General features: G+C 38.6%; 1 protein-coding gene and 1 long non-coding RNA gene across 2 annotated transcripts; one reads left to right on the top strand and one right to left on the bottom strand.

Annotated features, from left to right (window-relative positions):
• Positions 1 to 6,378: 6,378 nt before the first annotated feature.
• On the bottom strand, positions 6,379 to 101,905 carry RLF (RLF zinc finger). Its single transcript, XM_004740683.3, has 8 exons — positions 101,630 to 101,905; positions 69,657 to 69,811; positions 68,504 to 68,585; positions 64,439 to 64,571; positions 50,268 to 50,470; positions 29,514 to 29,650; positions 17,224 to 17,365; positions 6,379 to 11,504 (listed from the first exon to the last, which is right to left on the bottom strand). Exons 1-8 carry the CDS (start codon positions 101,864 to 101,866, stop codon positions 6,861 to 6,863), a joined length of 5,733 nt encoding a protein of 1,910 aa, XP_004740740.1. The 5' UTR covers positions 101,867 to 101,905; the 3' UTR covers positions 6,379 to 6,860.
• A 90-nt stretch (positions 101,906 to 101,995) lies between these two features.
• LOC101674456 lies at positions 101,996 to 120,694 on the top strand. Its single transcript, XR_001182180.2, has 3 exons — positions 101,996 to 102,221; positions 103,355 to 103,464; positions 120,458 to 120,694. It is a non-coding gene; the product is annotated as an uncharacterized LOC101674456 (long non-coding RNA).
• The last annotated feature ends 5,899 nt before the right edge of the window (positions 120,695 to 126,593 follow it).

Below are 126,593 nucleotides of genomic sequence, written 5' to 3'. Positions count from 1 at the left end.
GAATGTAAATAGTGTGGCCGAGGAATTGAATTTTACATTTTATTTAATTTTAATTAAATTTAAGTAGCCAATGTGGCTAGTGGTTACTAGAGAAGGAAAGCAGGCTCCCTGCTGAGCAGAGATCCCGATGTGGGGCTCGATCCCAGGACCCTGAGATGATGACCTGAGCAGAAGGCAGAGGCTCAACCCACTGAGCCACCCAGGTGCCCCTAGTGGTTACCTTCTTGAAGTGGTTACCTTCTTAAGTAGCCAATGTGGCTAGTGGTTACCTTCTTGAAGAACATTTCTGAAGATGCATGGAAGGGACAGCAATTATTTACACATGGCAAATGAGAAAACAGATTGAATGGAGATTTGAGGAAAGAGCTTAAAGAAAGCTTTTCTAAAGAGTTAATAGTTTACTCAGTAAATATGGAGGGAGGTTATTCCTGGATTATTTTGCAGCATTCCCTTTTTTCACATGTCACTATTGCTTAGAAATTGTGATCTTTGGGGAGACTATTTAAATATATTTGAGCCTCATTTTGCTTATCTGTTTACAGATGGGGATTCCACATCCTTTGCAAAACTTATATTAGAAACAGATGGTATAATTTTCTAAACACTTTGTAAACTATAGTGTGCTATACAATAACTTATATGGCATGTTATCAAATCAATTATTTACTGACTAGTACCTATCTACATTCAGCAAGGAGGTATGAAAACATAGTATGTATGGTCCGCACCCAAAACACTTACAAGAAAAGAGCTCATACACATTTATATTCTAAATTGAGATCAATTGTGAAGACAGCAAGAATCCAAATGAGGATTTGCACCAATAGGAGGGGGAGAGGCAAAAAGGAAGAGGAGAAAGGGTCAGTTATGACAATTTTTAGAAAAATACTGTCTGATGCTATTCCAATTTGTTCATTCTGGTTGAAATAACAGTAATGGGGGGCTTGGTTAGGAGGAATAGTTTTTCTGTTCTTGCAGGAAGGGGTGGTATGGCAAGTTGCTTGGGGTGTTAGAGATACATCCAGAAAACAGAGTCTAGTGTGCTGTTGGAAATGTAGTACTTATGACAGCGTGAAATAACGTACTGATTTACAAGTGACTGCTACTGATGTTGAACCCGTAGACTGCTAGTGAATGTCAACAGTCAGAATCCTCTCTAGGAAGGCATAACAATGACTCAGATAAGATTTTGGATTTGGCTATTACAGGTTAAACATAGGTCAGGAACCATTAAAGAATGGTAACCAGAAACTTTGGAGAAAGATAGGGCTGTGACAATTAAAGATTTTATTGTTTTGACAGAGATCACAAGTAGATGGAGAGGCAGAGAGAGAGAGAGAGTGAGAAAAGCAGGCTCCCTGCTGAACAGAGAGCCCCATGCGGGACTCGATCCCAGGACCCTGAGACCATGACCTGAGCTGAAGGCAGCAGCTTAACCCACTGAGCCACCCAGGCGCCCATGTGACAATTAAATCATTACTTGAGACTCTCCATACTAGAGAAGAGCTCCTTATTAAATGGCACCTCGCACTTCACTTTTAAAGCACTTAACACAATTATAGTTATTTGTGCAATTTTTGGCTTCACATCTGTCTTCCCTGACTGTTGTAAACCTAAGGAACACGGGGACCATGTCCCTTTTACTGACTACTGTAACTCTATGGCTTGGCACAGAGCAGACATTAAATATTCGGTGACTATGAAGTCCCTTGGAAGAATTCTAAATATCGTTATGGCCTAATCTGTTCATTCATCAAGTGCCTATTACTGTATTTGTATCCTTGTTCAGATAGAATCTTTATCGAGTAGCTGTTAAGAGGATAGGCCTTTGGGAGTGCAATGGATCTGGGTTAAAATTTTTGGCTCTCCTATTCATTAACCTTGTTACCTTAAGCAAATTATACTTAACCTGAGTCCTAATATCTTCACTTGTGAAATGGTAGTAATTCCTACCTTGTAGGCCTGTAATGAGAATTTGGTAATTTGTATAAAAGAACAAGCTACCAATACAGGTAAGTTGCAACTATTATCTGTAGTGACATCCATGACCAAATACAAGGTATTATAAATCTCAGTAGTGTAAAGTGCCTTAAAAGAAGCTAGTCCGAAAAGCCCATTTATAGTTTGACTGCCTTCTTATATACCTGAAAACCTCCAGTGAAGAATTACCCCTATGCAAGGCATCTCAGCCCACCTTTAGTCAGAGCCACCCATCCATCTATCCAGCCATCCAGCCAGCAGTCACTTACTTCCACCCAACAGTCTTCCACATCAGACTGTCTCAGGACTTGTTGGCATACGTTGCAGCTTAATGACTCATCCAATGCCTACTTTCATACCTTCAGAAGGTTCTTCATTGCCTTTCAAACAGAATTCAAAATGTAGAAGTTGGTTACATGACACTAAACTACCTGGTTGCTGTTGACCTACCCAGACTCCTCTCCTTTCTCTTTCCCATCTTTACTCTCAACACCAGCTATAGCAGACTTTTCAGTGTCATGAAAACACCACAAAGCATTAGCGCACAATAGGATTACCTTGGTGGCTAATTTCTACTGGTTCTTCAGGTTTCAGTGCAAACATAACTTCCTCAAGGAAGTTTTTCCTGGCCTTTTTTGAGGTCCCATCGCAGCCACAGCACTTTTGATTGTCTATCTTCTTTAGATAGAAGACGACTATCTTCTTTAAGAGACTCTAACCTCCACAATGCAGGAAACCTACTGTGTCAAAGTTCAACACCGAGGAGCTAGCAGATGTCACGGGCTTAAGTGAATATTTGGATATATCTTTGCTGCACTTCCATTCTTCTCTATTTTCCAGGCTAAACCTGTCAAATACATGTTGACGGGTTTTTAAATCTCCTATTCTGGTTACCTTTCTCAAAGTGGTTCAGACCTCCAAATGCAGTCTGTCACAGAATCTATTCCTGCAGGTGTAGACGAAGTAAGATTACGATGGGGGCACTCTTTCCAGACTCACCTCTGCCTAACAGAAGGTTTTGCCCCTCAGTCAGCAGGATAAAGCCATGAGGTACCACAGTCTGTTGTAGGGGTGGGAGGTGGGGAGAAGGGACTGAGCAACTTTCCCGACTTTTACAAGTTTCTCTCAGAAATGAAAGTTTTCCTCTTTCCTCAAATGAGGAAATGTCAATAATAGATATGATTGGAACTGGATTTGCATTACCTGGATTTTAATTAGACTTCAAACTTTATCTCCCATTATTCACTTCCATAAATAATATGTTCGGTTTAATTATAGAACTGTGTTTTTTTTGTACTTTAAATGCCACTTGCAACTTTCTAATGTTCTTCCTTCACGTGAAGTTCCCCTGATATCCTTCCAGTTGAAAGAAATTGGGAGACAAATCTCCATCCATACCCAGCTTTTATCAGCTAGACAAAACACTTCACCCTCAAGTTTTTATCTGTCAAATGAGGGTAAAAGTACCAATACAGAAGTTATGAAAATTCAGTAAGAAAATCTATGGCTCAGGGGCACCTCGGTGGGGTCAGTGGGTTAAACCTCTGCCTTCGACTAAGGTCATGATCTCAGGGTCCTGGGATCGAGCCGGGCATCAGGCTCTCTGCTCAGCGGGGAGCCTGCTTCCCCCTCTCTCTGCCTGGCTCTCTGCCTACTTGTGATCTCTCTCTATCTCTGTCAAACAAATATTAAAAAAAGAAAAGAAAATCTATGGCTCAGTTAGTTAGGCATCTGCCTTCAGCTCAGGTCATGATCCTGGGGTCCTGGGACTGAGTCCTACGTCAGGCTCCCTGTTGAGGTGGGCTCTGCTTCTCCCTCTCTCTCTGCCCCTCCCACCCCATTTGTGCTTTCTCTCTTAACAAAAAAAAGTGTAATTATAATTATCCTTATTATCCTGAATTCTCACAGTACTTTCCACTTTGTTCTAGTCATTGCTTCACAAATTTTTCCATGCCTATGAATCATCTATAGAGATTTTACTAAAATCCAGATTTGGGGACAGAAGGTCTGGAGTGGGATCTGGCCTGACAGTCAACATTTCCAAAAGCTCCAACGTGATGCCCATACTGCTGGTCCACTATCACACAACGACTAACAATGTTTAAGCTACCCCAGCCCTCACATGAAAGCTTCACACTGGAAGATGCTTTGACAAATTTACTTTGGTATTTTTATCACCCAAAGCATCTGAAACAGTCTCTAAATATGGGTGCACTTAAGTATTTGGTTAATGACTAATTCCATCCTCCAGTGTTGGCAATGCAGGTCAGAAGTAGGCAACCTGGGACAAAGAAGAGAGGATAGATTTGGGATGGAACCTCTAGAATACTCATCAAAAACTTTCTTCTCCATCATTCCCCACCCTCTTTCACACGTGTTCATGAACAAGGGGAAACACTGAAACAGGGAATTCTGGGTAAAAGGATAGAATAAAAGTTTGGGCACTCCCAACTTATATGGGGCATTCTCGAATTTTTAAAATTCAAGCCTTTTTAAGGCTCTGAGGGGCACTTGGGTGACTCAATTAAGCCTTTAACTCTTGATTTCAGCTCACGTCGTGATCTCAGGATCTCAGCCCCCTGCATGGGCTCTGGGCTCAGTGTGGAGTTTGGTTTTTCTGTCCCCTCTGTTCCTCCCCCATTCTCTAATAAATAAATTAAAATCTTTAAATAAAAAAGGCTTTAAAAACGAAGCCATTGTTTCCAGATTTGTACCAGCATGGGGACAAATCCCAAAGATGCATCAAGTAAAAATGAGTCCTAAAAGCTACAAGAATTAATTTTCTGACCTTCTGTATTATCATAGAACTGCACATGCTACATTTGACATAAAACACTGTTTTTAATAAAAATCAAATAAAGCAAGATGCCCCAGTGGGAACAGAAAGTAATCTTATGATGAACCACTTTGGCTTGCACTTGAAGCAAACTTTCAAGAGTTCTGAAAAATAGGATTTGGTTCCACCACAAACAGACTCACTTGGTCCTTTCAGGGGATAGAAATTAGGGGTAGCTGAGTGGATGTAGTTCAGTCTTAAGCAAATTAGCAACTTCCTCTTGTTCTGGGCTCAAAATCTCTAGTATAAGGAATTTTAAGAATGAAGCTACCAGATGTTTCTCATACTCAGATCACAGAGTGACTTTTTCAAGAGGCTAAACTATTATCTCCTCACAGATGAGTAAACAAGCCAACAGAAATTAGCTAAAGGTCCCAAGGAGTCAGTAGTAGCCTTAGCCTCTAAGATGTTCCATGGCTTCTGCTACTTTTCCTTGCAAAAGATTCTTATTTGAGAGCCCTCTGTTACCTACTGGAATCTGAACCAAGAAACTACAGGGCAGGGTATGCTTTAGACTTAAGAGTAAGAGGTGGCAGAATTAAATTCCTTAAGAGCCAACAAAACAAAAGAACAAGGTTTAAGAGTCAGAGAAAAGATCTTAAAATCCTAACCACGGACATGAAAAGGGATGTTAGGAGTGTCTGAATCACTTCACTGCTAGCTAATGAAAGTGACTGAGAATCTCACAAGAACAGAGAATAAAGCTGCCGTTATTTGTAAGAACACACTGCTTTCTTTGTCAGCAGACATACATGGCTTACAATCCACTGAGGCTCAACACATCCAAAGACCAAGCTCATCTTGGCTTTCCATCCTCTTCCCCAAATTCATTTCCACATTCTGAATTTCCTCCTCAGTTGGATGCCATCACTACCAAATCGTTGTCTTCCTCAAAGTATTTTTTTCACCTACCAAGGCCCAGCAACCCTTTCTTTAAATTTCTGTTTCATCTCCTCTTTTCTTGTTCTGCAGCTGTTAGTATAAAGCCTCATCACATTTGCCTCTCATACTTTAACAGTCTTAGTATCGGTTTCCATTCTCAGCCCCTCAAATCATGCTCGTGATCTACAAATTATTAATTTAACATTATTAAAGTTATATTATGTTATTTTGTTCAAATCCTTCAAAGGCTCTCAGCTGCCTGTGGACTCAGGTCCAAACTCCTTAGCATTCATGGTGGGCTAGCTCTGTAATAATCTCATCACCTCAGCGCTCCCCTTTCACTGAAGCCTATCAAATTCTTTGTAGTTCCCTGGAAACGTGATTGCAACCATCTATGCCCATCATGTTATGCTTTCTATCCAGACAACTTTTCTTCTACCTGAACAACTCCTGGACATCCTCTTTTGGGGGTTACCTTGACTCCCAGAGCTAATTCCTCAATTTCAGTATTTTCTTTGCACAAAAAATTTTAAGGTAATAGTCATTCAGAAAGAAGCTTGATCTAAGTGGTTTGGTTAATAAAAACAAAAAACTAGTGGGGCAAAATACTAGTGCACGTTCCAGAAAATACAAGTGCAGTTTATGTATGGCATGAAAACTCATTATGAGTAAACAAGAAATGGGTGAAAAATTGTAATTTATTGAAACTCAACTCAAAAAATATAAGATGCTGTAGTGTACAATATATTACACAAAGCACCCTCAGGTGCACATTCAAGTCAAGTAAGAACTCCATATCCCTTTCCCTAGCCCTCCCACCCTGGGATCTTAGTATTTGTTCCATATACAATCATGCACACTTAATTTGAAAAAGGAAGCCCCAATATATTTTGATGTATTAATTAGCACCAAACAAGAGTACAGTTCCATTTTTTTAATAAACAAACAAACAACAAAAAAAAAAAAACCCCAATCAATAAACCAACTGGAGAGCTAATGGACTCAGCCAATACTGCTGACATAGATATTATACATTCATGTAAATACACAGCCTATTCTACCCTAAACAACGGTGTGGCTGGTTCTCAGCCTTTGTTCAAGTTGGCAATTGTCCCCATGTTGCAGTGTTGGAGCCAGTCTGTTTCTAAAACAAAATTGCTATTTAGGAACTTCCTACACAAAGCTCATCTGTCTTTTTTGTTGGAAACAAGTCTAAAATTGGTGTGGAAAACTTAGATCTTTCAAGGACAACCACTGGCCGAAGATAATGAAGCTGTTTTAAGGCAAGCTCTCCACAGTCTGTTAATGCTTTGTCCAATACAACCCTCAGGTTTTCCAAGGAAGGAACTGCTGCTGTCTCAGCTACTATCAAAGGTGGGATTGCAGTCAGGTTCTCATGAATTGCAGAGTCATTGGAAGAATGAGGTATGTCAACTTCAGGGTCATTGTCATTCACCATATTATTTGCCATAACACTCCCTGTTAAGTCATTACTGGGTTGTGAAGAATTACTTAATGTTAAGTGCTCCGAAGGCTCCCAATCATCAAAATCATCTTCCTTCTCTTCACTTTCCTGAATAAATTTCAGAAATGAAGATTCAAATCCCATAGGTTTATAAGTCTTCAAATCAAATGACCTGGGCTGTGGATGCTTCCTAAAATTCTCTTTTGGGACATGGGTTGAATTTTTTACAGTGTTTTCTTGCCCTGAACTTTGCTGCCCAGTTTCAGAGTCTTTGATCCTTGGTAAAGGCAGCTGGAAACTTGTGAAGTAAGTCCCACTTTCAGTCCCACTAGGATTAGGTATGGAATTTTCTATTTTACAAGGAGGAGGCTGAACTATATTACATTGTTCCAAAGAAGTGGTTTCTGAACTATGATTACATTTCAAAGTTCCTCTGTAGAGCAGATTATCTGCATCAAACACTGGTTTGCTTTCTGTACATCCTTTCTGACCTCCTTCCCTTTCGCCTGGATGAAGGGAATCCGTGTTCTGCGCAGGCACGCTGTCACCTGGGGAATGGCTGTGCTTTGTGTGCTCTGATTCACAGCTATTTTCTTCTTTCTTTATATAGGGCTCTGCTTCAGAAGGGGGCTCCTCCTTAATTTTGGTACCATACTTAACACAGACAACAAGATTTTCCATCTGTTGCTCTAAATAGGCACTACTCATCTGATGGGTACGTTTATAATGCCTCACTATGCTGCTCTCCAGCTTCACCACAGATAAGCATCCCTGAACCATGCAGGGATACTGTGTATGCTCAGACTGCTCCACACACATATGAAGGGCTTCAGCTCTTGTTTTAAAACTAATTGGTGCCTTCTTTTCTTTGATTAAACTACATTTTTTAGCCTTAGCATTAAACGATCTCCTGGTAGTCTGATGTCCATGCCCTTGAGCGAGCGCCGTCGGACACACCTTTTCACTCCTTAGTAGCCTTTCATTTGCCACTTTCTGGCTTCTAAACAGATCATCATAATAGTCCTTATGTCGGTAATATACGTGTTGAGAATAATTACTGCGATGGGTGAAAATCTGACCACAGCCATTAAGATCACAATGAATTTCATAATCTGAATGTATTTCTCCTTCAATATTATGCTGTTCCATCAAGTGGTGCTTCAACTTGCTGAACGTATAAAAAACAGCAGGGCACTGAGGCTGGTTACAGGAAAACCTTGCTGCAGATTCAGCTTCGGAAAGCACTTTAGGCTCTTCGATATGGTCTAGGTTATGAGAGTCACTACAGTGCTTAGCAAGAGCTTTGGAACATAGGAAGCGTTTGTTACATTCCTTGTATTTGCAAGCAAATATCTTTTTACATTTGACAAGTTCCCTTTTGGTTCTTGCTTTGTCTTTCTCTAAACACAATTGTTCTTTGTTGTACTGATGTACAGTTCTGTAATGACGAATCAAGCCTTTAAGATTGGTGAATGAGGAATTGCAAGTTTTATGGATACAATGGAATGGTTTGTGGTATTTATTCAAAATATAGCAGAGATTTCCTTTAGCAACAGTTCTCCTGCTACCTCGTCCCTCTCGTCCTTCTCGTTCTTCTCTATGGCCACCTATTGGTGATGAAATATCAGAGGTCTTACTTTCTGTTTCTTCACAGGATGACTCCAAATCTGTTTCTGAACTGCATTCATCCTTTTTAGAGTGACAGTGTGGCTTCTCAGAATTACTGCTGGGATCACCGCCAAGTTCTGTGGAGCAATCACTTTTCAATCTATCTACTGAGCATGGGCCTTCATGATCACATTTTTCATTATCTAATAGTTTGTGAGTTACTCTGTCACTGCCAATTTGATGTTTATTTTTATAATGAATCCTAAGGTGTGTTTTTCTTGTAAATGACCTTTGGCAAATATGACACTGGAATGGGGAATACCGATGTTGAAACATGGTTAACTGAAGGACTTTTTCTTTTGAATAATTGTGTTTTTTAAGATAATGCATTAACAAAGCCTCTCTGGTCACAAATTCATATTTGCATCCTTGAAGCTCACAGAAAAAAGGCTTAGCTGCCAACTGTGCAAGGTACTGACTTGGCATATTCTCATCTTGATTCTGGAAGTTAAGGTCTGAGATAGTAGGTGAAACTGATTGAAGAGACTTAGCACCACTGGATGGGTACCCCTGCAATGACCCTGAGAAAGATCCATGTGTTATTGAGTTTTTCAAGCTTAAATGTTTCAAGCGTAACAAGAGTTCCAACATGGTATCCTCCGTACACGGCCTTTTAGAAGCACAAATGGAGGCTTCTGAGGAATAACCTTGATATTCTCGTTTGCATTTAGTATGGATATTATGATCAAGACCTTCATCTGGAGAGTCACTATTTGTATCTGAGCTGGGTTTAGGTTCTGCATCAAACTTTTCAGTTGTTTGATTATGTTCATTACCCAAACAGGGAAAGAGATCTTTTGTCTTTATCTTTTTGGGTTTGAAATGGTATGGATGAACCTTCCGTAGATGCTTCTGCATCCCTCTTGCATTTTTGTATGTGGACCCACAGCCATCAAAACCACAGGTAAACTTAGTCCCATCAAAACAAACTGCCACATTGGAACATTTTTCTTTTAAACTGGAGGGCATGAAAACTTTCTCATGAGATAATAATATATCCTGCATGGTTTCAGAGTGATCCAGTGTATCAATTAACTCTTCATTCATGGAAGCTGAAGAGCTATGACTTAACTGATCACTAGAATTACTGTCACTGTTTTCTTTCAGATTTTCTGTAGTTTCTATTTGAGAACTAGCTGATCCTGCACAGAAAAGATCCTCCGGTAAATGCGATTTATCAGTTTGGTCAAGTATATGGGGCTGATCAATACAATCTTGCTTTTCACTTGGTGCAGCCTCCTCAAGTTTCACCGATTTCTTCACATCTCCATTTGAACTTTCAACATTATGCATTGAGAGGTGATCCTGGTATTCAATTTTGGAATAATAGAACTTTTTACAGCCAACAAAGTTGCATGTGTAAGATGCATCCCGAAAGTGTTGTGCTTCATGGTGGTAAAGCTGTCCCAAGTCACTGAAAACAATATTACAGCCATTTAATTCACATTTATAACGCAGATCATCATGTTTTTGTTTATGGTTAAGTAGTTCATTCACTGATCCAAACCTTGCATAGCAATCTATAGATACACACATATATGGTTGAGGACCACAATGCACTTGTTCATGCTCCCGCAGGTGAAAAGCAGACATGAAATGTCGTCGACAGTAAGTACACTTCTCTCTTCTGTTTTTCATATCCAAGTAGTGCTTGGCATTTTCATCATTATTTTGGTGTTCAGCTTTAAGATGCACACTTAAGTATTTAAATTGCTTAAATACACGGGAACAGTCTGTGCCAGGACATGGGTACAAATCTCTGTCTTGCAGGTGGCAATCTTCTAATTTGCTGAATGTGACATATTCATGAGACTCTCCTTTGGCTTGTTCATCTAACGACTGGTTTTGCTCCAGGGTTGCAGAGGGGCTCTTGGGACAAATTCCTTTTTGAGAGCTTTTTAACAGTAATTTCTTTCTAGAGCGGTCCCTTCTGCTTGGTGGCATTTTAACATGTTCCATCACATGAGGAACAAATATTTCTTTTCTCTTGAATTTTTTAATACAAACTGGACAGGTATAAATTCCATCCTCCATATGCATCTTAGAATGATGAAGAATCCTGGCCTCTATACATTCCCGCTTACATAACAAACAAAAAAATTTATACTGAAGCCACCGCTGGTATCTTTCAGAAGAACCAATGGGTTTTTTATCTCTTTTCTCCTTATGCTGATCTGTCAAATCTCTTCTTCTATACTGTTTGTCTTCTTTACCTTCCTCATAGTCACTGAGAAATGACTCTAAAACATCTGTGTCATTAATTGATATTTCATAGCCACTTAGATCATCATCAGAATCGGAGGCTTCTTGTCCGAGCAGTTGGTGGCAGTGTCGTTTTAAAGTTTTCCAGTCCCAAAATTCAGGATCAAAAGGCCAGTGGGCCTTTAAAGCTAGTAAGAGCTCACATCGGAGAGAATTTGGAACTGGTGCATTTTCTTCATCAAATTTTTGATCTGGCTGCAAATACAGTTCTTCCAACATATTGAATCCATCCAAACTGGGTTCAATTAAGAATTCTGTAAGCTGACAGGCTCGTCTGACTTCTAAATCTTCCGGTAAAAGACAAGCAATTGTTTTACAGACTGATGCCTTCATTTCTTCATCCTCACTTGATCTGAGTTGAAGAGCTCTGACACATAGTAAAATTGACACCCCAAGACCAGCATCTTGTGCCTATAAAGAAAAACGGGAGGAGAGGAGAGGGGAGTTACTATTCTTTTTCATTACGGAAATATTGCGTAACTTTCACTAGTAAGACATATGCATCTCAAAGCTTTTAGAATTCTTAAATTTATCTTTAATCTTTCTTCCTGCAAGTTACATTTAGATCCTTCCTTGTCTCAACATGCAAAGGACTGGATTAAATGTTACAACCATGAACAGTTACAATGTACATTTATAGAATGTCCAACTTTATAAGACACTGCATACCAAAGCAATCTCTAACCCTTAAGGAATATATGTCAAATGTATAAACAATAAAGTACATGAACTCAAAGGAACTCAGGATAAATAAAGTCACTGAAGGATTCAAAAAAGAACTGTCTTAAGCTCGTTAGGAAGAACAGGGCTTAAATGGGTATAAGAGGAAATACCCGTATAAAAGGGAGTTTGGGAATCAATTCGATTGAAGAAACACATGTGTAATGAACAGCTGGGTATTTTCAAAATCTTAAGGCTAAAATAAATGATTCTCCCAATTTCCTCCCCCACCTTTTTTTTTTTTTAAAGAGAGGGGGAAGGGGCACAGCGAGGGAGAGAATCTTAAGCAGGTTCCATGCCCAGCATCCAGCCCAATGTGGGGCTGGGTCTCACAAACCCTGAGATCATGACCTGAGCTAAAATCAAGAGCCCGATGTTTGACTGAGCCACCCAAGGGCACCTCCGCATTTTCTCCTAAAGAAATTAGTACTTTAGTACTAATTAGCTATAGGTGTAATGTATTTCAGCTTCCATGGGGAAAACAACAGAAATTTAAAAATCTGTCTATAGCAACAGGTTCTCAGAACCAATCAAAAATCAGGAAAAAGATCTGGTCATGTGATAAAATGCTAGTGCATACTAACAACTTATGTGAGAGGCTGAAATAGAATGTGGAAATATTATAAACAAAGACAAGTGGAATTATATGGCCGAGTGGCTTAAAATACTTGAGCATAACAAAGTTTTTAAAAAAGTAACCTCAAACAAACAAATAAAAAAGGAATCTCTATGCCCAAAGCGGCGGTCTAATTCACAACCCTGAGATCGAGACTCGCATGCTCTACCAACGGAGCCAGCCAGGTGCCCCAAGAGCACAGAATTTTCAGTCAGACTTTGAAGGCCTTTGAACCCCAGCTTCAATGCAGTGACAAGTTCTTAACTCCCAAGCTGTTGCTGCCTCATCTATAAAATGCTAACAGCAGTGATAATATCAGATTTTCCTCCTAACATTATTCTAAAAATGAAGTAAGATAATATAATTACTACATTGTTAGCACATCTTAAGTATTCATCAGAATACTATGTAAAATGACTGAGGGGACGCCTGGGTGGCTCAGTTGGTTAAGCAGCTGCCTTCAGCTCAGGTCATGATCCCAGCGTCCTGGGATCGAGTCCCACATCGGGCTCCTTGCTCCGCAGGGAGCCTGCTTCTCCCTCTGACTCTGCCTGCCATTCTGTCTGCCTGTGCTCGCTCTCGCTCGCTCTCGCTTGCTCTCTCTCTGACAAATAAATAAATAAAATCCTTAAAAAAAAAAAAATTAAAAAAAAAAATAAAAAAATAAAATGACTGAGGATAAGTTCTACTGTTCAAACTGGTCATCAATTTGTTAAGCAATTATTCTGTGTTGGGCACCATTCCAAATTCTAGGAACACAAAGAAACAACTATCATCAATTTATAGAACCCTTACTACATTCTAGGTACTATTCCAAATACTTTTTTTCATATATTATCCCCATTTTTTATTTTTTTTTTAAGATTTTATTTATTTATTTGACAGGCAGAGATCACAAGTAGGCAGAGAGGCAGGCAGAGAGAGAGAGGAGGAAGCAGGCTCCCCACTGAGCAGAGAGCCCGATGCGGGGCTCGATCCCAGGACCCTGGGATCATGACCTGAGCCGAAGGCAGAGGCTTTAACCCACTGAGCCACCCAGGTGCCCCTATTATCCCCATTTTATAGATGAAGAAACCATGGCTCATCATGTTAATTGCCCAAAATCACCAAGTAGTGAGCAGAGGAAAAAGGATTTAAACTTAAAGCAATCTTTGTGCATGACCTCAGTTCTTAACCACTTTATAGCCAGTAAGAATTCCAAAGGTTACCTAACATGGCTATAATCTATGTTCTCTGTATATAATATGCCACACCACTCTTATTCAGCTACCTGGTTTAAAATCAATTTAGTCATGTCCATCAATGCCTTCAAAATTCAGCTCCATATTCCATATCCTAATTCTAATTTATTCATCACTCTTTTAACAAGTAACTTCTTGTTATAACTATTCAGAACGGATAACAGTGTTTTTAGACTGTTTTTTGAAAAGTGCTTAGCGATTTCATAGATTTTACCATTTCAAACAAATTTGGCTATTTAAGAAAGAATGGGCATTCTTGGGGCACCTGGGTGGCTCAGTGGGTTGGGCCACTGCCTTCAGCTCAGGTCATGATCTCGGGGTCCTGGGATAGAGCCCCACATCGGGCTCTCTGCTCAGCAGGGAGCCTGCTTCCCCCCCCCTCTCTGCCTGCCTCTATGCCTACTTGTGATCTCTCTCTGTCAAATAAATAAATAAAATCTTTAAAAAGAAAGAAAGAAAGAAAGAAAGAATGGGCATTCTTTGCTGTTTATCTTCGTCTTCCAATTTATTAAATAATAACTTGTTGAGAACCTATGAGTTATTTTAAAACTTATCAGACCCTCCAAGTCCCCTGTGCTCTGATTTAGAAGTGATAATCTTCTATCACATTATGCAATTTGTCTAAAGACCTATGGCCAGTCTTCACTATGCTACAAACTAGGTTTATGATCCTTACAAGTCACACACCTCCAATTTTCAACCTCATCATTACTAAAGAGAAGGAATTAAACTAGACAAAGTCTTGTTTTGCAAACAGTAAGCACCGCATGTTCCACCATAAAGGGCCCATATGGCCAAATAAACTGGATTCAAGATGATCCCTCTTCTTGTTACTTTCATTTCAAAATATAACCTCATCTACATCCATTCTGTTATACTATTTTTAAAGTCTAACAATTCCAAGCACCTTTTGGTTTGTTTTTAAAGTAGGCTCCATGCCTAGTGTGGAGCCCAACTTGGGGCCTGAACTCATGACTTTGAGATTAAGACCTAAACTGACCTAAGAGTCAGATGCTTAACCAACTGAGCCACCCAGGTGCCCCAATTCTAAGCACCTTTATGTGATGATCTGGTATAAGCTCTTTATAGAAAATGGAAGCCCAGAAAATAAAGAGGTACTATTATAAAGCCCTCGCCATTATATACTCACAGTTGCCTCCTCCAAGAGGCCTAAACTCCACACAACCTTTTTAGCATCATTAACATATTCCATTCCAAGGGGTATGTCACTGGTTACTAGTTATCTCCCAATATCCTCTCCCCTCTTTTGCTACAAAAACAGAATGCCTGCTTTCTATCTGGTTACAAAATAATCTGAAATAATAAACATTATCTCCTCTCCCTTGCAGATACATATGGCCATGTGTATGTGTATTGGAGGGAGTGAGGAAAAGATGTATCATAGTGTGGTTTGTGTGGTTTACCCCTCTCTCCTCATCCCCTGCCACTGTGCTATCTAGAATGGAGACATGATACCTAGGATTAGAATATATAGGTCTTAGAATGAGATGGAAACTGTGTTGATGGCAGACAGACAAAAAAAACCCTGGCTTTCTGCCATTAAAAGCATCCTTGGCCTGTCTGCCTAGATTATCTACCTATATGAGAGGGGTAGAAACTTCCATCTTCTTTAGACCACTATTATTGTGGGATATCTACCATTCATTACAGAACTAGATCTTAATTGCAATAGGTTAGATCATCTCTACAAACCTAGAGGCAAGTCTCTTAATTTGAAAGTAATTCTACACTTACTCCCCCTTCTACCTACCAGTCCACATCTTTTCTACCATTCAGGCTACTTACCATAATGATTATAGTGGAAAGTACCCTAAGACTAGGATTAAAGAGAAATGGGTTCTGGTTATGCAAGTAGATAGCAAGTTCCTTAGCCTGTGTCAGAAACCCATTTTCCCTAGTCCTCAAGTAGCTTTCCCATTCTCTGTGGTTCCTCATGGCAAGCAGAATTCTAAGATGACCCCAAGTAACCCTCACCTTTGAATGATCTCCTCAAGTTTAAGTGGATCCTGTAAATATGATACCCATTCCTATGATTATGTCATATGGCAAAAAGGACCATGCAGGTGTAATTAAGGTCCCAAGTGAGTTGATCTTTAAAACAGGTGCATTACTTAGGGGGGCCTGACCTAAACATTTAAGGTCTTTAAATCTAGGCCTGGAAGTCAGATTTAGAGAAGGTCAGATTCGAATTAGGAGAATTCCTTGTACCTCTGCTGGCTTAAAATGCAGGGAGGCTTCTAGTAGCTGAAAACAATGTGGCTGACAGGCAGCAAAAAATTAAGGACCTTAGTCCTACAATCGAAAGAAACTGAATTCTGTCAGCAGTAAGAATGAAGTTAGAAGCGGATTTTCTACAAAGCTTCTAGGTAAGAAAACAATCTGGCCAACACCCTGATTTCACCTTTGTGATACTCTGAGCAGCAAACCTTGCCACACCGTGCTACACTGTGTCATACAAAACTGCAGCTAACAATTGTGTGTTGTCTTAAGTACTAAGTTTGTGGTAATTTCTTAAGAAGCAATAAAAAAAACTAATACTTTCCTTAAAGATTACAAAACTTTTAAAATACCAGTTCTAAAACTAATTTTTAAAATATAATTATTTGTACATGTTGTTTCTGTGATAGGAGATACAACTGCATTCACAGTGATTAGAAATAATTGCCACCTAACTTATCTGACCACAAATTTGCTCTTAATGTTTTACCTTTTTCTGTCTTCACCGGAGAAGACCAGAACAACATATTTCAAATAAAGTATAGGATACAGATGTTTACAACATTAAAGGAGGCAGGATGTATCAAAATATAACTGTGCCTTGACTTCAGTATAAATAATCCTTGGATGTTGTCAAAGAAGTAACCCATAAAACATATCCATTAGCCACTACAGATATGGGTATACTGAGAGCTCAGTCATGAGCAGATACTAAAAACAACATAAAAATAGAGCACAGGAGAAGATTCATCCTGAATCTCCAGGCTGGTAGTCTTAATACAATACATATATAGGGCTGACCTCAAAACACAAGGCTTTATATATAGCACTTTATTTCTCTTCAGGAAATAAATATTTGCTTTTGATTTAAACCAAAGTTTATAATTTGTACAAAATTAACTCTGGAACTGTTCTATTATTTTAAAAGTTAGAAAATGTATCACTCCATTCTTAAGGAAAATATTAAAAATCCAATTATATTTTCATTTATGAAAAATTATTTTAATAGGCAAACATGCCTCCATAAAAAACAGAAAATTGTTCTAGTAAAAGTAGATATAGGGTAACTGAGGTGACAGCCCCAAAACATAACCTTCCTTTCCTACAATGGTCACCTCAAATCACTATTTTCCATTAAGAACAGCTGTGAATCCCAGAAGATCAATATGCAGAAATGGGTAGGTATGTCCAATTCCAGATCTTATTAAAGCCCATTATTTCTCATTTTCCCTCATCTAAGAGGAGCTGCCTGAGAAGTTATCTCCCCACTCATTTCTTCATTTCAGGACAATCATAAAAAAGCAAAATTACTCACTTCAGTTTGTATAACTCTAATCAGGCAAAATAAATGCTGCTGTGTTTTAGCTATGACACCAAATTGACGACAGCGCTCCAAAAAAGTGTCTAAAGAAGGGTCAATTCTTCTTTGCAGTTTACTCCAAAAGAGAGTCAATTCCCTATAAAAAGAAAGATTAAGGTAAAACATTTAAAGTAACTGGTATTTGCTGTCCACCTCCCCACCCCATTCTTGTGTTCTGTTTATTTATAAAAATAAGTTAATAGCAATCAAAATCTAAGAGGGGGGAGGAAGCTATTATTATTCCCTATTTGTGTCCTCTCAAACTGGTAAAATTGCTGAGAATCCTCCCTGAAAATTCCACCACTTCTTTCTTCTTTGTGGCGGGGAAAAGTAAAAACAACAAAGACTACTCCCTTTATGTTGACATTTTTTTTTTTTAAGTGGGCTCCACACTAGGCTAGGCGTAGAGCCCAAAAAGGGGCCCAAACTTACAATCCTGAGGTCAAGACCTGAGCTGAGACCAAGAGTCAGATACTCAACCGACTGAGCCACCCAAGCGCCCCTTTATGTTGACATTTTAAAACACTTAGATCCCACTGTGTTCCAAAAGATTTTACCCCTTACACTGGTAATTATATTGACTGAATTAAACCTTATCCTAATGGGCAGGGATCATCAGATATCCCTACAGTGCTAAGAAAATATACACAACTAATAAATATCCTAACAGTACACTTCTCCACACTGATCTCCTGCTCCTTTCCAGCTCTAAAATGTTATGATGCTACTTAGGCATGTACTTGGGGATGTTTAAATATTACTAATACAGTTAGTAAAACTGCATTCTTGGAAATGGCTAAAATACAAGAATCCTACAAATATTCATTAATGGAAACAAAAGGTTGGAAAGATTAAATTAATTAAAAGCACTGAATGGGTTAAGAGAATACTCTTAAGGAAAAGCACCAGAAACTCAAAAATGCCTGTGATAAAAATGCTAATATGAATGTGAAATATGAATGCAAGGTAAGTTACTTAGTAAAACCAAAGAAAGAATGTTATCACTTAAAAAAAAAGGGACTTTTTTTGTGTGCTCTAATATCTACTGGGTAATATTTGTTAAATAATTTTCATTAAAAAAGTATTATTTTCACAAGCCAGTTTTAGAACACTAATATCTTACTGCTGTTAAAACACTATTCTAGGAAGCTGGGCACAAATACAATGCTTAACAAATGAATATATATCTTTTTATAACAGAAAATAAACATATTTAACAGAACTTATAAAGAGGTAACCTGGATTTTCATATGATGAAATGCTTTTTTTTTTTTTTAAGATTTTATTTATTTATTTGACAGAGATCACAAGTAGGCAGAGAGGCAGGCAGAGAGAGGAGGAAGCAGGCTCCCCGCTGAGCAGAGAGCCCGATGCGGGGCTTGATCCCAGGACCCTGGGATCATGACCTGAACAGAAGGCAGAGGCTTTAACCCACTGAGCCACCCAGGTGCCCCTCATATAATGAAATTCTTACAAACATATAAAACTTGTCTCAAAGACTGAAATGGATATACACCTTAAAAGATGCACGATGAAAGCTTATAATATTTCATAGTGACAAATTTGAGTTGAAATAAATAAAATTAACTTGAAATGCCTTTAAATATTTGTCGTTGGTGACTACTGTTGCTTTCCTAACCAGGAAACTAAAAAGTGAGACAGGTCTCCTTTGAAAATAGCTACTGGCCAGGCAAGTAATTGGGATGGGCCAGGCAAAGTAATTCACTTTTAAACTCACAAGATTGCTTCTTTTAGATATTAAGTGCCTGAGTAATAAAAAGTTTTGAGAAGAGTGCAAAATTCAGAGTAACAAAGGAAACAGAATTATACATGCTCAGGGATAAATAGGAGTTCAATCAAAATATATGTATAAAATAAATCCTATCTGAGAAGAACAAAATTACCAAAACCAGTAAAAATCTGATTATGAAGAGAAAAAAATAAGGAATACCTAGGATCTAAAATTCATCAACCAGCTAGAGGTTTAAAGTTAGGCAAATCTGATAAACTGTTAAGTAAAGCTGAGAATTAAAGTCTCTCAAATACTTTTTCTTTTCTTTTCTTTTTTTTTTTTAAAAGATTCTATTTATTTATTTAACAGAGATCACAAGCAGGCAGAGAGACAAGCAGAGAGAGAAAGGAGGAAGCAGGCCCGATGCGGGGCTCAATCCCAGGATTCTGGGATCATGACCTGAGCCAAAGGCAGAGGCTTTAACCCACTGAGCGACCCAGGCGCCCCTCAAATAATTTTTCTTAAGATTTTTTGATTTTAGGGAGGAGAAGCAGAGGAAGAGAGAGAGAGACTCTCAAGTAGACTCCCTGCTGAGCAAAGAGCCCACCATGGGGCTTGATCCCATGACCAAAAATGACTTGTGAGCCAAAATCAAAAGTTGGATGCTTAAACAACTGAGCCACTCAAGTGTCTGCCTTCAGCTCAGGTCACGATCTCAAGGTCCTGGGACTGAACCCAGCACCAGGCTCCCTGCTCAGCAGGGGGTCTTCTTCTCTCTCTGCACCCCACCCCATCCCCACTTGTGTGTGCTCTTTCTCCAACTCCAATAAATACATTTTTAATAAAATAAATCAGTATGTCTAGGGCTTGATTTATTCCAAATTAAATATTTTTTAAAATTATTTTTATTAACATATAATGTATTATTTGCCCCAGGGATACAGGTCTGTGAATTATCAGGCTTAAACATTTCACAGCACTCGCAATAGGACAACCCTCCCCAATGTTCATAACCCAACCACCCTCCTCCTACCCTTCCACCCCCCAGCAACCCTCAGTTTGTTTTGTGAGATTAAGAGTTTCCTATGGTTTGTCTCCCTCCCGATCCCATCTTGTTTCATTTTTTCCTTCCCTACCCCCACAAACCCCTGCCCTGCCTCTCAAATTCTTATCAGAGAGATTATATGGTAATTGTCTTTCTCTGACTGACTTATTTCGCTTAGCATAATAACCTCTAGTTCCATCCACATTGTTGCAAATGGCAAGATTTCAGGGTTTTTTTGATGGCTGCATAGTCTTCCATCGTATGTATATACAACCACTTCTTTATCCATTCTTCTGCTGATGGACATCTAGGCTCTTTCCATAGTTTGGCTATTGTGGACGTTGCTGCTCTAAACATTTGGGTGCATGTGCCCTTTCAGATCACTTCAATTGTAACCTCGTGATAAATACAGAGTAGTGCAATTGCTAGGTCGTAAAGTAGCTCTATTTTCAACTTTTTGAGGAAACTCTATACTGTTTTCCAGAGCGGCTGCACCAGCTTGCATTCCTGCCAACTTTGTAGGAGAGTTCCCCTTTCTCTGCATCCTCGTCAACATCTGTCATTTTGTCCTGACTTGTTAATTTTAGCCATTCTGACTGGCATGAGGTGATATCTCATTGTGGTTTTGATTAAATATTTCAAGCTATAGTTATCTTAAATCCAAATAACCATGACCAAAAAAGGTCATCTTTATCATGTATTTTGTTTTTATACATTATTTACACAATTACAATTCAATAATTTAGAACTGCTATTACCCACCCAAACATATAAACTTGCCTGAATGAAACCAAAACAAACAGTGTATTATTCCTAAAAATGCTACGATGCCATCCATTCAAATCTGCACACTAGAAGACTGAAACCACCAATAAACAGTAACTCAGCCTGCTGGATCGTATATGCAGCACTAGGAAGGACAAACACTTCTTCAATTACCACACTCACATGATTTTAAAAAATGAATAGTTGTTAAGTAATACACTGAAAATGATTCCACTATATGGATGCTTCTAGTGTTCAGATAATTTATTAACCCAATGCCTCAGATTAGCCCCTTGCCTACCATAAGTCAATAAATTATATAAAAATTCATAAAAACTGGAAAGGAAATTAGTTCTATTAATAGTGGGAAACATATTTTGGCAGAGATCTAGCTACCCAGCAAGAGCTTTAAGCTACACTGTGTTATGGCACAACAGGAAGCCCGTGGAGTCCAGCTAGTATGTCACATACCCAGAATTTAGGCATTTGGGGAATAAGGCAAAGAAAACTTTGGAATTAAGGAGTAACCATCCCTAAAGGCGGCTCTTGCAAAAACAGTAGCTGATTCTCATGACCACTTTTTTTTACTCTTTATTTCCAACAAAATTGGGTTAAATGAAACATATATGGACATCTGGTCTTTGACAGGCACTGAGGGCAACATATATGTCGACCCTGGTACATCATAGTGTAAGCTGGGAGAGAACAGGTATGAAATTACATCTGAAAAACACAAATGTACAAAATACAAGATTTAAACTCAGTTCTAAGAAAGCAAAGGTCATGGGCACCTGGGTGGCTCAGTCAGTTAAGAGTCTGCCTTCAGCTAGGGCCATGATCCCAGGGTTCTGGGATCAAGCCCTGCATCACTGGGCTCTCTGCTCAGCGGGGAGCCCGCTCCTCCCACTCCCTCTCCCTCTGTCTCTGCCACTCTGCCTACTTGTGTCCCTCTCTCTTTCTCCCTCTGTGTCAAATGAATTAAAAAAAAAAAAAAAAAGAGGCAAGCAAGCAAAGGTCAACCTATCAAACACTTGCTGCAAGCTTTGTGTGGAGGTTTAAGGTTCATCTGTATGAACTTTATTTTAAAAGCAGCAGTAGTAAAAATAAAGTAAGATTAAAAAAAAAAAAAAGAGAGGGAGGCAAACCACAAGAGACTCCTAACTACAAGGAACAAACTGAGGGTTGCTGGGGGTGGGTGTGGGTAATGATGGGCTTATTAAGGAAGGCACCTGATATATAAACAAGCACTGGGTGTTATAGGCAACTAATGAATCACTAACTTCCAACCCTGAAACTAATAATATACTATATGTTAACTAACTTGAATTTAAATAAAATAAAAAAGTAGCAATAGTAATTACACATCTTTATGCATACTGTCCCATTCAAAAATGGTTATCTTCATTATTTTAGTGGCTGCTCTAACACTACCACTGTAAACAGCTATAAGAAACTCATTCCTCCAACACATCTTTGATTTTTGCAGAGAGCCAAAACTCATTTGGGCCAGGGTTAATGAATAAGCTAAGCAATATACCTTTTGAAATCAATAATGTGGTGACTGCTATAAAGTAATATATTTTATTGTGGTTTATAAATACCTCTGAACGAAATTTCTCTTTTAAAATATTCTATTCATTTACCTGAGACAGAGAGTGCACGCCAGCACAAGCAGAGGGGAGGGGCAGAAGGAGAGGGAGAAGCAGACTTACCATTGAGCAGGGAGACCAAAATGGGATTCTGGGATCATGACCTGAGCCGAAAGCAGCCAGGCAGGCAGACAAATATACATACATACAATTATTTATTTACAGATTTTACTTATTTGAGAGTGAGAAAGAGAGCACAAGTGAGGGAAGGGGCAGAGGGAGAGGAAGAAGCAGTCTTCCCACTGAGCAAGGAGCCCAATGTGGGGCTCGATCCCAGGATCCCTGAGATCAAGACCCAAGATGAAGGGAGATGCTTAACTGACTGAGCCACCCAGGCACCCCAGTGCATGTTTTTAAAAATAAGTTGACTGTTCAGAAAGGCTAAAATTAACAAGTCAGGAAATGACTTGCTGGCGAGGATGCAGAGAAAGGGGAACCCTCCTACACTGTTGGTGGGAAAGCAAGCTGGTGCAACCACTCTGGAAAACAGCATGGAGGTTCTTCAAAAAGTTGAAAATAGAGTTACCCTATGACCCAGCAACTGCACTACTGGGTATTTACCCTAAAGATACAAACGTAGTGATCTGAAGGGGCATGGGCACCCAAATGTTTATAGCAGCAATGTCCACAACAGCCAAACTATGGAAAGAACCTAGATGTCCATCAACAGATGAATGGATAAAGAAAATATGGCATATATATACAACAGAATACTATGCAGCCATCAAAAGAAATGAAATTTTGCCATTTGCGACAATGTGGGTGGAACTAGAGGGTATTATGCTTAGCGAAGTAAGTCAATCGGAGAAAGACAACTATCATATGATCTCCCTGATATGAGGAAGTGGAGACGCAACATGGGGAGTTGTGGGGGTAGGGAAAGAAAAAATGAAACAAGATGGGATCGGGAGGGAGACAAACCATAAGAAACCCTTAATCTCACAAAACAAACTGAGGGTTGCTGGGGGGAGAGGGGTCAGGAGAGGGTGGTAGGGTTATAGACAATGGGGAGGGTATGTGCTATGGTGAGTGCTGTGACGTGTGTAAACCTGGCGATTCACAGACCTGTACCCCTGGGGCTAAAAATAAATTATATGTTTATAAAAAAATTAAAAAATTAATAAAAAATACAAATAAGTGACTTTTTTGGTCAGATTCCAGTTTTGTCACATTTTTACAAATACCGACTATAAAAAATACCATTTAATTTAAAGAAATTTTCTTTTCTAGACAAATAGTCCTAGTCCATATACCCACTATCTTCAATACAGGAAATTTCTAGCACAACAAAAGAATCTATCCTATCTAAACAGAATTCCTGAGTTTCATTTTCTTTAGTAAAATTCACCATTTTATGTTATAGCTATTCTAATTCCAATGTCCCAAGAACAAAACAAGCACCTATGAAAACAACAAAAGGGTTAAAAAAAAATGCTGCCAAATCTGAAAATTTTAGATCCTATTTTCCTTTGAATTGCTTGGAATAAGCTTACTTTTAACAAAGTGTGAAGTGACTTATATTTTCTTTCCTCTACTCATTACAGCTCCTCAGGAGGCCAATAAAAGGGAAATCCCTGTTAATCCCTTCCTGCTGCAGCAGAGCAGCATTAATCCTAGAGCCACTAACATCCTTGGAAGGGCTAATGTGGCTGAGTGAAGAAAGAAAGAAAAAAAAAGTTATGGGTCACTCTAAAGGGGAAACTCTATCAGGAATATTAAAAGAACTGTGTAACTACAGTTTTAAAATTACTTTGTAATCATGAAAAATCTCAAAGAACCTAAGCTTACACCTAAAGGAGCTATAAAAAGAAGAGAGATCAAAGCCAGTAGACAGAAGGAAATAAAAAAAGATTATAGAAGAAATAAATGAAACAGAAACTAAAGAAAATAAAACAGATCAATGAAACCAGGAGCCAGTTCTTTAAAAAAAAAAAAAATCAACGAAATTGGCACACCTTTAGCTAGACTCATTTAAAAAAGAAAAGGGGGGGGTACAAATAAATCAGAAATGAAAGAAATAACTGACACCACAGAAATACAAAGGATTACAAAAGAATATTATGAAAAACTACCTGCCAATAAATTTGATAACCTAGAAGAAATGGATAAATTCCTAGAAACATATAATCTTCTAAACCCAAATCAGGAAGAAATAGAGAATGTGAATGTCAACAAATAGCAGTGAAACTGAATCAGTAATCAAAAAACTCCTAACAAATGAAAGTCCAAGACCAGATGGCTTCATAGGTGAAATGCCAAACATCTAAAGAACAGTTAGTACCTATTCTTCTTAAACTGTTCCAAAAAACAGAAGAGGATGGAAAGATTACAAATCCATTCTATAAGGCAGGCCAGTGCTACCCCAATACCAACACCAGGCAAAGACACTACACAAAAAGAAAAATACAGGATGGTATCTCTAATGAATAAGGATGCAAGTATCTTCACCAAAATATCAGCAACCAAATTTAACAATACATAAAAAAAAACTACTCACCATGATCAGGTGGTATTTATTCCAGGGATGCAAGGTGATTCGATATTCACAAATCAATCAACAAGATATGTCACATTAATAAGAGGAAGGATAAAAACCATATAATCATCTCAACAGAGGCAGAAAAAGCATGTGACAAAGCAAAATGTCCATTCATGATAAACACTCTGAATGAAGTGGGTTTATTTAGCCAAGAACATACTTCAACATAAAAAATACTATATATGAAAAACCCACAGCAAACATCATACTCAATGGTGAAAAATAGGTACTAACTGTTCTTTAGATGTTTGGCATTTCACCTTAGAGGTTTTCCTCTAAGATCAGGAACATGACAAAGATTCACTACCACCATTTTTATTCAATACAGTACTGAGAGTTCCAGCCACAGCAATTAGACAACAAAAGGAAAAAAAAAGGTATCCAAATCATTACAAATGACATGATACTATATACAGAAAACCCTAAAGACTCCCCTAAAAAACTATCAGAACTGATAAATGAATTCAGTAAAGTCACAGGATATAAAATTAATATATAAAAAATCTGTTGCATTTCTATACATTAATAAAATAGTGGAAAGAAAAACTAAGAAAACAATCCCAATTAACAGTTACACCAAAAAGAACAAAATACATAGGAAAAAACTTAATCAAGGAAGTAAGAGACCTGTACTCTAAAAATTATAGAACAGTAATCAAAGAAATTGAAGACGAAATAAACAAATGGAAAGATCCCATGGTTATGAGTTGGGAAAACCAATTATTATTAAAATGTCCACACTACCTGGGGCACCTTGGTGGCTCAGTTAGTTAAGCATGACTCTTATTTTGGCTCCAGTCACGATCTCAGGGTTCTGAGATTGAGCCCTGTGTCAGGCTCTATGCTGGGTGTGCAACCTGCTTGGGAATTCTCTCTCCCTCTCACTCTGCCCTTCCTCAACCCCTCCCACTCTCTTAAAAAAAAAAAAAGAGTCCATAGTACCCAAAGCAATTTACACATTCAGCGTAATCCCTATTAAAAAACTGATAGCATTTCTCACAGAACTAGAACAAATAATCCTAAAATTTGCATGGAACCACAAAAGAAGGCAAACAGTTAAAGAAGTCTTGAAAAAGAGGAGCAGAGCTAGAGGTATCACAATCCCAGATTTCAAGATCATATTACAAAGCCATAGGAATCAAAACTGTATGATATTGGCACAAAAATCAACACATTATTCAATGGAACAAAATAAAGAACCCAGAAATAAACCTACACTTTCATGGTCAATTAATCTATAACAAAGGAGGCAAGAATATATACACTATGAAAAAAACAATCTCTTCAACAAATGATGTTGGGAAAACCAACAGTTACATGCAAAGAATGAAACTGCACCACTGTCTTAGACCGTATACAAAAATAAACTCAAAATGGATTAAAGACCTAAATGTGAGACTTGAAACCATATAATTCCTAGAAGGAAACATAGACAGTAATCAATCTCTTTGATATCAGCCAGAGAAACATTTTTCTAGATAAATCTCCTTTGGCCAGGGAAACAAAAATAAAATTAAACTACTGAGACTATACCAAAATAAAAAGCTTTTGCACAGTAAAGGAAACCATCAACAAAGTAAAAAGACAAGCTACTGAATGGGAGAAGATATTTAAAGAAATTACACAATGGAACACATACAAAAATAACCCAATTCAAAAATGGGCAGAGGGGATGCCTGGGTGGCTCAGTCAGTTAGGTGTCTGCCTTTGCTCAGTTCATGATCCCAGAGTCCTGGGAATGAGTCCCCATCAGAATCCTTGCTCAGTGGGGAGCCTGCTTCTCCCTTTGCCTGCTGCTCCCCCTGCTTGTGTTCTCTTGCTCTAGCTCTCTCTTTCTTTCTCTGTATCTCTGACACATGAAAAAAAATGGGCAGAGAATACAAAAAGACATTTTTCTAAAGACACACAGATGACCAACAGACACTGAAAAGATGTTCAACATCACTAATCATCAGGGAAAATCAAAACCACAAATGAGGGACGCCTGGGTAGCTCAGTCAAGCTGAGTGTCTGACTCTCAATTTCGGCTCAGGTCATGATATTGGGGTCATGAGGGGGAGCCCAGCACTGGCACCACTCTGGGCATGGAGTCTGCTTAAGATTCCCTCTCTCTCTTCTTCTGCCCCTCCCTTCTGCTTGAGTATTCGCTTAAAATTTTTTAAAAAATAAAATAATAACAAACCCACAATGAGGTACCACCTCACACCTGCCAGAATGGCTAAAATAAAAAACACAAGAAATAACAAGTATTGGCCAGGATGTGGAGAACAAGGAAACTTCAAGCATTGTTGGTAGGAATGTAGGCTGGTGCAACCACTCTGGAAAACAGTTTGGAGGTTCCTCAAAAAATTAAAAATAGAATTACCATATGATCCAGCAGTTCTACTACTATTTACTCAAAAGACACAAAAACACTAATTCAGAAAGATATGTGCACCCCTATGTTCATTACAGCATTATATACCATAGCCAAGATAAGGAGGCAGCCCAATGTCTATCAACAGACAAATGTGTAAGATGTGAGATATATGTAAATATATGATATATATTTTATATAATATACATTTTTTGTAGTATCTATCTATATATAACTTATCCATAAAAAAGAATGAGATTTTGCCATTTGCAACAGTATGGATGGATCTAGAGGGTACAATACAAATCAGGCAGAGAATGACAAATACCATATGACTTAACTCATATGTGGAATTTAAGAAACAAAACAAATGAACAAAGAAAAAAAAGTGGCACATGAAAAAACACTCTTAAATACAGATGATAAACTGGTAGTTACCAGAGGGAAAGTCAAGAGTGGTGATAGGTGAAACAGATGAAGGGGATTAAGACTACACTTATTGTGATGAGCACTGAGTACTGTATAGGAATGTTGAATCATTATACTGTACATCTGAAACTTAAAAAAAAAACACAAAAACCTCTGTAACTTATAACACATCCCATATGTGATTTAATACATTTCTTTGCCCTGAAAACCTAGGTATCATTAGCAGATACTTTTTCATTACAGGCAAAGAAATTAACTGTAACAAGAAAAAAATTGGCTGTTTGTTCTTTAAGAAATACATCTGTTTTAACTGAGGCTAAAATCTCTAATCTATAACGTATGAAAAATAAAACAAAACAAAACTCCTCTACTTAAATTAATAAACAAAACCCTCACTGCTACCTTAATTGTTTTTATTTGTATCACCTCTTTTTTAGTTTCTTAACAAAATGCCCATAATGATTATTAAAAAATATATTTAACTCCCTATTCCACTATCTCCTTTCTCACAGGAGATACAACTCTGGCGTAGTGGACTCAGTGGCAGAAGATTACAGTCTGAATTCTTGCCCTGTACCAAGAAAACAACCAAAGAAGAAAAGCACTGAATTAGCAGTCAAAAATCCTGGATGTGAATTTTAGCTCTGTCACTTTTGCCTTAAGACCCTGGGCAATCACAAGACTTCGGATTCCTCTGTCCTCCATTGCCTCATCTGCACAATGATAATTATGAGGATTGGGTAAGATAATTTATAGTATATAAATAATATTTCTATACAAAATAGTAAATAAAAAGAAATAATGCTAATAATAGTAAAATTGTATAAATACACACAGAAGCTCCAAAAGGAGATCAATGAAGGCTAAAGTACATGAAGGGCTTTACTGAGTTTTTCTATAATCAAAATGCTCATCTTCAACCTCAAGCCATCCTTAGGTTCTAAAATGCTCAAGGTTCATCCCATCATGATCATGCAAATCCAATCCACTCTTTGAATTAAAGCTGATAATACCTCCTCCTTGACACCCTTCTTAAACATACTATGAGAGTAACTTTCTCTAGTATCCTATAGCATTATCCATACTACTGATATGGTACTTATTCACAGTCTTACATTCTAGAGGTTTCCTGTGTACCAGGTCCGTCCTTTTGGTCTAAATAGATTCTATACAGCTAGAATAAAAGAACTGTGGGTTACACTTACTGTTTCTTTCTTACCAACTATTTTGTAGGCAAACACATATAAACTAAATTAAAACTAAAAATTTAAGTGTGGTTCTGCTATTTAGTACCAAAGTTGCAAGATTACTATTCAAATGGATATCCTTCTCTACTGCCAGGTTGACCTAGAAACCTACATAATTAGTGGGTTTCCAAATATGAGGTGGAAAAATGACTATCAGAAAGTATAGTAAGTGTTAAGGAAAATGACCTAATACCAATTCGTTTCATGTTGCCTAACTTTATTTTCAAAGACAACATATCTTAACAGACAACCCTCTATAAGATGATCAAGAGGAGCTCAAATTTTTCACTTTCTCTTTACTTCTGGATTCTTCTGGAAAAGATTAAACTAGTAACATTTTTTAATTAAATGGTTTAGCTTCTAAGCAAGATTTAATTCACATGTTATCAGCTAGGCATTAGATTTGAAACAAGCCTAAGTTTTACATCAACTCTAAATGCCATACTCTGTGCTAAACAAACAATAAAAAGTAAGTATACTTACCAAGAACAGTATACACTTGCAGTTTGAAGCTGCTGGGTAAGGTACGTCGTACAAAGAACAAATGCTGTGTTATCCTGACCCTCAGATTCCAGATTACATATGATGTCTAGTATCTCCTTGCAGTCGACCTTTGCAATCTATCAAAAATGAGAAGATGCAAGTAGAAAAGAAAATGGTGACTTTCCTGTAAATTCTGTTATGCAATATGAAGCTTCTTTTAATGTTTTCTATCTTTGATAATTGATGAGGCAATTAGAAGGATATAATTTTCTTCTATTAACTCATGGCTGAGTCTTCTAGAATATTTCAAATTAGAAAATACTAAAGAGGGCGCCTGGGTGGCTCAGTGGTTTAAGCCTCTGCCTTCAGCTCTGGTCGTGATCTCAGGGTTCTGCATCGGGCTCTCTGCTCAGCAGGGAACCTGCTTCCCTTCCTCTCTCTCTGCCTGCCTCTCTGTCTACTTGTGATCTCTGTCTGTCAAATAAATAATAAAATCTTAAAAAAACAAAAGAAAATATTATAGAGAAAAGAGCAGACTGCAGATAAAAACATTCTTGTACAGTTAAAAAAAAAATTATTCATGGGGTGCCTGACTGGCTCTGTGGTCTCTGGTCTGTGAGTTCAAGCCCCACAATGGGTGTAGGGCTTACTTTAAAAAAAAAAAAGTTATTCCTGGGTGGCTCAGCGGTTAAAGCCTCTGGCTTCAGCTCAGGTCATGATCTCAGGGTCCTGGGATCGAGCACTGGGCTCCCTGCTTGGCAAGGATCCCGCTTCCGCTGCCCGCCCCCGTCTGCCTTTCTACCTGTGATCTTTGTCTGCCAAATAAATAAATAAAAATCTTTAAAAAAAATTATTCATGAACACTGCTACCATATAAATAAGTCAAATTAAACATAGTAACTTCAGATTATTTTCACCTGAAGTACCATTGTTATATATATATATATATATATATATATATATATATTTTATGTTATATATATAACATGTTGTATGTGTTATATATATATAACATGTTATATATATATAATATATATTTTTTTAAGATTTTACTCATCTATTTGACAGAGATACACAGCAAGAGAGAGAACACAAGCGGGGGAGTGGGAGAGGGAGAAGCAGGCTCCCTGCTGAGCAGGGAGCCCAACACGGGGTTCGGTCACCTGAGTCAAAGGCAGATGCTCAATGACTCAGCTACACAAGACCCCTAAAAATAAAATCTTTTGGGTGCCTGGGTGGCTCAGTGGGTTAAACTTCTGCCTTCAGCTTAGGTCATGGTCTCGGGGTCCTGGGATTGAGTCCCACATCGGGTTCTCTGCTCGGCAGGGAGCCTGCTTTCTCCTCTCTCTCTGCCTACTTGTGATCTCTCTCTGTCAAATAAATAAATCTTTTAAAAAAGTAAATAAATGAAATAAAATAAAATCCCCCCCACCCCCACCAAAAGAGGAGTGCCTGGGTGGCTCATTCGTTGAGTGTCTGCCTTCGACTCAGGTCATGATCCCAGGGTCCTAGGATTGAGCCCCGCATCACTGGGCTCCCTGCTCAGCAGGGAGTCTGCTTCTCCCTCTCCCATCCCCCTGCTTGTGTTCCCTCTCCCTTGCTCTCTCTGTCAAATGAATAAAATCTTTAAAAATATTTTTTTATTTTAAAATAATCTCCACACCTAATGCGCAGCTCAAACTCACGATCCCAAGATGAAGAGTCACATACTCCTACAACTAAGCCAGCCAGGTGCCTCTATTTCTGTTTCAATATAATTCAAGTCACTCTAGTTACAGACAAAAAAATACAAGGCTTATCCTTACTGCCAGTAAGGCTAAAGGAGGCTGGTTGAGAAACTGTTTTAAATTCAAATGCTGGTAACATATCACTTTCTCATGGAGTTAAGAAAAAAAATTTTTTTTTTTGTTGTGAATTTTCAAACAACTGAAACACTTAGAAATCTATCTTTTTCATCTATGGTATTTATAGAAATCTTAAAACTACCTCTGGGCAAATCAGAATTTTCTGGGGCTCTTTTTATATACTAATGAAACAGGAGAATAAGGCTTTTAAAGACCCTTTCTCAACTCTATTTTATCATTTCCCTATCTTAATAAAGAAGATGAAGGATAATTTGTCATTTGTCTATGTGTCAGTATTATAAAATGTTAATTATACCAGACACCAAATGTACAAAACAATGTTAAATTTCAGGATAAATAAAGCATTATCAGAGCAAATGAGGTATTTAAGAGTTAGCTCATATCTTCCAAGTGCTATGCAGTTCCAATAGGTGGTTTTAAGTCTGTAATTTTAGTCAGACCCTCAGGTAGACACAGAAAGGCTTCTTTCAAAGTTTAGCTCAAATGTCATTTTCTCATAGAATCATCTCACTTCTAAGACCATGGTAGAATCCCCACCAAAATCTCTATTCTTATCAATTAAAAAAACAAAAAAACAATTCCTCCAAAAGTCAACTACACTTTAATTAAAAAAAGGACAAAACCACATACAAAAACTCTACTCTTAATTCTTACTTTGTAATATTTATCACAACTGCAACTCAATCATTAGATGAAGAACTTATTAGCATTTGTCTTCTCTGCTAATACGTAAAGTTAATGAGATCAGGGGCTATGTATAGCTTGCTCAAAACTCAGCACCTAATACTGTCTGAAACACGTAAAAGAGTAAGTAGATGCTGATGAATGGAGTAGAGGAGTAAAATGTTCATGTTTACAAAGTGAACCTCAAACAATTCTGTGTGTTTCTAATGTTTTCAAAGATAATGCAATGATACAATAAGCAGTATAGTATAGTGCCTAAAAGCAATTATTCTAAAACTAGATGGTGTATATTCTCTTCTCAGATCTATAGCTGCTGGCTGTGTGACCCTGGGTAAGTCAAAACTTCTCAGTAACTCTATGTATCAGTTTCCTCGTCTGCAAAATGGAAATAATAGGACTTGCCTCATGGAGTTATAAGAATTTAATATGTTTTAGTAAAGCATGGTGACTATAGCTAATATAGTATTGCATATCTGAAAGCTGTTAGGAGAACAGACTGTAAAAGTTCTTACCACAAGAAAAAAAATTGTGAACATCAACTAGAGTTAGTTTTGTTACCAATTCACAACGAACACACATATCGAATATTATATTGTACACCTGAAATAATACAATGTTAATATATCAATTATACTTCAATAAAAATGTGGTATCTGTGCCTACTAAAAGTTACAGCTAAGTCTTAAAAAATATGTCCTAGGGGTGCCTGGGTGGCTCAGTGGGTTAAAGCCTCTGCCTTCAGCTCAGGTCATGATCCCAGGGTCCTGGGATAGAGCCCCGCATCGGGCTCTCTGCTTGGCGGGGAGCCTGCTTCCTCCAATCTCTCTCTCTGCCTACTTGTGATTTCTGTCTGTCAAATAAATAATTAAAAATCTTAAAAAAAATATATGTTCTAAAAGGAATTGGCTAATAGGGAGCATGTTAAAGAGCTGTTAAAAACTTTTTCATGAAACATGTAAGAAAAAGAAAAAAAGAGGGCGCCTGGGTGGCTCAGTGGGTTAAGCCGCTGCCTTTGGCTCAGGTCATGATCTCAGGACCCTGGGATCGAGCCGCACATCGGGCTCTCTGCTCAGCGGGGAGCCTGCTTCCTCCTCTCTCTCTCTCTCTGCCTGCCTCTCTGCCTACTTGTGATGTCTCTCTGTCAAATAAATAAATAAATAAATAATCTTAAAAAAGAAAAAAAGAAAGTCAACCTTAAGAATACTAGAAAGCATTTCATGAGTGAAGTAAGTCAAGCAGAGAGAGTCAATTATATGGTTTCACTTATTTGTGGCGCATAAGAAATAACACGGAGGACATGGGGAGATGGAGAGGAGAAGGGATTTGAGGGAAATTAGAAGGGGAGATGAACCATGAGAGACTATGGACTCTCAAAAACAATCTGAGAGTTTTTGTTTTTGTTTTTTTTCCTAAAGAAAGGCAGAGAGAGAGAGAGAGAGGAGGAAGCAGGCTCCCCGCTGAGCAGAGAGCCTGATGTGTGGCTCGATCCCAGGGTCCTGGGATCATGACCTGAGCCGAAGGCAGAGGCTTTAACCCACTGAGCCACCCAGGCGCCCCCAATCTGAGGATTTTGAAGGGGCGGCGGGGGATGGGTGGGTGGGTGGTGGGAGGTTGGGAGAGCCTGGTGGTGGGTATTATGCAGGGTATGTATTGCATGGAGCACTGGGTGTGGTGCATAAACAATGAATTTTGTTACACTGAAAAGAAAATTAAAAAAAAAAGAATACTAGAAATCATTTCAAAAGATCACTCTCAGATGCAAGATCACACCTGATGCAAATTTATATCTAAGGGGTACTGGGAGGTAAAGTTAAGTTGCTAAAGCCTAAAACACAAAGTTAAAATTCAGCTTTCAGGTAAGGAAAAGAGAAAAAAAAAACCTCATCATACTTAGTGAAGATGGAATTCCACTGATGCCCTCCCTAAACAACCATAACCTCATTCACAGCTAAATATATCAGAAGGGTCATCTAGAGACAAAGGTCCACCACAGGGCGGTTTTAAAACTAAAGTGACTGAGGGACCAAAATGAGAATTCTACAGCAAATAAAAACAGCTATTCCAGAGCAACCATCTACTGTCTAGGCCGTGTTCAAGCTCCTGTCCAAAACCAAGAATTCTAAATTTGATTTTGCAATGTAACAGCAACATCTCTACACTGAGAAACAGCATGAAAATCTCTCTAAGTCAGACATATAAATTAGAATGGAATGAACATACAACTTGCCATTCTAGAACATTTTTCATCCATTTCAAGTAACTTGAATGAGATAATTTTATTATCTCATTTTATTAGCATGATAAATACATAAAATTGGCAAGGCAGGCAATATTATTTCTACTTCACAAATAAAAGATGAGCCTAAAGAACTGTGGCTAACAATCAGAAGAATAAACAAAATGAAAAATGAATCTCATGTCATTTTATTCCTACAGGGAAGCTCTTAAATTTTAAAAGAGTACAATTCAGAAATAGAATTTTCACCTTGGAACCAAAGTGTTAAGAAAATGGGGACAAAAGTGAAGTAAGCTAGAAATACAGGTATCAAGTCAAAATTCACTAACCTTAAATGATGGGGGAGGAGGAAATAATATGAAAAATCCAGATTAGTTTATTTTTTTAAAAAGTTTTTATTATTTATTTATTTGACAGACAGAGATCACAAGCAGGCAGAGAGAGAGGAAGGGAAGCAGGCTTCCTGCCTAGCAGAGAGCCCGATGTGGGGCTCAATTCCAGGACCCTGGGATCATGACCCGAGCCCGAGGGCAGAGGCTTTAACCCACTGAGCCACCCAGATGCCCCCAGATTAGTAGGTTAGAAGGCATAGATAGTTCTATTATTTCCATTTATTACAAATACTCTACAGATAAACACTACCTGATAGGGTATAATAAGCCTAAACAAAGAGCTCTCCTCCTCTGGCATGACAAGCTGATCCTCCCCAACTTTCAACACTCAGTGAAAACTTTTTTATCACGAAGTTTTCCTTACAGATTACTCTAGTGTCCAAGATCTCTTGCCCTGCTGTGAATTCACAGCATCTTATCAACATTTTTAATTGGGCTATTTTTTATTCCACTTTGGGCCAGCTTTTGAACTAGTGACTCATACTGGCCTTTTTATTTTCCTGTTTTGAGCTATGAATTCCTTGAAGACAAGAGCACAGTCTTATAAATGATACCCCAAATCCTCTGCACAAAATCCACAGGAAAAAAACAGCCATGTTAAAATTAAAATGTACACATCTTTCAAAGCAGTGTTATTTACAAAGTAGTGGGGATACAAGTCAGCTTGATTTTTACCTTCATGGAACTCACATTTGAGTCACAGATAATAAATGACTAAACAGGCAATTGCTGAAATTACAATGTATATTAACTGCCACAATGGGAAAGTACAGTATTTTAAAACTACCTTTGGGGTGGCTGGGTGGCTTAGTTGGTTAAATGTCTGCCTTCGGCTCAGGTCATGATCAAACCCCATGTGGGGCTCCTTGCTCAGCTGGGAGCCTGCTTCTCCCTTTCCTTCTGCCCCTCCCCCTGCTCATGTGGGTGTGCCAACTCTCTCTCTCTCAATAAATAAAATCTTTAAAAAAGAAAATAGAACTAGTTTATAGTAGGGTTTTTATACAACCTTATAATTCAAGAACTCATTTGAATATTTATCGATGCTACATATTTATTTATCGATGCTACCAACACAAAGCCAATCCTTCTAGACTTTTTCACTTTCATTTAAGTAATGAGAAAAATCTGATCATTCTTACAAATGAAGAAACTGAATCCTTCAATCTGTTACCTACTCTCCCTGATTCTAACTCCTTTGAAAGCTGGTACCATTTCTTATCTCATGCTTTTATCCCACTTAGTGTCTGCTTTAGAATCTTTATGTGACAAGCAGGCATTCAGTTAACACTTTCAGTTAAAAAGAGTATCAGTGTTTTGCTTCCAAAACCTGTATTTTCTTGAATATAGAGGAAAAGAGTTAAAGAAGAAAAAGTAAATAAACAGGAAAATAAAAAATAGAAAACCCCAGTAAATTAAAATGACATACTTTTAACACTTTACTAATAAGTATGGTTATAATACTGGTCCCCAACCTTTTCTAATAAATACCTTATAACCACACACTGAAAACCAAAATGTATGCCATAAAATACTTTTCAGCTACTGTAAATTAAAATAAGGTCACTGGGACACCTGGATGGCTCAGTGTGTTAAGCCTCTGCCTTCGGCTCAGGTCATGATCTCAGGGTCCTGGGATGGAGCCACATCAGGCTCTCTGCTCAGCAAGGAGCCTGCTTCCTCCTCTCTCTGCCTGTCTCTCTGCCTACTTGTGATCTATCAAATTAATAAATAAAATCTTTAAAATAAAATAAAATAAAATAAGGTCACTGACAAGCTTCTGAGAATTTTAGTAAGTATCTAGGAAATACTGCAAAGGTACTGAAAGAATTTTTTTGTTCTTAAATATTATTCATATCCCTGTGGTTTACATTCTATAGTTATTAAGACGAGTATGACACACGCATCAAATAATGAAGTCTTTGTATACTGTCCATCTTGCCTAGTAGAATATATGTTCTGTCAGGGCAAACATCTGTTTTTATTCACCACTGTATCTTCAGTGCCTATAATGGTACTAGGCACCTGGGGAACATCAACTAATATTTGTAGGAATAAAAGATAACCACGAGATAAATAACATAATGGCCACAGGATAAATAAGTGGGACAGAATGAAGACAAAATTAATGTGAACTAGAGTAAACAAAGAAGGGTTTGAGGAAAATAGCTCTTGGGGGAATATGAGGGTCTAGATGCATGTGGGCGGGGATGGCCTTAATAAACAAAAAAAGATGCCAGAAATGCAAATTGATAAATGTGAGAGTAATCATGGCATAGGAGGAGGGGAAAGGTTATGTGACATAATAATTGTAAAGAATTATATTTACCACTAAAGCTATTCAGTGAATAAAAGGTTGGATTAAGTAAGGTTAGAGCCTTTGGATTTAAATAAGATCATGCCCTAGAGTTCTGTAGTTTCATCCTACACAAAGATAACCAGCTAAGGAGGTTAATGGAGGCTGAAATTCAGTCAGCTTGCCAAGCCCTAAGTTTTGGCATGAGGCTCTTCCTCACAGAAGGGAGACCTCTGGAAGGCAACCATGTGAAAGCAGAGGTACTTTCTGCCAATTTCCATAAAGGTCCCATATAGACTAACAATAATGGGACACTGGAGGACAAGTGACTGTTTTGTTTCTAAGGGTAGTCAATAAACATTTACTGAACTGAAATGGAAGGACAGTGAACAGAACCAGCCAAGAGCTTAAAAGCACCTAAAAGACTAGTCAGGGACATTCACTCCATACCTTAAGCCTTCTCAAAATTCTAACTAGTTCCCTCAGATTTTTCCTTACCAAAATCTACTTCATAATAAAGTCTGATAAACTTAATGATACAAAAATATAAATCATGCATAAGCACTATCAATGGCATTTGTATTTAGAAGAATCAAAACTTTCAGCATAAGGAATAAAGTGCTGTCTCTGACTCAGGGATGCCTGGGTAGCTCAGTTGGTTAAGCATCTGCCTTTGGTTCAGGTCATGATCCCAAGTCCTGGGATCAAGCCCTGCATTGGGCTTCTTGCTCAGCGGGGGCCTGCTTCTCCCTCTCCCTCTTCACTCTCTCTCAAGTAAATAAATAAAATCTTTAAAGAAAAAAAAAAGGAATAAAGTGGCAAATTCTGGAAACTCTGGTAGCAAAGATGAAAATGTACCACCTTACGCTATGAATTATATATATATGAAAACCATATACATCTGTGTGTGTGTATAACAATATATATGTGTGTATATGTAAATATATATATAGAGAGAGACAGAGAGAGAGTTATATACAGTCCTGCCAACCCTGGCACTAAATAAGGAATAGAGTTGGACCTGACAAGAGTAAGCCTGTAAGTTCTCCTGTGGCAAAGCACTTAGAAATCCTGGGCAAAGATGCCTTTATGCCAGAAATGCCTTTTACAGAACACACAGCCAAACACTGAAAAAATAAAATCAGGATGCCTGGGTGGCTGAGTCAGTTATGCACCTGCCTTCAGTTCAGGTCATGATCCCAGAGTCCTGGGATCAAGCCCCACATCAGGCTCCTTGCTCATCGGGGAGTCTCCTTCTCCTTCTGCTTGCCCCTCCCCTCTGCCTGTGCTGTCTTTTACTCTCTGACAAATAAATAAATAAAATCTTAAGAAAATAAATCACGGGGCGGGGGGGGGGATGTTTAAGTGTGAATGGACAACTGCTCTAACTTGCTAGATCATTGTTAATTTTACTAAGAGGCTTGTGTGTTACAAGTCCTGGTTGGGAGCTGATAAAGCTTGGACTGAGGGACAGGAAGTTGACAGGCAGTGAGACCTTCTGCATAAAATTAGAACTCCTAAAGAGCTAAAAACTTGGAGGAGTGATGGCAATCTCATCCTGGGTTCTGCTGGGATAAAATAGTATTTGAGAATTTATAACCTGTCTTTCAAACTTGGAATTTGCCATTAACACTATTACGCTATTGTCTAAAAACTGCAAAATGAGGAAAAAAGAAATTAAAAAGAAGGTTCTGACTGGTAACATCTCTGAATCACCTGGGAGAAGCTAAGATAAAACTGATTTATAGAGACATATGCTAAGGCCTATTAGAATTCTCAGAAATAAAGCACTCCTTATTCCCACCCACCCCACCAAAACTGACTTAAAAATCCCAAAGTATAAAAAGCACAAATACACCAGTCATTCCAGAAAATGCAGCATACACAATAAGCAGCAGAATGAGACTGCCAAGAACATCAGATAACAGAATGTACAACACAAAGACTGAACGCTAACCACGGACTTTGGTTTGTTAAAAGAAAAGAAAGAAAAGGGAAAAAAAGCAGAGAGATCAGGTGCCTCTGTTAGTTAACTGTCCAACTCTTGATTTCAGCTCAGATCATGATCTCAGAGTCATGGGATCAAGCACCACTTCAGGCTCTGCACTGGGCATGGAGCCTGCTTGGAATTCTCTCTCCCTCTGCCCCATCTCCCAGCTTACAGACTCCTGCTCACTATCTCCCTCTCCAAAAAAAAAAAAAAAAAAAAAAAGGCAGAGAGCAATAGGAGTGATGAAGAGAGGTAGGGAAGTATAAAGTCACAAAGTGGTATGAAGGAACCTTAAATGCATATTGCTAAGTTAAACCAATATGAAAAAATTTACATACTACATAAGTCCTAGTATATGACATCCTGGAAAAGGCAAAACTGTGGAGGCAGTGAAAAGATCAGTGGAGGATGCCTGGGCGGCTCAGTTGGATAAGTGACTGCCTTCACCTCAAGTCATGATCCTGGAGTCCCAGGATCAAGCCTGCATCAGGCTCCCTGCTCAGCAGGGAGTCTGCTTCTTCCTCTGATCCTCCCCCTTCTCATGCTCTCTTTCTCTCAAATAAATAAATAATCTTAGTTTAAAAAAAAAAAATCAGTGGATGCCAGGAGCTTGGAGGGAGAGGGGAAATGATGAATTAAGTTGAGAACAGGACATTTTTAGTACAGTAAAACTATTCTCTATGGTACTGTGATGGTAGTCATATGTTTGTCAAAAACCACAGAAGGTATAATACTGAGACTGAACTTTAAAACTATGATTTTAGTTAATAATAATTAAGTAGAATAATAATAATTATAATAAGTAATAATAATAACAAGTATTAGTTCATTAATTACAACAAAAACAGACTAATGGGGCGCCTGGGTGGCTCAGTGGGTTAAGCCGCTGCCTTCGGCTCAGGTCATGATCTCAGGGTCCTGGGATCGAGGCCCGCATCGGGCTCTCTGCTCAGCAGGGAGCCTGCTTCCTCGTCTCTCTCTCCGCCTGCCTCTCTGCCTACTTGTAATCTCTGTCTGTCAAATAAAAATAAAAAAAAAACAAAAAAAAACAAAAAAAACAGACTAATGGCAAGATGTTAACAGGTAAAACTGGGGATTTGGGAGATATACCTGCGAGCTCTGTACTGTCTAATTATTCTTAAACCATTTCTGCTTTTAAAAAAAAGTCTATTAATTTTAACAAAAAGGCCTTTACCATTTTTAAAACTGGATTGTCTATCGTTGACTTGTAGGAGTTTTTCATATTGCCTAGATTCAAGTCCTTTATGAGATTTTTGGTTTGCAAATATTCTCTCCCACTCTTTAAGTTGTTCTTTGGATGGAGTTGGATGAAATCTTATTTTTCTTTTGTCACTTGTATTTTTGATGTCAAATTTAAGAAAAAATGGCCTAATCCAAGGCCTAATATATTTATTCCTGTATTTTCTTCTAAGATGTTATATTTTTAGCTATTATATTTAAGTTTATGATGTATTTAGAGTTAATTTTTATATGTGGTGTTAATGGTCAAACTTTGTCTTCTGCAAGTGGATATCCAGTTGTCAAAGACTCATTCACTGAAAATATTCTTTCCCTCACTGAACTGTCTTGGTATTCATATAAATAATCATTTGTCTGTAAATGTGAAGGCTAATTCCTAGATTCTAGTCCACTGATCTATTTTTTGCCAGTACCACACTGACTTTATTACTATAACTTTTTAGTGAAGTGTGAGTCCTCCAACTTTGTTTGTTTTGTTTTTTTAAAGACAGAGAAGGCACACGAGTGGGGGTGGCTGGCAGATGTAGAGGGAGAGAGAGAATCTTAAACAGTTTCTAGCATGGAGCCCAATGCCAGGCTTGATCTCATGACCCTGAGATTATGACCTAAGCTAAAAATCAAGAGTCAGAAGCTCAACTGACTGAGCCATCCAGGTGCCCCTCTAACTTGTTCTTTTACAAGACTGTTTTGGTTATCTTGGGTCCCTCGAATTTCCACGTGAATTTCAAGATCAGCCTCTTAGTTTCTGCAAAAGAGGAAGGCGTAATTTTGACAAAGATAGCACTAAATCTGTTGATCAATTTGGAGACCACCTTCATCTTAACAATAGCTTTGATATGCCTCAGGGAGAAAATGCATGTGTTAGATAAGCTTCCCTCAGGCTTGTGCTACCAAGCTGCTGGCTATGAGTTCAATGTTAACGAATCAACAATATATATTAAATAAGGTGTCTTTAACAGAAGCACACATAGAACAAAATTATGTATTGATCAGCTGACAAAAATGTCATGACCAGAGTCTTGCAGGAACCTAACCACATATTTCCCCTAGGAGCAATGGTTTCAGTATTTGATTTGATTTAATTCAGTGTTTGCAGTTTGCAGTTACCATATAGACCATAACTACCACAAATGACTAGAACTGCCTATATTTGTAGTAGCTGAGTTATAATTCTCTGTCTAGAAAGTCTAAATATCTCGGTGTTCTTAGGAAAAGCTTCTACTAGCTGCTGTTTTCACTGTGTATAGACTATCATGTTTCTTTACATGGTAAGTGGTATTTTAAGTAACATACTGTGGCAACTGTGGAAATCAGATTCCCCATATCTTTAGGGTTTGCTACTGTTACTATTTGTTTGTTTAGTGACTTCCCTATTATAATTCTGTAAAGTCTGTATTCTTTGTCATACATATGGCCACTAGAGTCTCCACCTGGTTAGCTTAATGGTCAGCTGTATGTTCAATATATTCAAGAGATTTACTTAAATGCATGAATGAGTTCCTGCTTTTGCCAAGCAGCTCTGTCTGCTGAGGCATACTTTCAATATTTCAGTAGGCAGTTTAAAATTTTGCCTTTTCATTCCCTATCTGTGCAGAGAGTCTCGAGGTATATAAGAGATGAGGGATTAGGGCCATACTGGGCCATTCCTCACCAGACACATAGCTCTTTACATACATGCTACCTTATAGAATTCTAGGAATATATGAGAGGTTTTCAAGATCCCCTATGGACATCCCATATCCCAGCTTTTCTTTTCCATCTTTTGGCCAGTCTCATTAGCCTGTCTGGTAATGACTCCTCAGACAACTGTCTAAGGAAAACTATCATGTTAAACAATTACCACTGTTTCTGACAAATATATTCAGGACAGAGCTTTTGGCATGGTGAGCTGTCAGTCAAATAAAGACAACTCTGGAGAATGGAGTTTTTCAGAAAGATGCCAGAAAGATCAAATATTGGTAATTCTCTGGGGACAGGCTTTTGGAGAGTTCCAAAATCCATTCTGCTTCCTCGGTTGGCTGCTGGGCTGCTGGTTTTCAAAACTACCGTAGTTTCGAAGGTGCTTGTTTTCAAGGTTACTGTGAAGCTGGGGAGGACATGAGAAACAGGGCAAGTTAAAATGCCACCAATTTCACTGTTCTCATTGAGATTCCTCTCTTTTCCTTGAATAAAAACATCCTTGTGGTGAAGCTTTAGCTAATTTCTGGGGTTCTGAAAAAGTTAATCTTATTCGCTTTCTGGTTTCAAATGCTGATGACTTGGATCTTTTAATTTCCAACTCAGACCTCTCCCTCTTAGTCTCACAGTACATGAATACTGTCTCCTTTCTTCTCCCTTTCGTCTTGTTCATTGTTATACCCCTAGTGTCTAACAGAGTACTCCAATGAATATATGTTAAGTGACTGGAAAGCAGATCTATACTATTTCTTACAATAATATGTAAACGTAAAATGATCTCAAAACAAAGTGTCTTTTATTTTTTAAAAATTTATTTATTTAAGAAAGCGAGCATGCAAGGCCATGGGGCGGGGGTGCCACAGGGACAGAAAATCTTAAGCAGACTCTGTGCTGAGGGCATAGCTCATCATGACCCTGAGACTACAACCTGAGCCCAAACCAAGAGCTGGATGCTTAATCAACTGTGCCACCCAGGTGTCCCAATGCCTACTTTCATTTTAAGAATAAAGAAAAAAGATAACCTTGGATATTGTAGAGAATGAACCTTGGGGACAAGAACAGATGCAACTGGAAGACTTTCATAATAATCAGCCAACTGAACACCAATGGTACAATAGGCAGTCAAGTGGGATGCATAAGAGAAGGTGAGCACAGGCAGTATTATCTGCCTTCTTGTTTTCATGATTAGGCTACCAAGGTAAACTAGTATTCTGGCCAGTGCCATTACTGAAATATTTTATCATTTATCTTTCTCTAGATTAGCGGTTTTCAATTTAGTATTTTTCTGATCAGTTCTGAGGCATAATGCAAAGAATTTGTTATTCCTAAAAGACTTTTAGAACTGGGGCACCTGGGAAGGTATCTCTTCAGACCTATTTTTTTTTTTTTTAAAGATTTTATTTATTTGACAGAGAGAGAGAGATCACAAATAGGCAGAGAGACAGACAGAGAGAGAGATGAGGAAAAGCAGGCTCCCTGCTGAGCAGAGAGCCCCATGCGGGACTCGATCCCAGGCCCCTGGGACCATGACCTGAGCCGAAGGCAGAGGCTTAACCCACTGAGCCACCCAGGTGCCCCTCTTCAGACCTATTTAAAAGAACTCTGCCTTAGGAGAAAAAAATATTTAAATAGGCAAATCCTCAATTTCTTCATATAGCCTTTTGACCTTTAATGTATTTTTTGAGTGTACCATTCATTTCCGATATAATAAAATTAAATTATATAGATTTTAATTTTAATTATATACTGTTATTATTCCTTATTTAGGATCCATCTTAATCTTCTTATTTAAGCTACACCTGAAATTTCTATGCTCCTGTTTACTTTTTCTTCTACTCCCAAACTGAATTCTCAATGGGTCCTGTTTATATGTATTTGCTCTGTTTATCATCTATACCTAGTGATTGTGTCAATTCCCAATAGTGTTAGACTAGTGAGTAAATTAAGTCCTGTTTGTCTTTTCATTTCCCCATCACCAGAAGAAACAAACCTCTCCTGCTATGTCTATTAACATCAGACACTGAAGATACAGTTCGTTCAGGGATTAAAACTGAAATGGACTCCTACTTTAACTATGCCAAGAGTTTTACTGACAGATTCCTTGGCTTTTCATAAATAAAAGAAATGTGCCATGTTTAAAACATCATTATCCTTATATTATATGTGGAAAACTTGATCTCTGAAAAAATTTCCTCTTTTAGTAATGAAAAAAACATAGGAAACATTCACATGGGACACTAGGCCACAGCCAAGTCTGTAACTTTAATTAAAAACCTTTCATCTGTAAAATTAATAGCAATATCATCTCATTCAACTCTAAATGAAACTAGAATTTGAGGATTCCATTGAGTTCTGAATTTGGGGTTCTGAATTCTGGCTTTCAAGCTGATCCCCTCAATTAATCTTAATTGTATGTGCCTGGCTAAATCTTCCCCAGCAGAGGTTTCCTATTACACACACCCATTACAGTGATACCCACAGGAGCCAACACACAAGTACTTTTATTCCCAGCTGTTGCTGAAGTTAATTTGACTCTTCTCCTGAACTCAGTTGAAGTAGATGGCAAATGTGTATAGAACTCCATTACCTTAGAACATACGCTGATTTTAAACTCCAATTAATGAACATCTAGTGATTCAACAGTACTTACTTTTCCAAAGCAAATTTTTAAAATTCTCTTTAATTCTGTGTCAGAATTGCAAAAGAAAACATCACTGGAGAAGAGACTAATTATGATGGTAGCACTGAAATAATTTTAAGATGTGTGTTAAATGTGTTTACATTGATATATTTAACTAATTAATCCCAAACATTATAAAACTTTTAAATTGCACCTATACATAAATATATAAATACAAACAGAATGATATACCACTAAGATGTTTCCTATTTTAACATGGCTCACCATGTTTACCAACTGGAAATAAGCTGTACTGTACAGCCAGGAAGCAAGGAGATTTATGTTATAACCTGAGTTTGAACTCTCTAATTAGTTTAATGCAGGTAGGGCCTTGGAAACATCATCTTGGCCTCAGTTTCACCAGTAAAACACGAAGGGTTACACTAAATGATATTTAATGTCTGCTATACACTGGAAAATCTGCTTCTTGTAGACTAGAGGCCAGCCAACATTTTTTATAAAGTAGATATAAAATATTTACAGCTTTGTGGGCCTGGTCGTTTCTCTTACAGCTACTCAACTCTGCCACTGTAGAGTAAAAACAGCCACAAATGATAAACAAATAGGCATGACTGTGTTCCAGCAAAACTTTATTTACAAAAGCATGCAGCTGGGGTGGATCTGGCCCACAGGCCATAGTTTTCCAATCTTTGTTGTGGAAAATCAAATCACATTTCCTCTAACCCTGTTTCCTACAAACTCAACAAATTTGCTGAAAGGAATTAATTATGCTACTTCAGGGGGAAAATCCTGTTTTGTTGTCTTCTTATCAATAAACGGGGACAGGTCATGAATAAAACAAAGCCAATTACTCTCCTAAGTCCTCCCTGTTGTCCATACCTCTGCCACTCTAGTCAGTTAGCAGAACACTGCCATTCTTCCGGTCTCCCAGACCCTATGAGCCTCTTGACAGCGTCTCTGCACATTATCCTCTTAATTCGGTCCTGTCAGCAAGTCCTGTTCTTTCTCCTCTTGCTAAATGCAACCTCTTCTAAACCTAATATACCCTTTCTAAGCTTCCTAAAAAACACAGTTTGAGTCATTTTTACTTCCCACCTTCAAAACCTTCCTACTTTCTACAGCAAAAAATCTTTCTTTAAAGAAAAAATTATTTATTATTATTATTTTTTAAGGACTTTATTTGAGTGAGAGTGAGTGTGCACACTCACGGTGGGGAGGAGCAGAGGAAGAGGAAGCAGCGGACTACCCACTGAGCAGGGAGCCCGATGCAGGGCTCGATCCCAGGACCCCAGGATCACGACCTGAGTGGAAAGCAGATACTTAACTGAAAGCCACCCAAGCAACCCAATGTGTATTTATTTAAGAGAGAGAGAGTACATGTAAGCAGAGGAAAGGACTGAAGGGAGGGAGAGAGAATCTCAAGCAGACTCCATGCTGAGTACAGGGCTTGATGTGGGGCTTGATCCCATGACCCTGAGAGCATGACCTGAGCTGAAACCAAGAGCTGGATGCTCAACTGACTGAGCCACGAAATGACCCTCAAATCTAAGTTCTAATGCACTAGAGTCCAAAAGGACTTCCCTTCTCCCCACCCAAAAGGTCTTATTTTTCATAAGACCTCAACACGTATACTCTGCCATGGCAAGGTATGCTCTACTGGGCCCCTATAATGTACACATTCATTTCTCCACATTTACTATCACAGGCAGTTATCCCAAAACCATTCTTTCTACTTATCCAAACCCTATCATCATTTCAAGGTCCAACTAAAGGATTGATTTTTATAAAGGTTATATGCCAGTCTACAAAGATTCTACACTTCTCCTGAATTTAGGGGCAGTAGCATACAGCTTAGTATTTATTTCTAGAATTGTTTCTGGCATCCAAACTAGGTAATACATATTCTTCTGTTTTTGCCAATGTCTCATACAATGCTACAAACAAAGTAAGTTTTAAATAAACAAAGGCTGAGACATTAAAGGAAAAGCTGTACAGAATGAAGAGGATTCAATTCATGTCTAGTATTTTCACTTCTTCTGAATTCTTCTGGCATATATGAAGCGCTGGATATAACCATTACTGTAATTTAACCTGATTAAGTTTCCCAAACACAAAATATTGCAGCTGTTATTAGAGGTAAGCAGTCTCTTATCTCCTTACCCTTCCCAACAATGCAAATAAATAAATTAGCATACAGGTTGATAGATAGTCCCTCATGAATGCCTATTATGCTAAGTATTCTTCTCAAATGTAGAGATACAGCAGTGAACCAACCTATGTCCCCATCCTTACAGTTTTCAATCTAGTGGGAGGAAAGAGAAAAGTAGCAAATATGAAGTCTAGTGGAAGCAGTAATACAAACGCAAAGAAGAAACAGGCAGGTAAGAGAACAGAGAATGAAAGGGACCATTTTAGATGTATCGGTATTTATTTCTAGTAAGGACAACAGGTATTACTTGAAAAACAGTGCAGTGTAGGGGACAGCACACTATTTTAGATGGAACGGTGAGGATGGTCTCCCTGGTACGGCAACATTGCGGAGGAATGTGAATGATGTTAAAGGAACAAGCCATCCAAATGATCTTACAGAAGGGCATTCCAGGCAGAAGAAATGGCAATTATAAAGCTCCAAGGCAGGAATATGCTTGGTTTGTTTAAACAACAGCAAAGACAGGATGGCTAGAGAGCAGGGAGAATTAAGTTGTACAAGATACTGTCAGAGATATTTATAGGAGATATTTATAGAAGTAGCCAGAGGCCATCACACACTGAATAAAGGCTTCTGGATTTATTCTGAAGAAGATGGAAAGCTGCTATGTGGTTCTGATCAAGGGAATGACATGGCCCCACTTAAATTTTAAAGAGATTATTCTAGTTACTTTTGGGAAGATAAAATGTAGAGGGCAAGAGTGAAAACAAGAAGGCCAGTTCAGAGACTTGTGGATTCATCTTTGTATGCCTAAGATACCATTTGGCATATAAACCCTTAGGTATTTATCACCTAGGGTAATATTTATTCTGTATCTGTTATATAATATTAGTAATCATATACCAAACTCAGGTTTGAATCTCAGCTTACACTTTCATGTAAGCACAAACTTATTACTTGATCTGAGCCTCACTTTCCTCACTAATAGAGTTGTGAGAACTGAATGTGACAATCTAAAGCATTTAGCATAGTGCTTAACATACAGTAAGGACTCAAAAAAATGAAAGCCGGTTATTCACTCCCTGCCTACCTCCATTTCTTAACAGAGACTAGACAGCTACAGACTTCATTCAGAAGAAAGCTCATTAAAACAAAGCCCTAATATCAGGAAAATCAGGAGCTTAATTATGGACATGTGAAGTCTGATATGCTATTAGCCATGCCAGTAGAGACAGTGATTAGGCAGCTGGGTATGAGTCTGAATTCAGAGCAGAGGGCTAGGCTGGTGATTTCAGATTCTGACCATAGTTGGTCTTTAAATCCATGAGTCTAAAAGAGATCAGGGAGTATGTACGGAGTGATATGCACGGATATGCATGGAGATAACGGAGTATGTATAGGTAAAAACAGAGGACACACAAGGAGAGTATTAGAGTACTGCAACATTTACTCATCAGAAAGATAAGGAGGAAGAGCGAGGTAGAACTGAGAAAGACTAACCTATCAAGTGCATAGAAAACCACGAGAATGTGATATTCTAGAATCTACGTGAGAATACTGTTAAAAGTTTAAAAGACAAGTCCGACTAGGTAAGATGAATACTGAGAAATCATCATGAATACATGAAAAATCACCACCACTGCGATGTGGTGGACTGGCAGGGGTGAATGCTGTATTACAATGTGTTCAAGGAGAGGGGCACCTGGGTGGCTCAGCACAGAGTCTGCTTGAGATTGTCTCTCTCCCTCTGCTTCTCCCTATCTTGAGCTCTAAATAAAGAAAACCTTATAAAACAAATAATGTGTTCAAAGAGAAAAATGTTAGAACAGTAAACTCGGGGCACCTGGGTGGCTCAGTGGTTAAGCCTCTGCCTTCGGCTCAGGTCATGGTCTCAGGGTCCTGGGATCGAGCCCCACATCAGGCTCTCTGCTCAGCGGGGAGCCTGCCTCTCTGCCTACTTGTGATCTCTGTCTGTCAAATAAATAAATAAAATCTTTAAAAAAACCAAACAAACAGTAAACTCACACAATTTGTTCAAGAAATTATGCTGAAAGGCCAGGAGAAAAATCGAGTGGTCTCTGGAAGGGGAAGTGGAATCTTTTTAAAGATGAAAGAAAGAACAGCATAAATTCTGACAGGATGGTTTCAGCAATGGGGTATAATTGATGATGCAGTAGAGAAAAGAAGTACTGTAGCATTATTCTTGCGGAGGTGAGAGCAGATGGGATGTGATACTGAGGTCAAGGGGAGTGCCTTGTGTAGAAGAACAGATAGTTATCATTGGTAATGAAAGCAAAGGTGTGCATGCATAGATACAGGTACCGGAACGGAACAGATGTCATGGAAGCAGCTTATGGAAATTCTCTTTGAACTGCCTCAATTTCCTCAGAGAAATAGGGAGAAAGTTCATCAATGGAAAGTGCAATGGGGCAGAAAGCATTCCAGTATTGGTTTGAAGAAAAATGACAAAGTATGAAATAGTAATCTATGAAGTGGAAAGAGAACGGGCTTTAAAAAATTTAATGTGACTGACTGGTACAGCAAAGACATAGAGGCAGTAAAGATTTAGGGATAATCAGGATGCTGGTTAGTCAAATTAAGTACAATTAAGGGAGAAACCAGTAGAGAAAGTGAGGGACTGGTAATTTTGACTGACTATGGAAAAGCAGAGTAAGGAGGGAAGTGAGTACATGAGAAGGATGAGGGAGAGTGACACAGGTGAAGGATCAACAGATTTTTGGTCCTGGGGAAGGAGGGAGGTAGAAAGAGAGTTGCATTTGGAGTAGGAAATTATATATAAAACTGTAAGCTGAAATTGTCATTAAAGTTTAAGAATTACTATGTCATAAAGCCAGACCCTTGGGATTCTTACCTTTAATAAGAAAAGTTCAGTGTACAGGTAAAATGAGAATCCATGTATCAGATCTAAGAGAATTATAGGTAGATGATGGAACATAGCTAGGAATTCCTCATCTTTCTCCATATAATTTATCAAAAACTATTAGAGAAAGCAAATTCCAACTTTTTAAAAGACAATGATTCAGGTTAAAAAAATGCAATCTGACTGATAAAATAGGTTTTTAAAAAGACTCAACTGTTCTTATTTTCCATGGTAACCAGCTTATCCACTTAGTAATAGCTCAAAATGTATTCATGGGTTCTAAAGTCCTACACTTCTCTGCTTACACTTACATGTATGAAGTAACTTAAACTACAGCTAAGCGCCATTCTGTTTAGTTTATCTTTTGATGTAATAATTTCTACATTCCCCAAACACAGAGAAATCAATTTAAAAAAATAACTTTACATTTAAAGATTTCAAAGCAAATCACTGCCCAAACACATAAATACCCATCTGCATATTCTCTACTTTTCGAATCCACCTACAAAACAAACTTTATATTCCAACCGCTGAACAGTTATATGCAATTAAAAATGGCACTTTTCAGTAGTCAGAAAAGTGGTTTTCTGGTTTTCATCCTGCCCTTAGTAACTATGAACGACAAGAATTTGTCAAAATCTACTTAGTAACTGTGAACGACAAGAGTGCTTATTTGCTTTACTCACCTCCTTGATGGCATCTTCATTAGGGAGAATGGAACATAAGCATGTGATATAGGCTTGCTGAAAAGATGACACATTTGAAATTTCTTTAGATTCTGCACACAGTTTTGATAAAGCAGTGGCCTGAGGGATGCAGTTAGATTTCAACAAGTGTTTTATTCGCATCTGCAGAAAGGAAGGTCCTTCTTGTGCAATCAATTTATTGACTAGAAAAAAGGAAAAATAAAAATTTGGTAACATTACCTCATAACACATCAAGGTTAAGTTCAAAGTGATCAAAGTTTGACACCTTCTGTTGCTGGTTAGTTATATCAGCTGAGTAAAAGTTCAGCTGATATAACTTGGGAAATTTATTCTGATCTCAATACTCATCTAATAGAGCATAGAGCAAAATAAATTAAATTTGCTAATGATTCCCACCTTACTGAGTAGTTTTATTCTGAACACCAAAATTCTTAATAAAATTACTAACATTTTATCAAAATTAATTATTTGACTTTCTCCTCCCTCTCTTCTGATTAGGATATTAAGGAATACGGAAAGGATCTGTAAGCACAAGTGCAAGAAAAAGAAGTAACCCATGGAACATTAACAACTACCATGTGAACACTTTTATGAGGTACCAAGCTTTAGGCTGAATGTTTCTATGTACCTTTCATTTATTCTTCACACCACCACCAAGGCAAGTATTATTATCCCCACTTTAAGGTTAGGAAAATTAATATTCAGAGAAATGAGGTAACTTGCCAAGGATTCCAAAGCCAGTGGTGTTCTTTCCTCTAAACCAGGAATTTCTCAAAGTGTGTTCCACCGACCAAAAGACCTGAGAGATAGTCCTAGAAAAAAAAAGGATTCCTTGGTCAAATCTCTGAACAGTCCTGCAATAAAGAAAACTGTTCACTTTTATTTAACCCAATGTCTCCCAAACTGATTTGACCAGAGAACCCTTTTACACATATTATTAGTACAATGTAAAATATATGTTCCTGGTTCAGTACACACTTTGAAAAACGCTGCTCTGAGCGGTACTAAGAATTAGGCATCTGAGCACTGACTTTTACCGTGTTCAGACAATCCCTCAATTTATGAAAAGCAGATACTCAACAAGCATATGACATCATTACACACCATTATTTAAAGAATAGAGGTGAGAATATTATATGTCAAAGGCAAGTCAGGAACAAATTGATTTAGGTGTTTCATCTAAAATAGTGCTTCTCAAACTTGAAAGTGCCGTCTGAATAACCAGGGGTTATCTTGTTAAAATGCAGATTCCAATTCAGTAGGTCTGGAATGGGACCGGAGATTTTGCTTTTCTAACAAGCCTCTCAGATGATAACCATGCTGCCTTGCCCACAGGCCATATATGGAGTAGAAATCATTAATATTAATGATAAGCCACTGCAGGGAGAGCCACTGGCCCAGTCTTAGCTACATCAAAACTAACTGCACAGTTTTTTTTTTCAAAGTTTTATTTAAATTCTAACTAGTTGATCTTCGTCTCTTGAGCGTTGGCCCCCTTGCCTTCTTCTCTTTCACAGTTAAGTGTGGAATAATCGTTTATCTCTAGGTATAGGGACTGCTGACCATTCCCAGCATGTGGTGACCCCAACATGACCATCATGCAATGGACACCGTACGGACCCCACCCCCGGCCCCGAAAATGAAAAGTCTGTGCACAATAAGTTGGCATCGGGTTATGGCCGACTATGGGGAAATTTTAGGCTTAGGTATTTTTACAGAATTAAAAGTTCTCTAAGAACTCATGATACGGGGCAAAGCCTCTCTCGGACAGCAACAATACATGTTTTAAAGCAACTTTGAAAGGTTAACGGGGCTACTATAAATAAGAACAGCTCCTTAAGCTGAGCACGACCTCTGTAATGGAGGACCAACTCTGAGGTTTGTCAGGGGTTGTTACTAAACTGAAACCAAGGTTCCCTGACTGAGGAACGTTAGATTTAGAAGTATGGAAGAGAACTGGAAAGAATGTGAAACACTGCCATAAACAAGGTAAAAAGGTATACCTTGCTTCTCTTACTATCTGAGGTCTAGTCAGGTCCGCTCTGGTCCCTTTACATACTGAGGACAATTCAAACGTCTTTAAAGAAAAAGAAGGGGAACTACAACTCCTCCGGCTCCCCAAATTTGCCCTTTAACTTCTCAAGTTGGACACAACAAAGAGGAAGGACTCCCTCTTACCCCTGACTAGGAAATTCCACCACCTTGCCCCCTTTGCCCTCCACTTAGTCGATTCTTACTGGGGGCTCTATCTAGCAAGCAATACTTCATGGGACCATTTCCTAGGCTAGAAGTTGGCTGTAAAGATTACATGTGTTGCAATGTTACTTAGACCATAATGGACTATCTTTACTGTCCATCAATGTCCTCTACTAACTACTTAACCTATAAAATTGGACGATTTCCCCTTTGTAAAACTTCTAGTGTTTTCCATGGGTTAAAAACAGCAGGTTCTTCAAGGCAAGGTAAAATAAGGCATGACCTTCATGGCACAGTCTTTAGGTCCATACACCGGTACCCACGGTAGTCTAGCAGGGAGGAGGGCAGGCCTCCCTCTTATAGGGACCTGTATCAGTGGCAGTGGTCACAGGGATTTTGTTCTGGGGACACCTCGGGTTGGTCTGACACCAGGACCTCTGACATCCTGTGTGGGATGCTACCTGGGAGTCAGGTAGATTTTCTAGGTCATGAACCTTCTGTTCCTAAAGACTATCCTTTGGGGTGCCTTTTAACCCACTGGAAATGATTTGGATTGCCAAATTTAGGTAAGGACTGATCTGGGATCTATCAGTTAGATCTCTTCTAGGGCAAAGAGACCTAGGTTACCTAGGGTATTTTCATTGCTCTATACCAGCACTGTAACAGCCTCTTGCAGAACGTGTTTGCCTAGTAAACTCCCTCCTGACATACTGCATGATAATTACCTAAATCGGCCTCCTCTGAGTAAACCCACGTTACTGGAGGAAAACACAGGCTATCCCAGACAAAGGGGACTCCTGACTCCTCTCTGTTTTTAACAGATGTAGGTGCTTCTCCCTCACTTATTTCCCAAGTTAATGGCTATAACTGGAGCCAACTGTGGTTAGTCTACCTGAGGATGAGGACTCTAAGGCATATTCCCAAATAGCTGCTGAAACTCCCTTTCTTTTGGGGGAAATTCTCTGTCTTCTGTAGCCTGACATAGACCGTATATTCCCCCTTCTTGGCAGGAAAACATGGCACTTGTGCCTCTGTTGGAGCTGATGAGCTCTAGAACCAGGAATCCTTTCTTCTCTGCCTTCTGGCAGCGCTTTGCCTCTTTTGTTTCCCCCTCCCTTTTCTCTTTCTGCACCACCTTGGATGCAGCCTGTATAACTGGCTTCCAGACCATCCTTGGTGCCTCAAGCACCATGGCTCCAAGATTCTCCGTTCACTATCAAGGAGCAAGAAGAGCGCCCCCTGGACCTAACACCACTTACTCTAGAATTTACCGTGTCTCAGGTAAAAACTGACAATAGGGAATATCCAGATGGAACATAATTCAGTATTTAAAGTTAAGTTAAAATAGTTAAGTTAAAGTTGTCAGTTTAATTAAGATAGACACGTATTTAAAGTTACCAGCGCTGAATATGAAACATCTATTCCACCAAAATCTACTGAAGGCCAAATAAGTTTGTTTTCTCCGCTGCAATTTTTAACAAAAACGTAACTTAAAATGATGGTTAATTGCCTGTCCCAAAGTTTTCATGGATAATTGTTAAAATAGCTTTCAAAGTCTTTAGTAACCTGAAATTTTAAAGTTTTGCTAGGATGGCAAATGGGATTAAATTCACTGGACATCTAGGTTTTGTCCAAATAGGATAAGGTCCTAAATCATTGATTACTGGACATAGGTTTCTGCTTTTCACTACTTACTAAGAAGATAACTTTGTCCTAGGTAAGATTGGTTGTTTGGAAAGAGATGGTTTGGGACAAAATGTGAATGCAAAAGGAAGTTGTAGAAAGTCTGTGAAGGAAAAATTTTTGGAAAGGAATTTTAGGTGTGGTCAGGACAGACTAAGATTAAAATAAAGGGATTTTGTGATTAGATTGGTATAAGACTGAAAATCTGCTATCTCCATAAAAATACAGTTTCTATGTTTTGCCTTTATTAAGTCTTTGACGATCTGTAATCCCATTTAGGCATGCCCTTTAAAACTTACCAAGTTTTTAACAAACTTCCCCAAGATTTAAATCATGAACAAAGTCTTCTTGACTGATTAGGCTTGTTTGGTATGTTACCTTCTGGTATGAGGTCATCAACACTCAATATTCTGGCTACTGAATTGTTTCATGTGTTACAGAAATAAACTGAGTTTCCTTGTCAACAGCATCATAAAGAATTCTCATATCAGATCATTAACAATGTCCGTTTCTGGGTTTTCACCATTTATAATTGTTCTTATTCTCTTACAAAATGAGCTTCGTCTTTAAGGAAATTCATATAAAGGACTTAGGACAAATACAGGTATTTGATATCTTTAAAACGTAAAAACTGAAATGGGTAAAAACTTCCAGAACTAACCGAAGATGCATTCAAATTAAGCAAGAATTAGTAACATGGGACTAAATGAACTGAGAGATTATTACAGTTTTGTGACTCTTATTTAAATCATTGCTGACTCTCCTAATGTTTACTCTTCTAGGATTAAAGAAACTTTCTCTTAAGATATCAATGATTTGGGGTGCCTGAGTGGCTCAGTCATTAAGGTCCTGGGATCCAGGCCTGCATCGGGCTCCCTGATCAGCAGAAAGCCTGCTTCTCTCTCTCCCACTCCCCCGTGCTTGTGTTTCCTCTCTCACTGTGTTTCTCTCTCCATCAAATAAATAAAATCTTAAAAAAAACAAAAAGTCATCAATGATTTACAGAAATGTGATAAAATATTCATTTGTAAACAAAAGCATTTATGTAAAGCAGTATTTGGGGACCCTCAGTATTCCATCTGACATACTGAGTATGATGATTATGTGAACAACAAGCTGCTCCATCAGTTAGCAGGAGTTCTTAGAGTTGACAATATGCCTAAGGGGAGAAGTCCATTCATAGAGAGAGGACAATTTCTTTTTTTTTTTTTTTTTAAGATTTTATTTATTTGACAGAGAGAGCTCACAAGTAGACGGAGAGGCAGGCAGAGAGAGAGAGAGAAGAGAGAGGGAAGCAGGCCCCCTGCTGAGCAGAGAGCCCAATGCAGGACTCGATCCCAGGACCCTGAGATCATGACCTAAGCTGAAGGCAGCGGCTTAACCCACTGAGCCACCCAGGCGCCCCCACAGATAGAGGACAATTTCTTATGGACCCTCTAGTACAATGCTCTTTGTGCATACTGAGCTTGGGAATGAATCCCTGATCAGGGCAATCATCAAGGCTCTTTCGCCTCTATTAAGCAGGGCCTCCCAGAATCCTTTATTGAATTCACCAATAAATTACAGCAAATTATTGGGAGACAAATCAGTCATAATCAGGCTATTATTCAGAGGCACATTCTACCCTTAAGTGCACGATACAAAACACAAAGGGAGAGATATGGATCCTAAAGCACAATTACAGAAAGCACTGCTTATTCTAGATCTTTTTAATTTAAATTCTAATTTTGAAACTCCAGCTAAAGAAAAACATTTTAAACCTTACTCCCCACCAAAAATGCCAGCCCAAGTACTCTGGAAGGACCCAAACATGGGCATTTGGCAGGGACCAGTAGAACTCATAACCATAAGCCTCATATGTGGGCAAGGTTATCCATGCTAGAAATGTTTAGCATTTCTAGCCTGGCACAGCCAGAATCCAGGCCCTCAAAAGAGTCACCTGAATCTAGAAGCAAAACAGCTGGCTATCAGGTGCCTCCCCTGTACCCACAAGGCCAAATTCATGACCTGGGGAGACCTTAAGATAATGACCCAGAAAGCTGAGGAGATTCTACAACAGACTAGTAAACCCTCTATTCCTGAAGACATATTCTTGGCTATGGTATCTGTACTTAACACCAGTTCTACCATGGTATGTATTCTTGTCTTTCTGCTGCCATCTAGGTGCTCCATGTCCTTTTATGGACCTGCAAATCTCCCTCTGGAAACCTGTTACTTGGGCAGATACCCCTTTTCCTATTTTTTTTAAAAAAGATTTTATTTATTTATTTGACAGAAAGAGATCACAAGTAGGCAGAGGGCTAGGCAGAAAGAGAGGAAGAGAAGCAGGCTCCCTGCTGAGCGGCGAGCCTGATGTGAGGCTTGATCCCAGGACCCTGGGATCATGACCTGAGCAGAAGGCAGAGGCTTTAACCCACTGAGCCATCCAGGCACTCCCCCCTCACCCCCGCCTTTCCTATTTTCAACCATGCCACTATCCCTGTTAATCTTACCGAGAGGTTGGGAAGAATCCAAATCCATTAGCTTTCTGAATGAGGCATTATCTGACATCAGCAGACCCAAGTGCTTCTTAGGTCTACTCATTGCGGCTTTATCGTAGCTAACTCAATTATTACTCCCACTAGCCTGTAAGTTGCCTTTCTTCCTCACTCGGTTCAGACTGATGCCTTTGTGGATCAGCTGGCTATTAATACTACAAGAGAATTTCAACTCAACAAACTATCGATCAAAAATATTAGGACATCTTCAACCAATGGGAGCTGCTATTGATTATCAATAATAATAATAATAATTATCAAACAAGAAGTCTTAGCCTATTGGCAAGGCCTCTTATGTGACTCAGCTCAAAAATCCATCTGTGTTATCCCCATGTCCCAGAACCAGACCATACATGATTGGGAACAGATAAAGAAGCAAATGCATGGATTAACTTCTGACGTTCAGTAGCTAAAGGATCAAATCCTCACCACATTGATGGTGGTAGGAAATCGTAAGCTTCATAGAGAAGCTCAGTGATCTAACAATCCGGAGTGGCTTAACCTACCCACATGTTTCTCATGGGGATTCTTTGCTATTGTAATAATAATTACTATTTTTCTTCTCATCATAGTCTGCAAAACTAGAATAAATGCCCTATCCACCATCAGAGATGTGAAGCATATGTACACAGAGCAATGTCTCAAGAACTACTTGCTGCCACTTTAAAGAAACAAAAAGGGGGAGATGTGGGGATTAATGTAGAACATGAAATCAGCCATTAACACCTGGCTTGCTAAAACACAGAGCCCCTGAGGGTAGAGAAGGTTTTGGAAAAGGGTTTAGGCCTTTGGAATGCCAAGAGTACTACCTGTCCCCCGCCCCACCCCCAAGCTTTCTTAGCCCAGAACAGCCACTCTGTGACCTAAGAAGAGATGTATACATTGTCCCTTAGGCTATGTTTAGCAGAACTCAAAGAACACAAAGATTAGCATTTCATATCTTTCCCATAAAGGGATCTTCTTAATTCCTATAAGACCCCTTGCCACACATCATGTGCTTGAGAAACAGTGATAAGGATTTGTGATTTTGTGTGCCTAGAGGCTCAGTTATTAGGCAGCTGCCTTCAGCTCCGTGGTGGTTCCAGGGTCCTTGGATCAAGCCCCCCACCAGGCTCCTTGCTCAGCAGGAAGCCTGCTTCTTCTTCTACCTCTCCCCTGTCAAATGAATAAACAAAATCTTAAAAAAGAAAAAAAAAAAAAAAAAAAGGATTTGGGACTATCCTGAAGGACCAACCAATAAAAGCAGGAGTAAAGAAGCGCAAAGGGTCTTCATCTCTGAGCGTTGACCCCTTGCCTATCCTCTTTCACAGCAATAAACAAAAATTCTAGTTAGTTTATATACAATGCAATTATTGGTTTCAAGAGAATTCAGTGGTTCATCAATTACATGCAACACCCAGTGTTCATCACAATGCCCTCCTTAAAACCCATCACCTATCTAGCCCACCCCTGACCCACATCCCTCCATCAACCCTCATTTTGTTCTCCACTGCTAAGTCTCATGGTTTGTTTCCCTCCTCCCTGCCCCAGATTTGTATATTTTATTTCTTTCTTAATTCCACATATGAATGAAATCATATTGTATGTCTCTGACTTATTTTGTTTAGCATAATACACTCTAGCTCTATCCAAGTTGTTGCAAATGGCAAGATGTCAATCTTTTCGACGGCTGAGTAACATTCTATTGTGTATATACATACACACCACATCTTCTTTATCCATTCATCAGTCAGTGGATAACCACTGTCTTTCCATAGTTTGGCTATTGTTTATAGTATTAAACATTCTTTCCAGAAACAGGTAATACCATATATGCACATGACACAAAATTCAAAAGGCACAAAAAAGGTGTACAATAAAAGTTGTCTCCTTTCTGTCCTAACTCCAGTACTCTAGTCTCCCTCCCCAATTTCTTGTGTATCATTCCAGAAATAGAATTCTGAGTACAGAGGACCTATTTCTTTTCCCACTAAAATATATCACATAGTTCCTTCTATATAGATAGGTGGAAGGCTCCCACTTCCTGTGGTACTTCAAAAAGGTCTAGATTCTAGAGCTCCAACTCTGCAGATTTTGATTTAGCAGGTGAAGCCTAGACCTGGGGTGGCAGGAGGGGGAGAGGGAGGAAAAAAAGGAGAGAGAGGGAGAGTAGGGGAGGGACAGAGAGAGAGAGGGAGACTGTATGTGTTGGTTTTAAATTCCATAGATGCTCTAATATGTAGTCAAGGTCAAAAAGTAATGGAAAACAGATCACTTCCACTTGGATTTTTCCATTTTAGTCCCACAGGCACTAAATTGAACTCAAAATCCTATCTCCCACTCAAACGGCTCCTCATTCCTCACTTCTATTTTCAGTAATGGTATTCTCTCAACCATACAGAAATGAAATTTTGGCATGATCCTTCCTTACCAACTCTGTCCCTCAATTATTATTACATTCTCATTGTATCCTAGCAATTCTTTTTTAAAGTCTCCAATCTATTTCTCCCATATATTGCCTGCCACATCTGCCAACCCAATATCCTGTTCTGCTTACTGCTGTTAATCTGTCCTACTAATATACTATTCTGCCTAACTTCAGATTCTGCTGTTTATCTGCTGTTTATATGTTGTACGCATATTTACAAATCCTACCATGAATACAGGCATGTTATCTATACAAGCTACCCTCGTCTATAAATCTTCACAGCATTTTACTTCTTTCACCATACTTACTCTTCTCTTTAAGTACAGGAAGAAAGGATTATAGTGTAAAGAAGTTAGTATTTCAGGTTCTGGAATCATCAATGTGAAGCTGAATCATGACTCTGGCACATACAAAGTGGTGAGACCCTTGGACAAATTAACTGACCTCTCTGAGCCTCAAGAGGAACAAATCATAAATGAAATACCAGTAATGCAGATAAGATACTTAGCACCGGGCCAGCAAAGGGTAAACGCGCGACACCAGCTGCTATTATGTTTCCGTCATCTCCCTTCTTATACCATGAGCAATTTGTAAACAAATACCGTGTCTCGTTAACTTTTGTATTCCCCATCACACTAAGCATGATTACATTTTTAGAGGAGTTTAATAAAACCATGTATTTAGCAACTGAGTGGTTATCAGTCTTCAGTCATAAACTTTTAATATCTCCTCACCTGGGTTCAAATTCTGCCCTCCAATTTTAACTACGTGGTCTTGGGCATGTGTAATCCCTTACCTGGTTTATGGACTAAAGAGATATGGAAAGCATTAACATGGTGCTTACCACATAACACTCTAAACTGTGGCTATTATTTCTATGAAACAAAACTACTTTACTTAATATACTACAACCAATTACACCACTGTAACAACTTTTAACACAAAAACCAATCTTACATTTTAATTATTTTTTTTTAAGATTTTATTCATTTATTTGACAGAGACAGAGATCACAAGTAGGCAGAGAGGCAGGCAGAGAGGCAGGCAGAGAGAGAGGGGGAAGCAGGCTCCCCGGTGAACAGAGAGCCCAATGCAGGGCTCGATCCCAGGATCCTGAGATCAAGACCCAAGCTGAAGGCAGAGGTTTTAACCCACTGAGCCACCCAGGTGCACCTTACGCTATATTTTTTTAAGACTTATTTATTTATTTATTTATTTGAGACTACACATGGGGGGAAGGGCAGAGGAAGAGAGAGTCTCAAGCAGACTCCACACCGAGCATAAAGCCCAGCACTGGGCTTGAGCTCATGACCCTGAGATCACAATCTGAGCTGAAGCCAAGAGTCAGTTGCTTAACCAGCTATGCCACCAGGCTCCCCTAATCTTGCGTTTTAAAATTCAAATTATACATCTTAACTTTGTTTTTCATTTATTTTTTTGAAAGGTTTTATTTTAGAGAGAGAGAAAGAAACAGCACAAGCGGAAGCAGCAGAAAATGAGGGAGAGAAAATCTCATACTCCCCACTGAGCAGGAAGCCTGATAACCCTGGGATCACAATCCGAGCAAAAACCAAGAGTAAGACACTTACCTGACTATGTTACCCAGGCGTCCATTAACTTTGTTTTTATTTTTATTTTTTTAAGATTTTATATATTTATTTGACAGAGAGAGATCACAAGTAGGCAGAGAGGGAGACAGAGAGAGAAAGGAGGAAGCAGGCATCCTGCAGAGCAGAGAGCCCGATGCGGGGCTTGATCCCAGGACCCTGAGATCATGACCTGAGCCAAAAGCAGAGGCTTAACCCACTGAGCCACCCAGGCAGCCCTTAACTTTGTTTTTAAAAAGGAAATTCAACTATACATTTCTATATTTAAAATGAAAATAAAGTATACACCAACAAGTATCCTTTCTGTATTTTTGTCATTTTAGTACAAAATAAATTTTTAGAATTTTCATTTATTTATTTGAGAGAGAGAGTACAAGCAGGAGGGAGAGAGAAAAGCCCAAGCAGACTCCCCGCTGAGTACAGAACCCTATGTGGGGCTCAACCCAACCCCAAGATCACATTCTAAGCCAAAATCAACAGTCGGATACTCAACCAACTGTGCCACCCAGACACGGCTAGTACAAAATAATTTTTTTTTTTTTAAAGATTTTATTTATTTATCAGAGAGAGACGGGGGAGAGAGCGAGCACAGGCAGACAGAATGGCAGGCAGAGGCAGAGGGAGAAGCAGGCTCCCTGCCGAGCACGGAGCCCGATGTGGGACTTGATCCCAGGACGCTGGGATCATGACCTGAGCCGAAGGCAGCTGCTTAACCAACTGAGCCACCCAGGCGTCCCACAAAATAATTTTTAATCATATATCCCTTCTTCCATCTAGATTCAACAATTGAACTGTTTTGCAATCTTTCCTTGGTTTTTCTTTTCCTGAGCCATTTAAAAATAAATTGTAAACATCGTGACAGTTTACCTTGTATATACTTCAACACGTAAAAAATGGTTAACATTTAAGGTCATTAAAAACAGCCTTTTTCTTTTTTTTCTTTTAAGATTTTATTTATTTGAGAGGGAGAGAGAGAGAGAGAATGAAAGGAGAGAGGTCAGCGGGAGAAGAAGACTCCCTGCTAAGCAGGGAGCCCGATGTGGCACTCCATCTCGGGACTCCAGGATCATGACCTGAGCCGAAGGCAGTCTTCTTTTTTAACAGGAAAGCCCATTTTTGTTTTTACTGGAGGCTCAAGCGGCACATGACAATTCATAAAATGGCTTCAGAGGTCAGGGGTAGAGGGGGTCACAAAAAATAAACTAGGGTGGGGAAGAAAGGAAATGGTGTAGGAGCTGGTTCCTTGTCAGCTTGATTTAGGGAAAGGAATCTGAGCAAGGATGAAACCCTTCCTTTAACTCTTAGTAGGGGAGAGAGAGAGAAAAAAATAAAGACTGTAGCTCTGGCTCTGAGCCTCAAGGAAAAAGGGGAAAAGCCATTGTTTTGATGTCATAAGATATGGGAAAGTAGGGGAAGGAGGGTGCCAGGTAGGGTAGAAGTCAACTGGAAATACTAGCAGATACCAGATGGTAGCTCTGGGTGTCCTTTGAGTTGGGAGTTGGAATCACTCCATTATGGTGGTGGGGGTCCCCACTGTTCACAGTGGGCTGAGGTCTCCTGGTCAGTGGGCCGCCTGGATCTAGGAAGCTGTTGCCATCACTGCTGCGAGGAGGGACAGTTCCGTGAGCTGACGCTCAGAATGGGAACCATCAGTGTAGCCTTAGGTGGGCTTGGTCTCACCATCCCACCTTCTGTGGGAGGCCACTGGGGATGGAAAGATCTTTAGTACTTGGGCTAAAATCTAGGTGGGAGAACCCATTATTTCTCTGCTGACTGTTCCAGGTAGAAGAACCAACAACTGGTATTTATTACATTCTTTCAGTAATATGCTGTTTTTTTAGGGGATGGGGAGGACACAAAATTCAAGAATTCAAAGCAAGATAAATAAAAATATTTTATTTGTTTATTTCAGAGAGGGAGGCGGGGAGTGAGAGAGGGAGAGAGAGAATGCGGGGGGGGGGGGAGGGGAGGAGAGAGAATCTCAAGCAGACTCCACTCTGAGCATGGAGCCCAATGCAGGGCTCGATCCCACCACTGTAAGATCACAATCTGAGCCAAAACCAAGAGCTGGACCCTTAACCTGCTGCGCCACCCAGGCACCACAGGGAAAAAAAATTTTTTTTTTTAATCCAAAATAAATAAATAAATAAACAAAATAAGCAAAAGCATTTATTGAGTTCCTTGGAGGCTAAAAAATGTGTACTTTTATTGAACAGAGGACAATTAATGAGATGACGGTTACTGCTTTCTAGTTTGAAATGAATGTTAATACCTGGGCTACAAGAGCAATGAAGCCATAAAAGAATCTTCCTCATCTCCTGACCTAAAATTAGGGTAAGAGCCAAATGAGAAAGCAGGAAGACTATATAGGTTGCCCACCACTTATATGCTGTTCACAGAATAATTGCTTAGATATGCAGGTGTTCTGTACCCATTCAGAGTCTTAAGATAGTGGGTACTTAATCTTTATTGAATAGAGAGGAGACAAGACGTTAGGAGAGCAGTGCTTCTCCCTATTTTCTTGATTTTTTTCTGTATGAAAAGAAATTAAGTACTGTTAATTTTTGAGACAGGGTGATCTATTTGATTAGCACATCAAGAGAATATTTAATAAAGTGGGGACATTTAATAACCACTCCACCCTTCTTCCTCTTGGGCTTAGGCCTGACTATACCTTGAGTAAGCGTTCTTCTAGGCCTTAGTCAAGCCTCATCTGGACTGGGATCTTCCTAATTCTGGGATTATTCTGAAACTACTTGGTTCTGTCCTCTAAGCAACTTTTATTAATTAGAAAAGTGGTATTTTAGCCTCCATCTGCCTGTATCTACAAAGGGATGAGATTTATGGGGAAACCTCAACAGAAAACAGTAAAACCAACCTTTTTCTACTTAACAGCTTTCTCTTATTCTTTTTTCCCCTAATGAGCGGCAGAATTAGCAGAGAAAAAGAACCAAGAGAAAACTCTGAGAACTCCCATCGCCAATCTTCTCACTAAAATAGCATGTGTATAGTAGGTTGTCAAACTTGATAAATGAGTAAGTTAACTGGGATATTCAAATGGTCTGTTTAAGACCTAAATTAAAGACATACCAGAAGTATAAAAACTCTTCTGAACTTCATTTTTGTTACAGAAACATACTTAACAAAATGTGATCCTTTTAATTTTCTACTAACTTAAAGCAAATGAAATCACAATTGGTGGTATCAAATGAGGTAATTTTTTGTGCTTAACATGCAAATACCAATTCAAATCCACAAATCATCTGTTCTTAAACTAATGATTCTGCAAATAAAAATTTTCATTCTTTGCATTTCTCTACAAAATGCTAAATTCCAATATTTCATAGGTTTAAAATAAAAAAGCAATTTTTCTTCATGGTTCTTAGCTATAGTAACCAGTGAAGAACATATGAGCAAAGCTCTACCATATACCAAAGACTAGAAACAGATTATTCATTTGTATCTCAGAAAATTTATATGAACACTGTTACTCAATGAAACATTTTAAAGTAAGTACAAGGAATATTTAAAACACTACCTAAAACAAGAATATTTAAGCAAAACATTAAATGCTAACGGTTAGTTTTTACTACTCAAAGGAGAACAGACTGGATATAGACACATAGGTGATAAGTCACAAAATTCTAACCCATTAATGAATTATAATACTCTTAGATCTATATCTTCTTTCAATATAGTCAGTAAAGTTTTAAGGCTTACCTTCTTCTGTTTCTACTGGCTGCTGAGACAGAATTTTAAGAAGAACTGGGTTTTTCCACACCCCTTCCTTGGTAACATGAACCAGTATTTGTAGGTTATTATTCCCAAATTCCAATAATGCATCATGTGACTCCTAAAACAAAAACAGCATATCCAGAAAATAGGCTAATAAGCAATGTGAAAAACAGTTTTGCCTTTTCAATGTATCTGAACATCTACAAAAGGAACTACTATCTTGCATTTCCTAAAAAGAAATAAGCAGGAAAAAAAACTCCTCAAAGCTTTGTGAATTCTATTACTATTTTCTTTAAAAAAAAAAAAAGAAAGAAAGAAAGAAACTAGAATGTATTCACTAAATTAAAGGGCACCTTTAAAATGTTTTCCTAAATTCTCCTTAGGTAAAATTATGACAATTGAATTTACAACCTCACATTACTAAATTATTTTAAGGCCACTGTACAGCTTTCTTTTAAAGGATTCTACAGTACTCACAAAGGCAATTCCTTCTAATAGAAGTATTACTTAATGAGGCCAAGTGATGTATTTTTTCAATGTTTAAATTCTTCTATCAAATGACATTTTAAATGAAAAGTGGCTCTATCTAAAGTCATGGAAAGCCTAGGTTATTAGCTCATTCAATCTCCTCAGAAAACAAATATAATTACCAATAGTTTGTTCTTCAAAATATTTATGTACACAAAGTGTCAAGAGAAAGGGATCAGAAATTTAACTTGACATAAATTATTAAGTTTATGTCTCCACTGTCCTCTATTACTAGTGAGGATTGCTGATTGTTCCCATATTCTAAAATTTTAATTTTTTTTTCTCATTTTAGAATGCTGAAATTCTCATGAAACATTAAGCTTCCATTTATAGCAATATTCTTTGGAAAATATAAGTTAATGATGTTCACAGACCAAAGAATATAATCTTATATTCACTTAAGTGAAATATAAAAAAATAAAATTCATTTTTTCCCATAATTTTAGTGTCAAAATTGTAGGTTTTTAACACATGCACTCCCAATATGCTGTTACCTTCTCAAGAGAAAGGTTTTAAAATTTAGAACTGACACAGAAAGTGTTATTTCCAATTAACAGTTTACTAAAAGCAGTATTCAACCAATGTTGCAATTTTTCCTTTAAGGGCTTGAACTCTCTTCAGGCTTCTTTCTCCTTAACTTAAGATAACAAGCATTTATTCTACAATGAAAATGAGGATTCTATGTAAAAATTTCAGAATTTGCAGTGTCTGATTACCTTATATGTAAATTATATGTAATATTTAATAGACCCATATCATCACACTTTGGCAGGAAATAATACCATCCACAATGATACACAGAAACTAAAATGAAAGACCAGAGTCTGGGTTAAAAATAAAAACAGCTTTCTGTTTTTCATCTGTTCAAAATACAGTGTATTCTGCATAAGAATGATGTGTATAATTCTTTGTTACCAACAAGTATATATTACAGCAAAGTTACTTTTTAAAAATTTTTTATTTTTATTTTTTTTAAAGATTTTATTTATTTATTTGACAGAGAGAGATTACAAGTAGGCAGAGAGGCAGGCAGAGAGAGAGAGAGGAGGAAGCAGACTCCCCACCGAGCAGAGAGCCCGATGCAGGACTCGATCCCAGGACCCTGAGATCATGACCTGAGCCGAAGGCAGCGGCTTAACCCACTGAGCCACCCAGGCGCCCCAGCAAAGTTACTTTTAAAGGGTAATATTAAAATCTTTTAAAACTATGGTAGAATTTTAAGAATCATTTTAAAACTTAAATTTGTTTCTTTTTTTTTTTTTTTAAGATTTTATTTATTTATTTGACAGAGATCACAAGTAGGCAGAGAGGCAGGCAGAGAGAGGGAGGGGGGAAGCAGGCTCCCCACTGAGCAGAGAGCCCGATGCGGGGCTCGATCCCAGGACCCCGAGATCATGACCTGAGCCGAAGGCAGAGGCTTTAACCCACTGAGCCACCCAGGCGCCCCAAATTTGTTTCTTTTTTAAGGTAAAAAATATACAAGTCCACATCCTGAAATCTGTAATAAAGAAATACTAGCTCAAGAAGTTTAACTTAGTACTATTTACAATAAATTACAGAGATCTGGCCAAATAACTTATGGTGCAACCACGTAACAGAAGTGCAGGCAATCATCAAATAAGGGAGAACTACAGATACAAACTTAGACATACATCCATGATAAAATTAGGTTTAAAAAAGTTGCAAAAAATAGGACCTCGTTTTTGTTTATTAGAAAATCCATATCCATAGGCAAAAGATCTGGAGGGTTACATAAACTGAACATAGTGAATGAGAGTGTTCTGTCTGCAGCCTGCTCTGATAAAACTATTCTCTTACCAAAACTTTCCTCAAAACTATCTGCTGCCTTGTTCATTTATCACTAAAATAAGAAAACTGCAGGGCTTTTACCTTTTAGATTTCAACAGGGACCATGTCTTAGATTTATCTGTACCTCTACTGAAATTCATTTTATTCAACACATATTCAAAAATACATCCTATCTGATAAACAGTGGAAAAAGTTACACAGGTAGAGAGAAAAGGCAAGTATTTTATGTAGGCATATGATCTAAGAAAGTAATAAAGAAATAAGACAGTATTCTCTCTGCAAAGAATACTATTATAAGTAAACAGTAACAACCCAAACAAGAATAGTAAGATTTGCCCTTCTAGACCTTTGTATGCCAGGACAAAACTACTAGCAGGCCTCAAAACACAGTGTGACAAGGTGATTTTACCAGCTGTATGAGTATGTGAGGAATTAGGATCACATTATAGGGATTAAAATAGGCCAAGGACAGGACCAAAAAAAAAAATCCTCTTTTCCCCAAAACAAAAAGATTAACATTATTATCATTTCATTTTGGGTTATATATCCCAAAGGAAAGAAATGTCCAGATAATGAAGTATGTATGTTAATATACAAATCTTTACTTGTGCCTATATCAAACAGGTACAGACTACTAGAGTTTGTGTCCCAAGAAGTAGCTGGCAAAAAGCAAGCTCTGGGTATAAATCCTTTGGGCAAGCTAATTAATATTCTCTATGCCTGTCTCCCTGTTTGTAAATGGAGATTCAAATGATCCCTACATTATAAGGTTTGTAATTTGATTACAAGACACAAAACACATAAAAGAAAGCAGTGTTTAGGGGCGCCTGGGTGGCTCAGTGGGTTAAGCCGCTGCCTTCGGCTCAGGTCATGATCTCAGGGTCCTGGGATCGAGTCCCACATCGGGCTCTCTGCTCGGCAGGGAGCCTGCTTCCTTCTCTCTCTCTCTGCCTGCCTCTCAGTGTACTTGTAATTTCTCTCTGTCAAATAAATAAATAAAATCTTTAAAAAAAAAAAAAAAAAAAAAAAAAGAAAGCAGTGTTTAGTATACAGTGATAACGAATGACAGCTATTACTATTGTGTGTATTTTTTAGAACAGTTTTTCTGTCTCTATCAATGACATGCAAATTTGCCTCCTGTAGTATTTTCCTCCTATCCAATTCTACCCTCCATAACTTGCTGCTTTCTGATGTACTTACCTATTAAGGAAGCTGATAATCAAGCCAATATGAGAGCCAATGTAGCTCTTCTGTAAGTAAAATGCATGAATAGAATCTATGATGACTATTTTGGTTGTCTGAGGGACTCATTATGCTAGACACAATCTCTGAAGTGTTAGGGGAAAATTACTAGATAAGTGTATTCAGAATGATCCAAATACTGTTACCTTATAACTACATACAATTTTATATTTATAATAGCTTTATTCTGTCTAAAAACTTTGCTTTTGTTTTCAAACTTTGTTTCTGAGTAATGAAAACTTGTGTTCATTCCTAAGCTATACAAAGGCTAACAAAACCAAATGAAAGACAAAAACAATTTTTAACACATCCCTTCATTTGGAAGACCTCTTTCTCAAAATTTCATGAACTGAATACCAATATACAATGTACTTGTTTTTCTTCAAAATTTTCCATTTGAGTTTGCTGGGAGAAATTAAGTAGGTGTCTTGGATATCTTAACAAAGACTTTTTCAGCCCAAATCAACTCACCTGTAGAGACTGAAGGAAGAGTACCCAGACTTCACATGGCAGTTCACTTTCAGACACTGAAAGCAGTAATTCAAAACAACTCCTATAATGTAAAATAATGAAGTCAGTATATAAATGTGGCTATACACATGTCAAATACAGTATGATAATGATATTGTATATGTTTCACATTTTTTTGAAATATGCTTCTTACTCTTTAAAATTTTCTTCAACGTAGTTATATTGGCTTTTCAACTTTAAAAAAGAGAAAAGAAGAAAAGCCAGGAGGCATTATAAGGACACTGTGGCTTTAAAACATTTGGAAAATAATATATTCCCTCTAGAAATCATATTCCAAGCAGTTTTATTTAGTTTATTAGGATGTAAGAGGGTACTCAAATAGGAACCATTCTGATTCCAGAAGACAAAAACAGGAGCTCATGCTACTGTCAATTCAGCTGATAAGGAGATAAATATATGTAACTATCATGTGTGTAGGCTCTTGTCACTTGCAAAGGAACAGAAAGATTGGCAAGATCATTTCTCTACTTATAACATATCAAGACCACCCAGACTAGAAGTTATCCTCCCAAACCATCTGTAAGCTAAACAAATCTAAAAATTGAATAGCTGTTATACCTCTTCAATTTGCAGATGAAAATTATGTGAAAGGTATAATTTTATTTGCTAATAGGCAGCCAAATATTAAAACAGCAGCTAAATTATTATTGACTCAGGCTGGTAATCTTATATATATCCTAATATTTTCTGCTAGTAAAATTTTCTTAGTTCCAATAATCTAACTGAACTGCAGAATTTCATAGTATTTCCCCTCAAGGTGATCCTCAAAGACCACTACAGTTTCCAGATACTCTTGTTAGTTATACTGATCTATACCTAAATAAAGAAACTGTATCATTCTTGGATGCTAAACCTGAGTGAGAAGAGACTCTGGAGGCAATTAAAGATTATGTTGATTATGCTGTCTGGCTAGAGCTTCACTTGTACTTAATCTCCTAGGAACCAGAGTATGAAGACTCAGAGCAAAGGAAATTTCATTCGAAGGTATGACTTCTGGTGCTCTGAATAATGGGATTTCATAGTAAAGAGAAGTCAGACAAACATTACAACCTAAGTACTCAATTTTAACAGTGACTTAAGTACTTCAACTTACAGTACTAATCTGCCAAGCACTAAGAGGACATCTTCACATTCAGTAGTTAAATATGGGCGTGCACTGGCAAAGCTTTGGATGGCAAGTCGATATACCTCCAGAAGATACACCATATGTTCCGAGGCATTCTTGTTGCTTGCATATTGCAATAAGGTCTAAAAAATAAAATTAAAGTATTAATTAAACAATAAAAACAATGAAACAGACAGTCTTTGTTCTCAAATACGTGGTTGCTCCCCTTTTTTCCTAATAAATGCATACAATTTTTTAGTCTCTGATTTGTTTAGAGGATTCTATTTTCCATCACTTCATTAACTGATTCTACTGAGTTAAAGAAAAATCAGAACTGCTATTCTGACACGAGAATAAATCTAAGAGTAAAGCCATAAAATATCTAAGGCTGTTCTCACTAGAGGTCTGGGAGTTTCGATCTCTGAAATTCAATAATGAGTTTCACTAATACATTAAATTGAGCCCCAACCATGTGCCAAGGACTGGGTATCCGAGAATAAAACAATGATCCCTGCCTTCTTCAAAAAGACACTTATTCCTAAGTATGACCTCAGCTGTGTAACTCCACAAAATCCATTTTTTTCCTACATAAAGAGAATTGATTTGGCTTAATTTACACTAACCAATTTATGAAAGAATGATATTATACTTGTATTTTTAACTACTTTTATTTTTAAAAATTAATTTGTAAAAATTTTAAAAAATTTAGAAACACATTCTGACTGGGCTAATCCTAACTCTTTGACTGGGGCTACTTCTATAGGAAAGTCTTATTTACAGAGGCAGCTTTATCTTGAGTGAATTACATGTGATTTGAATTCATTACCACTACCACACACACACCCCCCACCACGGAACAATTTCTTCAAAAAATTCTAACTTCTTGTCTTTAATTTTTTTGCCCAAAGAACTACAAATAGCTGTGGTAGCATTGCAGGATTCCACTGGATTCTCTGCAATTTTAGTTTCCAAAGTAACAGTCCCTATCTCAGTTCCAATAATTAAGAATAGCCTTGATTACTTTTTTTTAAAAAAAAAAAAAGAAAAAAAAAGAACCTTAAAGGAAATACATGATAAACAATTATACCATAGACAATAAAAACACTTAGCTGGATTATCTGATTATAAAACTAGATCACCTGGTCTTTGCATACCTGAATGATCAAGCCATTTATTTTAGGATAGCAATTCAATTAATTATCTTGCTACCCTACCACATTTTAGAGATGTGAGCTCCTTCCATATTTTCAGAAGAGCATTATGTCCTCATCTGATCAAATCCCAAATTTTAATTAAAAAAAAAAACCCTTAATAACAGAGGATCATAAAATTCACCCCATAACAATCCTTTTTGCAGGTAAATGAGTACAGAGAAGGAACAATAAGCATAAGAATATGTGCTTATCTGTTATATAAATAAGAGTTTATATAATCTCTGTTAAGAAATTTATTAAAATCTTTGTTAGAAACAAAGCTTGTTTCAAGTCACCAAATTACTTATTGTCTGTACTGGTTAATCTAAAACCAAAGAACTTGACAAATTTATATGCAATATCAGATTTTATGGTCCCTGAGGTCAGATATTATGTGTTATCAATCTTCACAAGTCTAACAATTCTCTACCCACTTCTACCACCACAGAACATTCTCAAGTCTCACTAAATGTTTGCTGATCCATCCACCATTTTATTCACTGGACAAATATTTATGGAGAGCCTACTCTAATCCTACACTGCTAAGTGCTAGGGAAAAAGACATGGGGGGGGCCTATCCTCATGGAGCTTTCAGAATGAGTCAACACAGACTGACAGTTGAAACCACACATGCAAATTAACCAGCTGGTGCCTGAAGTATACAAAGAGAAAGGTACAGTGCATACAGATGAGGTGGGTCTTTCCAGTCCACCTTCCCACTCAGAATTTTCCTGACACCATTCTAGTATCTTCTGACCCAATCGTTCCATTAAGACTTCTTCTACAAGTTACACAATTTCAAAGATCCAATACCCCATGGGTATTTATGTTTATAGCTTGCCCTATATTGACTTATACATTCTTAAGTTCCTGAATCTTTTCACCCTCATGTATTAATCCAATTAATATATTCATTATGACATATTGTGAGCATTTAAAGAATTACTAGAACAATTTTCTTCACTATAACCTTTTTTTAAAAATTCAGGATTAAGTTAAATGACTTATAGCCATCCATGACATTCCATCAGAAGCAGTAGAGAAAAAGGGAGGTCTTATTTCTTCTTACAATTTAAATTTTAGACACCAACAAAACTGAAAGAGAAAGGGAAGGTAAATAATAAATTCCACTCTGGGGCGCCTGGGTGGCTCACTCCAGTGCCCCTCCCCTCATCTGAATTCTATCTATATTCCTCACTACATGGTTTCAAAGAGATTGGCAGCATCCTTAACTATTTTCTAAAAATATCAAAGATGGAGCATTTCTTTCTTAAGTTTATTTATTTATTTAAAGTAACCTCTACACCGAGCATGCTCAAACTCACGACCCCAAGATCAAGAGTCGCATGCTCTTCCACCTGAGCCAGCCAGGAGCCCCATAAGAGGGAGCATTTTACAGAATGGTCAAATTTGTATCGCAATTTAAAACTCAAATGGTGCAGCACCTTGGTGGCTCATTCAGTTAAGTGACGCATCCAACTCTTGATTTCAGTTCAGGATGTTGATCTCAGGGTCTTGGGACTGAGCCCCAGGTAGGCCTCCACACTCAGCAGGGAATCTGTTTGAGATTCTCTCCCTCTCCATGCTCTACTGCATGTGTGTGCATGTTCTCTTTCAAAATCAATCAATCCTTTTCAAAAATGTCATTAAAAATAATAAAATAATAAATAAAACTGAAATGGTTCAAGATGAATATTCCCAATGGAATACTCCTAGTATTTTTGAACACATAGTATAAGCTAGGCATTCTCCTAGGAGCTTTACATGCTACTAACACAATTTACAACAACCCTGTGAACTAGTTGATTTATCACCAGCCCATTTTAAAAATGAGGAAACAGAGGCACCTGGATGGCTCAGTTGTTAGAACATGCAAGTCTTGATCTCGGGGTTTTAAGTTCAATCCCCACACTGGGTGCAGACATTACTTTAAAAAAAAATTTTTTTTTTAAATGAAAAAACAAAAACACAGACAGATTATTTGTCCAAAGTCAACCAGTAATTAACTGCTGGATTCAGGATTTAAATTTGAATTCAGGGTCATCTGGCTCCAGAGCCCACACTTTAGGCTTTGCTTTAGGTCTTCTCAGAAAGAGAAGACTATTTTAAGTGTACTTTTAAATTCTGCTTTCTTCCCCCTACACACTATCTTTAATATTTTGCAGCAAGCAGTATCATGGAAGTGACTGCTTCTGGTAAGGTTTTGCAGCAATGGAGCTGACTGACATACTGGTGGTTCACAAAAAAATGAAAAGAGGTATCTGGTATTTATCATTAAAGCTACATGTCCTGTGGCAAAAGGAAATCATCACTTTTTTTTTTAAGATTTTAATTACTTATTTGACAGAGAAAGACACAGAGAGAGGGGAATACAAGCAGGGGAGTGAGAGGGAGAAGCAGACTCCCCACTGAGCAGGGAGCCAGACATGGGGCTCAATCCCAGGACCCTGGGACCATTACCTTAGCCGAATGCAGACGCTTAATGACTGAGCCACCCAGGTGACCCAGAAATCGTCACTTTTAATAATAGAAGAGGATTTGCATTATTTCAAATTTTGCACATGAAGTGAGAAACCTTACAGATTTTAATTTTCAACATAGCAGAATTTCCACAATTAAATAAATTTGAGTAAAATGTGACTGCACCATGACAAACAGGCTTCCAGCAAGACAAAGTTTGGCTTCTGCAGTATGGGTCAAGTTTGAAAAAGCAAAAGTAAGAGGAACAGGAGGACTCCAAAGAGACAGCAACATTGAACAAAGTCAGAAATGACTAAAACAAATGGGGTCAAATGGTAACAAGACTTAATAACACCCGGTGAGGAAACAATGGAGGCTTCCCATGAAAAGACTAAGCTGGGTGTGAGATGAAATAGAAGGGGAGGAAAATGGTTGGCTGCTCACACACAGAAGGTGGCTAAGTCAACTAAAACCTTTAAGTCTTTCACATATGTTGCTACTGAGCCCCACCTCATACTTTCCATACTGGTTATAGTTGGTTTTTTAAGTCCAGAAAAGTATGACTTATTACTCTATCATATCTACCTAACTCAACCATCCTGATTAAACTTCACTGGATTCAATCCATCATCCCAGCCTACCAAGGTTATTTTTAGATAATGATTCTGCCATAAGATTTAACTACTCTTCTTGAATCTTTCCATTTTGAATTCTAATACCTTTTATTGTTTTGTCATAAAACTAGTATAATTTACTGTTTAAAAAATAGAGAGATGGAGGGGCACCTGGGTGGCACAGTGGGTTAAGCCTCTGACTTCCGCTCAGGTCATGATCTCAGGATCCTGGGATCGAGCTCTGCGTTGGGCTCTCTGCTCAGTGGGGAGCCTGTTTCCCCCTCTCCCTCTGCCTGCCCCTCTGCCTGCTTGTGATTTCTCTCTGTCAAATAAGTAAATAAAATCTTTTTAAAAAGAGAGAGATGGAGAAGTAGAAATAAAAATATCAAGAATCCTTACTCTCATTCGGGTAATAGACCACTGTTAAGAAGTAATACTAAGTTTGAAAGGGTTTTTGTTTTTAATAATGCCTCAATAGAACCATTTTAGTGGCATTATACTACACATTGTTTTATAAAATTTTCTCCAACATCAGTATGTTATTGCTGCACGGCCTGTGTTGTGTACCACAATTTATTATCGAATTCTCTGCTTCTGGACATCATGGTTTTAATTTTGCATTATTATAATGTTGAAAGCACTGTTCCAACTTCTTCCATGTATCCATGACAATTTTCTCAAGATAATATCCTATAAATGGAATTCCTGGGTCAAAGGATGCATTATTTTTTAAGGCTTCACATAATGTCAAATTGTGCTCCAGAAAATTTGTTCCAATTTACATTCCTATTATTAGTGTTAAGACAGTGACAAATTGAAAGCTGTCAAAATTATTGTATATTATAATCTAAATATAATTTTTTGAGTATCAACTGGATAGGAGAAATACAATTATTTTGTTTATTCAATTTACAACCATTTCAATACTGGTGAGGTTGTATAAAATTTTCATATATTTCTTTTATGAAATCATTTTTAAAAATTACCATAGCAGAGTGCCTGGGTGGCTCAGTAGGTTAAGTGGCTGCCTTCGCCTCGGTCATGATCCTGGGGTCCTGGGATCGAGCCCCACAACGGGCTCCCTGCTCAGCAGAGAGCCTGCTTCTCCCTCACTCTCTGCCTGCTGCTCTGCCTATCTCTCTATGCTCCTGTGCTCTCTCTCTCTCACCAAATAATAAATAAAATCTTTAAAAAAAAAAACCACCATAACATCTATACAGTGTCTTCATCTGAGTTATTAATAACAGTAAGGAAGAAAGCTTGGATGAGGACAGTTCCAATAGTTAATCTTCCAAAGAGGAAGAAACGTTCTCTAATTCATTCTATGAGGCCAGCATTATTCTGATACCAAAACCAGACAAAGACTAAAGAAAACTACACATCAATATCCCTTAAAAGCACTGATTTAAAAAAAAAAAAAAACCAACAAAATACTAGTAAACTAAAATCAAGGATATTTTAAAATGCATTAGATACCATGACCAAGTGGGATTTATTCCTGGAATGCAAGGATGGTTCAGTGTATGAAAATCAATGTAATAATGATTAACAGAATAAAGAGGTAAACCCTCAAGATCACTTCAACTAGTGCAGAAAGAACATCTGAAAAATTCAACAACTTTTCAAGATAAAAAACAAACAAGGAACAGATGGAAACTATCTCAACATAAAATATAATCATAAATGAAAAACCCACAGCTAACATTAAACTCAATAGTGAGACTGAAAGCTTTTCCTTTAAGACTGAGAAAAAAAGGGATGCCTGGGTGGCTCAGTGAGTTAAGCATCTGCCTCCTGCTCAAGTCATGATCTCAGGGTCCTGGGATGGAGTCCGGTATTGGTCTCCTTGCTCAGTTGGGGGTCTGCTTCTGTCTGCCACTCCCCCTACTTGTGCTCACTCTCTCTGAAAAATAAATAAATAAAATCTTTTTTCAAAATGCCCACTTCCGGGGCACCTGGGTGGTTCAGTGGATTAAGCCGCTGCCTTCAGCACAGGTCATAATCTCAGGTTCTGAGATTCAGCCCTGCATTGGGCTCTCTGCTCAGTGGAGAGCCTGCTTCTCCTCTCCCCTCTACCCCCGCCTGACTCTCCGCCTACTTGTGATCTCTCTCTCTGTCAAATAAATAAAACCTTAAAAAATTTTTTTTTCAGCCTTTAAAACTAAATTAATTAATTAAAAAATTAAAAAACTCCCACTTTCACCAATTCTATTTAAGACAGTACTGAAGCCTAGTGAGAGCAATTCCGCAAGAAAAATAAAAGGCACCCAAATCTGAGAGAAAGTAGAAGCACCACTGTCTGCAAACTACATGACTACATATGTAGAAAATGATAAAGATTCCACATTAAAAATCAACAGTGAGAATAAACAAATTCAGAAAACTTGCAGGATACAAAATTAACACACAAAAATCAGCTGATTTTTATACAATAACAATGAATAATCCGAAAAGTTAACTATTTCATTTATAGTAATATCAAAAATATAGTTAGGAATAAATTTAACCGAAGAGACTTGCACACCGAAAACTACGAAACTTTGCTGAAAGAAATCAAAGACACAAATAATGGAAAGACATGACATGGAAATGTTAACAGACTAGGAAACTTAATAATGTTAAGATGCCAATACTACCCAAAGCAATCTACAGATTCAATGCAATCCCTATCAAAATCTCAATTACTTTTTTTTTTTTTGCAGAAACAGAAAAATCTGTCCTAAAATTGTTATGGAATCCCAAGGGACCCTGAATTGCCAAAACAATCTTGAAAAGAAGAACAAAGTTATAGATCTCACGTTCCCTGATTTCAAAATCTACTACAAAGCCAGAGTAATCAAAGCACTGTATACTGGCAAGAAGACAGACATAGAGACCAATGGAACAGAGAGCCCAGAAACAAACCCTTACATGTATGGTCAATGAGTTTCCCCAAGGGTGCCAAAACCATTCAATGAGAGAAAGGGCAGTCTTCTCAACAAACAGTGTTGAGAAAACTAGGTATCCATACACAAAAGAATTAATTAGACTCTTACCCTATACCATCTATAAAAATTAATACAGATCAAAGAGCTAAATATCTTAGAGGGGCACCTGGGTGGCTCGGTGGGTTAAACCTCTGCCTTCGGCTCAGGTCATGATCCCGGGGTCCTGGGATGGAGCCCCGCATCGGGCTCTCTGCTCAGCAGGGAACCTGCTTCCCTTCCTCTCTCTCTGCCTGCCTGCCTCTCTGCCTACTTGTGATCTCTCTCTGTTGGATAGATAAATGAATAAAAATCTTAAAAAAAAAATTCTTGGAAGAAAACAAAGGGGGAAAAGCTTCATGACATTGGATTTTAAAATGATTTCTTAAGTAAGACACTAAAAGCATGGGTGACAAAAGTAAAAACAAACAAATTGGATTATATCAAAACTTAAAACTTGTATACCCCCAAGGGGCACTATCAACATGGTAAAAAGGCAACACAAAGAACAGGAGAAAATATTTGTACATTATGTATCTGCTAAGTGATATATATATAGCAGTCTTGGGGCACCTGGGTGGCTCAGTCATTAAGCATCTGCCTTCGGCTCAGGTCATGATCCCAGGGTCCCTGGATCAAGCCCTGAATCGGGCTCCCTGCTCAGTGGGAAGCCTGCTTCTCCCTCCCACTCCCCCTCTTGTTGTGCCTCTCCCTCTGTGTCAAATAAATAAATAAATAAATAAAATTTAAAAAAACCCTTAAAATTCAACAAAAAAACAAACAACCCAACTAAAAATAAGCAAAGGATTCGAACAGGCACTTCTTTAAAGAAGATACACAAATGGCCAAAAAGCACATAAAAACATGCTTAACATTACCTATTAAGTAATGCAAATCAGGGAGTGGCATGCCTGGATGGCTCAGTTAGTTGAGTGCCGTGCCTGACTCATGATTTCATCTCAGTCATGATCTCACAGGTCATGAGATCCAGTCCTGCATTGGGCTTCATACTCAGTGAGGCAGTCTGCTTGAGATTCTCTTTCCCCCTCCCCCAGCTCATGCATATGTATGCTCTCTCAAATAAATAAATAAATAGATAGATAGATAAATAAATAAATCTTTTAAAAAAGAAGAAGAGGAGGAGGAAGAAGAAGAAATGAAAATCAGGGACACCTGGGCAGCTCAGTTGGTTTGGTTTTGGCTCAGGTCATGATCTTAGGGTTGTGAGATCGAGCCCTCCATTGGGCTCCACACTCAGTGCTAGTCTCCTTGAGATGCTCTTTCACCCTCTCCTTCTGCCCCTCTCCCACACCCGTGCTTTCTCTTTGAATAAATTAAATCTTTTAAAAATGCAAATCAAAATCACACTGAGATAACCACTTTATACATTAGGATGGCTATTACCAAACAACACAAATCAAAAACAGAAAATAGTAAGTACTGGCAAGGAAATGGAGAATGTGGAACCCCTGTGTTGTCAGTAGGAATGCAAAATGGTGTAGCCATTGCAAAAAATGTCATGGTAGTTCCCCCCAAAATTAAACAATTATCATATGATCCAGTATCCACTTCTGGATATACACCCAAAACAATCAAAAGCAAGGACTTGATGAGGTACTTGTACCCATGTTCACAGTAGCACTATTTATAATAGCCAAAAGGTGGAGCAACCCAAGAATCCATCAATGTATGAATGAATAAATAAACTGTAGTATGAACACACTATGGACTCTTTTTTTAAAAAAGATTTTTATTTATTTGACAGAGATCACAAGTAGGCAAGAAGCAGGCAGAGAGAGAGGAAGGGAAGCAGGCTCCCCGCTGAGCGGAAAGCCCAACACAGGGCTTGATCCCAGTACCCTGAAACCATGACCCGAGCGGAAGGCAGAGGCTTTAACCCACTGAGCCACCCAGGCGCCCCACACAATGGACTATTATTCAGCCTTAAAAATTAAAGGAAACTTGGGGCACCTGGGCGGCTCTCTCAAATAAGTGTCTGACTTTTGGTTTTGGCTCAGGTTATGATCTCAGGGTTGTGAGACTGAACCGCGTGTCCAGCTCTGCAGAATCTTGAGTGTCTCTCTCCCTCTGCTTCTGCCCCCACCCCCACTCACTCTCTCTCTAAAACAAACAAAAAAATAAATCTTTTTTAAAAAAGGAAATGTGAAGGACACCTGTGGGCGACTCAGTTGCTTAAGCATTTGCCTTCAGCTCAGGTCACAATCCCAGGGTCCTGTGGCTGAGTCTCATGCTGCGCTCCTTACTAGCGGGGAGCCTGCTTCTCCCTCTGCCTGCTCTACCTGCCGCTTACCTTGTTGGTACACTCTCTCCCTCTCTAACAAATAAATAAAATCTTAAAAAAAAAAAAAAAAAGAAAAGGAAATTTGACAATGCTACAACATGGATGAATCCTAAGACATTATGCTAAGTAAAATTAGCAAATCACAAAGAGACAAATAATGGTTTCCACTCCTATGTTGTACCATAGTCAAATTCTTAGAGACAGAAAGAAGTATGGTTGTCAGAGGCTGGAGAGAGGGAGGAATGGGGAATGAGTATCTAATAGGTACAGAGTTTTGGTATGGGAAGATGAAAATATTCGGGATATAAATGGTGGTGATGGTTTCCTATCAATGCAATATATTTAACACCAATGAATATACACTTAAAAATGCTTAAAATGGTAAATTTTATATTATGCACAATTTTATATTTACTACGATTTTAAAAACACCCCAAAAGGGGTGCCTGGGTGGCTCAGTTGGTTAAGTGTCTGCCTTCAGCTCAGGTTATGATCCCGGAGTCCTGGAATTGAGCCCCACATCAGACTCCGTGCTGATCAGGGAGCCTGCTTCTCCCTCTCCCTCTACTACTCCCCCTGCTTGTGGTCTCTCTCTCTCTGTCATAAATAATAAAATCTTTAAAACAAAAACAAAAAAGAGTCAACTCCATGTCATTTTCAATTGGCAACTTTCAAGAAACATGAGTGAGCGAGCATACAACAGGAAGATGGGGAGGAGAAAAGGATAAATTCAAATACCCTCCATTTCTGCTTTAGTGAGTCATTATTACTAAAAGGACTGATCTAGAATACTTTTTAAGTTTGGAGATTTTAAAATCCAAGCCTTATCACACTGGGGAAAAGTATTACAATTTGGACCTAGCCACGTAATACAGTGAAATGCTACGTCCTGTGGTTGTGTTCTTATTGTTGAGGTTTGAGAGGGATGTGTTGTGGGAGTCTGTTTCTGGACATAAACAGAGGTTCATTCAAACCTCTTACCCTCATCATTTGCCAGCTGACCTCTTTGGGTCTTGATTACTTTAAAATCTGTCACCTGAAACTGAGTATCATTTTCCCCCAGACATTATATAACTTTTAATAATTAAGAGTTTAGTAAAAATGAAAAAAAAAAACATTTTTCAAAGTACAGTTCTATGGCATTAAGTATATTTATATTGTTGTGCTACCACTATGAACATCTATCCATAGAATTTTCATCTAAACAGTAACTCCCTATTACTCCCTCCCTTCAGCCCTCTGGCAACCACCATTCTACTTTCTGAGTCTACTTTCTATGTGCAATACAGTTTTCATACTATATTTTCTGTTTGAAGAAGCAGTACAAGAACATGATAAATGGCATCAGGGTAGACAAATAGATCAGTGAAAAGAATAGAGTCCAGCCTACATATATATGGCTAAATGATTTTTTAAAAGGTGCAAAGGCAATTTCTTAATTCAATGAGAAAGCAATCTTTTCAACAAAGGAATGCAATATTTAGATTTATTTTAAAAACATAAAAAACTTCCAACACCCCCCATACAATATACAAAAATTAACTTCAAGTGGATCATAGTTCTAAATGTAAAAGCTCGAACAAATTTCTGGGAGAAAACAGAAGAAAATCTTTATGGTCTTGAGACCGACAGATTTCTTACATATATAACATGAAAAACATAATTCATAAAAGAGAGCTGACAGACTGAACTTTATCATAATCGAGCACTTGTGTTCTTCAAGATATACTTTTTTTTTTAAAGATTTTATTTATTTATTTGACAGAAATCACAAGAAGGCAGAGAAACAGACAGAGAGAAGGGAAAGCAGGCCCCCTGCTGAGCAGAAGCCCAATGCAGGCATGATCCCAGAACCCTGAGATCATGACCTGAGCCAAAGGCAGAGGCTTAACCCAATGAGCCACCCAGGCATCCCTCAAGATACACTGTTAAGAGAACAACAACAACAACAACAACAAAAGCCACAGCCCAGGAGAATATTTTTGCAAAGAATATACTCAATTCCATTTTCCCCCTGACCCCATCAACTCTATGGTTATAGAAGGGATCAATTTAATAGAAATTAACCATGGCTTGGCTGCTTGTGTGCCCACCTAGTTACGCAGGACTTTTCCCTCCTGTCTTACCCAGTATTTCCTAGTAGTTCTTCACGGTATCTCACATGAGTTCACCAACAGTTCAGTCCAGAATGTGTGACATCCACCTCAACTCATCCTTGTGATTTGCTCCCTACAAGCAGGTAGACAGCACCTCAGGCTTTCCCCATTGGCCACATCACCACAATGCAATCTGTGTCAAGTCCAAGGGTATTCCCTCCAGAGTCCCAAGTGAACCACAGACAGAATGTGTATAACTTAGAAGTGATACAAATCACCATCCCCATTCTGCCCACTCTTTGCCATCTAAGCCTCAACATGAAAAAATATATATATTTTGTGTGTATATACACACACACACACACACACACATAGATATCTGATGGTTTGTGTCCAGAAACAGACTCCCACAACACATCCCTCTCAAACCTCAACAATAAGAACACAACCCAATTTTTAAATGGCCAAAAGATCTGAAAGGTACTTCACCAATAAAGATATAAGGATGGCAAATAAGCACATAAAAAAATATTCAATATAGTAACTCATTAGTGGGGTACCTGGGTGGCTAAGCCAGTTAAGCACCCAACTCTTGACTTCTGCTCAGGTCTTGCTCTCATCAGGTGAGAGATCAAGCTGTGTCAGGCTCCACACTCCGTGGGGCATCTGCTTAAGATTCTCTCTCTTCCTTTGCCCCTCTCCCCATTCACACAAGCACGTATGGATAGCTTCCTCTCTCTGTCTCTTTCTCAAAAATAAATAAATCTTAAAAAAAAAAAAATTAGGAGCGCCTAGGTGGTTAAGCATCTCCCTCTCCCTCTGCCTCACCTGTCCCCTGCATGCTCTCTCTCTCTCAAAAGAATAAATCAGTCATTAAATAAAATAAAAATAAGTCATTAGGGAAATGTAAATTAGAACCACAAAGAGCTACCAATAATTTCAGAATGGCTAAAGCAAAGACTGGCCACACCAAGTGTTGATCAGAAGGTGGAAAATTAGAACTCTCATACATTGTTGGTAGGCATGTTAAATGATACAACTACTCTGAAAAGACCTGTCATGTGATCCAGCCATTCAACCTAGGTATTTATCCAAGAGAAAGCATCTGTCCACACAAAGACTTATACTAATGTTCACAACAACTTTATCTGTAATAGCCAAAAACTAGAAATAAGCCAAATGTCTATCAATAATAGATGAATGAGCAAATCATGACAGAACCATAAAATAAAATGTATTAACAACTTGAGTGAATTTCAAAATAATTATACTAAGTGAAAGAAGTCAAAGACATTATAGAGTTTTATTTATATGAAATTCTGAAAAATGCAATCTAATCTATAAAGACAGAAAGCAGCTCAATAGTTGAGTGACGGTGGAAAGATGGCAAGGAAAGAAAGAGGAAACACAATGGAGTGAGAAAGAACTTCTAGGGGTAATGGGTATATTTATTATCTTGATTATTTCATGGGTGTTTGGATATGCCAAAGCTTATCAAATTGCACATTTTAACTAGGAGCAGTTTACTGTCTGTCAATTATACTTCAACAAAGCTGTTTTTAAAGACATACAGGCTATAGGGTGCCTGGCTGGCTCACAGTGGAATGTGTGACTCTTGATCTCCAAGTTTTAAGTTCGAGCCCCATGTTGGGCATACAGATTACTTAAAAATAAAATCTTTTTTTTTTTTTTTTAAGTAGGCGCCACACCCAACATGGGTCTTGAACTCATGACCCTGAGATCAAGACCTAAGCTGAAATCAAGAGCGGGACACTTAATTGACTAAGCCAACCAGGTGCACCAAAAATAAAATTAAAAAAAAAAAAGACATGGGCCAAAAGTACACAAAAATCATAAAAGGAATTTAAATAAATTTTGTTTCAATTTTCAGATCTATCAGACTTGTAATTTTTACTGTAAAAAATATAAAACTCCTGTGCATATATATAATGTAACAAATGAAAAGATAAACTGAAGATAATTCTAAGGTATATGACTAGTAAAAGATTCATGTTTAACATACATAATTTCATAAAAACTGTAAAGAAAAAGTTGGGGAGCCTGGGTGACTCAGTTGGTTAAGTGGCCAACTCCTGATTTCGGCTCAGGTCATGATCTCAGAGTTGGGAGACTGAGCCCCACAGCAGGCTCCCCACTTAGTGCGGAGCTTATCCCTCTCCCTCCCTGCACTTTTCTGCATGCTTGCTCTCTCTCACTTGTTCTCAAATAAATAAATAAAATCTTAAAAAAAAAGAAAAAGTAAAGAAAAAGACAAATAAGGGATGCCTGGTTGGCTCTTGTCAGTAGAGCAAGCAAATCTTGATCTTTGGTTCTTAGTTCAAGCCCCACGCTGGGTGTGGAAACTACTTAAAAATAAATTCTAAGATAAAATAAAATGGCAAATAACTCAACTAAAAAATAAGAAAAAGAAATTCACAGAAGAGAAAATATGAATAGCAATAAATATAACTAAACCTGTAACCCCTTACAAGTAAGCAGGAAAAAAAATTAAAACCACAATGAGATATCACAGTCCACCCATGCAAATGACTAAAATTTAGCTACACCAAGTACTGGAAAGAACGTGGGGCAATGTTCAGTTTCATATACTGATAAGTGGCACAACTTGGCAGTATTTATTATAGCTGAAGGCTATATGAACCCAGCAACCCCACTTTAAGCATATACTCTAAAGAAATTCTTGTACCCATGCATCTCAAGATATACTGGAAAGATGTCCACTTCAACAGTTAATGTAAATAAATGCCTCTAAATCCATTAATAAAAGAATGGACAAATGAATTATAATATACTTACATAATAAGACACTACATGCCACTGAACAATGAATGTGCCAAAGCTATAAAACAAATACAGATAAATCTTAGATACATTATGTTGAATTTATTTTATTTTTCCATATGCTGAATTAAAAAGCTGCTGAAGAATACATATAGTACAGCATTTAAGTAAAGCTGAAAAACACATAGAATACTACTACAGACTGTATTAAAATGCACAAATATTAAGTAAAGAGATGCAGCAAAATAATTAAATACCAAAATCAGGATGGTGGTGGAAGATAAAAGAACCTGTGAAAGGGTATATAGGTAGCTTCAATCATTCCATTTCTTAGGTCAGGCTCATTTTATACTCTCTTTACTGTTTTCTATGTTGGAGATATTTGACATTTAACATATGCTTCAAAGTTCTGAGCAAAACTGATTTTCAACCTAGATTCTTTCCCCCAGTCTAACACAAACAAGAGATAGGAAGAGATCTCAGAAAGCTACTAGAGAGTATTCCTTCACACCCAAAGTAAGAGAGTAAAAGGAGAAAAGGACACAGGGGGAAGGAAACAGAGAAGAGGGAGAAAAGAAAAGATGTTCTAAAACAACAGTTGATAAAATAAAAATGTATTTAAAAGGGTAACAGGTGGGGCACCTGGCTGGCTCAGTCAGTGGCTCTGATCAAGAATACAACTCTTGGGGGCACCTGGGTGGCTCGGTGGGTTAAAGCCTCTGCCTTCACCTCAGGTCATGACCCCAGGATCCTGGGATCGAGCCCCGCGTCGGGCTTTCTGCTCAGTAGGGAGCCTGCTTCCTCCTCTCTCTCTGCCTGTTTCTCTGCCTACTTGTGATCTCCATCTGTCAAATAAATAAATTAATTAATTTTAAAAAAAAGAATACAACTCTTGTATTCTCTTGATCTTGGGGTTTGAAGTTTGAGCCCCACACTGGGTATAGAGAATACTTAAAAATAAAATATTTTTATGGGACGCCTGGGTGGCTCAGTTGGTTAAGCAGCTGCCTTCGGCTCAGGTCATGATCCCAGGGTCCTGGGATCGAGTCCCGTATCGGGCTCCTTGCTCAGCAGAGAGCCTGCTTCTCCCTCTGCCTCTGCCTGTCATTCTGTCTGCCTATGCTCGCTCTCTCTCTCTCTCTGATAAATAAATAAAATCTTTAAAAAAAAAAAAATTTTTAGAATGAATGGGTCAACCAGGAAATTAAAGAAGAATTTAAAAAATTCATGGAAACAAATGATAATGAAAAATATTTTTTAAAATAAAAATAAAAAGGCAAAAGGTTAAGTACAAACCATATAAAAACCCAAGAAACAAAATGAATGCCCCACTAACTCATGCAACACATAATACTTTAGTAATTCATTCAAAACTTTTTCTATACATCACTGCTTTTTATCTTGGATATCCTTTCATACTAATACCTATAGCACTATCTTATCTGTTTAAATTTTACTTTAAAAAAATACTGAAATACAACAAAAATGTAAAATTCACCTACAACCCAACCACTTTAAAATTTTGTATGCAAGAAAGAAGTGAAAAATCACACTTGTATTCCATCTGATTCCACTCCCAATTTCCAACTTCCAAATAAACCCTAAAAATATTTTGGTACAAATGCCTTAGGTACATAAACAAAAGCTTTCCAAGCTCTTTGTAATAATCTCCTGGGCTCAAATGTCTTACTGGTTTTGTGGTGTTCAAAGGGTACTTAATTTTTTGGCATTTCCAAGCCTAAAGTAAAAATATTTCTGCATTCCTACTCTCCCTGAAATTAGTAAGGTCTTCCCTTCTTAACCATATACTTGCTTCAATTTTTTAGCTTGGAACCAAGGCCAACAAAGCGGACTACAGAAAAGTGGCAAGGAAAATTATTTATTTATAATCTATACAAACTGGAAAAGAACAATGTTGTTTATTCAAACCCACTTATATTAGACCTCAAAATTATTAAGCAATAATTAAACATGGAATTGTTTCACTTATATTCCTCTTACCTAAGGGCAAAAACTAATTGGAAGATGAATAAATACATATGATCATCAAACACTGACTACAGCTCTACTGTAGCAATAAGCAAACGTAACATAAAAATTGTTTAATGTTTATCTTCTCCACTACACCATAAACAAGGAGGGCAAGAACCATAACTGGTTTCTCATCACTGTAGACCAGAACCCAGCATATTGAGTAGTATATAGCAGGTATTCTATAATGACTTGCTTCTGATGCTTGGTACTATTTTTAAAGGATTTGCTAACTTATTTTTGAAGTTTGATTAAAACAGTTTTTGAGGGGCGCCTGGGTGGCTCAGTAGGTTAAGCATCAGCCTTCGGCTCAGGCCATGATTCCAGGGTGCTGGTATTGAGCCCTCCGATGGCTCCCTGCTCATTGGAGAGCCTGCTTCTCCCACTCCCTCTGCCTCTTGCTCTGTCCCCCTCTCTCTCTGTCAAATAAATATATGAAATCTTTAAAAAAAAAAAAAGTTTCTCAGATACACATCTTTGATGAGAGTAAAATATGACTGTATACTAAAACAAATTCAGGGGTGCCTGGGTGGCTCAGCGTAGGTGAAGCAACTGCCTTTAGCTCAGGTCATGATCCTGGGGATCCTGGGATTTAGCCCTGTGTCAGGTTCCCCATTCAGCAGGGAGTCCACTTCTTTCCTTCTCCCTCTGCCCCTGCCCCCATTTGTTCATTCTCTCTAATAAAATCTTTTTAAAAAATTCTAAATAAATATGTAAATAAATAAAACAAATTCAACTAAGTAGATTTGGTTCCAAATTCTCACTGCTTCATTCAAATCCTACAAAGGAGAGCAGCATAATATTGAACAAACTGCACTAATGAGAATTTTTACAAGGAAATGGTTAGATCCTATTTTTTAGATGGCTGTTCACAGATTAATGATATGCTAGCCATGAATTTTGTTTGGTGGTAAATAAATATGTCAATGTTCAGAATTTTTTTATACTATCACCTATTTGAATCCTCACCCCACATCTTACAGTGAGGAGTTTCCCCCTTAAAAGTTTTAAGCTGGAAAGGGAGTGAACTAGGTAACTTCTAAAGTTCTTCCCTCAAACATATGATTATGAAAACATGGCCACCTTTTACCTAGGAACTCAAATTCAATGTGTTACAAATTCAAATCACTTTTGGTATGTATGGATTTCAATAAAATGAGATACATAATTTAAATGCCAAACAATAAACCAGGTTAAAACCAATAATCAAGGGAATATTATTATGCAGAATGATCTATTAAACAGGTCAAACTCATTATTTCCACTAGATATGGATCCCAAAGGGCATCCATATTGTTTCAACATAAAAAAATATTACTGTAAATTGCACTTCCAGTCTGCAAAGCTCATCACTGGCTCTCTGAATCTAAAACCACATTGCAAATGCTCTATAAACATCTAGGAAACTTTTTTCTTTTAATGAGCTGTATATCAACAGGAAAATGGTGGAAAGCTGCCCTACAGGAAATACTTTAAAACATCATTCAGGATGGAAATGAAATAAAGAAGTTGACACACTGGGTACCTATCTGCTACCAAAAGTTATGCTAATGGCAATGCTATACTGTCCCACTTAATATTCACAATCACCTATCAGGGAGCTTTCTCTTACCTCCAAGTAAGAAGATGATCTTCAAGAAGAAGATCCAAGGCAAGGTTTAAGGTCACAAGAATGTTAGATAGCGTATTTAGAGTGAAATCTCCTAACTTCTATTGGATATGCTATCCATTTCATAAGACAATAAAACATAAGAGAGACCAAAGTTCACGTATGCACACTTACTGATAGAACTTTGTGGGATAATTTCTTCTGTATTTAACATATTCATTTATCAAGTCCCTTACACACTGAAATAAAATTTCACTCTGAAGGAAAAAGCCAAATAAGGACAATGAACATAACTAATGTAAACAAATTACTTCAGTTCAAATTAGTACAGTGGTTTCCACTGGGGTGGGCATTTATATTACTATTGCTTACCAGCAATAACCTACTAAGGGCAGAAATGAGTATTAACATGTTAAAATGATTTTCAAATATTTCTTTTTTTTTTTTTTTAAGATTTTATTAGAGCTCGCACACACGCACAAGAGGGGTGAGGGGCAGAGGAAGAAGCAATCTCCCGCTGAGCAGGAAGCCTGATGTGGGGCTCAATCCCAGGACCATGAGATCATGACCTGAGCCAAAGGCCAATGCTTAACCACTTAACCCCCCAAATTTCATCACATTAATATTTTTCTGTGATTGCTTATAATATAGGCACTGCATTAATAAAAGATTTATTATTCATTTATTTCAATAAGGATAACAAATGCTTGGAGTTAGAAAATAATCTTTGGCAAATGTTTTTCAACAGAAAAATTATGTAATTTTGAAGGAGAATCAAACCTTAAAAATTATCTCATTTAAGCAGCAATCTGAAACCCCCAAAATGAACTGATTTAGCCCAATTCATACATCCATTCAGTGGCACCTTACTTAATTAAAACACATAAAAATAACAATATAAGAACAAGTTAGCTAATGGAAAGCACTAGGGTCTTTCCAGTTACTCAGCAATGACTTAAGTCTTTCTAGACACTAGTAGCACTGGTATATAACATCAATAAACATTTGCTGGAAAATGACTACATGGGCATTTCTCACAGCAACAAGCAATCACTAATTTGTATCATATATTCCAACAGCTTCAGGTTAGGCTGCAACTAACTATGCTTCTTTAGAACCTTTTCAAAGCAGCATGGACTCTGAAGATTACATCATCACTCTCTAAGACTAGACAATCAAAAATTTTTTTAATGTCTTTGGCCCATTTTTATTTATTTTTAAAGATTGTATTTATTTGTCAGAGAGAGACAGAGAACACAAGCAAAGGAGCAGCAGAGTAGGCAAAGGGAGAAGCAGGTTCCCCGCCGAGCAAGGAGCCCCATGTGGGACTTGATCCCAGAACTGCGGGATCATGACCTGAGCCAAAGGCAGCGGCTTAACTGACTGAGCCACCCAGGCATCTCTAGACAAGCAGATTTTAGTGACTTTCACCTAGTAACATTTTATTTTTTTTAACTAATAACATTTTAGGGGCGCCTGGGTGGCTCAGTGGGTTAAGCCGCTGCCTTCGGCTCAGGTCATGATCTCAGGGTCCTGGGATCGAGTCCCGCATCGGGCTCTCTGCTCAGCAGGGAGCCTGCTTCCTGCTCTCTCTCTCTCTGCCTGCCTCTCTGCCTACTTGTGATCTCTCTCTGTCAAATAAATAAATAAAATCTTTAAAAAAAAAACTAATAACATTTTATTAAAAAGGTCAATAACACCAGTGTTAGCAAGGATATAGTCAAACAGGGACTCCCAAACACTACTGACAGAAGTACATATTCTGCTTTTTGTAGGCCAGTATTCAACAAAATTTAAAATAAACATTCTCTTTAATACAGTAATTTCAATTCCAAGAATTTATGCTATAGGGGGGCATCTGGGTGGCTCAATGGGTTAAAGCCTCTGCCTTCGGCTCAGGTCATGATCTCCGGGTTCTGGGATCAAGCCCCGCATCAAGCTCTTTGCTTCTCCCCTCTCTCTCTGCCTGCCTCTCTGCCTACTTTTTATCTCTGACAAATAAACAAATAAAATCTTAAAAAAAAAAAAGAGTTTATACTATAGGTATTAATAACCACTGCTTAATGTTTAAGGATGTTCACTGCAACCTTATTTATGATAATAAAGAAGAACAATGATTTAATTATGGTACATGCTCAATGTGTGTTGATATAGAGAATTGTTTTCAATATACTAAATTAAAATCTGAATTGCAGATTTGAGTTTTTAAGAATACACAAGAGATTTAACTCTTCTGGGAGTGACTAGAGGGACTGAAGGCAGAAGAGGGCTTTTACTTTTTCCTTAAGCCTTCCTGTAACACTACAGATTTTCTATATAAAATCACTGCTTTTATAGTTAATTTTTTTTTTTTTTAAGTTAAAAGAGTATTGAGGGGTACCTGGGTGGCTCAGTCAGTTCTGCAGCTGCCTTCCATCAGGTCCTGATCCCAGGGTCTGGGACAGAGCCCTGAAACAGGCGCCCTGCTTAGCAGGGCGCCTGCTTCTCCCTCTCCCCCTCCCTCCACTCATGTTCTCTCTCTCTCTCTCTCAATCTCTCTAAAATAAAAATACTTAATTAGGGGCACCTGGGTGGCTCAGTTGGTTAAGCCTCTGCCTTCAGCTCGGGTCATGATTACAGGGTCTTGGGATCGAGCCCCACATCAGGCTCTCTGCTCCACGGGGAGCCTGCTTCCTCTTCTCTCTCTCTGCCTGCCTCTCTGCCTACTGTGATCTCTGTCTGTCAAATAAATAAATAAATAAATTTTTGAAAAATATATTTAATTAATTAATTTTAAAAAGAGTGCAGAAGGCTTTGCTACCTGCAGAATTTAAAATCAAGGGTGTTTTTCAATGGAATACTATGATTTCTTTTTTTAAATAGTAAATGTGTAAAATGTGTATATTCCATGAGAAAGATGTCTGTATTACGTTTTTTTTTTAAATTAAAGATTTTATTTATTTATTTGACAGAGAGAAATCACAAGTAGATGGAGAGGAGAGTCAGGCAGAGAGAGAGAGAGAGGGAAGCAGGCTCCCTGCCGAGCAGAGAGCCCGATGCGGGACTCTATCCCAGGACCCTGAGATCATGACCTGAGCCGAAAGCAGCGGCTTAACCCACTGAGCCACCCAGGCGCCCCTGTATTACGTTTTAATATATAACCTCAACACTATTTTTCTAAAAATGTGTGTGTGTATACACACACAAAAATTTCATAAGTATACATTCCCAAACTGTTCACAAAAAAATTCTGTAAGTATACATTCCCAATCTGTTAACCAAAGAAAACTATTAATCTAGAAAAACACAGTACTGAAGTATAAGGCTATGTGACAACTGTCATCCTTTACTGGCTCTTCTTTTACACTGTTCTGGTTTTTTACAATTAGATTCTATTCATGAATTCCTTGGACAATTAAAAATTCCAATCTTTAAGCAATCTTGAGAAAGAAAAACAAAGCTGCAGATATCATAATTCCAGATTTCAAGATCTACTACAAAGCTGTAGTGATTAAAAAGTACGATACTGGCGCAAATACAGACATACAGATCAACGGAACAGAAAAAAGAGCCCAGAAATAAAGTCACGCTTATGTGGTCAATTAATATATGATGAAGGGAGCAAGAATATACAATAGGGAAAAGACAGTCTCTTCAATAAATGGTGCTAGGAAAACTGGACAGGTAGATGTAAAAGAATGAAAATGGACCACTTTCTAACACCATATACTAAAATAAACTCAAAATGGATTAAGGACCTAAATGTGTGGCCTGAAACCATAAAAACCCAGAAAAGAATATAGGTATCAATTTCCCTAACACCAGCCCTACCAACATTTTTCTGATATATATCCCAAGGCAAGGGAAACAAAGCAAAAATCAACTCCTGGGAATATATCCTTTTGCACCACAAAGAAAACAATCAACAAAAAAAAAGAAAATCTACTGAATGGGAGGAGATACTTGCAAATGATGTATCTGCTAAGGGATTAATATACCAAATATATAAAGAACTTAAAACAACCGAACACCAAAAAAAACAAACAATCCTATGAAAAAATGGGTAGAGAACCTCAACCAAATTTCTCCCCAAAAAACCATATAGATATCTAGTCAACAGACACATGAAAAATTGCTCAAGAGCTCTAATTATCATGGAAATGTAAATCAAAGCCACAAGGAGATATCACCTTACATCTATCAGAATGGCTAGAATCAAAAAGACAAGAAATGACAAGTGTTGGTGAGGATGTGGAAAACAGTATGGAAGCTCCTCAAAAAGTAAAAATGGGGGGGGGCACTAAAAATAGAAGTACCAAAAAAAAAAAACAAAAAAAACCCAACCAACCCCAGAAGTACATTATAACCCAACAATTCCACTTCTGGGAATTTACCCAAGGAGAACAAAAACACTAACTCAAAAAGATAAATACATCCCTGTGCTTACATAGCATTATTTACAATAACCAAGATATGGAAGCAATGTTAAGTGCCCATCAACAGACAAATGCATATACATACATATAATAGACTATTACACAGCCATAAAAAAGGGGTAAGATCTTGCTATCTGCAACAACATGGTTGGACCTAGAGGGTACTGTGCTAAGTGAAGCAGGGCAGACTGAGAAAGACAAATAACAAAGGATTTCATTCTCATGTGGATTCTAAAAAAACAAAATAAATGAATAAACAAATTAATAAAAGGAGAATCAAACCTATAAATAGAGAGAACAGAAGGCTGCCAGGGGAAGGGGGGTAGGACAATGGAAAAAAAAAGGTGGGGGGAGTGGGAGATACAGACTTTTGGCTATAGAATGGGTAAGTCATGGGAATAAAAGGTACAGCATAGGGAACATACTGACACTGTAAAAACGTTGTATGGCTGACGGGTGGTAGCTATACTTTTGAGCATAGCATAACATATAGAGAAGCTGAATCACTACATTGTACACCTGAAACTAATGTAACACTGTGTGTCAAGTATACTCAAAATTTCTTCTTTAATACTTACATATACACACATACTGTATACATATTTTTCCAAAAATCAGACTAATAGACCAAGCTATTAATAATGAGATTACATGGTGGTTTCACTTTCTGCATTTATACATCTTGTCTTAAGCTTTTAGAATGAGCATGTATGAGAGTCACAAAAATTTTAAAATGTAGATATTTCTTTTTTTTTTAAAGATTTTAGAATGTATTTATTTGAGAGAGGATGAGAGAGAATGTGTGCACGTCCAAGTGGGGCGGGGTAGTGGGGAGCAGAGGAAGAGGAGGAAGGAGACTCCAGGCTGAGCAGGGAGCCTGATATGGGGCTCAATCCCAGGACCCCGAGATCATGACCTGAGCCAAACAGAGACACTTAACCAACTGAGCCACCTAGTGTCCCCCATATTTAATTTTATTACTTTAAGATATATCTTGTGCATTTTAAGCATACATATTTAAAAAGCAAATTTAAGAAAATGAAAGCACAATTAAAAATATGCCTATTTTATACAACCATATATCGTAAAAATGCAATTTCCAAACTAGGTCATTCACTCTATCATATCTGGTAATAATTCCTACATATGTCCACTTTAATAAAGCATTACTGTAGTGGCTAATGTGACACATTCAGGCTATTTTCTTAGGAGTAAAAATACTATGTAACCAAGTGTCAGCACAAAAACCTAATAGATCACCCCAAAAAGGACAAGCAAGGCATTAAAAAAACATATTAAAGAATTCAGACACAGCACAAAAACGAGAAGAAAGAGACAAATACATTCATAGTTCCCCAGCTAGCTATACTGAAGAAATTCAGGTAAAACTAAATGAATAACCCTGAACTCAAGATATGTCTGAAATAGAATTCAATCTCAATTTCAAAAAAAATTACAATACATTGAAATATTTTTCATATGGGACAGTATGTATAATTCAAAATTTGCAAAAACTTTAAAGGGAAACTTTTTTCATAAAAAATATCATTATCATGTTTTAAGCTCAAACTGGGGAATCAAAATTCAGTGGTATGTATACATGCAGCAATCCACTCTTCCCCAGTGATTTACTTTGCTATAATGAAAGAAAAACATGGAATTTGGGGTTGATATCAGGTTTAGAACATGGCAAAATGTTAAATGTTCTGGACCTGCTAAGTTTGGCAAATGCTGCACACTTAATGCTCTCTGGGAGCATTAAATTAATGTGTAAGACACATTAAAAAATATGTATCCCAACTTATATGAACACAGAATCCTTAGTTCAAGAAGTACTTACTAATACATAAAACTCATGGAACAAAACAGTTTAGGAAATGCTGATATAGGAAAGAGAGCATGGTCTTAGGAGTCTGAAGACTCTGCCACAGCTTACTAACTGTGTGACCCTGGGAAAGTTACTTAACCTCCCTGTGCCTCAGTTTTCTATCTGCAAAATGAAAATACCACCATCTACCTGAGTGCTTTGGCACAAAAAAGAGGATTGACTGATAAGTAAATAAATAGTCCCTCTAATTTTTCATGTAATGGTTAATATGTTGGCTTTAGTGAGCAATCCAAGTTTGAGGAATCTATTTTTTTATACCATCTTGCTCAATCCCATATCTATGTTCAAGTTTTCCAGTTTGATGTCAATCATATCCAAAATAAATGTTTCAATCTGGCTAAGCAAATCCTGTTTCAAAAAAGTCTTTAAATATTTGTAGAATATAGACAACCATGGGAAATTTTTTTTTAAAGATCTTATTTATTTATTTGACAGAGAGAGAAATCGTAAGTAGGCAGAAAGGCAGGTAGAGGGAGAGGGGGAAACAGGTTCCCTGCTGAGCAGAGAGCCCCATGCTGGATCCCAGGACCCTGAGACCATGACCCAAGCCAAAGGCAGACGCTTAACCTACTGAGCCACCCAAGGCAGACGCTTAACCTACTGAGCCACCCAGGCGCCCCAACCATGGGAAATTCTTAAGAAGCATAAATAAAATTAATTTCTACTCTTCAGTAATCAAGATACAAAGAATAAGAATGGATCTCTGCTGGGAAGCAACATAAACTGGTTAACCAAAAATGTCCCTATTTCTTAATAAAGACAGGTGCAAGACTTGTTATTCTCAAGAAGTCTAGTCAGGGATTTAAGGAAGGAAGGAGATAAAAGATTAACAAATCCTGACTGAATACCCATTAAGTGCCAGGGACAATTCTAGGCACTGGGTAAACAGTCAACACCTTCATGATGCTTACATTCGAAATGCAAGAACAGACAAATAGACACATTTGTCATAAGATATCAGATAGTAGTTGGTAATTTAAAGAAATAGAAAGCAGTGTTAAGGAGCTGGAAGAAGATGCAAAAGCTTTGTTTTAGATAAGATAGTCAAGAAAGGCCTCTGGGAGACGTGACAGTGTCTAGAACTAAGTGAAAACAAAGCACACTTTAGTTTACCGATGCCTTCACAGGCTTGAAGTAAGTGGTGCTTTCTACTAGACTTTTTATTAACATTGTTCAGAAGAGCATGATCCACAGGGAGATACAGAAATCACTACTATAAAAGAGACTGGGTGGTACCAAGTAACTGATAGCATCAAAGTTCCCACTGCTTCACAAGTCCCATTTATAATTACATTTTGGTCATATGTAGTACAATGTTAGCTTCTGCCATTATAACTACCTGTCATCCAGTCTCTATTTAGACATCTCCCAAGAGAAGGCAGCACAAAAAGAAAAGATAAAATATTAAAAATCTTTTAAAATAAAGAGTTCAAGAGCTTTAAAGTTTTCATGGCCACCAATCTCAAGGAGTTAGGAAGACTGATCCCCATCTCAACATCTTCGAACTGTTGCCTTATTCAGCTGCTAACTCTTCCTCAATACTATAATGCCTCCAATTTTCTCCCTCCAACAACACTATTCCTCATTCCGGACACGTAAATGTGTACATTATTATATGAATGGAGGCTAAGTTGACAAGGTATGTTTCCAAGAAACATGCAAAGTTTCCTCTCCCGTTCCTTTACAGTAATTTCTTATGATAAAGTTGCTTTTTAACATATCAGATTTTACATCAAGTGTTCCTTTTGAAGTAGTCACCTCTTGAGTATATCATTAAGTTCTACAATGGAATTCATTCAACAAATTAGTTTTCTGTGCCAGGCACTGTATTAATTGCTAGGTACCAAGTATACAAAAAAGACTAAAAAAAATCCCTACTCAGGTTGGTTTACTAGTCAACAAGAGACAAAGAAAGAAACAACTATTCAGGTACCACACTTACATAAAAGATGCTACTGGAGTATATTAAGTGAAAGAATCACCTCATTCTGTCTGCTGAAATCAGGAAACACTTCTGAAAGACGTAACATCTAAACCTGGTCTTAAAGGATAAATAGGCAGATGGGGAAGGAAGGACCTTAAGGTTAATGAGGCCAACTGAGAGAGATACTGTAGTGAAGGTAGACTCCCTCCCACCCACCCAAAAGGAAGCTGGAAAGGTTGGAGATGGGAGCTGGGAAAGGGGGAGGCAGTGGCCAGATTCTAAAAGGCTTTGTCTGCCAGGCTAGGCTATTAAGTCAGACTTTTATCTTGTCTTTGGTGTAAGAAACCATTTAAGAATTTTAGGGAATAAAGTGCCTAATGAGATTATATTTACAATTTAGAAAGAACACCAAAATGGACTGTAGATGAAGCCAGTCAGAAAGCAAGAGAGATTAATGAACAGACTGCTCCAATAGGACATCATGAAGCCTGAACTAAGACAGTGACAGAATGAAAAGCAAGAGTTAAAAGCAAAGGTATGTACAAAGTGTCAAAAAACACAAACATCTAAGAGGAAAACTATCCAGTGAAATCAAAGAAAGCTTCACAGGAGGTGGTATGTGCCACGGGCCCTAAACAAGGAAAATTTGCTATACAGAAAATGAGAGTAAAGGACAGAGGACAGAGAACAGCACAGTGGGAGGGGAAGACAGAATGCTTAATGACCTGAGATCTTGTAAAAGTAGTAATTCTATCCTTTTGGAGATCAAGCAGTTGGTAAATATTTACTGAAAGCCTAAGAGGGATCTTGAAGAATCAGATGAAAATTAAGATCACCCTTCCCAAAATAATGCACTTGGAAATTTACAGGCAAAATTTTAGTAACAGGAGTAATTGAGATGGCATTTTGGTCCAAGAATTCCAAGTTCAGTACCGCTAAATAAGAATAGGATTATGGGGGCACCTGGGTGGCTCAGTGGGTTAAAGCCTCTGCCTTCAGCTCAGGTCATGATCCCAGGGTCCTGGGATCGAGCCCCGCATCGGGCTCTCTGCTCAGCGGGGAGCCTGCTTGGGCTCTCTGCTCAGCGGGGAGCCTGCTTCCTCCTCTCTCTCTGCCTGCCTCTCTGCCTGCTTGTGATCTCTGTCTATCAAATAAATAAATAAAATCTTAAAAAAAAAAAAAGAATAGGATTATGATGATGGGATTGGCTAGGCTAAAAGCTGATAAGTAAACTGGGAGTAAGGATGAAGGCTTTTTATTCTAAGGCTAAGAAATCTGGAAAACTCAGACAATTTCAGGAACACTGAGTTTACAGATTATCTTATTTAGTCCATACAACAATACATTTAATTGGATAAGAGTAAGTACTATTATTATTCTATCTGTCAATGACAAAACTAAGGGTTAAAGAAAATAACATACCAAGGTACCTCTCTAGTTTAAGTGGTGAAGCCTGTAGGCCTATCTGCTTTAGACCCTTTGAACTCAATTACTAACCTAGGAGAAACTTAAATATATGCCTTACTTATTTTAACACTTAAAAATCTACAGGGCGGGGACACCTGGGTGGCTCAGTTGGTTAAGCAGCTGCCTTTAGCTCAGGTCATGATCCCAGCATCCTGGGATCGAGTCCCACATCGGGCTCCTTGCTCCGCAGGGAGCCTGCTTCTCCCTCTGACTCTGCCTGCCACTCTGTCTGCCTGTGCTCTCTCTCGCTCGCTTTCTCTCTGACAAATAAATAAATAAAATCTTTAAAAAAAAAAAAAAATCTACAGGGCGCCTGGGTGGCTCAGTGGGTTAAGCCGCTGCCTTCGGCTCGGGTCATGATCTCAGGGTCCTGGGATCGAGTCCCACATCGGGCTCTCTGCTCGGCGGGGAGCCTGCTTCCTCCTCTCTCTCTCTGCCTACTTGTGATCTCTCTCTGTCAAATAAATAAATAAAATCTTTAAAAAAAAAAAAAATCTACAAAGTCGGGGCGCCTGGTTGGCTCAGTGGGTTGAGGCCTCTGCCTTCAGCTCAGATCATGATCCCAGGGTCCTGGGATCAAGCCCCGCATCAGGCCCTCTGCTCAGTGGGGAGCCTGCAACCCCCTCTTGCTGCCTGCCTCTATGCCTACTTGTGATCTCTCTCTCTGTCAAATGAATGGATAAAATCTTTAAAATAATAATAATAAAAATTTAAAAAAATAAAAATCTATAAAGTCACTATTAGCCTACCACCCAAAAGTTTTTCATATAAACAAGGTTTACTCATAAAACTACTTTGGTATTCTCATAGTATAATCATTCACTCAATAATTTCAAGTTTGTTCAGGTTACTTAAAAAGCCTTCAAAATACGTATTACAAAGAAAACTACCAGCTGTATAACTTTAGGAATCATGCTGCCCCCCCCCGCCGCCCAAAAAAGCAAAAACTTGAGAGGATATTATCAATTTTTCAACAAACCAGAGAAAGGCTTTTTTCTGGAGTTAATCTTATCCACACCGCTTGGAAGACAATGTTTTCAGAAAAGGAATTAAGGGAAAGGAGGGAAAAGCCACATCCCATAGTCACTGAATACAAATATTCCCTGAATACAAGTTCATCTAAGTATCATTTTCTTAGTAACTATTACTTCTGAAGTTTCATTTTTTATCATCTTCACAAACTTCTGAAAATTGAAAACATGCCCAGAATGAGACAAGCTCTCTATCCTTTCATATGTTGGTTTATTTCTTGATTTGGTGCAATTCCAAAGATAGAGCCATACTGCAAGAGCTGGAGAGAATATGGTCCCAGCCTGTTGCAGGAGGAATCTACTTGGTACAACCTAAGTCTCTGGAACACTTCTAAACTAAATACCTGATGGGGCACCTGGTTGGCTCAGTTGGTTAAGCATCTGCCTTTGGCTCAGGTCATGATCCTGGGGTTCTGGGATCAAGCCCCAAGTTTGGCTCCCTGATCAGAGAGGAGTATGTTTCTCCCTCTGCCCTTCCACCTACCTGTGCTCTCTCTCTCTCTTTCTCAAATAAATAAATAAAATCTTTAAAAAGAAAAAAAAAAAAAACCTGAACACCTGATGAAAATATTTTGTGGCAGGTAAGTATCCAAGAGAACACAAGTCAGGTTACTTATCTTTACATATTAAGTGCTTCTAGAGGGCATGGTCCTGTCGCCAGCACATAGTGCAATGTCAGGCACACCACAATGAAGGGATGAATAATCTTATTCTGCCTTTCAAATGTGAAACCAGGAGCTATTCAACCAAATTTGAATGGTGACATTGTTCCTCCATCATAAAATTATGAACAAGGACACCCTGAATTGATTTTATCTTGGCTATTGAAAAAAAAAAAGTGACAAAAATATTGTGGCAAATATTGTGAAGAGCTGTCTATAAACTTTCTAGTCTATTGTTTGTATAAAGCATTACAAGGTGATAAAGACCAGAAAACAAAATAAATTCCATAGGCACAGTTTGCCCAACGTTATTAGCTAATAAGTGGAAAAGTCACAATTAGGACACAACTAGCTCTCAATCCAATGTGCTTCCTATTATATCAGTCATCACAGAAACATTTCTCATTTATTAGTCCAAAAAAAATATTTTGGGAAAAATTTTAGGCAAAAGGAAAACTCGTAGAAAAGACAGATTGCAAAAGTACTTTCCTTCTGAAATTCTTCTGTGCCCTGACATTTCTAGGTGTCACCAAGACTCAAGACATTTAAACATTCAGTTAAAATGAGATAGATGAGAGCCGCAAGTACTATGCATGAAGAAAAAAAGAAAGAAATTTTATGTGTGTGTGTGTATATGTGTATATATATATATATAGTATCCTCTGACAGACTTCAATTTGACTAGTTACATCCATTCTTGTTATCCTTCTATGATGACAACACAAACTTAGAAGGCTTCCCCCAAACCTACATCTTCTCATCATCCTCACTCTTCCTCCTTGTCCAATTAGGTCCCCATTCTCCCAAAACTTCGGTTTTCCTTCACATCTCTACCTTTTGGCACCGAAATGCTCCACTCCCCTCCCTTCCCTCAACATTGCCATGATGCACTTTTATCCTTTCAGCCATAGGGGCTTCCTGGACCACCCTATCTAAAGCGGCCTCTCCCAGTTACTTCTAAGTTCATGACTACAAATCACAGTTAAACTTTTAATTGATTTTTACTAGTTAACTGTTGTTCCCATTAGGATGTCCCATGATGGCTTTCCCCTCTACATTGTCTCTACAACACCTCCTTTTCCACCATTACCAAAACTGATTTTGGAAATAGTTATTTCTACCACCTCCTCCCAACTGTAAGCTCATCAAGGTTGTAAAGTGCCGCCTTACTCATTTGCTCAGCACCTAGTGAAGTGCCTGACACCATCCAATGCATTCAGTAAAAGTTTGTTAAAATAAATGTGTGTAATAAGTGGGAATATTCATTAATAGAGAAAAAGCAAAGAACAATTACACCTCAACACTTCCTAGTGCAGGGAAATGCTGTAGGGTGTAGACATAAAAACTGTAATGATACACTGTATTAGCAAGGACAAAATTCCATTTGAAGAGATGAGGTGTCTCTGGCTCGGCAGAGAGGAGGTAGAAAAGCAATCAAGCAAGTCTACTTTTTATTTTCCACTGGACCACCAGAGCAAATTGTCCCCTAAAACTACAACTTTGGAACACTGCAATTTATTCAGCAAACTCAACTACTCATCAAGTGTCCAAGCACCGACATACTACTATTATTTTGCATTCTCTAAGATACACCAGGTGAGGAGCAGAGGGTTGGCCCTGAAACATGGTAGAACAAACAGCAGAAGTAATAACGGCAGATCTTTATAGAGAAAAATCTCGAAATGGCCATGCAGACCAATCTAAACATACCAATAAATATGTAACCACAGGTTAGGACCCATTATAGCACAAAAATGGTCATACCACTACCAAAAGAGACCACACTCCCTCCACCTTACTCAATCCTCTTCTACTCAAAGATCGTAATAGCCACTACAAAGCTCAATAGCCTCATTCCTGGTAGCACAAGCCTCAAAGGAATACAGGAGATGCGAAAAGAACCGCTTCACAGTCTCCCCACTCCCCGCCTCAAAAAAATAAAAGAAAATAAGAAAAAATAAAAAACCAAACAACCAATGGGCTCCACAATCCCTAATGAGAAAGCCCCAGACGCCTTTCAAAGCCAACTGTCAGACCTTTTAGGGGCCCAAATGACGTTGACTCCAAAGATAAGTCTCTGGCCACAAAATATATCTCCGGATTACTCAGGAAAACCCAGGTTTTCCAGTTTGGAGATATGCACTCAAAAAAGGATCTCCCAGCAGAACGAGCAATCAATCTCTCAGGAGGCAATGGCGCTCCAACCACCCGGCAGGGGGACAGGCAACGGCGACAAGGCACGGCCCTTCCAGGGAGCCGCCGGCGCCCTCCGGGCTCTCAGTCTGGCCCAGCACAACCCGCCCTGGCGGTGGCCAAAGTCGGGCAGTGGTGAAGGGGGGCCAGCGGTCGAGCTTCCCGAGCTGGGCCTTCCCGGCCCGGGGGCGCGGCAAGACGGGAAGGTGGCGCCTTTCAGTCCGGCCCCAGCTGCGGCAACGGATCGGGGGCCTCTTCCCCTGGCCTCCCCACCCCGCCACCCTCACCCAGCCAGTCAGCAAGCCCCTCACCTGGCAGAAGCTCCGGCAGTAGTTCAAAGATGAGACCTCCGACACCTCCTGCTCCCTCAGCTCTGTCTCCAGCTGCCACAGGCACGGTCGCAGTCCCGGGGCTCCAGGCGCCGGAGATGCAGGGCGATGACCCCGAGCCATGGACTCAGTCTCGGTTCCGTCTCCGGCTCCCGTTCCCGCCGGAGCCTCAGCCCCGGCCCCGGCGGCGACGGCGGCGTCTCCCTTTCCGTCCGCCATCTTCCCACGGCCCAGCAGCGCGTAGGCAACCAAGCCACGTGATTCAGCCCCGGCCCCGCCCCCGGCCGACCGCACGTGGTGACGCACTCCTTGGCGACGCGGGCGCGGGACGGATTCCGTCACTGGGTCTCAGGGTACTCCCTCTCGGCGGCCTTCCCAACAGCCGCCCTGGCAACCGCCAGGAGGCTACTGGCCTCAGTCCTACCTGCCTCAGCCTTTCTAGACTCATAAGAGTCACGAAATCACCGAGCCTGACATACATGTAGACGTAACCCAGATATGAGAGGAATGACACTGGAGCTGCGAGCTCGAGAACGAGAGAAAAGCATCACCAGTAGAAGGAACATAAGCAAAGGTTGTGAAGCTGAAATGAAGACTAGCTCCGTGGGAAGGTGGTTTTTAACAGTGGGCATTACAAGTCAGTAGGGAAAGGATAACTCTTCAAGAAATGGTGCCGAGAAAATTTTTCCAAAAGTAAAGAAAAATAAATGTTTCATACCATATCCAAAAATAAATCCCAGAAGGATTAAAGGCCTCGAAATATTTTTCAGGAAATATATCTGTATGATATTAGAATAAGGAAGAATTTCTTAAATAAGATCCAAAAGGTACAAACCATGTGGGAAAATATTGTTAGAGTTGACTGCATTAAAATTTGTTAATTCTATAACAACATAAGTTTAAAAAGATGCAACACAAAGACAAGCCAAAAACTAGAAGGTATTCAAATAGATAAAACCATCGAAAGATTAATATCCAAAAAAAAGTTCTCAAAATCAAAAGGAAAAAAGCATACAATCCAGTAGAAAAGTAAATAAAGAGAATACAGAGCTAGTTCACCAAAAAAGAAATATGAATGGCCAATAAACCCATGAAAAGATGTTTAACTTCACTGTAACTGTCAAAAGTACAAATTCAAACAACATATGGGGCACCTGGCTGGCTCAGTCAGAACAGTATGTGATACTTGATCATACTGTGATGCTGGTCGTGAGTTCCAGCCCTATGTTGGGTGTAGATATTAGATAAGTAAATTTTATGTAGATATAATTTCATACCATTAGATTGGCAGAAAATTTAAATTAGTACCATGTTTTAGGATTTAGGATTATTGAATTTATATATTGCTAGTGGAGACATTTTTTGGTACATCACTTAGAAGAATGTATAATATTTAATGAAATTGAAGATACACATGTCCTGTCACTCAGCAATTCCTAACATTAGTAAGAGTTGATAACTCATTGAGATTTATTATGTGTCAGGCAGTTTTTAAGGTTCCTTACATATTTCAAATCATTTCATCCTACTAACAATACCATGAAAAGTTATTATTATTGCTTTCATTTTATAATTCAGGAAACAGACACAGAGATTTTAAGTGACATGATTAAAGTGACAGAACTAGCAAATTATGGTACCTGGACTTCAATCCTAAGTAGTCTGCTCCAAAATCTGACCTCTTTTTCCTTTTTTTTTTTTTTTTAGGTGGGGCAGGAGAAAGAGGCACAGAGCCCGATGAGCTTGATCTCATGACCATGAGATGATGACCTAAGCCAAAATCAAGACTCCATCGCTTAACCGACTGAGCTACCCAGGTGCCCCGAGAATCTGACCTTTTAAACACTATGTTGCTGGTGTTCATTGTAACACTATTATAATGATAAAATATAGGAAATAGCCTAAATGTTCAACAAAAGAGAAATGGACGAACAAATTATGGTATATTCACACATGGAAATATATAGCCAGTAAATGAATGAATGAAAACATCATATATTAGCATAGTAAACTGCATACCTCAACATTGATTAATTAGCACCTATTGCACTGAATAGATTCAGTAATATTATTATTAATATTATTATTATTCAGTAACATATTCTAATGGACAAATGTGACTAAATATTAATGTGTTAAGTCTAGGTAGTGGAACATAGTTTTCTATAATTTTCTCTGTTATTTTTTGGTATCTTTAGAATATAAATAATTAGGGTTTAAAAAGGCAAGATTGGGTGGAATGGAGAGAAAGTCAGTGTATCTGTAGTGTGATTCCAGATAGGAAAGGTGGTGGAGATGAGGTTGAAGGAGGAAAGTGCCAGATAATACAGGATTTTATAGCTCAAGGCAAGCAGTGGGGATTTAAAAGTGTGACGGGTAGGGGCGCCTGGGTGGATCAGTTGCTTAAGCATCTGATTCTTGATTTTGGTTCTGATAATGATCCCAGGGTTGTGAGATCTACCCCCACATCGCTGTCTGCTCCACACTCCCTGCTGATCTTCTCTCTCCCTCTGTCCCCCTTCCTACTGTGCTCTCTCTTGCTCTCTTTCTCATTTTCTCTCAAATAGATAAATAAATCTTATCAAATGTGACATGTAACCACTGGAAAGTGTTAAGTGGTTGTGTGATATCATCTGATTTACACCCTTGCTGCCACCATATGCAGAATAGGTGGTGGGAGGCAAGAATGAAGCTATTGTAGCAGTCCCAAGAGTGAAGGTAAACAGATTATGGAAACATTTTGGAAGCAGAACTAACGGAAAATGCATGGGTTATGAGGAGTGAGGGAAAGAGAAGAATCTGAAATGGCCACATGGCTTTTGGGTTGAGTGGTTGGCAATGACGCATATCGAGAAAAATGAAGAATTAGAAAAGAACAGATTGGGGGAAAAGGGAGAGAGAGCCAAAAGTCCTGCTTGGGACAGGTACAGGTTAATTTTAATTTTCCTATGAGATATCCAAATGAATGCACTTGGATATATGTCTTTGGAACTTCAGGTAGAGCAGGACTGGAGACCCAGAGCCATCAGTTATGTTCCTGCTGTAAGATAACAACAGAGAAAAACCACAAACCTTCTTTGACTCCACCACATCCTCCTCTAAGTTTCCATCCCATTTTCTACTTTCTTTTCTAGAAAAACTCCTATAAAGAACTGGCCAAGCCCTCTGTTTATACTTTCTTCTCATTCTCTCTTGAACACTTTTCAGCCAGGCTTTCATCCCCACTCCTAACTGAAACTGCTTTTTAAATTTTTATTTCATTTTTAAAAGATTTTATTTATTTTTTCAGAAAGATAGAGCATAAGCAGAGGGAGCAGCAGGCAGAGAGAGAAGCAGGCTTCCCACTGACCAAGGAGCCTGAGGTAGTACTCAATCCCAAGATCCTGGGATCATGACCTGAGCCAAAGGCAGACACTAAACTGACTGAGCCACCAAGGCATCCCTGAAACTACCCTTTTTAATGTCACCAGTAATTTCCACTTGTGCTGAATCAAATGGCAAAGTATCAGTCCTTTATCTACTCTCTCGGCAGTGTTCTGGCTTGTTGATCATTCCCCAGTATTGGATTTCACCTGGCTTCCAAGCCTCCATGGTCTCCTGGCATTTCTTCTTGGTTTCTTTTCTTGCTCTCCCTTCTCTTTCTGATTTCTATATGTTCCAAGCACAGCCCTCAAAATCTTTTTTAAAGATTTTTATTTATTAATTTGAGAGAGAGATTGCAACCAGGGTGAGGGGCTGAAGGACAAGGACAAGTAGACTCCATGCTGAGCGCAGAGCCCAACATGGGGCTTAATCCCATGACCATGAGATCATGACCTGAGTGGAAATCAAGAGTTGGATGCTTAACTGACTCACCCAGGCTCCCCAACCTCTTGTCTATCTATACTCACTGCTATATTCACCCAGTTCTAAAACCACTTATATACTTACACCCATTAATACCATCCAAAGGCACTCTGACCTGGCAAAAATCTCTCTCTCTGTACACATACACACACATACACACACACATACACTTTATAATTATATTAAAGAATACAAGCTTCTCTATCTTTCAAGATCCAGCACTCACCAAAAAGTAGAACTCTAAATATTTGCTTTAATAACTACCACTATTCAAGCTCAGGAACATTTCCCCATTTCTTTTGCTCTATGTCCTCAACTGAAAGGCACCAAAAGAATTGAAAGCAAAGACTTGAGCAGATATTTGTATGCGTATGTTCACAACAATATTATTCGTAATCACCAAAATGTGGAAACAACCCAAGCATTCATTGAGAGATGAATGGATAAACAAAATGTGGCATATATATACAAATATACACAATGGAATATTACTCAAACTTGAAAAGGAAGGAAATTTGGACATATGCTACACAATCAATGAAACTCGAAGATGTTTTACAAAGTAAAATATGTAAATCCCAGAGACAAATATTACATGATACTAACTGTGTGAGGTACCCTAAGAATTTAAAATCAGAGACAAAAAACAACAGTGATTTCAAGGGGCTGGGGAAAGGGAGAATAGGGAGTTAGTATTTAATAGGTTCTGAGTATTAATTTTTTTGACAATTTTATTTATTTGTTTGTTTGTTTGAGAGAGGGAGAGACAGAGATAGTGAGAGAGAGCACAAGCAGGGAGGAGAGGGAGCAGCAGGTTCCCCACTGAGCAGTGAGGCCAATGTGGGGCTCCATCCCAGGACCATGACCTGAGCTGAAGGCAGAGGCTTAACGGTACTGAACCCAGGAGTCTCATACTGATTATCAATTTAGGAAGATAAAGAAGTTCTGGAGATGAATGGTGGTATGGTGGCAAAACAATGCGAATATACTTAATGCCATGGAACTATATACTTAAAAATACTTAAAAATGGTTAAATGGTGAGTGCCTAGGCAGTGCAGTCGATTAAGTGTCTGACTCTTGGTTTCCACCTAGGTCCTAATCCCAGGGTAGTGAGATCAAGCCCTATGTCTGGCTCAGGGCTCAGCACGGAGTCTGCTTGGGTTTGTCTCTCCCTTTGCCCCTCCTCCTCTCAAATACATAAATAAATCTTTAAAAAAATGGTTATTTGGTAAATTTTACATTATACATATTTTATCACAATATTAAAAAAAAAAACTGAGAGGTACCTGGGTGGCTCATTCAGTTAAACCTTTGCCTTCAGTTCAGGTCATGATCCCAGGGTCCTGGGGTTGGGCTCCCTGCTCAGCAAGAAGCGTACATCATCTCCCTCTCCCTCTGGCCCACCAACATGCTCTCTCCCCTCTCTCTCAAATAAATAAAGACAATCTTAAAAAAAAAAACAAAAACTGAAAGGCAACTGCCTCCTAATGCCTCGATTTTGGGTGGAACCACTTAAGAGAAACAAGCATCGCTTTGCAGTGCCAAGAGACTTTGAACAGCAGAAGTACTTAGGTAAGAGAAAACACAAATTAACTTGTCATACTCTTCCTCTTAGATAGCACAAATGCAGCATATTCTTGCATAACCGAGTATTATTTTCCAGTAGTAGTGAATGTTCCTTTTTAAAAATTGCCTCTTTTCATGTTCAAATTCATGGTTTGGAAACAATTGATGAATTAGCACAATCTCCACAGTGGCTGAAGAAAATTTTGCAATCCTAAACAATTCTTTTGACCCTTAAATGTTATATTCATATGTATATTTGTCTGCTTGTAACATATTGGAGAGACTGATTCTTTCCATAGTCAATAGATAACAATGAATTGGGAATGTATCCACAATAACTTTATTTGTATAAAAATATTTAATAAGGCAATAACTTAACAAATAAAGTTAACTTAATAAAGTTAACTTTCTATTTCCAGCATTGCTTGTATAATTTTGATTTAAAATTCTGATTATTTTGGGGGTGACTGTCTGGGTCAGGTAGAGCCATGCAACTCTTGATCTCAGGGTGTGAGTTCAAGCCCCACATTTGGCGTAGAGATGACACATAAACAAATCTTTAAAAGTCTGATATTTTTGTATTTTATTTTGTATATTAGTAGATAATTTGAATGTTTTAAGACAAAAAACAATTTTGGCAATTTATATTTTATATATTACTTTATTTTTAAAAGATTATTTATTTAACAGGGAAAGAGAGAGAGAGAGCACGAGCAGAGAGAGCAACAGGCAGAGGGAAAGGCAGAAGCAGGTTCTCTGTTGGACAGAGAGTCCACGCAGGGCTCAATCCCAGAACCCTGGGATCATGACCTGAGCCAAAGGCAGACGCTTAACCCATTGAGCCACCCAGGAACCTTTAGTCACAACTTCTAAATAGCTAGACATATGGTAGGTGGATCACCATCTGTGCTCTTGTTCCTGACCTTACAAATAGTAAGAGTGAACCTGCTAACTATCACTACTGGCCTCATAACCAGACTCAGCCTCCTGTGCCCTCTACATATGTAGCAAGCATCTCACGCAAAAAGTGCCACAAACTTTTCCTTTTCCAACAAATGACTGTGTACTCATTCAGCTGCTTAAGCCAAAGACTATGGAGTCATGCTCATCTCCATTCTTTCTCACACACTCCATATCGAATCCAATCTACGTTGAAAATATATTCTCAAATCAAATCCTCCTCAGCTTTACCCACAGACCTCTTTACTAATGCCCCTCCGCTCCCCACCCCCATCTAAACATGCATGATAATCCTTTTGGTAGACTAGCTATTTCTATATTTCTATTCTTGTCCTTCTGCACTCAATTCTCCAGACAACAGCCACATTAATATTTTTAATACATAATACAGATTGCATTCTCTGTTCAAAATATTCCAATGGCTTTCCGTCATCCAGAGTCCACAAAGTCCTGCCTTAATGGCCCCTGCTATCTCACCAAATTCACATCCCCACCACTTCTTACTCACTCCATTGTGGCTCCAGGCACACTGGCCTTAGCGTGATTGAACAAGACAAATCAGGCCCATGACTTTCATACCTACTGTTTGCTTTCTCTGGTGTACTTTTCCTTTTCTCACTTTATTCAAGTTCAACTCTCACCTCAGAGAGGAATTTCTTCATGAACCTATCTGAAATAGCTTTCTCTATCCCCTTGCTCTTCTTTAAATTTTTCATATTAATTGGCTTCATATTGTCATTATTTTGTGTGTCTCCACTTGCCAGAGGCAAGTCCCCCCCCCCAGCTATAATTGACATACAATAGAAGAAAAGGTCTTTGAAAGTAGGGTGACTTGCTTTATCAGTACTGTAACCCTAGGGTCTATGGTACAATAGGTCCTGTCATATTGTGGGCAACTCTTTGTTAAAGAAGAAATTTAAAAGCTTGTAGTGTTAAATGGGATTGGAGGAGCTATCTTAGGGAAAGCATGAATCAAGGGTCACAAACTCATATTCCTTTTTTAAGATTTTTTTTTATTTGTCAGAGAGAGAGATAGAGAGAGAGAGAGAGAGAACACAAGCAGAGGAAGCAGGAGGCAGAGGGAGAAGCAATCTCCCCACTGAGCAAAGAACCTGATGTGGGGACTCCATCCCAGGACCCTGGGATTATGACCTGAAGTGAAGGCAGACGCTTAATCGACTAAGCCACTCAGGCACCCCCAATAAGCTCATGTTCTTGTACGCCTTTGGCAAATAGCCTAAATGAATGAAGCACGCTGGATATCAGATGTTTGAAGTAGTAAAACTGATTAAGAAATGACCCAGGCAGCAGGTACTCCAGCAAATTACTGCTGTGGGGAAATGTAGATCCCATTTTGTTAGATCTTCAAATTCTCCCAGAGAAATTGGTAATCCGGGTTTTTAAACACAATTTCTCATTTTTAAAGCTACAGGCCATTTAGGGGCACCTGGGTGGCTCAGTGGGTTAAGCCTCTATCTTCGGCTTAGGTCATGATCCCAGGGTCCTGGGATTGAGCCCCACATTGGGTTCTCTGCTGAGCAAGGAGCCTGCTTCCCCTGCTCTCTCTGCCTGCCTCTCTGCCTACTTGTGATCTCTCTCTCTCTCTCTGTGTCAAATAAATAAAAATAAAATCTTTTTTTTAAAAAAAAAAAGCTACAGGCCATATAATGTCCACCTATGCGTTCAGATTGGATGATGAACCAATAATTTGTGACCTTAAACATAAAAAAGGAGGAGGATCCAGGATCACCCCACAAGATACAAAACACACAAGGATAGGCTCTAGCTTGCAAAAATGTTGAGAAGGAGCTACTGAAGAGGCAGGGGGCAAACCAAAAGGGCAGAATACTCCTGAAGACAAAAGAAGAAAGTGGCAGGAAGAGACTAGTCAGGTGTGTAGACTGCTAACAAGAGTTTGGGTAAGATGAGGACAGAAAAGCAACCACTTGAAATGACATCATAGGCAATGTTAATAGCCTTGACTAGAGAAGTTTCTGTGCATCTCTGGTACAGAAGCCTGATTGGAGAGGGTTGAAGAAAAACATAGGATGGGGAGGGGAGGAGGTTTAAACTTTTGAGAAGTTTTTTTCTGTGAAAAAAGAACATAAAAATGGGGATGTGAGTTTTGGAAGGAATTCTTAAAGATAAGGAAACTCTTACCTTACTTCAAAACAGTATGGTTGGGGGCGCCTGGGTGGCTCAGTGGTTTGGGCCTCTGCCTTCGGCTTGGGTCATGGTCTCAGGGTCCTGGGATCGAGCCCCACGTCGGGCTCTCTGCTCAGCAGGGATCCTGCTTCTCCCCCTCTCTCTCTGCCTGCCTCTCTGTCTATTTGTGATCTCTCTCTGTCTATCAAATAAATAAATAAAAATCTTAAAAACAAACAAACAAACAAAAACCCAGTATGGTTGTATACATATGGAAATGATACAAGAAAACAGGAAAAACTGTGATGTTGAAAAGAGGACAGGGGCACCTGGGTGTCTCAGTCCGTTAAGCATCTGCCCTCAGCTCGGGTCATGATCCCAGGGTCCTGAGATGGAGCCCCATATGGGGCTCCATGCTCAACAGGGAGTCTACCTCTTTCTTACCCTCTATCCCTCCCCCTACTCATGTGCTCTCTTTCTCTCTTTCCTTCTCTCTCTTTTAAATAGACTAATAAAATACTAAAAAAAAAAAAAAAAAAAAAAAAAAAGAGGACAAACTATAAGAGAAAAGTCCTTGAGAAGGCGAGAGGAGATGATTTCCAGAATATAAGAAAAGGTTTGGTCTAGGGTAGAAATGAGAGACACGTTTTTATTTTAACTGGAGGGACGCTAGCAAATATGGATATGGGTGGGAGGCGGTGTGTGTCCATGTGGCAGTGGGCGACTCTGGAGTCGCTGCCTGAGTGCTTCTTCCTCCAGGAAGTACGAGATAAAGTGCTGAGCTGAAAGTAAGGAGGTGGGGAGAAGCAATGTTGAACATTGGAGGAGAGAAGGACCTTTAGAGTTAGAGCTGTTTCAGAGCGAGATAGGAAAGAATACTTACTAAATGTGTGCATGAAGACTGAAGGGCCACCGTGTTGGGTGGCATTCTTCATTTGTTTAACAAATACTCATGGCCAGTCTGCTATGTTTCGGGTACTGTCCTCAAGTCAGAAACAGGTCATTGAACAGAGGCACCTGGCTGGCTCAGCCAGTAAAGCATGTGACTCCTGATCTAAGGGTCATGAGTTCAAGCCCCACATGGGTTGTGGAACATACTTTAGAAAAAAAAAAGAGTCATGAATAAAGGATGTCCCTGGGTTTTGCATTTTTTCCCCCCAGAATCTACAATACAGTTAACTTCTTTGTCTTGAGTTGTATTCTAGTTCTACAGAGACTCCCAGTTCTTGATGAAGCTGGATATTTCCCAATACGCCATCAGTAATACATTTACAAATGAGGATTTAGGGTAGTTTCATTTTGCAGATCTTTTTTTCCAGATTCAAAACCCCTTATGGATATCTACCACGGTTGTGGTAACTTCTTTTCAAAATATGTGAAAAGCAGAGGATTCTAGAGTCAAGTTTGGTGGGTCTGAATCCCAGCTCCACTACATGATTAGTTCTGTGCCTTTAGATCATTTAATTTCTTTGATCTCACATTCTTCATCTTAGGATGGACATAATACTAGCATGTATCTAAAGAACTATTGTTAGGGATGCCTGGATGGCTCAGTCAGTCAAGCATCTGACTCTTGCTTTTGGCTCAGGTCATGATCTCAGTGTTGTGAGATTGAACCCTGTGTTGAGCTCCGCACTGTGTGGAGCCTTCTGAAGAGTCTCCCTCACCCTCTGCCCCTCTCGACCTCTTCAACAATAATAATAAAATAAAATAAGAGAGAGATTGTTCAAGTGACCAAAGAGGGCTGGACACATAGTAAGTGTTCAATAAATAGGATTACTATTGTTTCTATGAAGTTGAGTCTCAGAGAATAACTTTAGCTTCCCTTATGGTAGACTCCCACACATAGTGCCTATGGAAACAGTCTATTTTCATGACTGTTGTGTGAGACATAAAATGTCAGAGGACAGACCTATATTGTGGATCATTAAAGCTGCTGATTAGGCTAAAATTTCCGATTTGCAAGTTCAAGAACTTGACTCTATCATTTCACCTAGGTGGTGATTAAGTCACAAGAGCCCAATTTACTAATTCACCCTAAGAAATATAATGGCGTCCCTATAGAAAAGTCCACTTGGGAAACAAAATTAGCATCAGAAGTTTGCTTAGGGAAAGTAGGATGGGTGTAAAGGGAGGGACAAGATCTTAAATCACCCCATTCCATACCCAGGCTTCTTCACAATTATTTTCCTTTATTTTTAAATTTTTATATATTTTTTAAATTTACTTTTTAAAGATTTTATTTATTTCAGAGAGAGGGAAGAGAGAGAGAGAGAGAGAGAAAGAGAGGAGGAGAGCACTCAAGCTTGAGCAGGGGGAGGGACAGAGGGAGAAACAGAACCCGCCCCCCAGCAGGGAGCTCAATGCAGGCAGACGCTTAACCAACTGAGCCACCCGGGCACCCCCAAAATTATTTTCTATTTTCTCTTTCTCCTTTTCTCAAGATCTAATCGGATTAGACTCTAAATCCTATCCATTTGTCCTCAGGAAACTTTCTTCTATCCATCTTTTCTCTGACCCATTCCCACTTATCCATGCCCTGCGAATGGGAACATATACAGAACACAGCATAACGTCCTCTAAAGGTCTGAGAAGAGCAAGGAGGAGGAGAGTGGCTGCAAGGTGAGGGAGCAGTGTCTATAGGATCCTGGGATCCCGGGAGTGTCTATACTCCAGAACCACTTTTGAGTGCTTATCCCCCATGACTGTCACCACACGTTCCCTGTCTCTCTCCTTTGGACTCACCACCTCCCCGGGATCCCAGGAGCCTAGTGTTCCATTCTGGGAGGCTTTGTTGTTGTGTTTTGACGAAGGGCTGGGGGTCCCAAAGGCAGAGAACCCTCAGAGGAGATGCAAACTCAAAAACCTCACAGATGCTGTTTCAGTCTTCCTTCCTGCCAGAGAGTGTCCCCCAGAAAACGATTCTTTGCTCTTTCTTTTGGGGGATTTTACATTTGTTGGATTTATTGAAGGACCGAGTCCTTCCCTGTCACGGCATCATTAGACAAGTCCTACTTTTCTCTTGCTTGAGCTATTGTAAGGATGTCCCAACAGTTATCCCTGCTTCTAGGTCACTCCACTTATTCCCTGAAATTCATCTTCCTAAATTCACCTCCATGGCTTAAAAATGTTAAGCCCCTTCTTGTTTCAAATTGAATAAAAATCTTCAGCTTGGGTTTTAAATCCAACCACTCACCATTTGCTATTCCTAAGAGCACAGAGTTCTTTGCTAGCTGCAAGTCCCCATCCCCCCGTATACAGTTTTCCTACCTTTGTGTCTTTGCTCAATTTGTTACCTCTTCATGGAACTCCCTGCCACTTAGACTAAATGATATTAAGAGATAGTATTATTCAGTCATAGTGGACTGGCCCTTCCTTCAGCCCCCCAAAATCCTCACCTTTTTCTTACCTCAAGGGCTTTGTATATACTGTTCTGTCTTTCTAGAACATTCTTTACCTATCCAGCTCCTTCTCTATCTTCAGGGTTCTTCTCTTAAAGTTAAGTCCTTCACTTGTCTCTCTTCTAGCAGCCTGTTCTTTTTTTCTTCCTACTGCTTAACCAAATCTGTAATTATGCATGTATTGGTTTATTTGTTTAAGACCCCCTACCACCTCCGCACTAGATCACAAATGTGCCAGCCTATGTGCTCCCAGCTCTATTTCAGTGCGTAACACAGACGCCATGGCAAGCATGAACATTGGCTGGATGCCTGAGTGACTGATGGGTTATAATGCTTGGAACTCACAGTCCATGATCAGCAAAACCACCTGCATTCTCAGTCTCTTGTCTGCGTTAACTTACACCCCTCCTCTCAAGTGCTGCGGTTCCTCTTCTGTTTCCTTCATGGATTGGGGAGTGGCACACAATGGTTGCTCCATATATAATCACTTCATTGCTTTCTGCTCTGTCCCTTTCCCTTCAGTCTAATGAATGGTCAGGCAAGATAGCCCAACAGAATGAAAATCCATTACTGTTTTGCATTCAGACAGACTGAGATCGACTGCCAGTTTTGCTACTGACTCTCGGGCCATCTTGACCACGTTATTGAACTTCTCTGAGCTTCCGACCTTCATTTCTAAGAGAATTTTAACGTGGGCACAGGTACTTTGTTAGATTGGGCCATGGTGTTAAGCTACACTGCCCCCTAGAGGGCTTTTGTTTCTGGAGTAGTGGACTCAGAATCCCAGAATGTTTGAAGGTCTTTGCCGGCTATACTGACCCCCTGCACAGAAGGGGGGCGCCCACATAGACTGTGGGCCACAGATGAAGAGTTCAGCGGCCTGGAAGAGGGCAGCAATCCTTGAGCAGCAGGGTGACAGTGGTAGTTCTAGTTGTTTTTGAGAATTGGGGAGGGGACCCGGTTGAAAGTCCAGATTTATTGCCACTTAAGCATTTGGTGGGTTGCTTAGAGTTTAGAAATTTGGGTTATTGCTATATGTGTGGTACATTTGTGCCAGTCATGATTAGATAAGGTTATGGGTATTTCTGAGCCACACATTAAATGAAGGTAATAAGAAATCACCTCTCAGTGTTGTTGTGAGGATCAAATGAGAAGATGGATTTATGTAAAGTGTAAATATGGTGCCTGATGCATAATAGATCCTCAATAATTGCCAACTGGTACCATTGTTCTTGAAAATTAGGTAGCTTTTCCACTTTTCTTTCTTTTGCCAAATGGCAAATTTATTCTCTAAAAATAGCGAATCTGAAAAAAAAATGGATTAAAACAAGAATACAATCAAAGTATTTTTTTCTTAAGGCAGTCCTTTGTAGGTAATAGCCTATTTTTGTAGGCAGTCCTTTGCTCTTTGGGTTAATAAAAGAATACACAGAGGTGCCTGGGTGTGGCTCAGTCATTAAGTGTCTGCCTTCAGCTCAGGTCATGATCCTAGGTTCCTGGGATCAAGTCCTGCATTCGGCTTCCTGGTCAGCATGAAGCCTGATTCTCCCTCTCCCACTCCCCCTGCTTGTGTTCCCTCTCTCACTGTCAAATAAATAAATAAAATCATTTTTAAAAAAGATAATACAGACCTTCTGTTAAGTGTGTGAAGTTAAATATATTTAAAAATCCATTAATAAATATAATATAATTATTAAGTATTGCCAGTGGCCAAGGTTAGGAATAGAAAATGACCGAGAAGGGGCAAACAGAACCTTCTGGGTTGGCAAAAATGTTCTATACCTTGATTGTGGTCATTGTTACATGTGTATATACATTTGTCAAAGTTCACTGAGCTATACATTTATGCAGGTATTTTACTGTATATTAGTTATACCTCAATAGAACTGATTGTTTTTTTAAAAATCCAATCTTTTCATAGTCTTTATTATTTTATTTTTTTAATGATTCTATTTATTTGTCAGAGAGAGCACAAGCAGAGGGAACCGCAGGCAGAGGGAGAGGCAGCCTCCCGCCAAGCAAGGAACCCAATGTGGGACTCAATCCCAGGACGCTAGGATCATGACCTGTGCCAAAGGCAGACACCCAACTGACTAAGCCACCCGGGCATCCCAGTTTTTATTATTTTCATACTTTTTTTATTTAAATTAATTCAAGTAGTAATTAAACTTGAAATTATATTTCTTATTCATTAACTTATGCTTGAACTAAATAATTTAATAAATATTAATTTACCTTAAAATATCACGATAATATCATACTATCAGTAATGGAAATGAATCAGTGGAAATAAAAATGCTGTTTTTATTATATATCCAAACAGCCCAGATGATGACTTGGACCGGACTACAGTGCTGGGCTTTCGGCATACAAATTGAAATAGACATGGCCCCTCACCTCAAGTAGCAGCTTACTGTGCAATGAGGGACCCACACATAAATAGATCATTTCTTTTTTAAATAATTACATATTTTAAAATAATTGATTAAAATATGCCCTTGATTTTTAAAAATCTGCACAGAAAAAAGATAGTGAAAATAAAAAATAAGTCTCCCTGTGATCCCTGCCTTGGTCCCCCAGTTTCAATATGGTGTATGTATATGGTAACTTTGTATATAGTAGCTTTGCTCTCTCTTTATTTTGGTTCTTCTTCTTGCCTATTTTTTTTTTTAACTTAACACCTCTACTCTGGAGATAATCCCATAACAAAATATATCAAACAGATAGTTTTCTTTCTTTCTTCTTCTTTTTTTTTTGGACCCACCCACCCACTCCAAACAGAGAGTTTTCAATAAAGGAGGTAAAAATCATAGTAGAGGGATGAAAAGAATGCAGTGGGTCTTCGGAATACTACTGACTACTAGCTAACTTAGGTAAAGCTTCCTGGAGGATTAATGGGGCAGCCTCATCTCATATGCATTCCAAGATAAAAACACACAAACTCATTAATAAACCAAACCCTCTAGTTGTCTACTAAACTGTGTGCTCCTGTCTATAACTCTGGTAGTTGTTTGATGGGGAGCCAAAGCAGTACATACCGAGCAAGGATGGAGAAAGGATGCTGTACAGGAAATGAGACTGGGGTTGGGGGTGGGGACTTACGTGCGCCTTTCAAGCAGAGGTAGGAGTTGGATGGGACTTGGTCCAGGAAGAGCTAGAAGGCCAGTGTGTACAGGAAAGTCTGGAGTTACAGATCATGTTTCAGATCGCAGTTCTCCGACTATGATTGCCAGATTCAGCAAATTAAAATGCAGCAAATCTAGTTAGATTTCCAATTGAGATAAACAACAAACACTTTTTTAGTACAAGTATGTCCCAGATTCAAAAACAGCTGGGCTTCCTGTTTTTTTAAATATATATATTTTTAAGATTTTATTTATTTATTTGACAGAAAGACAGCGAGAGAGAGGTAATACAAGCAGGGGAAGTAGGAGAGGGAGAAGCAGGCCTTCTGCTGAGCAGGGAGCCTTATGCATGGCTCGAACCCAGGACCTTGGGATCAGGGCCTGAGCCACACAGGCGCTTCCTGTATTTTATCTGGCAGCCCATATGAATGAATTAAATTAACTACTCAACACCACAAGCTCAAAAACAATAGGAAAACAGGCATGTTGAATGGGAAGAGAGACAAGAAAGAAAATGTGAGGAATTAAAGTCAAGACTTAGCTAATGAGGGGCACCTGGGTGGCTCAGTGGGTTAAAGCCTCTGCCTTAGGCTCAGGTCATGATCTCAGGGTCCTGGGATCGAGCCCTGCATCGGGCTCTCTGCTCAGTGGGCAGTGGGGAGCTTGCAACACCCTCTTGCTTCCTCCTTTCTCTCTCTGTCTTCCTCTCTGCCTACTTGTGATCTCGGACCTGTACACACTGGCCTTCTTAAAAATCTTAAAAAAAAAAAAAAAAAAAGACTTACCTGATGAGTTTAGGGCTGATGGGGCCCAAGCTAAGAAGGCAACTCTGGTAGATTGACCTGGGCTGACAGGGTCAGGTCTGATGTGGCTTGAAAGGTCAGGACGGGTAGGCCCTCAGGGCAAAGGAGGCATCTCTCTCAGTCAGAATCAGTGGGGATGGGGCCAAGCAGATGGCTCTTGTGGTCAGGAGATAGAGTAAAAAGTGAATATACCAAGAATAATGGAACCAAAATTCTCACTGTTGGAGAAGACAGTTACAAATATGGAAATGATAAAGACTAGGGGCGCCTGAGTGGCTCAGTGGTTTAAGCCGCTGCCTTCGGTTCGGGTCATGATCTCAGGGTCCTGGGATCGAGTCCCACATCAGGCTCTCTGCTCTGCGGGGAACCTGCTTCCCTCTCACTCTCTCTGCCTGCCTCTCTGCCTACCTGTGATCTCTGTCAAATAAATAAATAAAATCTTAAAAAAAAAAAAAAAAGACTAGAACAAACTCCGATGTTGAAATAGAACTAAAGGTAGAATGGGGCCCCTGGGTGGCTCAGTCAGTTTTAAGCATCTGCTGTAGGACAGGACCTGGGGTAGAGCCCTGCACCAGGCTCCCTGCTCAGTGGGGAGTCTGCTTCTCTCCCTCTGCTCCACCCCACTGCTCATTCTCTCTCTCCCCCTCTCAAATAAATAAATAAAATCTTAAAAAAAAATTAAAGGTAGAAGTGTGAGCCTATGGTGTTTGTGTATGTGTACATGTGGGTGCATGTTTGTATGTAGACAGAGACAGAGTTAAAAAAACTATCATTTATGAAGAGAGAGAGAGAGAGAAGTGCAGATACATGAACATGATACACATTAGTGGTTTGCTGGTAAAGTGGCTTTCTGATTAGAAAAAACACACACCGATAGGCAGCATTTACTGATTTCCGCGGTATAAATACTCCTACTACAGCCGATTTCAAACCACCATCACTTTAACAGCTGCTTGCAGAATTCAACCATATTCAACATGGTGCTTTTGCAAGCCCCGATGAGCTGACTTCAGCCCAACACTTTAGAAGGCACGTGATATCTATGTTTGCATGGATGTGTGTCCATGAGTCTATTTCCTAGCCAATGTCCTTTTTTCTAGTACTAATAAAAAGACCTGCAAGAATATGTGGCGTCTAAAAAACAAAACAAATGAACAAACAAACAGAAACAGACTCGTAAGTACAGGGAAAAAAAACTGGAGGTTGTCAAAGGGGAGAGGATTGGGGGAATGGGCAAAATAAGTAAGGGGTTTAAGAAGTACATGCTTCCAGTTATAAAATAAATTAGTCGGGGCACCTGGGTGGCTCAGTCGGTTAAGCATCTGCCTTTGGCTCAGGTCATGATCTCAGGGTCTTGGGATAAAGCCCTGCATCAGGCTTCCTGCTCAGGCCGGAATCTGCTTCTCTCTTTCCCTCTTCCCTCGCTCACTCTCTTTCTCTCTCTCGAATAAATAAAATCTTTTAAAAGTAATAAAATAAATAAGTCGGGGGGATGAAAGTACAGCACCGGGACTATAGTCAATGACATTGTAGCAACTTTGTATTGGCGACAGATGGTAACTACACTTACTATCGGTAATGTGTATAAATGGTATTGTACACCTGAAACTAATATAAAATTTGTGTCCATTATACTTCAGTTAAAACAAAGACGAAAAAAATAATTTGATTGTATGTGTGAGGGTTCCCCCCCCAGGCCCTCTATTCTGTTCCTTTGGTTTTATGCCTGTGTTTATGTCAGTACCAAACTGTTTTGACTCCTGAAGTTTTGGATTAAGTTTTGAAATTAGGAACTGTGAGACACACAATATTGTTCTTTTAAAGATTGTTTTGACTATTTGGGGTCCCTTGTGATTCGATATAATTTGAGGATGGATGTTTCTATAAAACCACATAGTTTGAAAGATATTTTTCTGTCGAATGAAATGGTACACACTCTTGTAATTCGACGTGCTCCCTAAAATGGTCATGACTGGCTGACTCAGTCCGTAGAGCATGTGACTCTGGATCTAGGGGTTGTAAGTTGGAGTCCCACATTGGGCATAAAGATGACCTAAACCTAAAAATAAAATCTTTTTAAAAAAAAATTGTCAGTTGTGAAATTAGGGACCCTTTAGAGAAACGTCATAACGGTACTGGATCCCCGTATGGAAAAAGTTGAAAAGCCCAAGACAGCATTTTACAAGATCTCCCTTCCCTGGTTTGTAGCCATAAGAAACAAAGAGGGCTCACTAACACTCTGGGTCCACTTTCCTAAGGCAATTACACCAGAACTAGACCTTATCTCTCATTCGTTTGTTTCAAAGGCCTTTACAGAGTTATGAGGAATTTAGTGGTTCTTGATAGGATTGCTTTTATCTCATCTGGCAGAAAAAAAAAAAAAAAACTTTAACAAGTACTACAAAATCACAATGTCTTTTATGGCCCATTATCACTTAGCAGTGTAAAGTGATCTCAGATTCATTTGTCCAAACATTGCATTTGACATGCATTCACCACGACTTTTCTCTTTCTAAGACAAGAAAAATCATAAATAATGTATATTTTACAAAGAGATTCTAGTGCTACACTTACTTGATAAGGCTCTTAATCTCTTTGTCTTACATCTTTAAAATGGAATATTAACAGAAACTACATCACAGGGTAGCTTGAGATCAAATGCATTCATAGATGCAAAATGTTTGAAACAATGGCATATCAATGTCAGCCCTTATTATTACCTTATCAGGTGTTGAGAGGATTAAGATAAATGAGAAATGAGACCCTCCCCCCATACAGGAAGGTCTTGATGTGGCATCTGGCGCCTGGAAAGTGCTATAAATACATGTTGATGATTGTTATAAACAGATGTTTTTGTGATTTCCTAGGAAGCCCACCCCTTTATTAGGTGCATCTTGCCTTTCTTCACAGTTTGGATCTATGAGGAATTTGTTGTCATAACAAGCATCGTGTTCTTTCCACAGTTATCTTCATCCAAGCCATTGGCTTTCAAGGCCTGTGGTTGTTCTGTTCAACATAGTAGCCTGTGGACATCTATGGCTGTTGAACCCTTGAAACGTGGCTAGCACAAATTGTGATGAACTCTGATGATAAAGTACACACCAGATTTCAAAGTCTTCGCATGAAAAAAGGAATGAAAAAATTTGGTTAATAATTTTACATTGATCCCATGTGTAAGTCATAGTATTTTGAATATACTGGATGAAATAAATATCCTATTTAATTTTACCTGTTTCTTTTTACTTTTTAAATGTGGCTTCTAGAAAATTTAAAGTTACATACGTGGTTCACATTTTATGTCTGTTGGGTAGTGCTGCCTTGTAGGGTCACAACTTGTGATTATTTAGCTTTAAGGTAGACTTCTCATGATTTGGCTTAATCAGTAAATGATATTTCCAAATGTTTATAACATACATTGATCATTTACCTCTACATTGCAATTATATTTTAAACCTACTTCATGTTAAAAAAACGACTGAGATAAAAAACAAATCTACTTCATGTTAATATCTCTTTTTCTCAGGGGCACCTGGGTGGCTCATTCGTTAAGTGTCTGCCCTGGACTCGGGTCATGATCCCAGGCTCCTGGGATCGAGTCCTACATCGGGCTCCCTGGTTATCTTGTGTTCCCTCTCTCATTGCACTCACTGTCTCTCTCTCTGTCAAATAAATTTTTAAAAATCTAAAAAAAATTATTTTTTCCATATTATCCTGGATTTAAGGCATTTTTATAGACTTAAGTTGTTCCATTTGATGACAGTCATTGATTCCAATATTCAGCTTGTCACGGCGTAACTGTCCCTGAGCATGAACATCTTCTTCTCACACTGGCCTGTTTGCCTCCTCCAACGCCAGGAGTGAGATCCTCAAAGAGTTGCTGTTTCCTGTCAGTAACAAAATGTACCAGGAGTTTCTCTGCCTGGAGATTTGGCACTGGCTGCCCTCCAAGAAACCCTGGCTTCTTTTCATGAAGGAGAATGTGGAGGATTTAGGACCTAAGGCTGCATTTGTATCGTTCTCAGTAACTACAGGGTGTCAGCTGGCCCAGAACAAAGCAGACATTAATCATCTTATGGACTGAGTGGAAGGCTTTCAGTCCTGAGTTCCCTTTAACCCTCACCTCATTATTTTTATCTTAGTCTAATACAAATAATAATTTAAACACAAATTAAAATTTACACAAAAATTTGGATCCTTTAACAGTGCAATTCTATAACATTTCCTCTTATCTGCTCTATTTTTACCATGGTACTAAAAATTTTCAATATACTTCTTTCAGTTTTCACTTATTTTCTTGTCTGAACTGTCAGCTGCTTAATTTGTAATATGTGATACACCCATACCACATATATTTTTTAAAGTTTTTACCTAATTTATTTATTAGGTAATCCTGACACCCAGTGGGGGGCTCAAACTTATGATCCCAAGATCAAGAGTTGCAAGCTCTTCCGACTGAGCCAGCCAGGTGCCCCCATACCATACACATTCTTGATATCATGAGAAAGAGACAAGCAGCCCCGTCCATGGGGAGCTGTGCTGGTACTCCCACTTAGGCCTTAACACAGCAGTGAGCTGGCCACCTGGCTCAGCCATGGTGTTCTCCTGCTGACCATAAAACACTTTGCAGAATACAGACATGAGCTAAGGCCACTCTGTGATAGAGGCAGACGAAACAAGACTACTCCATGATTACAACTGAGTAGACGAAAACAATAATGTCATCTACAAGACACAAAATCACAAAAGCGACTGAGTACGTGCCCTTTTCCCCAGATAATATAGCTGACTACTGCTCCTTTACCAGTACAGCTTTAACTCTACTCTGTTCCTTCTGACTTCTGGATAAAAATTATTAAGATACTCAATCATAGAATTATTGCTGCTTCCTAAAAGTATCCAACCCAAAGCAAAGCCATACTTCCTTAAACCCTTTTCCAAATCATCCAGGCCAAGCTCACATTTTGCAATGTGACATTATAAATTTATGACATCTTATGGAGACACTCCATGGACCCCATGGCTTACTGTCTCCCAGATGGCAATGAGCTAATAAACCCTGCTTTGATTAGCTACAGGTGTTTTCCTTCTGGTCTCCCACTGACAGACATTGACACACACCAATTTATACGTTTAAATTACAGTGTAACCCAAAACTTCAGAAACATTTATGTTCCATTTTCAATATGGCAGCTTGTTTCCATTAAATTTATGCTATGATTATTCATTTCCTTTGGCCAGAGTCCTATTCTCATAAGACTTCTGAATTTAACTTTTCCAGTTTACTCAACTGAATATTAATATATTCATAGGCAATGGGTTCAAGATATTAGTAGCAGGGATGCCTGGGTGGCTCAGTCATTAAGCGTCTGCCTTCGGCTCAGGTCATGACCCCAGGATCGTGGGATCGAGCCCCACATCAAGCCCCACATGGGGCTCCTTGCTGGGCGGGAAGCCTGGTTCTTCCTCTCCCTTTCCCTCTCTTGCTGTGTATCTCTCTGTCAAATAAAAAGAAAAAAAAAGATGTTAGTAGTAATATCAAATTCACTAAAATTGATCTTATTTAAGGACATTATAAAGAAATATTCAGGGGCAGGTACATAGGATTCAATAAGATACTTTTTTAGACATTTGAACTAGCATATAGAGTCATTTGACAATATACATTTGATTCAAAAAAATTACTACATAGAATAAGAAACATTGAAACACTGCATAAAATCTGTATCATAACAAATAGCTGCCTATGAACTAGACTAGGTCACTAACATGCTGCTAAAGCATAAACTGAGATGTCCCATAATTAACCATCTTTCTTAAATTTATTCTATTTTTACTATGTGAATAAAACCTTTCAATTATTTTCACCTCTCTTGAATTTTCATATCAAGAAGATCATGTAAAAAAAACCCCTACTTTGGTTATTTCCTGTTAATAGGGGGGAAATGAGTTCCTTTGCTCATCATAAACAGCTTTGACAATCATTTAATTGAAAAAAAACCAGAAAAGTAAAAAAAAAAGCAAGAAGGGAGATATAATTAATTTATGTAAATTACAAGTTATGATTTGGCTTTGCTATGAATGACAAGTACACAGTTAAAACAGTAGAAATATTATGTTGTTGACTTCAACTTTTGGAGTTAACTTCTAGACAAGGCACAGAAAACTGAATGTGAACATTCTTCACCTTGGTCACATAAAAGTAGACATACTCATGTTAGAAGTTGGGAGGTGAATGTGATGAAGAATCCTGAAGGGAAGGAAGGTTGCTAATATTTGTGTTTTACAAAAATGTAGAATCTAGATATCTTTCTATTATTGCCTAGACATAAAACAAATATGTAAAATATTGATTAGAATTACTAATTAAGAAGAGAGCAGGGTAGTAAGCTAAACCCCTATCTATCATAGCAGTTAGCCAAAAATGGATGATAAATCAAGAAATAATGACTTTGAGGCACCTGGGTGGCTCAGTAGGTTAAGCGTCTGCTTTCAGCTCAGACCATGATCCCAGAGTCCCAGGATCGAGCCCCACATCGGGCTACCTGGTCAGCAGGAAGTCTGCTTCTCCCTCGGCCCCTCAGCTCCTCCCCCACTCACTCCACTCTCTCCTGCTCTCTTTCACTCTCTCTCTCAAATAAATAAATAAAATCTTTAAAAAGAATAAAAAAGAAATAATGACATAGTGCATTATTTAGAAAGATGAAGACAAACACAAGAGGGAAAACTTTTTTTCTTTAAAAATTTATTTATTTATTTGAGAAAGAGAGGGAGAGCGAGCAGGAGGACAGGCAAAGGGGAGGGAGAGAGACAAGCAGACTCCATGCTGAGTGCTAAGCACAGTACAGGGCTCAGTCCCAGGACGCTGTGATCGTGACCTGAGCTGAAACCAAGAGTTGAATGCTTGACTGACTAAGCCACCCACGTGCCTCAAAAAAAAAAAAAAAAAAAAAAGAGAGAGAGAGAGAGAGAGATAGAGAGAGAAAGAGAGATTTATCAAGGAAAAGGAAAACCACAACACTGTTAGAACTAATAAACAAACTGAGCAAGATTTCAAGATAATAAGATTAATATTAAAAAATCAGGTGTCTTTATACAATGAACAATCCCAAAGATAGAATTAAGAAAACAAGCCCACTTATAGTAGCACCAAAAGGAATAAAATACTTGGGAATAAATTTGACAAAAGATGTATAAGACTTGTACAATGAAAACTAAAAATATCGGGGCACCTGGATGGCACAGTTGGTTGAGTGAATGACTCTTGATTTTACCTCAGGTCGTGAGCCCTATGTCGAGTTCTAAGCTCAGCATGAGGTCTGCTTGAGATTCTCTCTTTACCCCTCTGCCCCTCCTGCTTGTGCTCTCTCTCTCTCTCAGAGAAATAAAGAAATCTTTTTTATTAAAGATTTTAATTTTTTATTTGACAGAGAAAGAGATCACAAGTAGGCAAAGAGGGCAGGCAGAGAGAGAGGGGGAAGCAGGCTCCCTGCTGAGCAGAGAGCCCGATACGGGACTCGAACCCAGAACCTTGAGATCATGACCTAAGCCGAAGGCAGTGGCTTAACCCACAATTAATAATTCTTTAAAAAAAGAAAAGAAAAGAAACCTAAAAATGTTGTTAAAAATTAAAGATCTAAATAAACAACAACAACAAAAAGCCCATGTTAGTGAATCATAAGAGTCAATGTTGCTAAGAAGGAAATATCCCCCAAGTGGATCTATAGAGTCAGTGCAATGCTTATCAAAATACCAGCCAGAATTTTTGCAGAAATTGATGAGCTGATCCTAAAATGTATTTGCAAATTCAAGAGCCTCAGGGTGCCTGGGTCGCTCAGTCAGTTGAACGTCTTACTCTTGGTTTTGGCTCAGGTCCTGATCTCAGGGTTGTGAGATTGGCCCTGCATCAGGATCTGCACTCAGCAGGGAGTCTACCTGAGATTCTCTCCTTCTTGGTCTGCCCCTCCCCCATTGGCACTCTTTCTCTCAAATAAATAAATAAATAAATATTTTTTTAAATGCAAGAGATCTAGAACAGCCAAAATAATCCTGAAAAGGAAGAACAAAGTTGGAAGACTCACACTTCCTGATTTCAAAACTTACTACAAAACTACAGTAATGAAAACAGTGTGGTAGTGGCATGAGGATGGACAAGCAGATCAATGGAATTGAAACAAGAGCTCAGAAATAAGCTCTTATATTTACAGTCCATTGATTTTGACAAGGGTATAAAAACAATTAAATCAGAAAGAATGGTCTTTACAACAAATGGTTTGACTATGTAATTATAAACTAAAAAGCATTGAAATATATATTTTAAACAGGTGAATTTTATGATATGTAATTATATGTCAATAAAGCTGTTTAAAAATATGTAAGATGTAACTCCTCTGCTTACAACCCTCCAGTGGCTTCCCATAGCATCTACAGTAGTGGTTTTTGAGCAGGGAGAGGAAGAAGGTTCTGTTCCAGGGGCCATTGGACATTGTCTGAAGACCTTCTTGGTTGTCTCATTGACAGGGTACTACTGGCATCTAGTGGGGAGAGGCCAAGGATGCCGCTTACTTCTTAGAATGCATATTTTTGACCTCTGCAACAAAGAATTGTCTTGCCAAAAGTGTCAACAGTGCTAAGACTGAGCCTCTTTGATCCAGAGCAAAAAGAGCAAAGTCCTTACAATGGTCTATGAAGCTCTCCTTCCTTGATCTGGTGCTGGTTGTCCCTATTTTCAGCTTCCTGTTCCTTCAGACACCCTGGCCTATTCACTGTTTCTCAAACTCACTAGACACACTTCTGCCTGGGACGCTTTGCACATATTAATTCCTCTGCTTAAGGGCCTCTTCTCCTCCCCTCCCGAGAACCACACGGCTAAATTTCCCTCCTCAAAAAGATTTTGAAAAAATATCCTTTCTCAGTGACACCTAACTTGACCATCCAATTTAAAATGACAAGACCCTCACAGGCACTAGCATCCTTCTTGCCCTGTTCTATTTTTTAAATTTTTAAATTCCACTGTATTTATCACCTTCCAACATATTATTGAGTTAGTTTGTTTACTTATTTTTATTACTGTTGTCCATTTCCCCTACTATAAGCATCACA

This window comes from Mustela putorius, unplaced genomic scaffold (genome assembly GCF_011764305.1).
Source record: "Mustela putorius furo isolate JIRA1106 unplaced genomic scaffold, ASM1176430v1.1 tig00003853_pilon_pilon_pilon, whole genome shotgun sequence".
NCBI lineage: Eukaryota > Metazoa > Chordata > Mammalia > Carnivora > Mustelidae > Mustela > Mustela putorius.
This window is presented reverse-complemented; position numbering and strand designations above follow the sequence as displayed.

Coding starts and splice junctions, on each gene's coding strand:
- RLF (XM_004740683.3), bottom strand. CDS start 101,866: ATGGCGGACGGAAAGGGAGACGCCGCCGTCGCCGCCGGGGCCGGGGCT. Junction 68,586..69,656: donor GTGCTTGGCAGATTAGTACT/GTAAGTTGAAGT, acceptor TTTACATTATAG/GAGTTGTTTTGAATTACTGC. Junction 50,471..64,438: donor GCCAGTAGAAACAGAAGAAG/GTAAGCCTTAAA, acceptor CCTTTTTTCTAG/TCAATAAATTGATTGCACAA.